This window comes from Myotis myotis, unplaced genomic scaffold (genome assembly GCF_014108235.1).
Source record: "Myotis myotis isolate mMyoMyo1 unplaced genomic scaffold, mMyoMyo1.p scaffold_m19_p_9, whole genome shotgun sequence".
Lineage (NCBI taxonomy): Eukaryota > Metazoa > Chordata > Mammalia > Chiroptera > Vespertilionidae > Myotis > Myotis myotis.
Window position 1 is genome coordinate 89361388 of NW_023416401.1, and position 107205 is coordinate 89468592.

Below are 107205 nucleotides of genomic sequence, written 5' to 3' on the forward strand. Positions count from 1 at the left end.
GTTTCTCCAAGGGTAGCTTTGTGGTGCTCAGGGCTGGGGACGTGCGTTAGGGAAACAATAGATGCTCCATCAAGTAACATCGACTCATTTCAACTTGTTCCCATTTCAATTTTCTCTTTGGCTATTTATTTACTATCATTTTTTATAAAAGAGCCTGTTTGAGATGGTGGTAGATTCCCATGCAGTTGTAAGAAATACAGAGAGGTCCCACGTGCTTCGGACCCACTTCCCCCCCATCGTGGCCCTCTAAAAATCACAGCCCGGGGATGGGCATGGATACAGTTGAGGCACGGGCCATTTCTGTCACCACAGGACCCCTCGTGGCCACACTCACTTCCCTCCTCTTCACCCCTGGTAACCACTCCCCTGGGCTCCAGTCCCATTTCAAGAACGTTGCTGACAGTCCCGGGGATGTAAAGTACAGCCTAGGGCAGTGGTCGCCAACCGGTGGTCCCTGAGGTCCGAAAGGTGGGCGACCGCTGGGCTAGGAACAGAGTAACACTGTGATAACTGTGCACAGCGCCAGGGAATTGTGCTGAGTGAAAAAAAATCACTGTGCTGCACACCTGAAACTGAAAGTAAGCTGTAATGGAAAAGTAAAAAAATGAAAAAGAATGTCATATGAATGGAGCCGTACAGTGACATTGTGGCTTTGGGACTGATTTTTTTCACTCAGCACAATTCTCTGGAGAGTCACCCAAATTGTTCCCTGTCTTGGGAGTCCCCCTGTTTACTGCTAAGTAACATTCTCTGTAATGGGCGCACGACCGTGGTTGAAAACCCTCTGCTGGGGGACATCTGCGCTGGGGCCAGTTTTGGGGGGCTACACATAAAGGTGCTCTGAACACCCGTGCCTGGGCTGCTGTGAGGATGGGAGTTTGCATTTCTGTGGACGAATGCCCGGGAGTGCCATTCTGGGTGGAGTGGTAGTTGCACGTATCATTTTGGAAAAGAAACTGCCCAATTCTCTGCGGAATGGCTGTCTGCTTCCCTCTGCGCTCCCCCGCCATGTGCCTGCACCCACACCCTCACTGCACGTGGTGACGTTTGCCACCCTCACCGTGGTTTCACTTGCACTTCTCGGTGGCTGATGACATTGAGCGCTGTCCAGGCACTGGCGTGTCTTCTTGGCAGTAGGTCTCTCTGTGTCTTTGGCTCATTTTCTGATTGGATTGTTGTTGAAATTTTTTAATGTTAAGCTTTCATAGTTCTTTATGTATTCTGGGTATGGGTCCTTTGTTAGATGTGAGGTTTGCAAATATTTTTTCCTGGTCTACTGCTGGTGTTTCCATCCTCCTAAAAGCCAACACTTTCATAGAACAAATACTTTTAATTTGATGAGGTCCAATTTACCCATTTTCCCCATATGATTCATGCTTTTGGCGTTAAGGCTAAAACCTCTTTCCTGTGTCCTATATCCTGAAGATTTTCTCCTACATTTTTTCCTAGAGCCTTATAATTTTACATTTTACATTTAAGCATGTTTTACATTTTGAGTTAATTTCTGTAGAAGTAAGGTGTAGGTTTAGGTTGAGAGTAATTTTTTGTTGTTGTTGTTCATGGATGTCAATTACTCCAACACTATTTGTTGAAAAGTCTGTACTCTCCTTAATTGCTTTTGTAGCTTTGTTTAAAATTAGTTGGGCATATTTGTGTGGGTCTGTTTTTTAGTTTAATTTTGTTTTTAACATATACATTTTTAAAATATGTTTTTATTGATTTCAGAGAGAGGAAAGGGAGAGGGAGAGAGAGATAGAAACACTAATGATGAGAGAGATTCATCGATCGGCTGCCTCATCCATGCCCCATGCTGGGCGTCGAGCCCAAAATCCAGGCATGTGTGCTGACGGGGAATTGAACTGTGATCTCCTGGTTCATGGATCTATGCTCAACCACTGAGCTACCCTGGCAGGACAGAGAGACTTTGTTTTTGTAAATCTCACTTGAGGATATTTTTTTCCATTGATTTTATTTTTTAGAAAGAGTGGAAGGGAGGGAGGACTGGGCAGGGGGAGAGAGAAAGAGAAAGAGAAACATTGATGTGTGAGAGACCCATTGATTGGTTGCCTTGTGCACACACCTTGACCAGGGCCTGGGGATCAAACCTGCAACTGAGGTATGTGCTGTTGACTGGGAATCTAACCTGAGGCCCTTCAGCGCATGGGCCAGCGCTCTGATCACATGGCAGCAAAGATGGCATTGTATTTTTAATTTTGGTTTCCAATTGTTCATCGCTAGTCACTAGAGGAGAATTGATGTGTCTGTGTTGCTCTGGTATCCGATGACTTTGCTGAGCTCCTCATGAGCTCTAGAAGGTTTTGTTGTCCATTTCTTGGGGTTTTTTAGGCAGACAATCATGCCACCCGAAAACAGGGACACTTTCGTTTCTTTCTTTCCTCCATGTCGGTCTTGTATTTCTTTTCTTGCTTTACCTCGCTGGTTGGAATTTCCGGTTTGATGCTGAATAAGAGTGACATCTTTGCCTCGCTCCCCTCTTCGGGAGGAGGGTTCTTTGTTTTTCATCGTTAAGTGAGCGCTGACTGTGGGTGCTGTGTAGAGGCTCTTCATCAAGTTGAGAAGCGTTCTCTCCATTTCTGTTTTCTGAGAGATTTTATCACGGATAAGTGTGGACTTTTGTGAAGCCTTTTCTACATCAATTGATAGAATCCTGTGACTTTTCTTATTTACTCTGTTCACCTGGTGGATCCCATTCACGCATCACTGGGGCCTTGGGTTAAGGTGCCTGATTCTTTTAATGTTGCAGAATGTATATGCTAATATTTTGCGAAGGGTTTTGCATCTACGTTCATGAGGAATATTGCTGTGTACTTTTTGTTTGTTTGTTTCTGTCCTGTTTTTATCTGGTTTTGCTGTCAGGGTAATACTTAGCTCCAAAAAATTAACTGGGAAGTTTTCCCGCCCCTACTATTTCCTGGAAAAGGTTGTGTAACACTGGCTTTAATTCTTCTGTAAACATTAGGTAGAATTCTTCAGTAAAGCCACCAGGACCCGGAGACTTCTTTTTAGGAGTTTTAAAATGACAAATTCTGTCCACTTAATAGTTATGTGTTATTCAAATGACCTACTTCATATTTGGTGAGTTGTGGTAGTTTGTGTTCTTCGAGGGGCTGGTCCATTTGCTCTAAGTGAATGAATTTATGTGAATGGAGTTAGTCACAGGACTCCTGCCGTGTCCTTCTGAGAGCGGCAGGGCCTGTAGTTGTATCCTGATAGGAACATTTGTATCTTTTCTCATTTCCCCTTTTCAATCTTTGTGGAGATTCTAAAGATCAGTTTTTTGATCTTAGTAAAGAACATGCTTTTTTAAAAATGGACTATTATTTTTCTGTCCCAATTTCATTGATTTCTTCCCTTTTCTTTATTATTTCCTTCTTTCTGCTTGCTTTGGGTTTATTAAGCTTTTTTGACCAGATTATTGAGGTTGGAGTTTAGGTTATTTATTTGAGACTCTCACTTTTCTAACACAAACACTTGGGGCCATAACGTTCCACTAAAGCACCAGGTCAGTGGTGTCTTCACTTTCATTCATTCATTGTATGTGTTGGTCACAGTGGCCGTTTCCTCTTTGACCCCTGGGTTATTCAGCAGAGTGCTGTTTAGTGGCCCGGTGCTTGGAGATTTTCCTGTTATCTTTCTGTTGTTGATTTCCGGTGGATTCCATTGTGGCCAGAGAACACATACTATATGATTTCTATAATTCAAATCGGCCCAGGTTTGTCTTATGGCCCGAAATGTGACCTATTTTGGTATCACAGTCGATCTGTGTCCATTTAGGAAGTAGAAGCTACATAGTAGATTCAACAAGAGACATTGAACATAAGAATTATTAACTCTATGAAGAGTGACTGTAAGACACAAGGGCACTATACATATGTCTATATATATATTCCTAGGATTGAGAGAAGGGCGAACTTGGAAGGGGTTCAGACTCCATTGGGGAAGCTGTGGTCTGGCCACCAGCTAGCAGAGGAGTTGGCTGGAGGAGAAGACTGGAGCGTGTCTGGCAATATAGGGTGGACTCTGGAGTGTGGGCAGGAAGCATGCAGTCACAGCAGGAGGTGTGGGTGTGCATCGGGAGTCTGCACACCAGTGGGGACAAAGGCCTCCCAGCTCATTGGCTGCACGTGGGGAGGAGGAGTGGTTCTCTGTGGACACCAGGCCACAGGTGGGCTGTGCGCAGGCTGTGTGGGGTTGCAGAAGGAGCTGCACATCCACGCGGACCCTCTGGGCCACAGGCAGGCTGCATGCAGGCTGAGCAGGAGCTTTAGTTTCCATATGAGGTGGCTGCAGACAGGTTAGCGCCAGGCTGAGGCTGCAAGATTGCATGGGGCGTGTATCTGGGGCTCTTGGCAAGGCTGGCTCCTGCAGATATCCTCACACCCATACCTCTTGACCCTCTCCCTGGCCTCTGCTGGAAATGACAGGAAGCCTCTCCCTCCTGGAATGTCCTTCCCTCCTGGAATGTCCTTCCAACATCTCTGTTTCCTTAAGACTAAATTGTAAAATTAACCTACAATAACTCATGTTTAAAATTTTAAAAGATGAAGGAGAAAGACATAGAGAGCTATTAGTATATGTAAATAAACTCATTCATATCATGTGCATAGCAATCGCAAGCCATGCTCCTCCTGTCTTCCCTGCTGCACTTGGTCATGGGTTGACATTTGTATCTATGACCTTCCCATTCCATCCTTTGCTTGCCCTCAGAGCAGAACCTCAGCGGCTCTGGGTTCTTTATCTCTTGGAGTGTCTAGTTATCCCTGAAAAGTTTGAATCTGTGGCCATAGATGTCTCTGGAGAAGGCGAGGAGGAGGATTACAGTGTCTTTGTCCCAGTAGTACAGGGTGCTTTTACAGGGGACCAGGCTTCCCTGTCATCAGGGGCCTCTGGGCCTGCAGACTGACAGGTCTGAAACCTGGTGACTCTGTCAGGTCTCTGGCTACCACACTTAGAGTGTGTCTTGTAATGCAGATCAAGCGACATCCTAGCAGGCTGATCCCCTGTTTCACTTCGAGGGACACCTTGATCCATCAGCACCTAATAGAGGCTCTGAGACCCAAAGTATGCCGACTACGGGCACATCCGTATTGCCCACTCCTCCTTCGACAACTAAGTGCAGCCCCTCGGCCTCTGCTATTCTGGAATTCCATCTTCCTGTCGGAATCAGGGAGCCTGTCTCCAAGGTGCATCCCTATAGTCATACCGGAAAAAGAGCAGTCACACAGGTGTTCAGGAATTGAGGACCCTCCTAATGTATTGCTCAGTGTCCTGTGACAAGAGAGACTTCTGGGTCGTTTTGAGGATTGGAGTTTGGGGGCTTAGTGGGTTTGATGATTGCACACAATACTTCCTGTCCAGCACTCCTCTTTACCTGACTCCTCATCTGCATCATGCTGGAGAAACCCAGACTCACTAAATGTAGGTGACCATTGTGTCCATGATCCAGTCAGCCAACCAAGTAAGCTGTTACAGCGACATTCAGCTCTACAACTAAGACATTAAATTGAGAATCTCTAGTCAGTACGGTGCTATCAATGAATTTGGCCAGATGACTGGTGTTATTTTCTGTTGTTGTTGTTGTTGTTGTTGTTGTTGTTGTTGTTGTTCTTCTTCTTCTTCTTCTTCTTCTTCTTCTTCTCCTCCTCCTCCTCCTCCTCCTCCTCCTCCTTCTCCTTCCCCTCCTCCTCCTCCTCCTTCTCCTCCCACTCCTCCTCTTCCTCTTCTTAAAGAATACCCTTCTTAAAGAATATTCTTCTCAAAGAATACCCTTTTCTTGTCTGTGAAGCTCTTTATCTGATCTTCATATCTAAATGATAGCATTGCTAGGCAAAGTAATCTTGGTTGTAGGTTTTTGCTATTCATTATTTTGAATATTTCTTGCCACTCCCTTCTGGTCTACAAAGTTTCTGTTGAGAAATCAGCTGACAGTCATATGGGTGCTCCCCCTGTAGGTAACTAACTGCTTTTCTCTTGCTGCTTTCAACATTCTCTCTTTGTCTTTAATCCTTGGCATTTTTATTATGATGTGTCTTAGTGTGGGCCTCTTTGGGTTTTTCTTGTTTGGGACTCTCTGCACTTTCTGAACTTGTAAGTCTATCTATTTCAGGTAGAGGAAGTTTTCTGTCATCATTTCTTCAAACAGGTTTTTAACATCTGGCTTTCTTTCTTCTGGCACCCCCATAATGTGAATGTTGGTACACTTGAAGTTATCCCAGAGGCTCCTTACACTTTCTTCATATTTTTGAATTCTTTTTTCTTTTCTGATTGGGTGATTTTTGCTGCCTTATATTTCAAATCATTGATTTGATTCCCAGCATCCTCTACTCTACTGTTGAATACTATAAACGATTCTTTATTTCAGTTAGTGTATGCTTAATTTCTGACTGGTCCTTTTTTTTATGTCTTTGATGTTCTCACTAAGGTTCTTGAAATTCTCACTAAGACCTTTGAAAGTCTCACCGAGTCCCTTGAAGCTCTCATTAAGATCCTTGAGCAACCTTAAAACTATTGTTTTGAACTCTGCATCTGTAGTTCGCTTGCTTCCATTTCATTTAGTTTTTTTTTCCCCTGTAGATTTCTTCTGTTCTTTCACTTCTGACATGTTTCTTTACATTTTGGCTGCTTTCCTGTGTTTGTTTCTATGATTAGGTAGAGCTAATATGTCTCTTGGAATTGGTAGAGTGACCTTGTGTAGTAGGTGTCCTGTGGGGCCCAATGGCTCAACTTCCCCAGTCACCTGAGCTGGGTATTCTAGGTGTGCCCCTGTGTGGGCTGTGTGCACAGTCTTGTTGCAGTTGAGCCTTGATTGTTGTTGGCACCACTGGGAGGAATTGACCTCCAAGCCAATTGGTTATAAGAAACAGTTGCGACTACAGTGGAAAAGCTGCTGTGCAAGAGACACCCCTATGGAGCAGGCCTTGCTTCAGTGGGGCTTTGGTGCTCACTGAGTCTTCCCCTTGAGTGTGTCACTTGTGGATGTGTAGAGTTGTAATCTGGTATGGTCTGAGGCTGTCCACCAGTTATACTGGCTCTGGGGCCTCCCAGGAAGTGCAAGGTCAGCCACTGCCTGTGCTCTGCCTGGGACCACTACTAGGAGCTGCTGAGTGATCTGTGGATGGCTACCACTTGTATTGGGCTTAGAAGTGCCTAGGCAAGGCCAAGCTGTGAAGCAAGGCAGCTGGGACTAATGCCAGGTTTTGGGCCTCTTACTGATAGGTATGGGTAACACTGATACCAGCTGCTGTTTATTTGAGAGATTTTAGGAAAGTCTGAAGCCTGAGCCAGGACAGGCCATTCATATGGAAAAGCCACTGCAAACAGCATGGGTGGGGCTACAAATTGGATGGGGTTCTATGACAGGGGCAGTCTCAGCACAGGAGCAATCACGCCTGAGAGCACCTCTGTCAGGGAGAAAACTGCTCCTGAGATCTTACCCTGATGCCGGACAATCCAGTTCCATCCCAAATGTCCCAGGTTCCTTTATGCTGCTGCCCCAGTGCTGGAACCCAGAGGAATTGAATCCAAGTAAGTCAATATTCCAGCCCTTTAAGAGGAACTGCCTGGGTCTTCAGTAGCCTCCATGTCACTCAGTCACAATGCTCGCTGGTTTTTATAGTCCAAAGTTACAGGGACTTTTCTTCCCAGCCCTGGGCTAGGGGTCTGGTGTGGGGCTGGGACCCCTTGCTCCTCACGGGAGGGCTCCCCAATGAGATAACCCTCCCAATTAAAAAATGCCACACATGGTTTCAGACCAGCCTGCTCTGCACCTCCACCTCTCCTACCAGTCTCAATGTGCTTTCTTCTTTACTTCTCTAGTTGTAGGGCTTCCATTCAGCCAAATTTCAGGTGGTTATCAATGGTGGTTGTTCTGTATTTTAGATGTAATTTTGATGTGGTTGTGGGAGGCAGCGAGTACTGGTGTTTACCTATGCCACCATCTTGGTTCTGAACAACCCCTTTCAAAGCATCAACCCCAAGTGAGGGTGTCACAGGCTTTCCAAGCTGAGGAAGACCAGTCTTCTCAGACAGAGAGAAAGTTGTTACTGCTAGAAAGAGAGACTCAAAAAGATTTTGAGGTCAACACTGCCAGTGTCTCTAGGTCCAATAAGATATCCTTATTTCATGTTTTAGGATCTATTTCTTGCCCAATTAAGACCCTAATTAACATGTGGGAAACATGGTGAGACTGAATTCAATGGCTATTTGAACCCAGCCACCTGCACCATTAAGTTTCATGTTTGATTTTCAGCAATGCCAGTCATGTGGCTCTAAGGAATAAGAGATCCGTTTAGGCTATCTGACTCTGACTGTGACTCAAGGTGGGAGTTAATGAATCTGAGCTGGCCATTTTCTCTCTGTAAGTGTTCCAGAGCACTAAAATATTCATCTCACAGTACAGCCCTTATAATCATTGTCCCTGTCAGGTGGCAAGAGTGGGAGCTACTAGTACTTGAGCTCCTAAGGCATGTGCTCCTATTGGCACCTAATGACAATCAAGCACAGATGATAGCTTGTTGACTTGTGATGCCACTGCACCGGCAAGGAGCTCAGAATTTCACTCCAGTTCAAGAGCATGACCAATTGAACCTCCAGATCCCATCTTTGGGGATCTGTCTCTTGGGACCTCTCCCAGTACCAATTCTGTAGTAGTCTTTATCTACTCAGGAGATAGGAATCACACAGTAGGTTACACTGATTCACTGTAATAAAAGGGTAACCACAAGACAGAAGGAAACTCTATGTGGCACCCTACGATTGAGAGTGAACACCTGAGGAAGGAGAGACTTGGAAGCGTTTCAGACCTCACTGGAGAAGTTGTGGGTTGGCCCTCAAATAAGAGAAGTTAGCTCCATGAGCCAGACTGGAACAACTTTGTCTGGAACTGCTGAGCAAACAATAGGCGACCCTCTGGAGTGCGGGCAGGAAGCAGGTGATGAACAATAGGAGATGTCGGCATGCATTGGGAGTCTGGGCACTGGTGGGGACAGAGGCCTTCAGAGCTCACGGGCTGTGCAGAGGAAGTAGGGCTTGCAGAGGGAGAGCTGTTGTATGTAGACTCCAGCCACAGGTGGCTGCACAGGGCCCTAGTTTCACTGTCAAGAAGGCTGCAGACTCATCATCTCCAATCTGAGGCTGGGAGGTTGCAGAGATCATACCTGTGGCCTGTGGTTTGGACGGGCTCTGTCGAATAGCCTCATGTTGATAATGTGGCTGCATTCATCACAGTCTATTGGTGTCACTATATACCAGGTGGAGTGAAATGTAGAAACTTTATCTCCCTGTACCCTCCCCAAATATAATTGTCTGAAATATTTCTTCTAAATACATTTAGAACCATATCAGACAGTTGTTTTGTCTCAACCATCAAACGTCATTTAGGAAACTTCAAAGGAAATATTGCATTTGCCTATATTTTTACTTTCTCCACTGTCCTTTTCTCTTGCTTGTTGCTCCATCTGTCCTTCTTTTATTCATTTCTTTCTGTTTAGAGAAATCCCCTCAGTGGTTCCTTTAGTGTAGGTCTACTGGTGACAAGCTCTCTTTGTTTCCTGTTATGTGAGAATGTATGGATTTCCCCCTTGTTCAAGAAGGATCTTTCTGCGGGATATGAAATCTGGCATTGACAATTCTTTCCTTTCATCCCTTGAAAAATGTTTTGCCACTTCCTTCTGGCTTCTGAGTTTCTGCTGTCATTAGAATTTGTTTTCTCCTGCAGGTAAGGTGTCATTTCTTTTTCACTGCTTTCAAGATTTTCTTTTTGTCTTTATAGCTCAGAAATTTGGCTCTGATGTGTTTTGGTGAGGATTTCTTTGGGTTTATTCTATTTGGGGTTCACTAGCCTCCCAAATACATAGATTTATGTCTTTTGCTAAACTAAAGTTTTCACTCTTGATTTTTTGACTGGTTTAGCTCAGTCCTCCCTCTCCGCTCCTTTGGGGACTCTTGATTTCATGAATGTGATACCTTTTGTTAGTCCCACAGGTCTCTGAGGCTCTATTTTTTAAACCTATTTCCTGTCAGTCATTCAGATTGGGAAATTTCTATAGTCCCGACTTCAAATTCGCTAATTCTCTACCCCCACTATCTCCATTCTGCTTTTAAGCCCATGCATTGAGTTTTCAAAAATTTGGTTGTGATATTTTTCAGTTCTAAAATTTACACTTGGTTGCTTTATTATTTTCTACTTCTTTGCTGAGACTTTCTGATTTTTATTTCAAGCATATGTGTAGGGTCCCTTGAAACATTTTTATGATCTCTGCTTTAAAATCTTTGTTAGATAACTCCAACATCTCTTGCATCTTAGTGTTGGCATCTATGGATTATCTTTTTTCATTCAGTTTGAGCTCTTTCCAGCTTTTGGTATAAGTGGGTTTTGATAACAATTTGGACATTTTGGGTACTATGTTATGAGAGTCTGGATTATTAAACCTTCTGCTTTAGCTGGCTTTCTTTGATGCTACTTGGCAAGAGAGGAGGGTAGATAGAAGCCCGGGTCACCCACCTAGTCTCTGTTGATCCCCAGGGGAGCTCCTAGTTACTGCTGGGTGAGGATGGTAGTTCTGGCTCCCCTGAGGCCACCACTGGTCTCTCCAAGGGAGTGCCTTGGAGACAGGATGACTTGGTATTGTTCTCTATGTGGTTTCCACCGACAACATGGGCAAGAGAGGTTTCACTGCTGTCGCATGCTGGTGACTGTCCTGACTCCCAGCCAGGCCTCCTCAGACACTACCCAGCAGCTCACTATTGGCTCACCCACACACTGGAGTACTGCTCAGCAGGAAAAAGGAGGGACCTGCTGAAACGCAACGACGTGGATGGATCTCAAAGGCATCATGCTAAGCAAAAGAAGCCAGACTGAAAAAGCAATTCAGGCAACGGCTCCAATTACGTGGCATTCTGGAAAAAGCGAAGCGATAGGCACAGAATGGATCTGTGGTTGCCAGGGGCTTGGGTGGAGGAAGGGGCTGACCAAAAGAGGGAAGGGGCACCTTGGCAGTACAGGGAGGTCCTTCTGCAGTTAGATTCTGTTGGTGGTTAGGCAGCTGTGTCTGCATATCAAACTTCTTACAACTGTACACTAAAAGGGTGAATAGTATGGTATGTAAGCTGTTCCTTAATTAAAAACACAAAACTCTAGGCAGGATGGTACTGCTGACACTGGAGAAGTTCCAGGAGCGTGATCTCTTGGTAAGTATTTGCAGTCAAAAGATCATCTTTGCAGGCCCTCGTTACCATGTGCCCATGGTAATTGAGAAATAAATTTAAAATATTAAAAAACAACAAAACAACACCCAGGGGTAAAACCTGCAGGCCCCTCCAAGGTGAACCTGGGCCATGGGTGTGGTGAGCCTGCTATGTGAGCATGCACAATGCCTGTCCATGTGCTGTTTCCAAGTGCACAGTTCAATGTGCAGGGCTTACTCTTTTTTTTCTCTTTTAAAATATATTTTATTGATTTTTTACAGAGAGAAGGGAGAGGGATGGAGAGTTAGAAACATCAATGAGAGAGAGAAATATCAATCAGCTGCCTCCTGCACACTCCCTACTGGGTATATGCCCACAACCAAGGTACATGCCCTTGACCAGAATCAAACCTGGGACCTTTGAGTCCGCAGGTCGATGCTCTATCCACTGAGCCAAATCAGCTAGGGCAAGGGCTTACTCTTGCAATCTTCAGAACCCCATCAGTGCTTGGGACCCTTGAATTCTGCCTGGCATCTGTTTGCTATTTTCCTGGCCAATTAATGTAATTATAGAAAACAATAACCATCACCAACACAATATTCCGAATTATGTGATTTCACTTCATAAACAAATGAATCCGTTTAGCGCCTGCCAGGCCACCAGGAGTTGTGGTGTTGCGTGCCATTGTGTTTCATGTGTTCTGAGCTGCAAGGGGTCACAGTAAACCTGTGCGGTCAGACCCGCAGTGGAAAGAGCTGTTCTTGGGATGCATCATGGTGAGCAAAGGTCACCTTCACAGCCGTGTTCCCCAGAGAAAGCGGGTGGTCCGGGTGATCATTCTCACCTTTGTGTTGGCCTCGCCTTCCAGCCAACAAAAAAGCCAGATGCTGTGCTTTCTCCGTATGCCATGGGGGAGAGTGCTGGTCACAGCGGGGATCCTTGTCACTTAACTGAGAACCGTGCCCCCTATCTACAATCTCAGGGCTTTTTGTACCCAGACCTGCCCCAATCCCCCCGTTGTGCAGTTGAAGAAGGAAAGCCTGAGGGAAATGCAGATTTTCCCAGAAAGAATCACAAAGCACTGCTGGGCAGCTGGGTCTGTGAAGGCATCCGCTACAGTGAGTGTGCCCTGCCCGCGCACTCCAGGCACGTTCCTGCTGCTCCCGCACCACTCCCTCACCAGCGCCTGTGTGTGTTCAGGCACCACCTTTGCAGTGAGGGTTGCCTGCCCGTCCTGTTTACCATGGCAGCCCCTTCCCTGCTGCCCCTCCCCACACTCCTATCCTTCCTTACCGTGCTCTCTTTCCCCCGTAACACCATTCTCTGATACATTATATAATTGACTTTTACAAAAAACGTCCTTATCTGTCTTCCTAACTAGAATATAAGCTCCATAACCTTTGCTTCCTGGTGCACCTGCAGGAGACAAACACAGAACACAGCACCTGGCCCTGGGGAGGGGCTCCGTGAACCTCTGAATGGGTGCAAAGATCAGTTTCCAACAGGGCACACTAACCTGGCGTCGTCATGTGCTCCATTTAATGTCGCACTGGAGAGGCTAATTCTTCCCACCACTTTCTGTTTGAAATATTTGACTCCATAAACCTAGTGTGTGTTAATGTGAGTGCCCGTCCCCGTCCTTCTCTCTGGTATCCAGCCAGTGGCGGCCACTCCATGCCCTTGGCGCCAAGGTAACAGCTCTGCCGTGTGACCTGTCACCCGTGTCCCAGCTAGTTAGTTTGCATTCCAGGAAATATCTTGGATCTAAAATGAATGTCAAAATATCTGCAAGTGCTTGAGCTGAGTGCCCCAAGAAATGGAGGAAGATCATCTTGTTACATGTTAAAATGCAAATTTATGGGCAACCAGGCTCTTTAAACAAATGGGTGAGAAAAGAGGGTAAAGGTGGGAGGACACAGAGGCTGTGCCGTATCAGCACCGGGCTGGGCTGGAAGGGTGGCCGATGCTGAAGAAGGGAGCTGAGGAAACTTGGGTCCAAGGCGTGTCAGGACTCTGCTATTTGAAGAAAATGCCAAGTACAATGCCATGTACAGGGGATTAATCAATAATGACCCCTTCGATGCTATGGCATTTATCTGTCCCAGGTCTGTCCCCTGAGAAAAGTGGGTTATCGGTGGACTCACAGTGTTGAGGGATGTGGCCGGGTAAAAATCACCACTGGTCAAAATTACCCTTAAAATTGTTTAGTCAGGCACCGTGCTGAAGTCATACTGTTTGTTCAGTTAGCTCTTACTCTGTAACAGCCCAAACGGAGGATTAAAATGATGCCATTTATTTAGCTTGCAATTCTATGTGGAGGTGTTTCAGGCTGGGCTCAGCTGAGTGGTTTGTCGGATTGTGGCTGGGCTTGCAAATGTGTCTGTGGGCGGCAGCTGGGCCTGCCGGGGACTGGATAGGCTGGAGGGCCACCCCCTGGGATGGCCTGTCTCGGCTCCACGGGTCTCTCTTCCTCCAGGCGGCTAGTTCGGGCGCATTCTCATGGCACAGGCAGAGCAGAACATGCAGGTTCTCCAGCCCTAGTCTTGGAACCAGCTGACCATCACCAGTGGCACCCTCTTCTCCAGAGTAAGGGGATGGAGACAAAGTCTCACTCTCTTGATGGAAAGAGCAGCTAAGTCCCCTGCACAGGCTGTAGAGACAGGGCTGTACAGGGTCGAGGCCGTTTTATGCAGCCTCTAACCATGCTTCTCAGCACCTCCAACTCAGCTAGTCTCCCCTTGGGTGTTGAAACTTGTCATATTGCCTTGTTTAATCAACAAGGCAGAAGGGGGCTGTGCACCTTATACACCAGACACTGACACGTGCTCACCAGTGAGAAGCTCATGGTGGGGAGGCCCAGGGGGCTCAGCCTCCAGGGCGTCGGATCTTCTCCTGTTTGCTGGGCACTTGCTTGTTGACTTGACAGCTGGGGCAGTGCCAAGTGGTTGGCATCGGTTTCTTTTTTGCCTGAACTGTGAGGCTGAATTCAAGCCACTGCATATGTGCAGCCACTCCGCTGTATGGGCCTTCAGGGGAGTCTCAGGCTTCAAAGACAGGAGCAGTGTGGTCCATGCACGTGGGGAATGTCTTCAGACTACAGATTGATGGGTGCAAGCCTGGAGCCAGAAGTCCAAAATCAAGTGTGGGCCAGGCCGTGGCCCTCGGGAGGCCCCAGGGGAGGCACCCTCCTGCCTCTTCCAGCTTCTGTCGCTCCAGCTATTCCGTGGCTTGTGGCTGCGTCGCCTCAGTCTCTGCCTCCATGGTCACCTCTGAATCCTCTGTCTTCTTACAAGGACACTGGTCATTGGATCAGGGCTACCTGATTCCAGGTACAAATCCTGCTGCCTTAGAGCTCAAAACAATAAAACAAAGAGAGAAGGTGATATTGGAAAACCTTTCCCTCAATATCAGTATCTGTTCTCAAGATTATTGTCTGACCAGAAAGCCTCGTTTGCAGGCTGGGGGCCAAGTCTCACCTTGTTCTGTCTGTCTTCCTTCTTCTTGAGGGACTACACTTCCCAACCACTTGACTTTGGGCAAATCTCTCCACCTATCTGTGCCTCGTTCCCCTCCCTGGGACCCCTCCAGCGCCTTCCTGATGGGCTGTTATGCGGGTCAGGTGACCAGGGACAGTTAAAATGCTTGGACCAGTAGCCAGCACAGAGCAGGCTCCGTAGAAGGCTCCGCTACGTCTGCTAAAATCTGTAAAGCCCTCATCTCCCTTTAGGCAGACTGACACCTTAGGTAAGTGATTGACTTGGAAAAGGAAGAGAGAAAAGCGCATTAATCTCTCAGCGATTGCTCCCATTCTGCACAGAGGCCGCGATAAGTGCTGCTAGATGGAATCTGCTTAATCCTCCGCCTCACCCTCATTTCCTGACGTTAGAGGGACCTGCAGAAGCCACTCAGTGGGGTTAGTGGCAAACTAAAGCTGGAACCCTGGGGTCTTCCCTCAAGGCACCCCCATGTCTCCAGGACAGCTGGCCAGGGACAGCCTGTCCTGCCAAAGCCTCCCTGACATCAGCCTTTTCCCTGCAAACATCTGAACCCTCTGGGCCATCTGCAGGGAAACCACATCATTTGTTTATGAAAATCAGGCAGTTGAAGGGATGTGTTCCTAGACAAGCCCCCCGTGCCCAGGGTCTTTGAGGATAAACTCCATCCTGGATCACTTATCTCGATGTGTTTAAGCAGAATGTGCTTTGTCACCCAGCGGAATGAAATTGGGTGAAGTCATGGCGAGAGCCATTGTGTGTCTAGAGCAGCTTGGGGAAGGGACCCAGGTTTGGGGGAGGGGATGCTCCATCCGACCGAGGCGGCCCCATCCGGTCACCCTTCTTGATCACCCTAGGACCTGACACAACTCAGAGATGCCCTGGCTCTCTGGGGAAACTCACCCACACACATCATTTAAGTTGTTATCTCTTTTGGGTCCTGGCGGGCCCAGATGCATAGGTGAGCAGGCAGTTGGAGGTTAATGAGGGGTGAAGACTGGCAATGCGGCCCCAGAGGCCAGGGGCAGGACCTGGAGGTGCCACCTGGGAAAAGCGTGGCCTTCAGTAGACGAGCCAGGCCTGGCTGACCGTCTTCCCTTCCCGCTCCGACTGGCTGGAGTGGACACCAGAGGACTGGGGAGCCTGTGGCTGGGCTTGGGGGCCCAAGAGGAGGGAAGGTCAGCTCTCTCTGGAGGGGCTAGCCAGGTGTCCCTGGTCAAGATCTTAACTTAGAGGTGCAGTCCCCCAAATATGGAGCCATATCACTCTGTGCAAGAGCATATGAGGGGTCCACAGATACGCATTTTAAAAGATTCAGTTATATATTTGTGGTAATGGTTCTTAGAAAAAAATGACAATCTTCTCTTTTTGGTAATGACATAGTCCTCCCCCTTCTTCTGCAGTTATTACACGGAGGCATGTACCTCGCATTTCTTGGCCAGTGAGGATAAACATCTTTTCAAATGTCTTTTTAAAATTGTTTTGATTAAAATTTTTTTAAAATTAATTAATAGACTTAATTTTTTAGAGCCGTTTTAGGTTTATAGAAGAATGAGGGGAAGATAGAATTCCCGAATACCACCCACCCTCTCCCCCGTGCAGTTCCCTCTATTATTAGCATGCTACATTCGTGTGGTACTTTTACTGCAATTGATGAGCCACGGTTACACAGTAGTATTAACTGAGGTGCGTAGTTTACACCAGGGTTCCCGGTTGGTGTTGCATATCCTCTGGGCCCACCGTTATGGTCCCCACACAGCAGTTCACTCCCTGAGCATCCGCTGTGCTCCGCCTGCTCACCCCGCTCCCCTCTGACCCTCGGCAACCACGGGTCTTTCTACTGTCTCCACAGTCTTGTCTTTTTCAGAATGTCAGAGAGTTGGAATCACACAGTATGTAGCCTCTCAGGTTGACTTTCTCACTTAGTGACATGCGTTTAAGTTTCCTCCATGCTTTTTCATGGCTCGATAGCTCCTTTCTTTGAGGCGCTGAATGATACTCCATTGTCTGGATGGAACTCAGTTCACGCATCACCTACGGAAGGAGGCCTGGTTGCTCCCGGGGTTTGGCAATCGTGAACAAAGCCGCCGTGAACATCTGCGTGCAGGGTTTTGTTATGAATGTAAGTTTTCAGCTCATTGGGTAATGGTATCTTTTTTTCTTTTTAAGTCCTCACGAGATGGCTTTTTAGAAAGTGAGGAGCGGGGGAGAGAGAAGGAGGGCGAGAGGGAGAAACATTGATGTCAGAGATCACATAGATTGGTTGCCTCCCGCGCCCCAACCAGGACTGGGAGTGGACTCGCAGCCGGGGTACATGCCCTTGACCAGGAATTGAACCCGGGACCCTCCGGTGCGTGGGCTGACACTCTAATCACTTAGCAACACCGGCCAGGGCATCTTTTCACTTTTTAAAAGTTGTGAAATATACCTAACGTAAGATGTGCCACTTTAGCCGCGTTTAGGTGTGCAGTGAGCGGCTCTGAGCACACGGACACGCACATGGCTGTGCACAGGCTTCTGGAATGACAGTGTGTCAGCGAGACACCCCCCGGCCCCGGGTGCGAGGCGTCAGCGTACAGGGCGGGCTGAGGCCGGGGACTTGTCCCTGAAGCATTTCAGCCTCCGCGTTCTTCCTGAGAAAGTCTGTCTGTTTAATACACTGATAGCATTTCTCAGCGGCCACCAGCATCAGGACCCCAACAGTGAATTTTGGAAACTATTTCTTTGCCCAGGCCCCGTGATTTGCTTTTTAAAACGGGGGCCTTGGGATTGCTCACTCTGTCCCTCGGATTTCTCCCGCTTCTCTGTGAGCAGCTGTGCACTGGCGCGATGAAGATGGCTGGTGGGCGGGGAGGGGACATGAAGGAAGCGAGGGGCCCGTCGAGTCCCCGCGTTGTGGCCTCTGAGGGTGGCAAGGGGGAGCACTGGACAGTGAGTCCAGCTGGCCAGGTGGTCTTCCCTGGCTCCTGCCTTCCCAGCCCGGTCCCTCGTTTCCCCCTCCGTGCAATGCAGGTGCTCCCATCGGCCACCTCCTCGATTCAGAGAGAAAAACAGGGCAGCTGCCGGTTGAGTTTCCTGAGGAAAGTGCCCTCTCCCGGGAGGAGGTGTTAGCGGGCATGTTGCCCTGCCCCAGGGATCAGCTGCGACGAAGAGATGTGGCTTTTGATGTGAGCACAGAGCAGGCCGCAGGGGACAAACCACAGCGGTGACAGTGTGTCAGCTCCGCGCCTCTCCTGCAGTGACTGTTTTCAAACCCCATCCCTCCCCCGAGGCAGTCAGTCTGGGTTTCTCTCCCCCTTCCCCAAGGCTGGGCTCATTCGGGGCGCGTGGGCTCAGGCCTCAGCACCCCACGCAGGCCCGCACTGAGGCCCCCGCGAGCTGGTCGCCCTCTGTCCAACCCTTTCCCTGGTCCCAGCCATGGAGGTCGTGCTGGGCTGCCGGCCCCGGGTGCGAGACCATCCGTCCCTCCCAGCGGGACACGTGCTGTGGCTGTGGCTGCTCTGTGGCCGGGGGCCTCCCCAGTTGCCCCGGGAACAGGGTCCAGGTCACCCCTGTACCCAACTCCCCCCTGAAGCAGAAGTTGAGGGTCCTCTCCCTCCCGTCCTGACCGTCCGCCTCCCCCCTGCTTCCGAGGACGGGAGAACTGCTCGCCCTCCCATCTCCTCCAGGGGTTTAGGCTCTGGTAGCCAGAAGGCTCTACCCCGTTTCGGCGACAGCAGCTCAGCAGAAGCCCTTGCCATCGATCTCTCTCCGCACGTACCATCTGGAGGCCGCTGCGAGGAGCATGCGGCTCTCTGGGGCCACCAGGCTGGCGTGGTGTGTCCACTCGGCCAGCTGGACCTGCGAGCAGTGGCCCTCAAAGCGTGCCGGCTCCCCCCGCCATGGGTCGGGTAACTGAGATGTGTGTCTGCACGATCTCAGCGTGAACCCCCATGAAGTTCCAGCTGCCATGGTGGGACTTGCTTCACAGCTCCGTCACCCCACTTTCCCACCCCCTGCAGCTGTTTCCTGGGGCCACCTCCCAAATAAGGTCCTGGTAATGACACCCTTTACTTGGGAACCCAACCTGAGACAGCACCCCTTCCCGGAGCCCTAAGGGAGCCTGCTGCACTGACTTCTGGGGGAAGAGCAAGGGGGTCGGAGGATGATCGGGTGGGGGAGCAATCGCGCATTAATAGTTCAAAAGATTATGGAAGAACTTTGAAACTTAAGTGAGTCAAGCTCTTGCTCCGTGCCTGGCACTGCACTCGGTGTTGTCACAGGCGTCATTTCACCTGCTCCTCCAGGAGCTCTGCCGAGTGACCTGCTCTCAGAGCCAAGGGACCTGGGTCCAGGGGATCCCCAGCAAGGGGGGCAATGAGGGTCAGGAACTCAGGTCTGGTGGTCTTGGGGAGCATCGTGAAATTCCTCAGCTCATAGCAAGGATGCAGCACTGCGAGGTCAGACATAGTCTTCCACTATGTCAGCGCTGAAGAATTCTAGTAGCCACCGACTAATCTCTAAAGATGTGTCTTCAAATCTTTCCTTTAAAAAGTATAAGGTCTCTCTCTCTCTCTCTCTCTCTCTCTCTCTCTCTCTCTCTCTCTCTTTGAGGCAGGTGGCATGTTACTGTGAGATCTATAAAGTTAGATGAGTTTGTGAGGAACAGAGAGTGGGAGAGATGGTCTCAGGATAAAAGAAAAAGAAGATTCACGTGGCACCTGCCCATTACTGTGGTGTAAATGCTCCCCCCATGGCCAGTTCCAGGCTATGAACATAACATTACAGAATCCAAAGTTGGGGAGAGGTACCACACCATTGGATGGCATTTCCATTATAATGATACAATCAATGTAAGTAACCTCAAGAGCATTGAGAATGGCAAGATGTAATAAAATAATTAGTAAGTGATGAGCTTTGAGTGTTTAGTAACCTAGTACTGAGGTAAAATTTACATAACATTAAATGTGGCATTTTAACTCTGTAAAGTGTACAATCAGGGCAGTGCATTTACAGCGTGCCCCCACCCCCTCGATCTGGCTCCAGAGCATTTCATCGCCCCACAAGGAAGCCCTGACTCAGTACACAGCCATTCTTCATTCTCCTTCCACCCCTGGCAATCACCATAACCTGTTTCTTTTTTGTGTGTGTGTGTCTATATATTCTGGGTTTTCCAGATAAGCGGAATTATACGTATGTGACCTCTGGAATCTGGCTTTTTTGAACTCAGCATAATGTTTTCAAGGCTCATCCATATTGTAGCATGTTTTTAAGGTTTATTCTCTTTTTATAGCTGAATAATATCTCACTATATGGATATAATGTATTTTGTTTATTTATCCATCAGTGGATGGATATCTGGGTTGATTTCAACTTTTGGCTATTTCCAGTTATGCTAGTATGCAGGTTTGTATTTGAATACCTATTTTCAATTCTTTTGGGTATATCCCCAGAAGTGGGATTGCTGGGTCAGGTAGTAGTTCTATATTTAACTTTTTAGGGAGCTGCCAAATTGTTCTCCATGTGGCTGCACCATTTTACATTCCCGCTAGCAGTGCAGAAGGGTTCCAATTTCTCCACATCCTCATCAGCACTTGTTATTTCCAGGTTATTATTATTATTACCATAGCCATACTAGCTGGTGTAGAGTCATATCTCATGGCATTTGTGACTCACATTTTTCTAATGACTCGTGATATTGAGCATCTTTACATGTACTTGGGCCATTTGTGTATCTTTCTTGGAGAAATGTCTATTCAAGTCCTTTGCTCAGTTTTAAATCGAGTTGTTTATTTTGTTGTTGTTGAGTTGTAAGAGTCCTTTATCTTTTCATTTCCTTGATGTGTCCCTTTATGCTCAAAAGCTTTTAATTTTGATGAAGTCCAATTTACCTTTTTATTTTTATTTTTGAATTGCTCATTCTTTTGGTGTCATATCTAAGAATTCGTTGCAAAACCCAAATTCATGAACATTTACTCCTTTGTTTTCTTCTAAGAGTTTTATAGTTTTAGCTCGTACATTTAGGTCTGTGATACAGTTTGAGTTCATTTTTGTATATGGTGTGAGGTAGAGGTTTAACTTCATTCTTCTGCATGTGACATCCTGTTGTAGTGCCTTTTAAATATGTTATTTAATTGTAAGTTTATATAATATAACTTTTAATTATGGCCATGTTTAACAACTGGCTTGAAAAATTCCTGAAAACTTAACCATCAGCTCTCACGAGCCAGTGTGAACCGGTCTGAGCTGGCTCCCACATGCCACTGCCTTTGCCATGTAAGCTGTGTGTCAAGTCACCTCCATTCTCTGAGCCTCAGTTTCCCCTTTCCTGATATGGGGATAAGAGTACTTTTCTTGGGGGATTGTTGTCAGGTTTCAGTGGGTGATGAATGCCCGGTGGGCGGCAGGGGAGAGTGTGCGTGTGATGAAAGACAGGTGCCCATGGTAAAGTCTGGTTTTGCCTGCAGGTTACCTAGCATCCTGGGCCACACAGACGATGTGGGATGGAGGTGCCAGAACTCAACTTCCCTGCCTCACCTGTCAGGGATCAGCCAGCTCTTGCCCCTGGGACTCCAGCGGCCTTAGGTCAGCAGGCCTCACCACACCTGACTCTGGGCCCCATCATTCTGCCGCCAGAGCAGAGCCTGGCTCCCACTGTGTTCCTGAAGGCACTGCCCATCCCACTGTACCACACAGTGCCTCCTGGGGGTCTCCAGCCACGTGCCCCCCTGGTGACGGGCGGTGTGGACGGGGGCAGCGTACCCTTCATCCTCAGCCCCCTGCTGCAGCCTGAAGGCCCTGGCCCTGCCCAGGTCGGGAAGCCAGTGACTCCAACAGTCACTGTGAACATCGTGGGCACTCTCCCTGTCCTGTCACCAGGGCCCACGCTGGGCAGTCCGGGGAAGGCGCGTAAAGCTGGCAAGTACCTGTGCCCACACTGCGGCCGGGACTGCCTGAAACCCAGTGTGCTGGAGAAGCACGTTCGGTCCCACACCGGAGAGAGGCCCTTCCCGTGCGCCACATGCGGCATCGCCTTCAAGACCCAGAGCAACCTGTACAAGCACAGGCGCACCCAGACCCACCTCAACAACTCCCGGCTGTCCGTGGGGTCCGACGGTGCGGGGGGCAGCCTCCTGGAGGAGGGCGACAAGGCCGTGGAGACCCCTGGAGCAGCCGGCAGGGGGGACAGCGGGAGCGTCGGTGGGGGTGATGGGGCTCGATCAGAGAGACCCCTTTCTCCAGGTGTCCAGGGTTCCGGGCACTGCCTGGTGCCCCCCATGCATCTTCCCCCGATTGCCAAGAACCTAGATCTGCAGGCAGAAGCTCTTTTCTGTCCAGCGTCCACACTGGCTGACAGAGAGGCCCCTCTGGACGCTACCCACGCAGCTCCCGTTGGGATCCCCTTGGCCAGCTCTCAGCGGGGGCGCAGGCCCCCGGGGCAGAAGTCTCCGACAGCGGGCAGGGCGTGCTCCCGGCAGGACACCCAGGCCTCGGAGAGCCGGCTGAGGAAGTGTGAGAGCACCGACTCGGGCTACCTGTCCCGCTCGGACAGCTCGGAGCAGCCGCCGGCCCCAGGCAGCCCCCCACACAGCCTGTCGGATCACAGTGTGGAGTCCGAGAGGGAGGGCGCCCCACGGCCTGGGGGGGCCAGGGCTGAGCCGGGAGGGCAGGAGCCCAGCCTGGAGCGGGAGAAGCGGCAGCTGGAGGAACGCATCGCCCGGCTCATCTCCCACAACCAGGCCGTGGTGGACGATCCCCAGCTGGACCACGTGCGGCCCCGCAAGACGGTCCTGTCCAAGCAGGGCAGCATCGACCTGCCCGTGCCCTACACCTACAAGGACTCCTTCCACTTCGAGATCCGGGCACTGGGGCCGGGACGCAGGAGGCACGGGGCCCTCTGCCCCGCCCGCTCCACCTGCGTGGCCTCTGACAGGGCGCGGCCCCTCCTCTTCCACTCTGTCCCCACTCAGCTCTCCACCACCGTGGAATGCGTGCCCGTCACTAGGAGCCACTCGCTGCCCTTCGTCGAGGGCACCAGGACATGGCAGGAGCCGCTGGACCCCCAGGACACCCGTCCCGGGAGGCGGGGGCCTCTGAGCCCCAGGTCTGTCCCCGCCCGACTCGGGGAGGTCCCCGGCAGCCACCCCCGGGCCCTGGTCAGACAGGCTGCGGTGGAGGACCTGCCGGGTCCTGCCACTGGAGACGCCGAGGCCCCCGCAGAGGACCGGGATGGAAAGCGAGCTGCAGCCGGGGAGGGGCCGGCGGGCAAGGGCAAGGCGGCCGCGAGGAGGCCCAGCCAGAGGAAGCCCAGGCCGTTCTCCCAGGAGAAGTGGCAGGTGTACGGCTGCGAGACGTTCCAGAGGATCTACCAGAAGAGCGCCGGCCGCCCACGAGGCAGGAGGCCCAGGGAGGCGGGCGCGGGCTGGGGCGCAGAGCCGGACCTGCCTGTGCTGGAGGAGGCGGTGGGGGGCGAGGGTGCAGCCCCTTCTCAGGACAGGAGGACCCCTGCTTGTGGGGACACTTCTGTGGGGGCCAGGCCAGGGCCTGGGGAAAGTCCACCAGCCGCAGGAAGCTTCTTGGTGACCAAGCCCCCCAAGCAGAGGGAGCCAGTGGCCAGAGCAAGAGGCGGTGAAGGGCCGGGGGCGGGCAGGGCCCCGTCACCTCCCGCCCTCAGCATCCAGGAACCCTGGTGTCTGGGCAGCACGAGCCTTGTGCTTCCTCCAAATGGGAGGCCGGAGCTGGGGTGTCAGCTGCCCCCCATCCCTGGTCCCCTCAAAGGTGGGGACCTGGAGGCTCCCAGGCTGGTTTTGCCAGACCCCAAGCTGGAAGGAGGCCCCAGTAGTGGCGGGGACACCCAGGGGCCCTGGCAGCAGGCCCTCGCGGTCCCGACACGGCCCAGCGGGAGCTCTGAGGAGCCCCAGCCTGCAGGGGACAAGCTGCTCTCAGAGAGGAAGAAGCTGCGGGTGGAGCAGCTGAGCTGCCCAGAGCAGCTGGGGTCTCTGGGAGTGAGAGACCAGGCCCCCGGGGGCCCAGCACAAGACAGCTCCCCACCCTCCTTGAACCAGGACAGTGGCTCTGGGGACAGGCTGCACACGAGTGCCGACGGCAGGGGGGCCTCCGGTACATCTTTCTCTGCGCCCTCGGTGGCCCTGCGACCAGCGGGGCCCGGGCCCGAGGCGCCTATGTGTGGTCCTGCCGCTGGAGCCCCCGGGGGGACCGCCTCCCAGCAGGCCCAGCCTTCAGACACCACCTTCCCCCCCAAGTACCTGCTCAGGTTACCGCAGGGAGAGAGCCCGAAGCCGCCGGCTGGTGCCCCGGAGCGCAGCCAGGGCCCTCTCTGCAGGAGCGGGCTGCCCCAGGACCCGGCCTCCTCTTCTGGGCCAGGGCTGGGGACCCACTCAGCCCCCCGCCTGGCCCCAGGCAGAGCCGACAACTTCGGGGAGGATGCCAGCTGGCCCAGGCTGTGGGGCAGGAGAAAGGGGGTACCAGGAGAAGAGAAAGGAGATTTGGACACCAGCACCCCCGCGGCCGGGGAGTCTCCGGGCTGGAATGTTGGGGCCCCCAGGGAGACCGCCTCTGCCCTGCGCACCCCGCCTTGTGACCCCGGGAGGAGTGAGACCCGAGACGCTGGACAGCTCTGTGTGGGCAGCATGTGGGCAAGGCGCAGGCCCTCTGGGGGTGTCCTGGGTCCCTGGACACTCAGCAGGGAAGTGGCGGGGCCTCCAGGTCCCCTGGCGGGGCACCGTCCCTGCTGCCCCTTCGAGCCCAGCTCCGTCCTCCCGGCCCCCCCGCCCTCGGGCTGCCCTGAGCTGGCCTGGAGCAGGACCTCCGAGAGCTCGGGCCTCTGCGGGCCCCAGGGCCCCTTCCCCTTGTTGCGGGCCGAGCCCCAGCTCACCTGGTGCTGCTTGAGCGGCAGCCTGCCTCTGCCCACGGAGCAGAAGGAGAAGGCCACGTCCGCGTACCGGGCGCTGCACTGCCCTGGGAGCAGTGCCCCGGCCCAGGCTGCAGATGTCCGGCCGGTGAGCAAGGCAGAGTCGGGACGACGGACTGGGACCAGCCCTGCAGGAGGAGGGGAGACACAGCCATGGAAGGTAACACAGCTTTGCCCCCGGGCCCCGGGCTGAGGGCACTGCCGAGCAGGTAGGACGTGCCACGATGGAGAAGAAGGGTGACGCAGTCCCCTGGCATCTGCCTCCGTTAGAACGTCTTCCCCGCCTGTCCTCCAGGGAAGTGGCTGCCACACCTGGGGGCGGGGACAGGAGAGAACAAAGGCCCCAAATGCCAAACAAAAGAAAATCATGAAAATGTTTCAAAGGAAGAATTAATTGTACCCAAGACTCTGGGTGATATAGTTTTCCTAACTAGACATAAATCGAACTCTGAGCTTCCCGGTAACAGAGGCAACATGTGAAATGAACGCTGCCTAAGAGAGCTCTCTGGGTCATCTAAGATTATCAGCCAGAATCTCTTACTGAGAGATAGACTCCAGGCAAGGGGGCGTGGGGGTGAGTCCCCACCTGGTGACTGAACAGTTAGTCCACAGTCCACAGTCCCGTTGGGAGGGATCCCACGCCTCTGGATTTCATAATGGGGGGTGTTGTCCCATTCGGGAGGTCTCAGACAGGGCAACAGACGAGGGTGCGGGGACCTCAGTGCTAATGTCACGGTGGGGACAATGACAGGGCCGGCCCAGAGCCTAGCAGGCTGTTCTCCCAGCGGGCGGCGGAGCCAGAGTGAGGGGCTGCGCTTCTTCCTCCTGCGCCTGGCGGGTGATAAAGAAGACGCTGGGCCCGACAGAGGGGCCTGCAAGGCCTGGGTTAGCCTTCCTTCTCCGAGAGACAGGAGGTATTGGGCATAGGGGTTCCGGGGGAGGGAGACTGGGGGATGGAGAAGAACCGGCCGTGCCGTTCCCCAGAACACCACACATCCGGGCCTTCCTCTGTGGACGCTCTGGACAGTCCTAGGTCCCTCCCAGGAACGCTTACACTGTCTGGCTATGCAGCACTTCCGTGCCTTGACTTCCCCAGATAGGTGTCCTGTGTGCAGACACAGCCCCCTGGGACTGTCCCCACCCGAGGGCTTTGAGCAATATGATGCCAACGTGCCTGGTATTTTCAGCTCTCCTGCCCAACAGCCCCAGGGATGACATCCGGGGACCCGGGGTCTGAGCCGGGCTGGACGAAGGGACCACCTCGGAGGAGGGCGAAGATGTGCCGGGGGAGCAGCAAGCAGAAAGCACTGAGAAGGTAGGTGTTTGGCCACCGCTGTCCTCTCCGCAGGTGCCTGTCGTGTTGGTAACTACAGACCTTGGCCTCACTAAACCCCAGGAAAAACGTCCCCTGGGATTCAAAAGGCGCCTCTGTGCTCCAGGGAAAGGGTTCCTGCCAAGAGCCGGGGTCTGGGCTTTCGAGGGGACAGGACCCGGCTGGTCCCCACAGCCCTCTGGCTGCGTAGTCTTCAGTGGCACCTTTCCAAGGCCAGGACCCCAGCGACTATTTGAAATAACTGACCTGAACCACACCCATCCAAGTTAAGTCCTCAAGAGAAAGTGTGTTAATTATTACAGCGTTTACTGCTTTTTTAATTAAGCAAGCGATGCAGGTCTTTTGCAGAAAAATTAGAATAAACAGATGAACAAAGAGAAGACAATAAAACTCCTGGTAATCTCTCCACCAGAGACAGGCAGCGTCAGCATTAGATGCCCTTCCAGACTGTTCTCTACCATGTGCTCGCGCATAATACACAGGCAGCACGTGGCGGGGTGTGGGTTTTAATGCCATTCTTTGATTGTCTTGCTCCTTTGCTCATAACCCTTCGTGCTGCCCGTGGCGTATGAGTTAGAAAGCCAGCTCTTTATCCAGCCCCTGCCCTCTCTAGTCCCCCCGCCCCCCCCAAGCTTTCAGCCTCCTTTCCGCACAATCTCCTCCTCTCCCACCCGGTGACTCGGTGCGGTGTCGCTGGCCCTTTCCCACTCTCTAATAGGACTCTGACCCCACGTCCCTACGACCCTCCGGCCCCCAGCAGCTCCCCTTCCAGGCATGCTCAGCCTCTGCACCCCATGACTGTCAGTAATCCATCCAAAGCCTAGCTCTGCTTCCAGAGGCAACGCGAACTCCTGACTCGGCCCTGCAGCGGCTCCGCCCTCCGTGGCTGCAGGCACCCCCTTCTGAGGCCCCGGCCCCTGCTCTGAGTGTCTGCCAGGATCGGGCGTCCAGAGTGGCCATCGCTGAGGGCTGTTCTGTACAGGGCACTGCACCATGATGCCCCACTTTTCTCAAGGGAATCTGAGACACACAGAAGTCAGGTGACCTCCCAGGGGCCTGTATGCCAGACAGCGGCCTTCCCCCCCCCCCCCCCCCCGGCAGTGGGCACCAGAGTTGCCTGCAGTTTCTGGAGTTTCCTTTGATGCTGGGTGGAACTCAGTGGGTCTGGGGGTGGGGGCTGAGGGTCTGCTTTCCTGGCATCCCTGGTGAAGCTGATTTGCTGACCGGGAGCGTCCTGAGGAGCCATGCTTCTGCCCACACCACATCCTGTCCTTCCCAGCGCCCGCCCTCTCTCTGACCCAATCCCCCTTCGCTTTCTTCTTTTGAAAGATTCGGGTGGTAAATGGGGCTCACCCACTAATCTCATCATCTTACCGTACCCACAATTACTCCTCAAAGTCCTTTTTGCCATGGAAGGTAACACATTGACAGGATCTGGGGATGAAGGGCTGGACACCATTCTTCTGCCTGCCACCCTATCCATCCATCTGTCCATCCATCCACCCGCACACACATGACTGTATGTATGCATATAGATAGTGTGTCCCCGAAATGTAAACACTTTGACAGCTGATAGCTCACTTAATTTTCACTTCTTTTCAGGTTTAACTGATTTGAAATAATGGATGAAACCAGACTAAGCTTTGAACAAAGAAAATTTATCGTAAAGTGCCACTAGGCTATTTTTTATGGGAGATACATAAAAGATAAAGTTCACAGCACAAAACTGTCAACACTCAATGAATTGAGGGCATATAAATACCAAACGAAATGATTCTTGATCCCCCTCCATTGCTTCGCGTTATCAGCAGTGCCTGGACCAGAATGGTCATCAGTTCAAAAACATGGAAATGATAAAAAAAAAAAAATCATTTCTGTAAGATTCTTTTAAATCTTGAAAATGAATTGTATGTTTATAAACACTGACTTTATAATCATTCAAAGTGCATATACATTTTGTAGGGACACCTGTATGTCTCAACCTCATCTATCAACCTGTGTGTTCTCTCCTCAAGAAAGAAGCCTATATTTTTAATTCTCTTTCCCATTTTACTTCAGTTGTCTTAATGTTCTATAGAAAACAAAATACTGTACTCGAGACCCCCCCCCCCCCTCGCTGAGGCCTTTGCTCACAGAGAATGGTGAGCTTTCTGTACCAGAGTATCTGTTCTCTTTTTTCTTGTTTTGGAAAATAAAACATAAAAAAAATGCAGGAAAGCTCAGAAAATATATGACAGACACCTGGGTAATGATCCAGTGTGAACAAATGTTAACATTTTGTTATATTTGCTTCTGAGCCTTTAAAAAATCACATAAACGGTTACTCTATACATTATATGTTGTGAAAAATAAAATAAATAAAACACAGAAGATAATGATGTAGTTTTATGTATTTGGCACTAATTGTTTCAATCCATCTTCTCATACTTGAAAAATTGAGGTATCCACTACTTGCACATAATAATGTTGATTTCTGTCTTTAAAATATGTATATAAATATCACGCTATATTTATTGTTCTGCCCGACTTTAAACTCAGTGTTGTGTTTCTGAAGATATAGCTCAAGTTCATTCCCTTCATTGCTGTAGAGTGCTCATCTCATGAGTACAACATTTCATTTATTTCCAAAATTTTTGACTTATTTTGCGATGAGCATGAGTATGCATGCCTCCGTAGGCACAGTGCAAGAAGTGGTCTAAGAAATATACTTAAAAGTGGAATTGCTAGATGATAAAGTAATCACATTTTCAACTTTACAAGTTATTACCAAGTCCCTCCACAATGGCAGTGCCATTTTCCTCCTCTGGGAGCAAGCGGCAGCCCTCGCCCACTTTCTTACTAAGGTCTGTTATTAGCAGACGTTTAAATGTTTTGCCCATCCAGAATCTGTAGGATTCTGCACCTATTTTAATTCTGTCTGTATTATTTGCCTGTTATATACATATATTGCAGATATTTTTTCCAAGTCTGTTATTTGTCTGTTTGAGCTCATTCATTTGTATTTCCCCACCTCACTGCAGATGTCCTGAGTCTTCATTCTTTTCACGTAGCAGACCTTCCTTCTGGGGTTGCTTTCTTCTGTCTAAGGCATGCTTTTAAGAATTCCCTTTAGAGGATAAAAACTACATTTACTTTATCAGTCTGAAAGTACATTTATTTCATTGTTTATTTCCAAAACATCCTTATTCTTGAGAAATATTTCTGCTGGGTATGCAGTCCTAGGTTGGCCTTGTCTTTAGCATGCAAAGCTATCCTAAGGCTGTGCCATGTGGTAGGGCAGTCAGCTCTGTCCTCTGAAGGTCTTCCATCTCTGGCTTCATTTCAGATCTCCTTTTAATCTTTGGTGTGCCACACTTTTATTTTGATGTAGAGAAGTATGTGTTACTTTTATTTATTCCATTAGAAATCCATTGGGCTTTTATGATTTATGGATTGATGTCTACCTAGAAAATTCTCAGGCCTCATTGCTCAAACACTGCCCTTGCCCCGTTCTCTCTCCTTTCTTTCTGGAACTCTAAAATAATGTACCGTAGGTGTCCTCAGTCTTCCACGCCTCTTTTTTTTTTAATCCTCACCCAAGGATATCGTTCCATTGGTTTTTAGAGAGTGGAAGAGAGAGGTCAAGACAGAGAGAAATATCAATATGACAGAAACACATCAATTGGTTGCCTCCTGTACCTACCCTGACCAGGGTCCAGGCTGGGGAGGAGCCTGCAACCAAGGTCTGTGCCTTTGATCAGAACCGAGCTCAGGACCCTTCGGTCCACAGGCCAATGCTCTATCCACTGAGCCACACCAACTAGGGCTTCCATGCCTCTTAACCTCTTTTCAATAACTTTGTCTCTCTGTGCTATCATCTCCATGCTTTGTTCAGATCTATCATTAAAATTTTACTAATTTTCTTAATCCACTGACTTATTTTTGAAAATTTCTGCTGAAATATATTGAATTTCAATATTATGCATAATTAAAATATGCAATTTAATAAGTTTTGACATGTGTGCACACCTGTGAAACCAATAACACCATCAGGATAATGAATGTGCCCATATCCCCAAAGTTTCCACATGTCCCTTTGTGATTCCTGCCTCTGGCCCACCTGACACCCGCCCATCCCCAGGTAACCACTGATGTGCCCGCTGTCACTATAGCTTAGTTCACTTCTAGAATCTTATAGAAATAAAGTCGTACAATATGTGCTCTGTTTCTTGAGGGAGGGGCCCTGGCTTTTCAGGCCCATTCATGTTGTTGTGTGTATGAATAATTCATTCCTTTTATTGCTAAATTAGTGGCCCAGTGCACAAAATTCATGCACATTAAAAGGGAATTAATTAGAGGAAATATTTTAATATTGCTATTTGCTGTTTCTCTATAATAGAAGTGTGAGAGATGAAAGGAAATTAGTAAAATGTATATGAAAATAATATATAAAGTTACTAATAAACAGTAACGAAAGGATATAAAAACAATAGAGGCATGATATAAAAACAACAAAAACATGATATAAAAGCAACAAGAACATGATATAAAAACAACAGTGATGCAAACAATGACTGATAAAGTGATTGAACTTATTCTAATATCTCCTGTCTACCACATTAAGAGTGAAAACACTTTCAAAGTGCTTGACTAATTTCCCTCTTGTTGAAGTATTTAGAACTTTAACTTTAACGTCATGTGATCTTAGAACCTGAGAGAAAGCAACATATAACTAACCATGTGCAAAAACAGGTTCAGGTAGGAATATTCCTACTCTGTCTAGAGTTTGTCCTTGTGATTTATTAATAGTCATCACAAATGCTGACATCACGGGAAGTTGTCGTTGAATCAATGTAAATGGGAGGCCAGTGTCAGATGGGGACAAATCAATTCTTGGAATCAGAACAACCTTTCCCTCTGCAGATCCTGTTAATACTTCATCTTTGATAATGTTAGGTCGTAATCTTTTGATAATAAATCTGGTACCATTACAAAGACCCCATTTACTATTAAGATTTCTCAATAGCATGATGATTGCACCCACTTTCAATTTTAATTTATGAGATGGCATTCCCGAAGAAATACTATTAAGAAATTCAATGGCAAAATTTTCCTTTTTAGTATCATCTGTGGAATCAATGGAATCATCACTCAAATATGTGTGAAAATCTCCATCGAGTATATCCAAAATTTCTTCATTTAATTTTTGAACATGCTCATTTTCTGGACAAAGAATTGCATGTCTAGATATATTTTTAATATTATCTATAGATAATACTATTTCCAAAGGTAGCTTCAATAATAGATCTGTTACAAATCATTTCACAGGGGATTTCAATAATATCCATTCCTAAATGAAAACTACTATCAAGTTTGCCATCTCCAAGTTTTACTAACCATCCACTATAAGCAGAATCCTCTGATCTCATATTTGTTTTAAGAGACAACTTTCTGAAATATCCCCAAACATTACAGTACTTTAAACTTGTTTGTACTATGGCCGATTGCATAGCATGCAGTACAATATTGAGACATTGTCAAAAATCCCCTCCAAGAAGGAGAACTTTCCCACCAAATACAACATTCAAATTCACAGTTTCTCTTAGTAATCTGTCTATGGCATTTATAGCATGACTGGATGCCATGGTTCATTCATCAATAATGAGAAGTTGGGCCTTTTTAATAGTTTTAGCAACTTCACTGTTTATATTGAGTCTAGAAATTGAAGTTTCATTTAATGGAATTGGTAATTTATATTGAGAATGAAAGGTTCTTCCATTGAGAAATAAATTTGCAGCAATTCCTGTAGACGCTCTTGGTAAAACAGTACCACCACAACCTCTAATACAATGTATTAAAACTTTTTAAAGATATGCCTCCACACCCTGAGGGCCGTTTCCTGCCTCAAACCTCGCCCTCGTGGGGAAACAGCTCAGGGAGGGTGCAACCATTGCCAAGTCAACCCCTGCAGGACTGACTTCTTTCCAGTTGGTTGAGCCTCGGTCGTGATGGGTGTTACACCCAGGGTTTTTATATAAATAGGGTAGATATGTCAGAATTTAGTTATATATTCACTTGTTGGTAGACATTTGGTTTGTTTCAGTTTGGGGCTGTTAAAATAGAATGACTATTCTTCTAGATATCTTTGTGTGGGTTATGCTCCCAGTTCCCTTGGGTACATACCTAGAAGTAGAATGGATGGAACATATGGTAGATGCATAATTGATTATTTAAGAAGCTGCCAAACTATTTTCCAAGGTGATTGCATCGTTTTCATTCCTACCAGCAGTGTGGGGAGTGCCAGCTTCTCCCCATCCTTACCAACACTCAGTGTGGCCATTCTTTTCGTCTTTACTCGTATTTTCAATCTTTTCAAAAAACACTAGTTTTTTGCTAGTTTATGCCTGACAGCGCCCACATAGGACATCTCGGCCTATCTGACTGTTTCCTGTGCTAGCTCGCACTAATGGCTCCTGGTTTCCTGGTTTGCTCTCAGAGTTTTGGCGGTGAGCTGAGATTTTTGGAACTTTGAGACTTGGCTTGGAGGTGGGTGTCTTCAGTGGTGACACGCTTCACCTCTGCCGAGTGCCTCTGGTCACTTACTTTAAAGAAAAATCTTGGTTTTAGGTTCCTTCATGCCACTGGGCAGTGAATGCAAATTGCAAGCCCGTGAGAAGACTGTCTTCTTATTATGAAATCAACGGGAGAGACTTTTGTCCCCCCTCCCCCCCATTCTGTGAGAAGGTTGGAGTTTTTATGTCCCCAGAGCAGGTGGTGGGGGTCGGTGTGTTATTTCTGATTCGCCCACATGTTGAGGGTATGACCCTCTGAGGTTTCTGCCTTGTGTAGGAGTGGACTCTCATCTGGGAGAGAGTCTGGGTTTCAATCCTGCACCCTTCACCCCAGCAGACCAAGCCAATGAAGGAACAAACTTACCTCAAGCTCCCTCAGATTGACAAAGCTCGCTTACCTTTCCAGGTTTCTGTTTCCTCTGGGTTTTTGACTTTTAAGTGTATCTTACCTTCTAATCAGAACACCAATACATTTCATTGTGTTAAACATTTTTCTGTTTAACACATCTGAGTCGTGCTCAGTGCGAGGGTGGGTGTGGCCGCCGTCAATCGGGGAGCTGCTGTGGGAAATGGTTCTTATTTTCTAACCTTGTTTACGATTCTCTTGTCATCAAGAAGCGGTAATTTTGCTGTAGGCAAGTGGAGCTACGTTTTCCTTTATAATGATAACTTTTTAGTCTTGTCTGAGACATCTTCTCTTACTCTCAATCATAAATACGAAAATGCATTCTCTCTGTGTAATGTAAGAAAAACTTACTTTGGTCCATATAAAAAACTATGCAGGGGTCAAATTGGGCTCTTGACCAGTTTTTGTATGCCTTTGTGAGTGAGGCATGGCTTCCACATTTTTTGAAAGGATACATATAAAAATACACACACACTCATGTGTACATGAAGAATATGTGTCAGAGACTGTGTGTCACCTGCAAAGCATAAAATATTTATTACATTCATTATCTGGACCTTTATACAAAAAGCCTGCAGACTCCTGGATTCATCACTTTTTTCTCACTTATTTGCTATATTTTAACTCCCGATTTGTACCTGGAGTTTTTTTTTGGGGGGGGGGGGCCTCCATTCCGTCTCATCCATCTCTTTGTTGTCAACTCCAAATACCACACTTATGAAAATGGCTGTTTCCATCATGAAAGTACATGAGCCGAAGGACGGGAGTAGAGTGCAGGCTCCATCCTGCCAGTGGAACTGGGGAAGCGGGGAGGTTCAGGCTCCACGCCTCCTCGCCCAACGCTAACTAGAGGCACAGAAATGCGAAGAGCTCACGAATGCACCGCCCTGGCCCGGAGAAGCGCTGGGCCATGGAATGGGATTTCATTGATGAATCTGTAACCGTGGCCGCGCCCTATGGAGCATGAAACACCTGAGCCTTGATCTGGGAAGCTCCCGGCACAGGGAACAGTGACTGGTGGCGCCCCAGGGGCACAGAGGTGATGGGCGGTGATGGCGGAGGAGGCTCTCCCTGAGCCCTGAAACATGCCCTCATCCCTGAAGAGGAGAGCAGAGGAGAGAACCCTGGGCGCCGCGCACACCATTCCCCTAATTGCTGGTGTCTGCGTTACAGCATGAGGCTTGGGGGAGGGGGGGACGGGGGGGGGGCGCGGGGTCTGCTCACTTGGCCATGATGCACTTTCTTGTTTGACGGGGTGGCCCTCTTAGTAACCAGAGCCCCATTCCGAAGTGAGATGGAGACACACACCTGGAGTTGTGACAGCCACTAGTACAGGCACCGGAAGCTTTCACCACAGTCCCGGCCCTACTTAGTGGGAGCCGAGGGCCCGCCGGCCATCCACTCCACTTCTCTTTGCCTCGTTATTCCCTGTGGGGTCAAGAGAGGAGAGTGAGAGGGAACCTGCGAACATATTCTTTCCCCGGAGGAGCATGTGAGAAGCAGGGGTGTACGCCTGCGCACCTCTCCTTGGAGGAGGGCAGGGAGGGCTTGAGGAGGCAGGATGGTCAGTGGCTTTCAGCCAGCGTCAAGGTACATGCCAAGCCTCGGCCTGCTCCTTCTGTGAGCTTCCCACTGGACTCCGGTTAACATGGTGCTCCCTGAGCTCTTGGCCTTGGCCAGCGAGCCGTCGGGGTCCCTGCTGAAGCTGCTGTGGGGAAGAAGGCGTTTTTCCTGAATGTTCTCCCATGAGGTCTATAAACAGAGGCTCCTTGCTGGTCTTACATCAGAGTTCTTCGTGACACAGGCTCTTCTTGGAAGACCTACAGAGAGGGACAAAGACAGTGGAAGCTGTGCTGAGTGGAGGAGTCATCTTTAAAACCTGGACCTTACATGGCAGCTTATGTGTTTTTGTTGTTTTTAAGTAAACCACCATCAGGCCAGCTAAAAGTAGCAAATTAGACACAAATACAGAAATCAAGATTGATCTCAGAAACACGGCCTTGAGTGATAACAAAGTGAGAAAAAGAAGTCTCTGTGGCCCAGGGTCCCGCACAAGCGCAGAGCACATTTAGAGGCCTGTGCGCCTATTGAAGGTGCTTGTCCAACACCCCCCAGGGGTGGGGATCAGGAGGGAAGAGGGGAAAACACTTGCATGGTGTCTGAGGTTGGGCTCCCTAGAAGCAGAGCCTGAGAGGGGATTCTTGTTCGAATGGTTGATGGGGGGAGGGCTCTCGGAGGCTGGTGAGTGCGAGCAGCAGACCAGGGCAAGGGGAGGATGTGCTGCTGGGTGTGCAGTCCTGCCTGACGCATGGGGAGCTCTGGAGTGGGAAATGCACAGTAGAGACTGCCCTGCTGGAAGCCAGGACTGAGCGGCAGCCTTTCCTGGGGGTATGTGCAAACTCCCTCCGGCCTCCCCAGGCAAGACTGCACCCATCTGCCAAGGGCAATTCCCTAGGGAGGGAGGGAGGGAGTCACTAGTAGCCAACACTCCAGCAGCCGGGCCTGGGTGTGCAGCCTAGTGGAGGCGAGGCTGTAAGAGGCTGTGTGGCTGGCGATGGCCAGCTTGCAGCCCCTGCCTCACCCTGGCTGCTCTTCCCAGGGCCATGCTGCTCCAGGAGGGGCTGCACGAGAAGGTTCTGGGAGAAGCCAGGAGAGAAGGAGACAGACCCTGCGCATGACTAAGCAAAAGAGTGCCTTGGAGACAATGCCAAGACCTACTTGGGCTCCCCCTAAGGGCAAAGGGTCCAAATTCCACCCTCACAAAATCTTAGTTCAGCGCTGGCCTCTTCCAGCAGAGCAGGCTTCTAGCTATTTCACTGAGTGGAGTGCCTCGATCCTACATTTTCCAACAGCAAAACCTCCCTGCAGCTCAAGCTGTGCATTCTTAACACCTGCAAGCGCCTGGCAGCCACCCACTGATGTGGGGGCAGAGGTGACGGCAGCACGAAGAATTCTCCGTGTGACCCCGCACCTTCCTTCCTTCCTTTGTCTCTGCACGTTGAGATCACTCCAGGCCCCCCCGCCAGCAGGAGCCCCCACTGGTGCAGGCTTTGTGATGATGGAAACTGCAGCCCTGTTGCTTCCCACCTGGCTTAGATAGCAGTTTCTGGAACCTGTGGTCCTGACAAGCAGGGACCCCTAGGAGTGATGGCTCCTGCCCAAGGCCAGGAAGGCAACTGTGCCCCATAAATGGCACCTCTCCTAGACCCAGACGCCAGAAACGATGAACAGAAAGTCCCTTTCTCATTGTTGCTGCAGTCAAATCAGTGCCCGAGGACACTGCATTCTGCAGACCTGATTTAAAATTCTGCCAGTGCCCTGGCACTCATGGGACTGCGGCTGGATGCCGGCAGAGGCTCAGACAAATGAGAAAGCAAAATGGCTGAGCAGGTTGCCTAGCCTTCCCCTCCCTCACCCTCAAGCCAGGTGGTTCTGAGGAGTGTTGTGGGAGTAGGATTCTTGTGATCTGAGGACTTATAGTGGAACGAGTCCTTGTGGCTCAACCAGGCAGCTAGAAGTTGGGTAGAGACCCTTTTAATGAGCTCACCACTGATGGGGACCTTTGCAAAGTGGTCCGGAGCCCTGGATCAAGTGGCCACTTGGTCTGTGAGTCTCAAGGCACCTGGCAGCTGCTCTGCATCTCAGTTCTTCCCCCTGCAACACGGGGGCGCTAGATTAACTTGCTGGTCTGCTTTTACTTGCACCTTCCTATTAGTAACAAGTTGTGAGCCTGTACCCTAATAAATGCATAACTGTTCATTTACAAATGCTACATATGTGGCCGGGCAAAAATCACCACTGGTCAAAATTACCCTTAAAATTGTTTAGTCAGGCACCATGCTGAAAGTCATACTGTTTGTTCAGTTAGCTCTTGCTCTCTAACAACCCAAGACAGAGGATTAAAATGATGCCATTTATTTAGCTTGCAATTCTATGGGGAGGTGTTTCAGGCTGGACTCAGCTGAGTGGTTTTTCTGATCTTGGCTGGGCTTGCATATGTGTCTGTGGGCAGCAGCCGGGTCTGCCAGGGACTGGATGGGCGGGAGGGCCAGCCCCTGTGAAGGCCTGTCTTGGCTCCATGGGTTTCTCATCCTCCAGGCGGCTAGCTCAGGCGCATTCTCCCAGCACAGGCAGAGCAGAACATGTGTCATGCACATTACAAAGGACGTGCAACAATAGACATAAGAATGTCTAGGCCAGTGGTTCTCAACCTTCCTAATGCCGCGACCCTTTAATACCTTATGTTGTGGTGACCCCCAATTTCACTGTTACAAATTGAACATAATTAAAGCATAAAAACAATATGTAAGTATATATGTGTTTTCCGATGGTCTTAGGCCACCCCTGTGAAAGGGTCATTCGACCCCCAAAGGGGTCGCGACCCACAGGTTGAGAACCGCTGTTTTAGACTCACACCGTCCAGTATGGTAGCCATGAGCCATGTGTGGCTATATAAATTCATTCAAATGAAAAGAAATGTAAAACTCAGTGTCTCAGACACTATATTTCAAACACTCAGCATTTTCGTGGTTAGTGGCTCCTACTGCCTGGGTCAATGCAGATTACAGAACATTTCCATCATTGCAGAAATTTCTACTTGACAGCCATTTTTATTAAATATTCAAGACTATTTGTCCCAGTCTTTAATTACAGCACATGTTATGTGCCATACAGCACGGAGGACATTTCATAGACACTGTCTCATTTAGTCCCTGAAACAACCTCATGAACATGGAGTAAAAATGAGGTGAGGAGGGAGGAGGCGTTTCTAAGAGCTGACAAGCAGAGGTCAGCCCTCTGTTCTCCCAGGGACTTGGGTTTTATTGTCTGAGCATCACTGTTTGGGATGTTGTGTGTATGAGCTTCTGGACACATGCTCCCAAGGCTGGTCACTGCACGTGTGCTTCTCTGTCCACAGGTACAGAGGGAGTTTCTTGCAGGGTCGAGTTCGACTCAGAGCGAGTAGACTACGCAAGCCACTCTGGGTGCTGAGAAGAGACTGCCACCCTCCCCCACTCGAGGGGCTGGACCCACGCAGGACCCTAGGGCAGGCTTCTTCCGAAATGGCAGGTAATGCTCTCCTTGGAGGTGAATCATGTTGGGCGTGAAAAGGCACCAGGCTGCTGGGGATGCAGGGTGAGCAGGAGACAGCCACCCTTGCCCTCAGGAGCCCAAAGTCCAGGGGGGTACAGGTGGTGTCACAAAGGTGTGACATCTGTGGGACAGTCAACATGACCCTAAACTAGTGGACAGGATGCCAGTGAGAATCCCCAGTGAGATTGATTGAGAATCCAATATTGAGAAGTTGACAGACAACCCTTGAGCACTGGGCACGTGTACTGGACACAGGTGTCCTGCAGGACCTAGGAAAAGGGAGTCAGAACTCTTGGTGTGTCTACCTTCCCACGTTTTTAAAAAAGTTGACTTGGTTCTTTCCACCGGACCATTGTGAGGCTGAAATAGGTCAGCGGATGGGCCTGCCTGTCCACGTGAAATAGAAGAGTAAGTAGTTATTATGTGTTAAGAGCTGCAGGGAACACTGCTTACATGTGAAGCGGTAAGAGGTCCACTCTTCATGCTCGGAAATAAATAAAGGATGAACTAATGGAGACTGCTTCCTGGAACATGGGCTATTTTAAGTTGCACTCACTGGGCAACCAGCACAAATTACTTAACTTCTCTGGACCTCAATTTTCCCTCCCTTTCTCCCCTCTCCCCAGCAGTAATGAGCCCCATCTTAGCCTTGCTTGCTGGGTGTTGACTGGGAAAATGAAGACCATCTGTGAAAAGGCTGCAGGGTCCCGTCTGGCCAGCAGTGACTGAATTACCATCCTTTTGTGGCTGATTGTTGTCTGTTTGACTCAAGGGCTGACCATGGGCTCTGTCTGGTGGCTGAAGTTTTGCTCCCTGGGGACATATCCTCCACCTTTGTGTAGCTCCAGTGCCCCCTACAGGCACTGGAGCTACTTTCCTGCTCCCCCTCCACTCCCAACCCCCAACCCCCAACCCCCAGCCCCCAAAGCCTGTTCTGGTAGGTAAGGACAAAGATTGGTTTCTCAGTGAGAACTGAAATCGGTATAGGTATTTGCTCAACTGGATGGCCGATTGTGGATGGGAAAGCACTGTGTTTGTGGCATTTGGAGGGTTAAGATCATGTGGAGAGGCTGGGATGAGGTGGGGGTGGGGCAAATATCAGGGAATGCCTGTGTCCCTCATCCTTAACTCCATTCCTTTCCTCCTCCTCAAAGAGATAAGGCCAATGGAATTGCCCATGGGGTGTGCTTGGGTGAATCCAGTCCCCAACCAACCCAACAGTGGTCCCAAATGTTAGAGCTTTCCTACTAGCTCCCACATTTGGGGTCCGCTTCCTCCTCAGATCTGTCTCTTAGGCTAGGCCAGTGGTCTGCAAACTGCGGCTCGCGAGCCACATGCAGCTCTTTGGCCCCTTGAGTGTGGCTCTTTCACAAAATACCACGTGCGGGCGCGCATGTACAGTGCGACTGAAACTTCGTGGCCCATGCGCAGAAGTCGGTGTTTTGTGGAAGAGCTACACTCAAGGGGCCAAAGAGCTGCATGTGGCTCCAGAGCCGCAGTTTGCTGTCCATTGGGCGAGGCTGTCGATGTAGGTCTTACCTACTCAATGGCTCAGTGTCAGGGCCAAGTAAGCTCCTGTGTGTGGTGAGTGCTTTGCAGACTCTAAGCAGAAGGGTGTTGGCTGTTACTATCTCCTGAGCATAATGAGCATGCAGGCGTAAAGCCTGGCATATGCCAGGTGAGTGCCAGATGAATGGGGGACACATGGTAATAATGGTCTCTGTTGTCTAGTGAAGGACAAGGGCCGTGTTAAGGGAGGAACCCAAAGGGGGAATTTTCTTGGGAGCGACAGGGTTTCTTCTGGAAGTTCAGATCCAGGGAGAATAGGACAGAGGTTTTCTGAACTGGGGAGTGGTGAGTCAAGGCTCAGGGGTGAGAACAGGGAATCTGGGGAGGGCAGATTGAGTTCAGGCAGGCTGGTGTGCGCTGGTGTCCATGGAAGACCTAGGGAGCCATTGAAGCCACTGTACCTAGGGTTGCTAAAGAAATTTCTGGAAACTTGGTGGCTTAGAACAGCAAAAGTCTATTCTCTTATAGTTCTGCAGGTTGGGAATCTTATACTCTCTCTGAAGATGCTAGGAAAGGAACCTTCCTGCCTCTTCCAGCTTCGGGTGGCTCCAGGCATCCTTGGCTTGTGGTAGCATCACTCCAGTCTCTGCTTCTGTCTTCACATGGCCTCCTCCCTCTGTCTTTCTAAGGACACTTGTCATGGGATTTCGGGCCCACCCTAAATCCAGGATCATCTTATCTTGAGATTCTTCATTTAATTCCATTTGCTAAGACCCCTTTTCCAAGGCCACAGTCGCACGTTCCATGAACTGTATCTTTTATCCTGGACATACGTTTTTGCGGGGGCTTCAACTCAACCACTATAGCGTTTTTATAACTCTCCCCCATCTGCAATCGAACAGAAGTCACCCCAACATGTGTTTCTAAGTGAGAAGGGCCACGGCACATACGTACATTCAGTGGACAATGATGTACCTCGTCCGTGCTGTTATGTATTCAGTTTGGTTAGGAAAGTTGTATTTTTAAACCTAAATCAAGATATCATCATAGAAACAGAACCACTCAAGAAGAGTTGTCCAAGTGGTATGGGTAGCATCCATCCTAAAGTGGGTGTGTTGGACTGGGGGATGCATTGGCTTCCTTTCCGGAAGAAGGCCCGGAGACAGGCTGCATAGGGGTGGGCGGAGCCTCCTTGTGTGGCTCTGTGAATTGTGTCCGTAGGGGCTGAAGTCCAGCCACCACCCAGTTCATCTGGCCTTGTGCTTTGGGTATGGGGCTATGTCAGCCCAAGGTGAGGACACCAGCTCCTCTGCCCTCCTCCCTCAGGGGGCGCTCTTTCACACGTCCTCCAGTGGAAGTGGGGACCTCTTCCCAAGTACCCTGTGTGCTCAGGGAGACCCAGGGAGACTCCTGAGAAAGCCTCTGAATTTTATTGTCCTTTTCACCCCTTCTTCTCTTTAAAAGCTCTTGTCAACCTTTGGGACTGCCCTGCCCGCCCCCATGGACCACCAGCGGAGATCTGGAGACTCCTTATACACTGGGAGAAACTCCACTTTTGTACACTTCTAGCCCAACATTGGCTGTCATACCCAAATCCTAAGTGCAAACGGGGTGCCAAAGGATAAAACTGGACCAAACAGAAAAAAAAATCAGAAACAAAGCCTGAATGTGGAACTAAGAAACGAGAGGCCCTCAGTAGTTCAAATTCTCCCTGGGAACGTAGTCCCCGTGTAGGTGACAATGTCGCAGCAACAGCTGGAGTGGTGACAGATGTCTCTACAGGCACATTCATGTTGATTATTCGAGCAGAGGGTTGGGTCACCAGTGACCATTTTCAAAAGGCTCCCTGGGCCACAGCTTGGGCAAACACTACGGCAGGTGTGGGCTGCAGGATGTGGCCCAAGCACTGGCCCAGGGAATACCAATCACTCCTGCTGCTTATTGCCAGGGGAACAGGGATGGCTGGTTGGTAAGCCAGCAAGCCCCGTGGACAGGTCATGAATGGACACCATCACTTTGGAGGGTGGCAGAGTACCTTAAAATCAATACCGCCTAGAAATCAAAGTGGTTTGGGGACTTTTTTGCCAACACCATGCAATGCCAATATCTCACAGTGGAGGGACAGGCACTCTGAGAGGGTTGTTATTCCAAGACAAAGTGCTGTAACTTCAAAGGCATCGAAAGGTGGGCCTTGGTTGTCCACCATTTACAAACAACGTTCTCATCTCCTTTGACCGAGCAGGTAGTGGGTGGAGAAATCAGAGCTGGCTTCTCAGTGTGTGTGTGTGTGTGTGTGTGTGTGTGTGTGTGTGCACGTGCACCCATGAGTGTACTTTCAAGTGCATGCAATTGTGTATATTTTTTTGGCAGGACAGTGATAGGTGATCTGTTTGGGGTGACCTGAGAGGCTGTAACTTGGGGGAATGTAATGAAACCAAAAAAAGAAATTGAGAGTGATCTGTGGGGTGGGGGGAGGATTTTATAATCAAAAAGCAGGAAAAACCTTTGGCCCTAGTCCTCATAGGCCAACTAGAGTCAGTAAAACATTGAAAAAATAAGTAGTCAGGAATACTTGTGTCCAGGGACTGCAAGAAGATGTTATAACTGATTCTTTGTCCTCTTTATTTTTGGAGAACCTTCCTGTCAATAATTTAGGAGGATAAAAAATATTTTTTAAAAGGATGCGTAATGTCCCGCTCTTTTAAACTACTCTGATAGCTTGGTACTAATCATTCGAACAACAGATGGCTTGGCAGTGAAGTCATAAGTAAGAAGAAGGCCATAGGAGCTATGAAGGATAAAGACCTAATGTATAATATTTTATAGTGGTTGGAGTCTTTGAGATTCTCCTGAGAACTGTCTTTTTTTAAAATCTAAATTCAGTTGTCTATCTCATCCAAGTTTCCAGCAAGGGGGTGGGGGAAACTGGAAGTTTCTTTTCAGATATCAAATAGAGTTGACTTACCAGACACCCCAGGATAGGCAGGAGTATCAATATTTCAGAGAACATCTTTCCTCTCCCACGCTCACTTCAGGATCAGGGCCGAGGTATGGCGTTAGGTGGATTTAATCCCAGGAGCTCAAGCTGCCTCACTGAAGGAATTAGTGAGAGAAGGTTCTTAGATATCAAATACTGAATGTTCCAAGGACAGCAAACACCTACTTGAGGAAAAACCTTGTAATCCAAGCATTCTTTATGGGGCACCCCAGTCAGAGGTTGGCTGGGGACACAATGATTGTCATGGGATAAAGACCTTCCTGAATAAATTGCTGATAAATTGATAAATTTAGTAGTTTTCTCCATCTCTCTCTCCATGTCTTTCTCTATCTCTCTCTCTCTCCCCACCTCCCCTCTCCCCCTCTCTCTCCCACCCTCCCTCCCCTATTAGCATCCATTCCTGCCCTTCAGGGTAATCCTATATAATAAAGAGGTGATATGCAAATTAACCTTCATGCCATCACAAGATGGCTGCCTATGACCAGGCCGGCAGGAGGGTTAGTGAGGGACGACCAAACGACTGAACAAGCAGGCTGCATGGGGCAACCAGGGTGGCAGGGGGGCGGTGAGGGGCAACCAGGCTGGCAGGGGGGGCAGTTGGGGGTGACCAGGCCAGCAGAGGGGGGCAGTGAGGGACAATCAGGCTGGCAGGGGGGAAGTTAGGGATGACCAGGCAGGCAGGCAGGTGAGCGATTAGGAGCCAGCGGTCCAGGATTGTGAGAGGGATGTCTGACTGCCAGGATCAGGTCTAAACTGGCAGTCAGACATCCCCCGAGGGGTCCTGGATTGGAGAGGGTGCAGACTGGGCTAAGGGGACCGCCCCCCCCCATGCATTAATTTTGTGCACTAGGCCTCTAGTTTTCACATATAATGTACATTGACTGCCAAGTGACAAATCATGCTCAAAACATAGAATTTCATGAAGTTGATGGAAGTGACCACTGGGTTGATTCATAATCGTTGGCAGAATCAGATCAGGTGACAAATGAACTAGAGAAAACTGATGAGAATAGCTTTTGATTTCTTTGTTTTTCAAGATAAATTCTCAAAGTCCTCAATTCTTCACTATTTACTGTAACATTTTTGGTCCCCATTGTGAATGAATTCATTCTTGGTGGCCTTTCGCAGTGGCAAAGATTTCAGATAATAAGGACCCTGTTTACCCAGATGACAGGCATCTCCACCTTTGTACCGGGCCCTGGCACCATAGCAGGTCCTCAGTAAGTGTTTTTTAATGAACAGCCAAATAAGCAGAAGTAAGCCTCTGACCTTGAGCTTCCTTGAAGGTCAGGCTCAATTGAAAGGACAACAAAACCAGCCCCAAGAAGACATGCAAGTATGTGGACAGATGCTCAATGTCATCAGCCACAAGAGAAGTGCAAATTAAACCACAGTGAGGTATGCCCACACCTCTTAGATGGCAAACATCAGAACAGTGACAACACCAAATGCAGGTGAGGGTGTGGAGGCAGGCACATGGTATGTGAGTTGCCACCTCAGTGTTACAGGTGAAAGTTCTGTAAAGATAGTTGAAGACAGTGACTCTGAACCTGAAGATGTGCACTTTGATGCCTTTTAATCTGGATCCTCTCTTACCCTCTAGCGGGATTCATTTCTAAAACTAGCCTTTTAGTCAAAACCACTTGCAGTCAAAATTATCTTTGAAAAATCTACAAATGCAATCCTAAGAGTATAGTTGGTGTCTACAACTGAGTGGAAATTTTCATGCACAATATGTTTAAGGACCACTGTGGTAAAGGAGGAAAAAAGACCATCCCTGGAACTGCTTTGAAGATAAACAGCAAGTCCTCCTACAGAGCAGGGGAGTGAGGAATTCTCACGTGCCCCAACTTCCCACGCAGTGTTTTTAGCGCTAAACTTCTAAAACTTGTGTGGTGTCTTAATGGATTGGTTTGTTGCCTTGGGGATTAACCAAGATATTGAAGCGTGTCTTCCAGGTGGCATTGGGGACAACATGTTTCAAAAGTCAGGGTTTAGGTTAAATGTGTGAGGGGGCCCTGCTGGGGTGGCTTCTCATCTCACATGAACACCTGCCTTTCTGGCGCTCACTTAGTAACTGGGGGGCAGGTCTCCGCTTGGCAACCACTCCATGCCAACGTGAGCCAGCTGGTGTGAGTCAGCCAAAGACCACGTTTTCTAGCTTAAGGGGAAGTTCAAGGAGTCTGGTCATGAAAATGATCTCTGTGATGTTTACTTCCCAAGTCAGTGTCTCACTTAAGAAGAGAAGATTTGCAGGTATGTGTGCAAGCCCATTGCACACGTGTTTGCATTCAGGTGTTATTTTTCCATTAGAAAAAGCAATCGAAAAACCCACACACCCATACGAAGTGGGTGGTACATCCATCCATACACCAACGGAAGCCTCTACCGACTCCCCTTTGTTGTGGTTACACAATTCCTAATGAACTTCTCTGATGAGGTCACGGCACCGAAATGAATATGTACTTTTCTTTTCAGTGTGGGGCACCGTGGGCGATGAACACCATCTCATTGAATTCTGCTTGCGTTTCAAGTGGGACTCTCTGGACTCTGGGAGCTTAAAACTCATCAGCATACAGCCCTATTGCTGGTCTCCTAATATCACAGTTATTGACCCTGGGCTGCAAAAAAGAACTTCCTAATTAGATTTGTTCTGTTCTTGTGTTTATAGGCACATTTCTTTCTCTCTAGCCGATGATATATCAGCCTTTATTTATTTTTTATTATTGAAATACTTTGTGTTAAAAGGACCCGCTCCATTAACTGAGATTTGTTCTATCTACTCCAGGGCTGGGATGCACTGAAACATTCCGTCATGTGTTTCCTTCTCTATTTCCTTAGAAACGCACTTGCCGATCTGAATGGGGAACATTGATGTGGTTGAGGTTAATTATTTGGCTTTTGCTGGGCACATTGGGACGCGCTGCGTCTGCTGGAACACAGACTAAAATTGGAACACTGAAGAGGAGAGAGTGGCCCTGTGCCCGGATGACACATCTGAAGTCGTATTGATTGCGGGAGATGTTTTGTTGAATGATAAGAATGACACCAAGGTTATGGTTTTGTGATTTCCTGCAGCTGGCAGGGCTTGGAGCAGTAAACACGGTGAAGTTCGGGGCTACATCTCACAGTGAGATTCTAGAAAATTCTCAATAACTAAACGCAGAGGGTACCTTACACTTAGGAAGTTCGTCCCCCTTGAGTTCCCCCAACAAATTTGTGACGAGGACCTTATTCCCATTTTGCTCACAGAGGACCCGTGACTCAGAGCTACTTGCTGGGGGCCACAAGATAGTGGTCAGTGGGCTTCCCAAACTCCAGTCAGTCACCTGCACCTTCAGCGATGCTGCCTCTGCCGCCACCTACACGATGATTGGCTTATGTTATCCTTAGGCTCACTTACAGTAAATGTAAATATTGTTCATTTTACTTCATTTAAAATTTTTTCACCACAAACATAAGTACATCTATTTTTTAAAGAGAAACTGTTTATTGCCATTGAGAACAGAAAACCAATATCGTGAGCCATTAAGAACACGTTACAGAATGAAAAACACTGGGAACAGACAGTGTTTTCCGGTAAGTAAGTCTAGCTGGATTCTGCCCTGGGCAAAAGGCATGGCCCTAGGTCTACTCCCTTCACAGAAGGAGACTGGAGTGTGAGGGAGGTGTTAGAGGGACATCAGCTCCCAGGCGAGACTTTTGTCTTTCCTTAATGAGGCAGGCTACAGGAGCAGCTTTCTCACTGTGTCACTCAGTGCTATTTAACACGAGGCTTGCGAATCACCCCCACCAGGCTGAGCCCCGCCCTGGGACCACGGCTCTGTCAGTAGGACCCCCGCTGGTTTGTATTGTCTAATCTAGACCTGCATAGATTTAGACTCTACATCCAGCAGGTGGGGGTGAGGCCCTGGGATGACATTCTGCAAAGATCCGCCCCCAGACCCTGCCTTCTCTGCCTCACTGGGGGTGCCGAATGGGGCTCTCAGGCAGCTTCAAACTCTGCCTTTCTTTTTGTTTTTTTTGTTTTTTTAATCCTCACATGCGGATATTTTTTCCCATTGACTTTTAGAGAGAGAGAAAAAGGGAGGAGGGAGAAGAAGAGAGAGAGAGAGAAACATCGATGTGAGAGAGATACATCAGCTGGTTGCCTCCTGCACGTGCGCTGACCTGGGGTGGGGGTCGATCCCACAACTGAGGTTCATGCCCTTGACCGGGAATTGAACCCACAACCCTTCAGTGTTCCAGCTGACACTCTAACCACTGAGCAAAACTGGCCAGAGCCAAACTCTGCATTTCTACGATTCTGAGAGGTTGACTGAGCCTGAGTCTGCTGTGGGGGAAGGCTGGGGGGGGGGGGGGCATACTGTATATCTGCAGGCTTTGCAGACCTTGGTTGTGCGGGGTGGGGGGCAGGCTCATCTTTCTCCTGAGAACAATGGGGAGGCACTGCAGGATTTGGGTGCAGGGTGGAGGGCAGGAGTGCCCATGCAATGCAGGCTTCAGAAAGGTCCCTCCAGGCGCAGGGTGCGCAAGGATTGCGGTGGATAGGGCGGGTGCAGAGTGGACGCCGGGAGACTGATTAGAAAGCCTCTGAGACGGGCCCAGCGCCTCTGTGTTCAAAAAGGACTTGGGAAAAGTGAGGCTCCACCTAGAGGAACCAAGAGGCTGAGTCATGCACTGTAACCATGTGATGCTTCCCTTAGCACATGGAGCAGGTAATTAAGGCACCTGTTTGCTCTGACCACCACCCGTCCCACACCCCCAGATAAATCTGTTCCCCCCGATGCCCTCGGCAGACAAAAGGACAGTTTGGAGTTTGGAGGGCATCTGCCAGATCATTATCTCTACACGTGTGTGCGTGTGCATGTGTCTAACACGAATGGACCACGCTGCACATTTCACTGTACAACTTTTTTTACCCAACAACTCTGCATGGTTTCTCACGGTTGATGCATATGATCGATCTCACCCTGTAACAGGGTCTCTCTGGGGGAAGATGCTCTGATGTATGTGGCCTTTCTCCTGACCAGGGCAGTGGGCCATCTCCATATGTCACCGCTGCGTCTTGCTCCTGGGACCACTGTCCCTAACTCCACGGCCTAAGTGAAGTGCTGCGGGTTTCTCTAGGGAAGACCCAGGGGGAGGAATTGCTGGGTCTTTGAGTCTTAGGCTGTTCACTTTAAAATGCTTACTTCCAGAATGCTTCCCGGTTTACTGTCCCATCAGCAGCACGCCAGAGTACTTCCTTCCTGAGAAGTGGTACTTCTAATGCCCTTGGGCAGGAGGGGCTTTCTACCCGACCTTGCACCCTGCCCTCCCTGGGGCCACTGTAGATAAAAACGCAGAGGGATGATAAGACTATATTTTTTAATCACAGAGAAGTGAGTTTCTCTTGACCAAACTTTAAGCCCACTGGGTACATTTGATGTTCTCTCCAAATATTAATAGATTTGTTCCTCAGCAGAGGCACGATGTCTCAGGCTGCTCCCAGAGCCCGCCACTGCGAAGGACACAGAGCCACGCAGGCCTTCCTCTGTGCCTGGCCAATTCATTAGGCCCGCTGAGCGACTTGCAGGAGAGATTAATTGATTTGCAGGCTTCGGAGCCCGAAGTGTTACTCGGCTAAATCCCAGAAGGCTCCGGCCGCCCAAGAGCTCGGGGGGTGGGGGTGGGGGCAGTCACTAACAGGGGAGGCTCCGGTCAAAGGGTGAGCAGTGTCCTCACCCCTCATTATACACAGGGGCCAGAGCTGGACTCCTCGGCCCTTCCTGCTCAGTGTGGGGTTTGTGGCCATAGCTCAGACTCCCGGGATAAAATGAGAGGCTCACAGGGCTGAAGCCACAATATGCGAGCAATGTCTCTCTTTGTAAGCTTTCATTGTCCTCAGACAGACACCCCGAAATGGTGCTGCTGGAGGTGGGATTTCAACTCTGCACCCTGCCTTGGGAAGGACTTTTGGGCTGTGAGGAAAAGAAACTCGATTCTCATTGGTCTGAACAACAACAACAAAATATTCATTATCTCCTATGACAGACAGGCTTCAGGCTGGCTGGACCCAGGAGGGACCAGGGATGTCAATGGGACTCAGTTTCTCCATCTCTTGGCTGGGCTTTCTTCTGGGTCATATCTCCGGCTCCTCTGGTACCTGCCTAGCTGCCCACATTCATGCTGGCTTCTCATGGACCAGGGCGGGCCTGGGTCTCTCCTGGACCCACCCGGGGGATTTGAGTGGCTTGGACTGGGCCAGGCATCTGGCAGGGAGGGGCTGGGGTCTCTCTGCTCCAGCCCGGGAGGGAGTGATGGCTCCCACAGGAAGTAGGGGCAGCGCAGGTAAACAGGCAGATGCCTCTGACTCATGCTTTAATGACGTTCTGTGCATCTGCGAGCAGCAGAGCCCCTCAGGCCCCGGAGAGGGGAGAAGTGGGAGGTGGTCTGGGCCTCCTCGCACAGAGCGTGGACAGGGTGGTGAACTGAGACACCTTTGCGAAGCAGATTACAGCCCCACAGCCCGAGGTGCCCACGCAATTACCGGAGGCCGAGCCGTGCCAGGCAGTGTGTGGGAGCAGGAAGCGAGGCAAATAAGAACATGACATGGCCCTTGTCCTTAGGGAGAGCCCAGTCTGGCAGAGGAGCCGGCACAGACTGGTAAACAAGTCATTACAAATGCAGTGCGGTGAGCTTGCTGATGTGATTAAGCTCCCAAATGAGGGCTCCTGACAAGGCCACGGGAGAGGGAGGGTGGGCTCGCATAAGCAGCAACAGGGAGGGGCCGTCTCCAAGGCCCCACCACCTCCATCCTCAAGGCCCCTCCATCCGGCCCTCTGCAGGGGGAGTGATGTGGGCTGTGGCTGTCCTTCTTTATCATACCTTTTCTTTCCTTCCTTGGATCAGAGTTTTTTTGCATACACACTCAAATGCTGGAAATTGAGGCACACAGCACTTAACTACTATTTATTTATTTATCTAAATGCTAAGTGTCTCCCTTCATGATCACTAATAGATTCCCGTCGAAATGGAATGATATGCTCTGAGTTCTGACTTCTGGACAGACAGAGGGTGGGAAGGCCTACTGGCGGGGCACTAGGGGCTGGTCCAGGTGGGGATGTGGGAGGGCAGGACCATAATTAAAGAAAAGTTGAAAAATGGGTATTAGAAAGAGAAATGCATCGTTATGGTCAACATTACAAAAACAAGCCTCCTTTTCAGGTTTGGGTTCAATCTTGGGAAGTTCAGGTTCAGTCCCAAACCTGAAAAGGAGACTGTTCTAGACTGCTCTGCTTCTGAAGGACTTCCTGAAAACCCTTCTCACCTTGGAGTTGGCAAGCTCCTTCTCAGTACAGCCCTCAAGGAAGTCTGAATCCTGTTCTAGAACCTTCTAAGTGAAGTGCTGGAGCCAGGAGCCAAATGGAATCAAAGAATGGGGTGGGATGTCACATCATAACCTCAGGCTTGGTCCACAGACCTCCAGATGGGGCACAAAGTGATGAAAGGTTCAGGGCTCATCTCCCTGGGCCATTGTCCTGGCACCTGGCCTTCAGGAGGGGCAAGGCCTATTTGGTTTTGGAGACAGGTGAGCCTTTAGGACTAATTCTAACTAAGGTGCTAGTGGCGAGGTGCGGCAGCATAGAGGGCCGATGGTGAGCTTAGAGAAGAAATAACTCTAAGTGACATATAGACAAACGGAGACGCATGGGATCATGATGAGAAAGTAGTTCTCTTCTCAGGTCCCTGTTAAGCCTCTTGCCTGCATCATGGAGAGAGTCTTGTTTCGGGGCTAATACGTCTTTGACATCTGCTCAGCGAGCTCTTTACTAATCGCCCTTTAAATGGAGAGAGGTTAGGTTTCAGCATCTAGCTAGAGTTTGAGAACAGAGTTCTATTTTCATTGCATTTATTTTTTCAGGAACCTTCTAATGCCAGAGACCTCACCTTCCAGCTGCCTCTTACAATAGACTGCAAAGTCAACCGCCCCCCCACCCCCGCCCCCGCCCCAGCCCGCTTTTCGGCCTCCTGTAGGGTCAGGAGTGATGCAGGGGAAGGAAGTTTGGTTTTGGATTCAGAACAACTCCTGTGAGTCTGGACATTTCCCTCTAACTCAGTGGTTCTCAACCTTCTGGCCCTTTAAATACAGTTCCTCATGTTGTGACCCAACGATAACATTATTTCCGTTGCTACTTCATAACTGTAATGTTGCTACTGTTATGAATCGTAATGTAAATATCTGATATGCAGGATGGTTTTAGGCAACCCCTGTGAAAGGGTCGTTTGACGGCCAAAGGGGTCGCGACCCACAGGTTGAGAACCGCTGCAAACTACTTCCTTGGTCAGGGCCATCCCTTCTCTGCCTCAGAGCCTCACCTGTAAAGTGGGGGCATAGTTTCTAAGTTCATAGGTTCCAGAAGCATTGACCTACACTGACCTTTAACCTGGCCCTTGAAAACCCCATGAAGCCTGAACATGTGCTTATGACCATGGGAAGAGCCTAGCAGCATGAGATTTAGGTAGGGTGGCAGCATGGCTCACAGCAGGGGACTGTTGGCTAAGAGTCCAGGTCTGGAGAAGACCTCGGCAAGCCAGAGGAAGGAGTAATGGATGGTGAATTTCAGAAGGGGAGCTAGCCGGCATCTGGGAGGGTATTTGGGGGCACTTGAACTTCTGCCACATGAATGCTTATGTTGCTTTCCCTGCCGAGGGGAAGGGAGAGAAGACCAGGGACCAGAATAGTCCTCCGTGCTCCTGCCCCACCGCACCTCGGCCTCCTGGCAATGGTGGCTCTGCTTCTGGACGCTGCCTTCCTCTCCATCAAGTCATTCACAGTGGCCTTGGCCCCACCACTGGGTGCTGGTGGGACCCTGGAGAATCTGCTCTGACAGCATTGCTTCCTGCATGAGCTTTTGGACCGTTTCCTCCGAATGTTTTTCCTCCTCTAATTTTCATTATGGCCCTGCAGGGTCAGGAGGGGCGTGGGGGCCACTCTCCACCTTAATTAGTCTTGTCCAAGTTCAGACATTGAGGGGGAGAACTGCAAGTTTAATTCTAAGGTTTCTCCTTTGCTAAACCTCTTCAAATTTCAGCTTGCTTATTTTCTTAACTTCCGGAGACATGACAAAGTAGTTCTGTGCCCCTCCACATGGACGTTAATGATTATTTTCAGTGTTCCGCTGTTGCTGCGAGGCACCTGGTGTTCCGGGAATGGACAAAAGCCATTTTTCTAAGTACTAGCATTTGAAATTATTAAGTGTTCATTAAGCACCCCGGGTGCAAAGCACTCTCGGAGATGTTTGTTTCTCAATTTTCTATAATTTCCTTATTTTCCCCCTAGCTAAAGGCAGACTGAAAAATGAACTCAGCGCATTTGAGTCTCTGAATCACAGTCAATGCGCGACGCCCCCTCCCTTAACTGCTCTGTTTTGCTTCAGCTTCCCCCTCTCCTCTGCTTGTCAATCCGACAGAGTTCTGGTGCTTTTTAACCCCTACTCAGGGGCTGGAACTTTTGCTTTCTTCCTGACTACCTGCCAGGGAGAGGTGAGCGCGGAAGCCCCTGCCCGCAGCGCCCGGGACTGCAGGGAGAGCGATGGAAAAATCCACCAGCCGCAGAGCAGCTGCGGGGGTGGGGGGGCAGTCTGGGCGGCAGTCTGAGCCCCGGCGCAGAAAGAGCTCCCTCATCCCCCTTTCCCCCGCCCCCGCCCCCGCCGGGGACAGGAGGGGGTCTTGACAAGCCCCTCTTTGCGTGGACCCTTCTGGAAAGAACTCAAAGCCCAAAGCCCCCCTCCCCTCCGCCCTCACGGCTCCGTGACTCTGCAGCCGAGAAAAAGGCTGTTTTTTTCTTTGCCTTTCTTCTTCACTTTTTATTTTTTTTAACAACAGCCTCACATAACCTCAAAAGTTAGCCATGAATTTATCAAAACTTTTTCTGAAACTCATCTAACCTCTGGTGGGGGTTAAAAAACAAGCCTGTGAATTTATTACCGAGAGAAACGAAGCGCGTCTTTTATTTTGCAGAGAAATCGCTTCCACACTTCAAGGGCTCCCCCTAGCGCCGATCTGCGAGCAGCCGCGCCGCAGCCAGCCCTGCGCTCTCCCTGGTCCTGCCGGGGTCCTGCGGCCGCCGAGGGGTGCCTGGGCACGGACTGGACCTGGCTTCCGTGCGGGGGGGGGCACCTGCGCACTCGGAAGACCCGCTCTGAGTACCAGGGGACCCCCGGGCACGGGTTTTGTCGATGTCCCTAGGAGCTCAGGCGGCTGGACTAAGATGCTAGGCTGCAGCTAGAGGAGGGAGAGCAGGGCTCTGACCTCAGTCCCAGGCCTTTTTTGAATAGGCCGACCCCCACTGACAAAGCCCCTCCACCGTCCCAGCCCCCAGGTGACCGGCTTGTCACGTCGTTTCATTGACCTCTCATGATGCCTCCCAGATGTGCAGGGATGAAATGATGCTGAGAGAGAGGGCAGGGGCCCCAGCTGATAACAGGAGGAAGGGGAGAAAGAAAGGACAAAGTGGGGTGCAAGAGTCTTCGGGGCTCCCAGTCCCGAGGCAGGTGAGGCAGGGTCCTGGGTTCCATGCCCATGGGGCCCCCAGCCTCTGCACAGGGCGCTGGACTTGTAGACCCTTCTGTGCCGAGGCTGGGGCTGTTGCCATGCTCCCCAGCTTGGAACATGCCGGTTCTCCTCCAGACCTGCCCATGTTGTTAAAAGGCACACGCAGAAATCTTCAAAGGCAACTGTAAAAGGGAGATGCCAGAGGGAGAGGCTGCGGCAGCCTCCCAGGGGTCCAGCACTGGTGTGTGTGTGTGTGTGGGGGGGGGGGGTCTCATGCCACCACCTGGAGTCCTGAGTCGAGTCTTAGCTCCTCTATGCCTCAGTTTCCCCCTCTGTGACGTGAGGGTGGTAATAACAGTATTCATTTTCATTTTATATAAAGTTTAAAGCAGGCTTAGTGAGCCTCACAGCTCATTGTTATTCATCTCTACAGGGGAGCCAGAGAGCCAGAATTTTCCATTAAGAAAAATCTCTCAATTTTTACATGAGAGTAATTAAGGCACATGGACACACACACACACACACTAGTCTGGACCCAGATAGAGTCAGATGAGACCCCTTTCATTGCCCGTTGCTTTGATAAATCTGACTGCTTTGGGCAGGCTGCCGGCTGTGAGGGGCCGGGGCTTCATCCGGTGCTCGCCCAGGTGGTCAGCCCCGCCCTCCAGGGCTACTTGCTGAGCACCCACTGTGCAGGTCAACGTTGCCCTTTGAAGGGCAAATCAAGCACGTTTCACTGAGCTCCCACTGTCTCCTCAAACCTTTAAAGCTTCTTGGAGTTCAGAGAAAACAAGAACAGAAATTACATGCTACAGCGATTCCAAAAGGCATTACAGTGGAGACTGCCGAGCTCCGAGGAAGTGCAGCGTCATCCATCTTCATTCGCGTGCATTAAACACAATATGCTATTGATTTTTAAAGATCCACACATTAGTGGTTCAAAAGAAATTGGGTTTGAATGTTTTAATATGAAAGCAATTATTTTCCTTGTAAATCTGTTTCTGGGTCTGCAGGCTCTCCCTCCCTTCCCCCCTGTAGGGGGGTTCCTGCTGGGGAGGGGGGAAGCACCATTTCTGACTTATGAATCCTTAACTGCTTTACCCTTTAAATCCTGTGTTGTGTTCTGTCGTGTTTACTTTCAATTAATTTGGGTTCATTAAAGTAGCATTTCATTATAGATTCAAGGCATACATGTTATTTTTTTAAAATAAGAAATGGGGAACAATTTTAATGAGTTTTTAGTAATTCTTTATCCATGCTGAGAAACCCCACTTAACCTGGCCTGTTCTAGAAGTCTCCCTCAAGAGGAAGAGGTTCTTTTTAATTTGTTTGGCTTTGTGTTTACTTCTCCCCATCTCTCCGTGGATTTTGCACAGCTGGTTGAGCAGGCCTTGCTTCGGTCCTGGCAGCCTGAGCTCTCGGTGCTTCTGAGGACACAGTCCTATTTCTCCTCTGCTTCCGGTTTTGCCACTCAATAAATTTGAGGAGTCACGAAGCAGTCATCTGGGTAGTTAGATAAGGAGGAAAATGATGAGTTCTCTAGTGTTTTGCTTAGAAGAATGGGCAGCTAGATTAATCAATGTCTTTTGGAAATGCGTCTTTATAGAAAAGACTGGCTGCTTTCATCCCAGTCATGATTGTGTCTCATAGGCAAATGCAGGAGCTGATTTTCTAGGGCCTTGGAGCAGACAATCAAGGTTTGAATTTTAAATGTGTCTTTAGGCAAAGTGAGATAAGTCCTTAATCCCACCTTTGATATGGTTAGGAGGGTGGTGGGGGTCAGTAGGTATCCATGGTGCCCAGCCATCTTATTCTCCGGGGCACAAGGAGGATGAGTAATGTCTGTAAGAGTCAGGAGAATGTGTGGGTATGAGTCACAATTCTTGGTAGCAAGGAACCAGAATCCAACTCAAAAAGGTTTAAGCACAATAGGGAATTTGTAATGAGAAGCCAAGGCCGGATCTGCGGACTCGATGATGTCACCAGGGTCCTGTTTACCTGACTTCCTCTCTGAGCTGGCTTTCCTCTGTGGCCTGCACCCCTAGGTGTGTGGTGGTCCCGGGGGCCCACCCACTTAGTGTTGGTGGTAGAAAGTCCCAGTACTGACTGTAATTTAGTGAGGGTTGGCTCACATGCCTAGCCTTGAGCCTTCTGTTTGGCCCTGTGTGTAGAATGTACCCCCTCCACCCCCGGAGGTGGAGGTGGTCAGGATGAGCCGGCCAATTTGCTTTGAGCAGGCTGCTCCCAGAGGAGGATCAGGTGCTGAGATTATAGAACCACAGGTGTGCATCCCAGTCTCCTCTGCTTCCCAGGCACAGGTCACAGAGGCGGTGCACTCAGCCAGGAGAATTCTGCGCCCCGTGTGCTGCAAGTGCCCGGCTAGATGCTGCTGTGCCCCGCCCGGGTCCCTGCTCAGGCTGGGGACCCACCTGTGCCCATGCCCTAGCTGTCAAGGGTGATAGCTGCTTATGCTTATATCTGCCCCTCTCTAAAAAGATTTCCCGAAAGGGAACCAACTTGCTCCTGACATACACACAGACGGCGGGGAGAAGGGGTGGTGGCCACAGCCACTGACCCATTAATGGGGTGAGCCCACTCAGTCCCTCTAGGTGGGGCAAATTTTGTGATGCAATTCCTACTCCAGAGCTCCCTGAAGGCTCTCTGTAAATCATGTTTGTCTATCTTCCTCCTGTTTCTCTCACCATCTTTAGGCTTCTTCCAGGAGCATCCCCCTCAAACCCCCCAGTTACCAATTATCTGTAAATCATGAAATGCAGCTACTTATCACATAGACCCCAATATAAGACTATTCCTATTTTCTCAACTCAAAGATTGAAAGGGATTTAGGAGCCAACCTGAAATATAACATACAAAGATATAAATGAGATAGGCAAGTTTCTATTTACAACATTTAATTGATTCATCGAGGTGCATCTACCCCTTTAAATCACACATTACATAAACTGTTAGTGTGGTGATGCTGCATTTTCTGCTCACATTTCATGAAGCCATTCTAGGTGAACCTGTAGCATGTGTCTTTGATGTGGCCTTTGTCATCGCCCCAGCCACTGGTTGAGTCATCTAATAGGGCTTTCAGAACACTGCATCTTCACTTCATTCCCTGTGCTTTGAGAGCGAGGACTTTAAAAAGCTGAGTACAATGCCATCATAGAAATCTACCCACAGCCACGAGGACCCATTTAGATAACGTCAGGACAGTCGCTTTTATTTCTTTGGTAGGTGCCTGTTCGCAATTTCCACCAAATAAACATGTCCTATTTTGCTTTTAAAAGCAGACTTCAAGAGACTTGTTTACAACATTCAGTGCTTATAATTGTGTCCCAAATGCCCAGGAAGAATGACTAAATTTGTTTCAAAGGTCTCCTTCCCATCATCTTTTAAAAATCAATTTTGTCAGGTGATAGCAAGGACTGACCCAAACGGGCATTGATTGGCATTTCAGGCTAATGAGTCTTTCTAAACAGTACTTTGTAATCTGCAATGAAGTAATTGGGAGAGCTTCCGACAGAATGAGAGTTTATAAGGATTTTATTATAAGATAACTGCTTCTTCTCTGAAGGATCCATGTTGAGGGTAAAACCTCTCTCATACTTAGGCATATGTGGTCCTTAGCATAACATCTTTTCCGACTGATCAGAAAAGGAGCTGAAGGGGGACCAACTGGCCTTGCTTGATTTCAAAAGTAAAATAAAATTTTGGAGGACATGGAGAAGGAATGTTTTCTTCATGTTAGTATAAACAGAGGAAGAAAATCTAAAAGATGACCCAATCAGAGGGAGCTCTTTGAGAGCCACTATATTTTTTCATGCATTATTTAACTAGCCATTCACTCTAACCTTCTTTATTATGGACATTTTTGCTCTCAAACGTCAGTTCTGTCAGTTGCTCAGCCATATTATAATTTGTTTGTAATATCTTATAGCATCTAATAAGAATAATAGTAGGAATAATCTTAGCTAACATCAATGGGGTACTTACTACGGACTAGTCACTACCTGAGCCCTTTTCTCATCTCCTTGAGACTTTGACAGCAGTACAAGTGCTACCATCATGCTCGACTTGCAGATGCATGGAAGGGCAGAGTGGTGATTGGAGGCTGCGCACAAGCAAGTGCTACGCATCTAGGTGGTCTAACCCCAGGCCCAGGTTATCACAGGTCATGATTCTCATTCCAGACCTCGCTAGTTATAATTGGAAGCTCCAAAGTATAGGATGATTACCTCTGTGATTTGTGAACAAATAATCTGAAATTTTAAAATTACAATATATGTATTAATCATCATAAATGCATATCTATATATTCATATGTCTTATATCAAGGGTAACTATATATGTACTTACTATACAGCATTATCTAACTTACTAGAGGCCCAGTGCATGAATTCGTGCACCAGTGGTGTCCCTCGGCCTAGCCTGTGGGATCGGGCCAAAACTGGCTCTCCAACATCCCCTGAGGGGTCCCAGATTGTGCGAGGGTGGAGGCCAGGCCGAGAGACCCCACTGGTGCACGATCAGGGCCAGGGAGGAACATGGGAGGTTGGCCAGCTGGGGAGGGACCGTGGGAGGGCTCCAGGGTGTGTCCAGCCCATCTCACTCAGTCCCGATTGGCCAGACCCAGCAGCAAGCTAACCTACTGGTTGGAGCGTCTGCCCCCTGGTGGTCAGTGCACAACATAGCGACTGGGCAACCAGTCGACTGTCTGCCCCCTGGTGGTCAGTGCATGTCATAGCGAGCCATTGAGCAGCCTTAGCATATCGTTAGCACATTACGCTTTGATTGGTTGAACAGCTGACCGGTCGACTAGACACTTAGCATATTGGGCTTTTATTATATAGGATATCAAACATATGTTTACCTGTGATATAAGTCAGCTACTGCTGTGTAACAAAACACCCGCAAACTCAGTGGTTTATAACAATAAGGATTTCTTATTGCCCATGAGTCTGGGTCAGCTAGGCATTTTGCCAGTGGCTGGTTTGCTGGTTTGCTTTTGTGTCTGGGAGTCAGCTGGCAGGTTGGTGGGTCTGGCTGGTCTAAGATGGCCTCACCCACATGAGGGTTGGCTGCCAGCGGGGGGTGGTGGTGGTGGTGGTGATGAAGTAGATTTCTCCCAGCCTCCCACGGGTTGAGAGAGAGAGAGAGAGAGAGCACAGATCACACAGCACTCTTGAGACCTAGGTAGGAACCCAGCATGCCATCACTTCTGTTGCCACCCCACAGGCCCAAGAGAGTCCGGGACCTGCCCAGATTCAAGGTGGGAAAATGACTTCTCTTTGGTTGCAGAAACACTGGGAGATAAAGCTCTCAGCGGCGCAGCGATATGCCCAGCTGGAGAGTCGGTTCTCATCATGAAGAAAGAGCATCAGAACCAGGGAAACAATTGACATGTCTGCACACTGGCTGGGGGTAGAGACAGGGTGAAGTCCGCCATTTCCCCCCTTAAATAGAAAACTTTCTGCTCACAGTCATACCATCAATGTCATTTTTCAGGGACTATTCACATGCTAAGACATCCCTCTGTGCCTGGACCATCAGGCTCTATAAGTGGTACTAAAATCATATTTCTTTTTAAAATTTTATTTATTGATTTTAGAGAGAGAGGGAAACATCAATCTGTTACTCCACTTATTTACACATTCATTGGTTGTTTCTTGTATGTGCCCTGACCGGGAATCGAACCCACAACCTTGGCATATCTGGACGACACTCTAACCAACTGAGCTACCCAACCAGGGCCACATTCTTATTCCTTATTGAACTCCCCATCACAGTAAAAAGTTGTTACCACCAATAAATTATAGATAGAACTTTGAAGTTCTAGTTAGAGAAAAATGTTTTCGTTTGTTGGTATTTAGAGAGCTATGTGGAACCTGGTCGCTAACACACAGTGGTTGCTTCCTGGCTGGGGTTGTGCACTTCTCTCCAAGTCCCTCCTCTTCCAAATGCTCTGCCTGGAACAAACCGCTGTGGCTTGCTCCCCACCCCCTGCCCAATTGTAAAATGAGGAATGAGGTTTCCTGCTTTGTTCGCACCATTCCAGGTACTGCCCCTGCGGTGTTTGGTGTCATCCTGGCCACTTCCTTTCAGTCATTGCCCACTTGGAGGATGTCAGATTATATGGTGAGCTATGGCAATGCAGCAGTAACAGTACCCTGCTATTATTTACATGGAGCAAGGCATGAACTGTCGTAATTGATATATGGGTATTGCATCATTCCTTACCGGTACTCACCCAGAGAGAGCTCCTGGATATACCTATATATGACCCCGTAACAGAAAATTAGTATCATACGTCACGGAGAGCAGACCAAGTCTATGGAACATGGAAACACGTGCTGGCCGGTGACTGCCCTCAGAGTCAGGCTCGTGGCAGGAACTGGGCTGACAATGATGGACACCTTCCATCGTCTTCCAGTCTTCTTCAGATGCAGGGCCTATGCCTTTCAAAACTCATAGTTACCGTTTAAAGAGAACTACCCCTTTAAAGAAAAAAAACCCCACAAACCTTGGTAAATGCAAATTGACATTAAACGGAGTTTAAAAAAATGATCAGGGTTTTGAATATGATTATAATCAGTGAGAATAGCGGATCAGAGTCAAATCATTATTGATCTCCCTCGTGGGGGTGGGAGGGAGTCACTGCTGTGAATTAATCAGAAAAGGAGGTTTTCTGCACAGCCTGTCGAGAACCCTCCCTGGGGCCCGCTCCACCCTGGGGCCTGGACCTGCCAGACACTTAGTTAACCCTTTGACAAGCCAAGACCTGCAACCAAGTCGGTGGAGCATCTCTGTGGAGGGTCCTAGTTGCGATTTTGAGAAATGAGGTGGGCAAGCAGCAGAGGGTATGAGTTTTGGAGCCAGACTAGTTTCAGTCAGTAAGTTCATACAGCAGGTCTTTCCTGAGCACCTATTATGTGCTATTTAGAGTGTTTTAGGTGCCAGAAAAATTATGATGCTCAAGACTGAGCCAGTCTCCTCCCTTATGGAGCTGCTGTTCTCGCTGAGGGGAGATGGGCACAACTCACATATAAGTGACGAAGACAAGAGCATGTCATGATGATGATAAAGGCAGCACTAACACATTCCTCCCATTGCACAGATGAGGACACTGAGGCCTGCGGAGGGAGACCTGCTGCAGGTCACACGGCCTCTGCACGGAGGTGAGACTTGATGATTTTCTTTTAACTCTGAGGCACAGAACTCACCAAACCAGGGAAGACAGGCTCACAGTCATGCCTGAGAAGAGCTGCACAATAAGGGCATAAGGGAGAGTGTGTGGGCCTCAGAACGTTTTTAGATTTCGTGTAGTTTTAGAGACACTCGCAGCAATGGAAGTGAAAGACCACCTCCTTTCCCACAGAGCTCTGCCCAGGAGGCAGAAGTTTGCACAGCCTTTCAAAGTGCACCTTGCACATGGCTTCTCTTCATTTATCAGAGGTGGGGAACGTCCGCCCAGGCTGGATAAGGCTGAGGAATCATTCAGTTTGGCCCTGCCAAGGCATTAGGCGTGAGTTCATTAACTGTTTGACCAAATACAGCAGGCTAATTTTTAAGTTGATAATTTTGTATGGCCCACAAATCCTATCTAATAAAGACAGAATATGCTAATTGACCCACATGCTACAGCCAATAAGGAGAGAATATGTTAATTGACTGCCCCACCCTCAAAGATAGCGGTGCCCACAGCCACAGATGGACAGCAGGGGAGGGCAGTTGGAGGCAATCAGGCCAGCAGGGGAGGGCAGTTGGGGGTGACCGGGCCAGCAGGGAAGCAATTAAGTGTTGATCAGGCTGGCAGGGGAGTGGTTAGGGGGTGATTGGGCTGGCAGGCAGAAGCAGTTAGGGACAAACAGGCAGGCAGGCAGGCAGGCAAGCGGTTGGGGAACCAGCCATCCCGGATTGTGAGCGGGATGTCTGACTGCCGGTTTAGGCCCAATCCCATAGTCAGACATCCCCCGAGGGGTCCCAGATTGGAATGGGTGCGGGCTGGACTGAGGGATACCCCACCCAGTGCACAGATTTCATGCACCAGGCCTCTAGTGATGTTATAAATATCCAAATGGCCCTTGGCAGAAAAAGGGTTCCATACCCTGGTTTAAACAAACTTTTTATTTGAAAACAGTTTTAGATTTACAGAAAAGTCATGGGGTAGTACAGAGGGTTCCGTAGGCCTTGCACCTGGTGCTCCTGTCAACATCGCACGTTTGTGTGGTGCATTTGCTACACCCGCTGTGGACACGGAGTTGCTAACAACCCGCAGTAGATTCAGGGTCCCCTTGCTTTTTCTCAGTGTCCCTCTCCGGTCCAGGACCCTGCCCACGACACCACGTGACATTTGGCCGTCGTCTGTCCTTAGGCTGCTCTAGGCTGTGGCTGTCTCTCAGATTTCCCTTGTTTTTGATGACTTAACCATTGAAAGGGGTCCTGCTCTGGTATTTTGCAGAACGTTCTTCGCTGGCGTTTGTCCGATGTTTTTCTCATGGTTAGACTGGGGTGATGGGTTAGGGAGCAAGACCTCTGAGGGGAAGTGTCCTCTCATCACATGTCAAAGGTCCTTAGTGCCAACGCGACTCAGCGCTTTGGATGTTGACCTTGGCCACTGGGTGAGGTCGTGTGTGTCACGTTCTCCACTGTAAAGTGACACCACCCCCTCCACCCCGAGACTTCTACCCGCAGGAGTTCTGCTCTCCCTACTAGAAGTCTCCAGCCCCTGCCTCCATTCCCCTGTCCTCCCTGGTCTCCGTCAGTGTGGCCTCTGCCCTCTGCCCTGTGCCGCCCGCCCACCCTCGTCTATCCTCCGTGATGCCTGGTGTAATAAGCGTTTCTGGACCAAAGATAACCCGGACCTGCTCCATGACACCGAGCTCACCATCGTATTTATTGCATCAAAACACTATTGGGAAAGTAAATTCCTTTCGTCTTCCTTGGAAATATTTGATAGGAGCTGCATTAGAATCCTCACTGAGAAAACATGCCCAGAACCTGTCATCGAAGAGAGACGTTCCCTGTCGAAACATAGAGGCCCATAGGGTGCGTGGCTACACGGAAACCTGCTTACATTTTGTTATTTACCACACGATTGTGTTACTCCCATCACCTCTCCTGGCTTTCAAGCCTGCAGGCGGGCGTCACCTCTCCCTGGACAGCCCTCCAGACAGCGCCTGTCCCTTCTCTTCCCGCCAGTGCAGGGGGCGGGGCCCCCATACAGGAGAGAAGTAGTTCTGAGATAAATAGACTAATAATCTTTTAAATAGAGATGTTAAAGGCTGTTTCTGCACAGTGAGGCTAAAACTGTCTGGAATGGACAGGAAGGCTATCGGCCATAGGTCCTCAGCCTGCCTGTCGGCCCTCACACTCTGGCCCTGTCCTGTGGCCTCCGGGCCTCACAGCCCCCTGTGGCTTCAGCCCCATGCCTGTCTGAGATCCCCCAAACAAGACGTTTCCACGCAGTGTTGTGCCTTTCTCGGCCTGTATGCAGCCAAACCACGACCACAGAGTGAGCACGTACAGATGTCCATCTGTCCCTAGCCCGGCCCTGGCCGCATGGACCAGACTCCCGCTGTGCCCTCCAGGTGCGAGGGGAGAGGACTCCGCCGTGCCCTCTCAGTCACAGCCAGCCATCGCCTCAGGGTGGGTCATTGTCTCGTGAGCCCCTATCATCGGGCAAAGAGGTGCCTCTGGTGTGCTCTTGTCCTCCTCTGTGGTTCACTGGCAGGTTAACCGATAAAAGCCAAAATCTGCATCCCTTTCCCCACCTCGGCTCAAAGAGAAGAAGGAAAGTTTATTCCTTTCCTCTCCCTCCCTGCTGCTGTGAGATTCTTGAGGGAGGAGCATGAGCAGACCCAACTCTCATCTAGAAAACGTCCAGGTACCCAGTGGGGATGGGGCAGGGCCACTGGGGAGGAAAGTGGGTAGATAGCCTTGGGTCCTCGTATACACGGCAGGGAGAGAAATACAGGGAGATCATAAACATTCATATGCTTTCAAAATCGACTTTCTGAAGGCTGTGTTTTCACGGTGATGTTAAATTTTTTTTTAATGGTGGGAGGGCTTTGGGTTGCTGCCTCTCCCTACTTTGCTTTGGCTTGGGCTGGGCTCCTGGGGCTTTGGGGAGACCCCCCTCAGTTATTTCTCCATTGAGAGCTGTTGGGAACACTTCCACACTCAGGGTGTTTTTGAGGTGCCCTCCTCCCACAGACATCTTTGTTGATAATAACTGTTCATCTCAATCAACCCAGACCCCACAGCCGTCCCCGGATCCACAGCGACAGAGCCTGGAGCGTGGGGAAGAGGTGGCTGCCCAGCCCAAGGCTTCAGCCAGACTCTTCTGAGCAGGGCCAGCCAGCCCCAGCCTGCTCCCCAATTTCTACGCTCCTAGGCAGGTGGCCTGAGTTGCAAATGAAAGTGCAGAATACCCGGTTAAACTTGATTTTCAGATCAGCAGTGAGTATATCTTTTTCAGCATGACTATGCCCCCAAAACTGCATCAGACACAATGATGGGAACAATGATTCAAAGTCCCATTTAACAGGGAGCCCACATTTCCCCGGGAGCCCTGCCCTCAGGCCTCAGACCCCCTTGCTGGCGTCAACCTCTCTGAACAGGCTTTCCAATCTGATTTCTCTTCCGAATCCTGATCCAGTTGAGATCCTCACTCATCCCTGCCCAGTCGGCCTGCACCCTTCTTTGGCTTGGTTGATTCTGGGATGCTTGTTGTTTAAACTCTTTTTTTAAAAAAAATGTATACTAGTATTTGTATTTAATCTTTTAAAGATACCTGTTTTGTGCAAATGTTACTATTTACATAACACACTCATACAGTAGTGCTACAGATTCATACATGTGCACACTGGGCTGCATGCCTCTCTACACGCTTTCATTAGACACTGGCATTGTATTCACACGGTTCATGGGCCACCTCCTAAGAGGGTGGGAGGTGGTTGCAGTCACTGGAGTGCCTGGCCCTCCTGATCCCCCTGAGCAGGCCATTGGGTCTCTCTCTCTCCACTTGGTGTCTCTCCCAGTCTCTTCCCTTTGGGCTGCTTGGCTTCTCAGGACCGGAGGCTGCTTAGCTGAGCCCCTGCATCTCTGACCAGAGGAGAGCTGGGGGTGCATAGGTCCTCCATCGCCCATTCCTTCATCAGTGAGGTCACTTTCACTCTCTGGTCAGGGCTGAGCCCTGGGAGGACAGGGGTTAATCCTCTATGAAACGGGGAGGGGGAGGGGAGAGCACAGCGCCCCCCATTCTGGCTCAGAAAATACTCTCAGCAGCTAGGCCTGGAGGTGAGCATCCCACAGCCAGGCCGCCTCCACGCGGAGGCCTGGCTCAGGTCTCATTACTGCCCCTCGCCCTCCATCAGAGGCTGGGCTGGACGCCTTCCCCGAATGATGAAGGCGAAGAAGCTCGGTCGTCACTCAGGGGGAGACAGGGCGGGGGGATTTGGCAAGAAAAATGGAGAGCCTGGCTTTTCTGTCTGAGAGAAATGTTGACGGAAAATAGACTAATCACCCTCAAAAAACAAGTTTTGAGGGTTACCTTTGCACAGAGGGAGCTGAAACCCCCTTGAAGAGAGAGAAAGCCTGCTGGGAGCCGGTCCATGCTTGCTGTTTCAAGGGACCTGGCATATATGGCATACTGTTCTTAATATGTTTGCTCACCTTCTTGGCACTATGTGTTTTAACCAAGGTCTCTGAGAAAGGTTGTTTCCCCAGGTAGGGATTTTCCCCTGAAGTTAGGGAGGGAATAAAACCTCTTAACTAAGTACCAGGCGGGTAATTAATCACTTTAACTACGAACAATCATGCTTAAGCTACATAATCTTTACTCCCTGGAATGGAGATAAGAAACACCCTAACCTTTGGAATAGAGATTGATAGGATTGGAATCAACTGGTATAAATACAGATGTAAGAACACAGAACTTAGAATACAGAGCTTAGAACACAGAACTCAGAAGACAGAACCTACACACAGAACTTAGAAGACAGAACCCACACAGAACCTACAGACAGAAGAACTTTGCTGGAGAGAACATGGCAAAAAATCCTGGACTGAACCTGACTACAGAAATTGACAAAAGAACCTGACTAGAACCTGGTGACTGAACCTGGCTGGAGAACCTGGACAGAACCTGGCTGGAGAACCTAGCGAGGGAACATGGACACAGAACCTAGCTGGAGATCCTAAGCAGAACCTCTCTGGAGATCCAGACTAGAACTTGGCTGGAGATCCTGGCTAGAGATCCTGGCTAGGCTGCTGATCAACTGAACGCTGTCTCCATGTCCTTCCTTCTTCGCCGACTCCGTCCACACCTTTGGGGACCCCTGGACCTGCTGGGGTTGGACCCCGGCAAAAGCCTGCCATTGCGATCTGAGTTGTTTGTCTCCCTGGCAGGCCGCAGCGGGGTGTCCGCGTGGCGTCCCCTGGGCCTCAAGTCCACTCCACGCTTCCCTCCTGCTTTCCCCTGACTTTCTTTCGATGTTCTGGAAGCCCCGCGTGGGGAAACCTCCCAGAACCCACTTCCCTGAGTGCCGGCCTCACCCTCTGCTGGCTGCTGGCGCGGCTTTCTCACTATTTCTGTGCCAGCACCTCAGGAACAGTGTGAGCGCCTTTCTGTTAAGACCATTATGCTAGTTGACTGCATGGTTATCTGAGCTGTGTCCTCTCTTCCTGATCTGAATTTGGTAATAACGTATTTTTAAACAGAAGTCAAGAAGAATTCCCGAACGCATTGTTTAAGGTTTTTTCCTTCTCTGTCATCTCTTCTTATTGGACCTGAGTTTTCCGTACTTGATGGAGTTGTCATTTCTTTCTGCTGGCACTGAGGACAGACAGGAAGATATTTCCAAGAGGTAATTGTATCGACCTCGCTGTCTTTCATTTAAGAAAATGGCCAGGTGGGATGGCCATGCGAATTGCGTGGCTACCTCCAGACTCACCCCCCCCCCCTCCACCTCCGTCCTACCCCCGGGGGCATTTTCTGAGTGCCTGACATTGATTATAGTCCTTTCCAGACAAGACCTGAGGGGCACCTTAACCTTTTCTGCCAGGCCATAGTTTCCTTTTCCCTATAACTTTAGAATTGCAAAGCAGGCTCCATTTGTGGGAGTGAACTAGAAATCTTCAGGGGTGATGGGGAGATTTGTGAAGTGCCACAAAGCATGGGCTTTCTGAAGGATCCTAATGTCTCCATTACTGCTTTTTATTTGGGGGGGGGGGGTTGTTTTTAGAAATACGATTTCTTAATTAGTGTGGGAAGATTAAAAATGACTTCCGGGGCAATAACCAATCTGGTTAAATTTGGAAGAAGTTAAGCATGCTACTCTGAGGCTAGAAGGTAGTTTCTGGAGGTCAGAAAGTCCCGGCATTGAAGTCTCACATCATAAGAGGGGGAGTCTCTAAAGCTGGGCTGAGGAAAAAGGAGTGTCTGCATAGAGTCCTAAAGATTGAGCCCTGTTGTTACTCTTTCCCCTTTGTTCCGCCTCTCAGCTCGAAGGGTGCAGGCGGCCCGAGGTGCAAGCCTTGATCATGGAGTGCAGCCGTCCCCCTCCCTCGGTCATGACCGGCCCCCTTTATTTCCTGTCAGGATCCATAGAAACCAGAGAGAGGCTTTTGCTCAAAAGCACTCCTGAGTCTTGTAGCCCTGGGTGTAGGCGCGAAGTACTCTCTCGCTCTTTGGAGATGGAAACCTTCAGCTGAGATGAACCAAGTTGAAAGTGTTTCAATTTCAGCATGGCCTGCCTGACCAGTTTCTCTCATTACTAAGAAAGAGCCAGTTTATAAAACAAGCCCGAAGGCATACATTCCTGAGTAAATTTGGGTATAAAAAGTTTCTATAGCCAATTTGAAGCTGCTTTTATTCTTCCCCTTTTTATATCAGTCCCCTGGCTCCTGAATAGTTTTTAAGAAACGCTATTGGATGTCGTACCTGTTCACAAAATATTTAGAACTGGCCTTACAATGTTGTTTAGAAGAAATATCTGAGTGGGAGAGAGCATTCAGCTTGCCAAACACTTGCCTTCCCTCAAAAAAAAAAAAAAAGCAAAAAAAAAAAAAGCAAAGAGGAGTAAGAAAACCTGAGCCCAAGCACCACAGGACAGACTAGATTGCTATGAAGTCAGGATGGTGCTCCCTCAGCCTCTTGTCCTGGTCATCTTGTCCAATCAGGTTGGGCCGCCTGTCACTGGGGTCTGAGGGAAGACCAGGACCCAGGTGTCGGTCCCAGGGTCACGGGGAGTCAGAACCGATGAGGCCACCTCCACCTTTGCTGTCTCCCTCTGTCTCTGGTCTGAAATGAGTTTATTTCCCCTCCTCGGGATCAATGAAGGAGAGGAGGGAAGATCTTTCTTCCCAGCCAGTGTCATCGAAATGGATCAGTTCCTTCTTTTGAAGGATGCAGATCTGGAGGGAAAGGGAGCCCTCTCCAAGGCCTCCATTGTGTTTCGGGAAGCGGACCGGCTTTTCCAGACTCATTTCATACCGAGGACCATGGAAAACGATCATCCGAAGAGCAGAGACCCTTGGTGTCCACCCTGGCATTGTGGGTTGGAAATGGCATTTTCAATAACTGTATTTCTTTCCCCTTTACCTCATTGCCTGCTCTGCCCTCTAAACTTTAGGTACATGGTCTGGGCGAAAACTTAAGCGAAGGATTGATTTTTAAACACGGCTTTCCACGAAATGTTTTTCAGGGAAAAAGAAATCTCTGGGAGGAAAATCTCAGATTGATTGCCTTTCATCAAAGAAGTAGAAAAGACATGAGGTACCAGGAAGAAAGTCATTTTTGACATAAACCATGATTACTCAGAAGAGACAAACTTCCAGAAATTGCGCCAGGAGGGAGCAATGCTCTGTTATGTAGTTAGACTCTCATCAGTGCCATTTGCTGTCCCTCTGAGGGCTCGTTCAGCTACCTTTTCTCCGAAGAGCAGGCGGGGCTTCTGAGTCATCCTCCTCCGCTGGCTCTGGAGGTGACATTTAGGGATTGCTCAGGCAGGTCACATCCGACTCTCGAGCCAGCTTACCTGAGGTGTGAGTCACAGCTCCTCTCCACGGTGGCATTTACCACAATGCTAATCACTGTGCAATTATGTCCTAATTTCTGTCTCTTCAGCGCCATGTACACACCATCAGCGAGGTAGAGCTGAGCTGCTCGTCACCAATAAGCCCACGTTTAATTCCAGGGCGAGCGCGGCCCCCTCTCTTCTCCCTCCCGGTCTCCTTTACTTCCTTTCTCTCCAGCACCCCTCCTTTTAAGTTCTGTACATAACTCAACTTTCAAGTGACTGAAATATGTTACCTGGAGCCCCCCCCCCCCCGTTACCCCCCCCCCCTCGTCCCCCAGCATAGCTCAGGGAAGACCCCTGGGGATCACGCGATGGAAGCAGCCAGTGAAGACGTGGCAAGCTGAGCAGAACTTCTGACAGGTACTTTCTGAGACAAAAGGTTAACCCCATCATGTTGACGAGGTAAATACCACGTGAGGGTGTTGATGTGATGCTCTGAGATTAAGGAGATGGGAGTTTTTTCCTTTCTTCTGAGCCTTTAAACTGCTCGTCTGTCACACGTGAACTGGGACAGGTGGGCTGGGTGCTTCTCCCGCCCTCTGCTCTGTCACACATCACCGTGATGCCTTCCGCACGGAGCGGCAGCCTGAACTCCAGGGTCCCCTCCGCCACCAACGCCCTCCACGCCTCTGCCTCGCGGTAATGGCTCCGCTCGCAGTTTTCCTGTCAGAATTAATGGGAGAGCTGCTTCTCCTAAAGCCATTAGTTAAGTAATATTGCTTACAGAATCGCTGGAACAGGATAACACCTCCTTCTCTAGGATGTAAATCTTGAGAAATGATGAGGCAATTGCTTAAACACATCAATTATATTCCAAAGCCTGAACTTCTTCTCGCTATAATTTTCATTTAGAGTTGAGAAAGTTTGAAAGTAATGATCCATAAAGTAAGTTCTCTTGATTCAATTTTGGCACTAAATAATTCAAATGACATGAGCCATTTTTTGTGTGTGTGTGTTTTTTTTTTATTTTTTTTTTTGTGTGTGTGTGTGTGTGTGTGTGTGTGTGTTTTCTGTAGTTTTCCTGCTTCCCCACAATTTGTCCTCCTTTTTTAGGGCATGCTCTTATTGTCAGAGCATGATTAGAGTTTCAACTTACCAAAAGGTTTTAAGCATGCTCTCCCACTCAGTGTGTTTTTGGGGAAAATGGTAAGTGGAGTGTTCTCGAACTGATTGCCTTTCATTAGGGAAATGGAGGAGCGCGAACCACGGAGAAAAGTGGTTTCTGAGAAAAGAGATGGGACATGATTACTCGGAAGAGGCAAAATCTCAAGAAAAAAAATTAGGATGGTGCAGAAATACTTTAGCTTTGGTTAAAGATGGAAAAATACATTTTCCTCTTGCTTTTGTGAGTCAACTTTTCTCTTCCTGAGAAACTAAACTTTTGTCACAGAAATGACTGCCCTCCCAGGAGCACGTTCTCCCCGGACGGACGGCACCGCTGCGCAGCTGCCCCGGCGCCTGGAGCTCTGCCTCGTTACGTTAGAGCCCATGGCATTGTTTATCTCTCATTTCTCTTTCAAACCTTTACGGCAGCACCGTGCTTGCGGCAACGTCGGCCTATCCAGGCCACGTGGCAACCCCAGCGCCGGGCCAGGCGGCCAGGGAGAGGCTGATGTGCCTCACAGCTGTCCACGTGGGCAGACAGGTGTGAACAGACACTTTCTTATTTTATTTTTTTACACAAATAGGTCATACCGTCTGTGGTAACCTACAACTCTTTTCTCCCTCATAGACCTTGTATGTAGCCAGGCCCAAGTATAAACAGGTAGGTGGTCAGTCACTGAGGGCGGGGAAATCTCTGGGAGGAGAGTGATCAAAACCCTCTCATCTTGGGAACAGGCAGTGGCGACGCTCCAGGCGGCTTCCAGGCCGAGGCTCTCCAGGTGGCGGGAGTGGAGCCCGAATAAAGGTGGGCGCTGCCTTGCCCACCGTTTCCTCCAGGGTTTTCTTTGTGTTTCGATGGGGCTTCGGGGAGCTCCGCTCTGCCCCCCTGTTCTCACCAGACTCCTGGGCAGGGGGTGCGGAGGGGTCTCTCCGGCTTCTCCCCCTCGTCCTTCTCTCTCCTCTGACGGGAGCTCATGGCTCCCCGACATCTGCACTCATTAGAATTAATAGAGAAGTATTAATTCTTTCCCTAAAGCTATTAGTTGAGTCATCGTGCGCTGAAATTGCCGAAACAGAATAATTTCTCCTTCATTTTCAGGTGTAAACCTTGAGGAAAGATGAGACACTGTTGCGAGTCTATCAATTACTCCCCAGGAAGAGCCCACATACAGGTTTCATTTAGCAGCGGAAGCTTCAGATACTGGTGCAGGAGGCAGCGGGCGGGGTGCGGCCGCGGCCTCGCCCTCTCCCACGGTGTTTCCTCTGCTCTCTTCTTTTTTCCTCCCAAGAGCCCATCGTCCTGTGTCTGCTCCATGTGCTAAAGTCACACTCCTGTTGTCTGAACACAATAATGGCTTTAACTTAAAGCAAGGTTTGAAGCTCCAGTTCACCCTCCCTGTGGTTAGTGGAGTACTCCTGTGTGGGAAGGCTTCTTGTCCGGCTGCCTTTCCTCAAAGAAATAGAAAAGAGATGAAAACCACTAAGAAAAGCAGTTTCTGAAATAAAAGATCTGTGCGTCTGTGATAGCTTGGAGGCAAACTTTCAGAAGATTGCAGTAGGGCAGGGCCGAGAACCGGAGCTGCACTGGATACACGGGTTTTCTGGTCCTTTCTCCAGCCCCCTCTGCCGAGGCCACCCACTGACTTCAGTTCATTCTCTGGTTGGAATGGAGGACCCCTGGCCCCTGCCAGAGAGGAATGAAGGGTCTCCTCCATCCTTTTCGGCCAAATATTTCCCCCCATAGGAACTTTGTGAACAAAAATTGTAATAGGATTGAAGAAACAAATTTACTTCCAAAACAGTTTAGTGCAATGTCTAGATGCAACAGAGACTTAAGAATATATATTGCTTGAATAATTACATGAATTAATTATATTAACTTATTAGAGAGAAAAGCAGCCCAAACAGGGACAATGTCAGAATGTGTGATTTTACGCATGTCCATCATATAGGTGGGGCCAGGGCCTTGTGTCACCATCTCATAGCACACTTTGCTTTTTCATAGCATTTATTGCATTTGCTTGGTGGAAAAAAAATTTAAAAATAGATTTTTATTGAGAGAGAGAGATGGGAGAGCAGAACAATTGATTGGCAGCATCCTGCATGCCCCCCACTGGGAATCAACCTCTCAGTGCACAGGACGACACTCCACTCACTGAGACAAGGCCAGGCACGCTTGGTGACATTTTTGTGTAATTATGTGAGGACTGGATTTCTCCCCCATTTGACTATAATTTCCATGAGGGTGTCTGTCCCATTTGCCCCTGGACACATCCATCGCCTGCCCTCAGCACCATTCTTAGCACAGAATATTGGCCGTGCTCAATACTCCATAAACATGGACTCAAGATATACTTAGGTACAGTAATATGGGCTCCAAAAATATGGATTCAAAAAAATGGGCCTAACAAACTTTCGAGTAAATGAGGAAGTCACTGCCCATGCAATGGTGACTTTGAGAGTTCTGCTCAGCTTTCCTTAAATAATTGCAAATTATATTTGCCAGCACCCTGTGCATCCAATGTCAGGGACACTGCGAAACCATTTCATCTGAGATCAGTTAATAGGAGATTACGTTGCATTATTATTTATGCTTAGAGCTTGCTTTTTTTTTTTTTAATTAAATCTTTATTGTTCAGATTATTACATTTGTTCCTCTTTTCCCCCCCATAACTCCCCTCCTCCCAGTTCCTGCCCCACCCTCCGCCCTCACTCCACACCCACTGTCCTCATCCATAGGTGCACGATTTTTGTCCAGTCTCTTCCCGCATCTCCCACACCCCTTTCCCCCCCAAGAATAGTCAGTCCATTCCCTTTCTATGTCCCTGATTCTATTATGATCACCAGATTATTTGTTCACTTGATTCTTAGATTCACTTGTTGATAGATGCATGTTTGTTGTTCATAATTTGTATCTTTACCTTTTTCTTCTTCCTCTTCTTAAAGGATACCTTTCGGCATTTCATATAATACTGGTTTGGTGGTGATGAACTCCTTTAGCTTTTCCTTATCTGTGAAGCTCTTTATCTGACCTTCAGTTCTGAATGATAGCTTTGCTGGATAAAGTAATCTTGGTTGTAGGTTCTTGGTATTCATCACTTTGAATATTTCTTGCCACTCCCTTCTGGCCTGCAAAGTTTCTGTTGAGAAATCAGCTGACAGTCGTATGGGTATTCCCTTGTAGGTAACTGAGTTTCTTTCTCTTGCTGCTTTTAGGATTTTCTCTTTGTCTTTTGCTCTTGGCATTTTAATTATGATGTGTCTTGGTGTGGTCCTCTTTGGATTCCTTTTGTTTGGGGTTCTCTGCGCTTCCTGGACCTGTAAGTCTATTTCTTTCACCAGGTGGGGGAAGTTTTCTGTCATTATTTCTTCAAATAGGTTTTCAATATCTTGCTCTCTCTCATCTTCTGGCACCCCTATAATTCTGATGTTGGTACGCTTGAAGCTGTCCCAGAGGCTCCTTACACTATCTTCGTATTTTCGGATTCTTTTTTCATTTTGCTTTTCCAGTTGCTTTTTTCATTTTGCTTCTTCGCATTTCGAATCTTTGACTTGATTCTTGCGCTCCTCTGGTCTGCTGTTGGGTGTCTGTACAATATTCTTTATTTCAGTCAGTGTATGCTTAATTTCTAGTTGGGTCTTTATCACAATATCAAGGGTCTCATTAGATTTCTTGAGGATCTCACTACATTTATCGGCGGTCTCACCAGTCTTTTCGAGGGCCTTACTAAGTTTATCAGCAGCTTCTAGACAGTTCTTGAGAGACCTTAAAAATGTGGTTTTGAGCTCTATATCTTCCATTTCTGACATTTGCGTCCTGTTTCTTTGTCTCCGCATTTTTTTTTATCTTTTCTTGGTGCACCCCCTAGTGGTCTTTGTTCGAAGTCTTGTTGTAGTTAAGCCTTGATGTCTTTCGGCAATACCGGGGGGTGATTTGACCTCCAGGCTAACTGGCTATGAGAGTCCGCTGTGTCTGCAGTGGGAGAGCTTCTGTGCTGGATCTCTAGGGCGGTGCTAATCTAGCGTTTTCCTGAGGCTATCCGGCAAATGGCTCTGCGCAGGGCTTGGGCGAGGCGGGTCCCCAGGGATCTACAGGGTGGGCCGGAGCGAGCAGTTATGGCTGCTCTCAGTTCCGTCCCTAGGGGCTCTGCCTCACAGAGTCCCAGCAACCACTGCAAATCTCAGAGAGAAAGCTGCCTTCAAGTTCCGACCGAAGCCAGACAGTCCCGCTTCTCCCGTTTGAGTCTGGGTCCCTAGAGACTCGCCCGGATCTGGAGCTCAGAGTCTGAAACTCCCTCCCGATTGAAAACAACAACCGCGCCCTCCGCCGCCAGCCCGCTCCGCGTGCACTCCGCACCTGAGTATTTCACTTCAGCACTGCACCTCCTCTGAGTCTGGGTATGATATTCTCTTTCCTCCTAGTTGTAGAATTTCCACTCAGCCAGCCTTCCTGTGGTTCTCGATGATGTCCGTTCCGTCTTTTAGGTGTACCCTTGAATTGAAGGCCGACGTGGTAGGCTCATTTTTATCCCTTCCTTATAACACAGTCTTTTGGACTCCCAGTCAATGGAGTTCTTGGTGTATTGGGGCAACCGAAAGAACTGTATCCAATTACTTCCATCAAGATATATAAAAGCCTAAGCAACCAAATGACAGTTGACTGGTCGCTGTGATGCGCATTGACCACCAGGGGGCAGACGCTCAACTCAGGAGCTGCCCCCTGGTGATCAGTGCACTCCCACAGCCAACCTGCTGCAGCCGGCTAACCTCCCCCAGTCTCTCCCCTCCCCTCTGGCCCATATGATCGCTGGCCAGGCCGAGGGACCCCACCCGTGCACGAATTTGTGCACCAGGCCTCTAGTCTATATAATAAAAGCCTAAGTGTCCGTTAAGGTGGAATGACCAGAACGATAGGTTGCTATGATGCACACTGACCACCAGGGGGCTGATGTTCAGTGCAGAAGCTGCCCCCTGGTGGTCAGTGTGCTCCCACAGGGGATCGTCGCTCCGCCAGAAGCCAAGCTCATGGCTGGTGAGTGCAGTGACGGTGGTGGCGGGAGCTCCTCCTGCTTCCATGGTAGTGCTAAGGAGCAGCGAGCAGGTGGGTGGTGAGGAGCGAGGGGTCCCAGACTGCAAGAGGGTGCAGTCCAGGCTGAGGGACTTCCCCCCCCCAAGTGCACAAATTTTGTGCACCAGGCCTCTAGTTTTCAGATAATGATGTTAGAGTAATGTGTCTATTAGCATTTCAATCAGGCCTAAGGATTGGACAGCTGGGAGCAGATTGGCCTTGAGAGATGTCTACGCCATGTTGGAAGCTTTGCCTTGTTGTTGCTTTACTCCGTTTTCTTTCTAATTGTTGTACAGTTTCTTATAAGCCTTTTCAAGATGCTAAATTTAAGTGTGCTATGATGCTTTAAGCGATCTCTGCCTCTCTAAACATGGTTGGGCAATTATTTCTGAGGAAAATTATTAAGAACGCAGCTTTAATCAGGGGGAGGGCAGGAAGGCAAAGAGCTGTGATGAGAGACGGGCTTTCTAATAAGATTTGCATAATTGTGTGAGTGCTGGAGTTTCTGAAGACTGCACGGTGATGAAAGAATCCGAAATTTCTCAGGATGGAAGGAGAGGTTCCTACGTGATACAGAAACCTACATGCCTTAACGTGTGACCAGAGCACTTTACTTCCTGAAAAGGGCCATTCCTTTCAAAGCAAGTTAGCGTCCTGCTCCCAGAACCCAAATTCATTTAACACACTTTGGTGACATTATTTGGGCATTTCCCCCCCACAATTATTAAAGATAACTCACTTTTCTCTGTAGACTGTAGGTCAGAAGGAAATTAAATCAATGGATTTGCCCCCCTCGCTCTCAGGTGAGTCAGAAATTATTGGTCAAATGTGCACATGGCCTTTCCGTTAGACTGAAAAACCCGCACGAGCTGCCGAGGAGACATTTGACCAATCTGATTATTTCCTCTTACTAATTGGTTTTACTTCATTGAATTGAATGAATTGTCTGGTTGTTTTGTCAATGTGGAGACACGGCTTAATCCACTTAGAAGGAGAGGAGGCGCTTGGTAAGCTGTGGGGCTAGTGAAACATTTATCATCATTATTATCTTTTGGTGATTTTTCATGGGTGGCAATGAAACTGTCCTCCATCATCCACGTTCATCTATTTGACTTCTGCCCTATCCAAGCCTTCCCATCTGACCCCACCACACCGGTGACCTTGAAAGTGGCTTTCCCGCTCTGCTCCCCTCTCCTGGAAATGTAGTCTCCAGACAGGAGCTGCCTGCATCTTAAATGTTGTGGCATCCTGCTGCCATGCTGGCTTCTTCACCGTGACAGACCCAGCCCCCTTCCCAGCACCTGCCCGCACCCACAAGATCTGCGCCCCTGGGCTTCCCCCCTTCCCCGAGCCCCTGCCCCACTCAGCCCCCTCCTTCCACCTGGCTGCCCATCAGGCCCTGGTCTGCCCCCCTGGGGGTCCCCCTCACCCTCATTTCCATGGGAGGTGCCACCTTTCCACAGATTTAGGAATGGGAGGCGCTCCCTTCCGCCCGCCATAGCCTCCCTGTTCATGCTCAGCAGCTCCATCCTGCCTCCTCATCATGAGGCTCAGTGTTTATGTCCTTCATGACCCTGTCAACCAGAAGCGATCTCATCCTCCAGTTTGCTCCCTTGGTTTCTCCTCTGTTAGGTCAGAAGCTCAAAGGCCAGGGCGCCTGGGCTGGCTCTCTGACTCCTCTGGATGGAGTGTGACAGCAGGGACTGGGGGAAGCGCATTGAGAAAATGCCACGGGCCTGGTCTGTGCCATCGGAAACCCCGTGCACAGGAGCCGCAGTGAAAGCCGTGTTCAAGGAAAGGCCACGGCGTCTGGCCCCAAACCGATGCCCTTTTCGCGAGTCTTCCAAGCTGCTTTGCTCGGGATTAGCGAACCGGGGACCAGGCAATAAGCCCCTGAGACAGAAGCAGTAGGTCGGTCCTGTTGGTACAAGATGGAGGACAGAACGCCTTCATGTGGTTCCACTTTCCTCTAACAACCGGGAGTCAGGAAGGAACTGTGTCTGTGAGGCACCGCTTTCAAGGACAAAGTGACAGAGGAAGCAGGCCCCCGTGACATGGACTCAGCAGGGACAGCGAGCCAGGCACACCTCAAAACTCCGAAATCCACAGCCCAGCAGACCTCCCAAACCTCCACCACTCTTCCCTCCCACAGCACGGTCACCCCTCACCCTCTCCCTGGCAGAATGCTGGGGGCTCAGTCCTGGAGAGGGTCCAAAATGCTGGGGCCACCGGGCACAATCAGTTGAGCTGGGAGTGGGAGACCACATTGAAAACAGAGGGTTCAACCAAAGGGTTGACACTGCCTGCCGGTCCCCCGACTCTCAGTCCCAGTTTCAGCTCCAGTGCGGGCAGCCTGGCTGCACTTCCCAGCAGGAGGCTGCGTCCTGGTGTGCTGACCAGGCCCCGTGGAGACCCAAAGAGAATGACGCCAGGCTTTGCCACTTACACGGGGCGGCCAGTCACCGTGCAGGGAGGCCCACAGGGACAGATAGCACTGGAAGGAGAGCCCAACCAACGCTCATGTGCCTGTTTGGTGAACATGGTGGTGAAGATTGCTGAATCCCTCAGGAAAGTCTTTACTATGAAAAAAAAGATAAAAGCAACAGAAACAAGGAGTTTGGAAAGAAGGGAGCGGATGTAAGGAGAGACAAACTTCACCAGCATCAACCAACCATTATTCATATTAACAGAGCCAGTAAGAGAAGATGCTGGAGCCATGAAATAATAGCAGAATGCTACAAAGCAGGAATAATGATTAATATTAATAGTGGGCTCTTAGGAATGAAAAACATGATAGCAGAAATAGTATGAGTTGGAATAGAAAATCGAAGGAATTCTCCCAAAAGTAAAATGAAAGAAAACAAAGCATAGAAAATAGAAAAGATAAGAAAAATTGAGGATGAGACCAAGAGGGCCAATAACTTCACACGGAGAGTGGAAAGAAAACATAAGGGAAAAATCAAAGACAATGTATTTTTCTGAGACTGAAGTGATTCAGATCAAAAGGCTGCACCGAGTGCCCAGACGGTGAAGGAAAATAGACCAGGATGGAGGTGACACCCAGAGAAGAAGCAGGACTTCTCAGAGAGAGAACAACAAACGCCTTCACCCCAGGATCCCGAACCGCGCGCCCTGAGGCTGCAGACTCCTCAGTCCGGGACGGAGCCAGCCCGGCGCCCGCTTAGAAGGAGAATGCACCCGTTCGAATGTTCTCCCCAGACAAGCAGCCGGGGAAGGGCTCAACATTTCCTCTCACTCACCCTTTCTCATGCAGCTACTAGGAGCTTTGGGTTAGGGAAGCAAGAAAGTAAACCGAAAGGACTGCCGGGGCCTGGGGTCCAAGGACGGGGCTGGAGGGAGGCCTGGGGCACAGCCTCGAGTGGGGCTGGAGCTGCAGTCCAGGGAGCAGGTCGGAAGGTTTCATGAGTGGTGTTCGTCCGTATCAACCTGGGAACGCCGCCCGTGACCCTTTCTACCTGCACGGTGATGACCAGAGGGAAAGGGAGGCGGTGGAGGTGTAAGAGGGTAAAGGGGACAAATGGTGATGGAAGGACACGTGACTTTGGGTGCTGAACACACAATACACAGATGATGCATTCGGGAATTAAACACTAGAAACATATAATCTTATTAACCAGGGTTATCCCAATGCATTCAATACAATTTTTTTTTAAAAAGCTTAAAGAAAAAAAGGAGAAAAGTCTCATGAGAGATCCTTCTAAGAAAACGAAACCTTAGACCATTGGGAAGGAGGTTAGAGGGTGATGTTAGTAATAAGTCCATAGAAAACTCAGCAAAAGAAAAACTGACTCCAGGGAACACCGTGTTGGTAATTAAGGCCGTTCCTAGCACACCGAGGCTCTGGCGCAGACAGCGCACTCCTGAGCACAGCAGTGGAAACTGTCAGCATTCCAGCCAGATGGCCACAGCCGTGATCTCACTGCTGAGAAGAGAGGGGGTGGGGACTGTGCATACCTGTGTGGTGATGAGGGTTGTGGAGAAGGTGTGCTCATCCTGATTCCTCATAGAAGTCACAGGCTATCCTCCAAACTGGAAATAAAAGCAACAACCAAAAACAAACCAAGAAATGGTGCTCTGTGCGTGTTTGTGGAGGACAGGAGACACAGTGGTTCTCAACCTTCCTAATGCCGCGACCCTTTACTACAGTTCCTCATGTTGTGGTGACCCCCAACCATAAAATTATTTTCATTGCTACTTCATGACTGTAATTTTGCTACTGTTATGAATCATAATGTAAGTATCTGATATGCAGGATGTATTTTCATTGTTCGCGACCCACAGGTTGAGAACCGCTGCCAGGATCCAGTAGGCGAAGAGGAGTGGGTGGACAGGTGCTGCTGTTTTTCTTAATAAGTAGAAAGGTTTGGTTTTTTTAAAAGTCTGTGCGTTTGTCGCTTTCATCAACATAAAAGCAACTTTTAAATGGGGCCTAATGCTTTCTCTGGGACACAGCGATTCTAGAATGTTCTTTTCATCTTAACTCAAGATGGGATCTACCTTCCCTGAGATCTGTGGTGCCCGGACCTGCATTCCAGGGGAGGCTGTTTTGTGGATGTTGTGAAGGTCACACCTTTGTCTCCCCCCGCCCCCCCCCCCCCAATCAAACCATCGCCATCGCAGAACAACAGCAACACAAGACTAGCCTCCCGTGGCTGCCCAGTGCTCCGAAGACTCGTGCGTGCCAAGGGGGGATTTTCTTGGCTCTGTGGTCAGAGAACTCAATCTGAGATTCACCAATGGAAGAGGACTCTGATGCAAAAGAGCCACATGGAAGGTTTAGGGATTTTCCCGCCTTTGGGAATTGGTTTTGCCCCATTTCCTCTCGTCTTAGCAGAACCGGAGATACTTTATTTGGTGGCGGGAATTGGTTCAAGGGACTTCGCTTTCCCGTGTGAAATGAGGGCTTATGAGCTCAGAGCTCGTCTTGAGAGCACAGGTAACCTAGGAAATTACTACTTGCTGATTTAATAATTTCAGGTGTATGTACATGTGCCTCCCACGTTTAGGGCTAAGTCTGCAAGGGGAGTCATCTTGTGCAGCCACAGCATCACCTCTTGGTTGTGGGGACAGAGAGAAGGAGGAGAAGACCTGGAGACCAACCTCAGGAGGCAGCTCTCCCAGCACAAGGCCAAGGGCTGTGAGGGACAGAGACACCTGGACCGTGCAGGTGGGAATTCTGACTTCGGGCCGTCTCTGTCTGTCCGTTGTCTGGGGTTATGGCTCTCCTGTCCTTGTTGGTGCTCAGTGGGCTCGGGACTGGTGGGGTCATGGAGAGGTTTGCGTTTTCACGAAGCCAGACAAAAACACAGGGCAGTCTCGTCAGGCGATTTTGTGTCAACTTAATGCCCCAATTAGTTATTAATGGAAACCGATTGAGAACATGATATTGAAGTTCACGCTCAGTAAAGAATCATTAAGGACTCAAGCCCATGTTTCATTGAGGACCATGTTTCTGACCACAAGTTTCTTGTACCAAATTAACCTTTTCTCCTCCATCTGCTTCCCTTTGCACTTCGTTACAGGATATCATTCCCTCTGCCGGTGAGTGCGGTGACCATTGTCCTCAGAACGCCTCAGTGGGGTCAGGACTGGCCCTGCCACCCGACTCCCGCATGCACATGGGTGACCACAGCCTTCCCTCCCGTGGCAAAGGTCTCGACCCGGGGATGCCTGAGACTCAGCGGCTGCCTTCCCAGGAGCCAGTCTCGGCAGGTCCCAAACCACGCGCTTTCTCAGATGCTCAGGAGCCTTTAGCCTTTGGGTCCAAAGGAAGCTCTCCCCGCCATGACGCTGCTACCTCTGTGGCTGCCATTGGTACTTCTCTGGGGACAGGAGGAGGTCACAGCACCCGGGGAGCTCCCAGTGCAGAGCCACAAGGCCATGGCCAGGCTGCAGGGGAGACTCAGACACAGAGCTCCCCGGACAGCAAAGCTCTGGCCCAGGGCCTGTCTCCGTCACTCAGGCCAGGGAAGCCTTCACCGGGGCAAAGACTTTCAGGTTCGGTCCCATCGAGGTCACCTGGGAAAGCTCATCCTGACACGCCAACCTCAGGGCCAGGATCAGCTAGTTCACAGCAAGAGGAAGGGAGGCCCGAGGTGCGCTGCCTCCCCGGGGGGCAGGAAGAAGTCGCTCACCCGCCGGGGTGTGCTTTAGAGTGCGGGGAAGTGCTGGCCCCCGGCCCTCCTGCAGGAAAGGACACTGAGGAAACTCCAGAATCCGGAATAATGGCTCTGAAGGATGGTGTGGTTCCCGCAACACCAGGGCAGCCTGCGGGTGCCCAGGAAGCCTCTTCGAAAACCATCAAGAAGAGGAGTTTGGGAGGAATGAGGAAGCAGACGCGAGTGGAGTTCAGTGACACCAGCAGCGACGACGAAGACCGGCTGGTGATAGAGATCTGATGCTCCCGGCTAGAGGGTGTCTGCGGTCGGACACTGGCCATGCTGCCGTGAATGCCGTCTGCTGGCGGACTCCCGGGCCCTTGTCATGAAGCACCTAACGATTGGGAAAGCCATGTTGGGTTCTTTCCAAGTCATCCCCAACCAACTCCAAACCCCTGACTCAGCCTCACCCTTCCCAGACCCCCTGGGCTGGTGTTCACAGGTGCCAGGAAGGGCAAAGGTGGCCGTGACCACTTGGCACACGCGACTGTGCCTGGACTCCCAGGTACGCTCTGCCTCAGTCCTCACTGCCTCCTCCGTAAAATGGCACTAGCCACGGAAGCCACGTTTACCAACAAGTTCACCCCACAGAGCCAAGGCAACGATGTCCTCATTAGCAACTGGGGGTAAGCACCGGGGGGTGGGGGTGTGAACTAGGGGGTGAATTGGGCACCAAATTACTTCTGTTCATTCTGGAGACAAAATTCAGATTCATTAAAAAACTGAAGTTTGGTCAGAATAATTCTCCTCCTCCTCGGAAGTTGTAAATATACTTCAAAATGCGTGATCTGGTGAAATGCTGATTATTTCTCCGTGTCGCTCAGTGGCTAATGTTTATGTATGAGTCAGCGACACAAGCATGTACTGTCTGGTGCCTGGTGCCTTTTCTGTCGAGACCTCTGAAACTCTTGGTTTTTCCAACTCTTGCAAAGGAACGTTGTATTGAAAGTTCATAGAACCGTCTCTGTAATGAGTCATTGAGGGGGGAAACCCACCTATTTCCCTCTGATTCTCTGTGTCATACTGTGCGCTGAGCACTTTCAATTAGAGGGTTACATTTAGTGATCTCTGCGCTTCACCGCTGCCTGCTCATCGTGACGGAGCCTTTTCGTTTCCTCTCGAGGCTTCAAGGAAACAAAACTAATTGGAGTTTTGACGCTGTTGTACATCTCAGTAATTTTATTTTGGGGCCTAGTGTTACTTTGCTGTCAAATTAAATCAGCCTCTATATTGTGCAAGTCAGAACAGCACAGAAAAAATCGCCCAGTATTCCAAGCCAATGCGCCCCAGTGCAGAACAAGATAGCTGGGCTGTGTCGGCCGACTCAGCACGCAGCCTGGGAAGTCCTGCCTTCCTCTCCTCCTTGAATGGGAGAGGAAAAACTTAAAGAGACTTACACTGCTGCATTTCAGTAACATTTTATACTTTATGATTTTGTACAATCTGAAATTTATAGCTCAGCTCTTTTGGTTTAACTTCGATGTAAGAATGTTCCTATGCCCTCCTCTCATATTTCAGATGGTGTGATGCACATCTCACACCTACGGTATACTTTAACATGGCCTTGCCTGTCACTATGGATGGTCACACTGCAAGGAACTTCATGTGAATTTTTCAATTTCAGGGTGATTGATAGAAAACATTAATGGGGGGCCACCTCCCCCTGGTGACTTCGCACGTGTCCGTGGTCATCTCATATGAGCTCATAAATACTCAAGTGATGTCAAGCCCATCTAAGAAAAGCATGAGGAGGGAGGTGATCAGGAGGTTAGGTATTTTCCTTCTGTGCTTTCTGAACCAAACAAAAGTGATGTGGTGATTACCTACCCTTTGAGCTATCTGCACTACCTTGATGAGCGAGGCTATCTGGAAAAGTGGCCTGAGTGCAGAGGGAGGAAGAGCAAAGGCCTGACTTTGCCCTTAACCACCTGGGAAATCTTGGTGAAGGCACATGCCCTCCCTGTGCCTAAGTTTCTCCAAACGAGTGTGAGAGAGGTGGACAAGGTGAACTGATGTGTCTCCAAGTTCTGATCCTGTGAGGATGCATGGGCTGCTTCATCTTCACGTAGGAGGTCTGGGTGGGTTGGGTGGGGTCGCCCTGCGGAGGGGTCTTGCACCCAAGATATTTATTTGGGAGGGGTCCCGAAGCCAAAGCACCTACTGCCATTTTTTTCCATGAAGAATGTGAGCTCAGAGATGCCCCACCTATTTCACCCCCAGAGTTCCAGATTTGGGGGCGCAGTCATCTAGTTGATCAGCATTGGTTCATCATTCAGAAATGAAAAGCAAAACCATAACCTACTGTGTGAGTGGAGACTGCGTGTCTGCAGGCTGGACTGGCTACCTTGTCTCCGGAGGCCTGGTCAGGGCGAGAAAACGACCTTCCAGATCCTTTGCTCCTGGGGGCTGCCAAGCTGTCAGCTAGTTGACCAGACCCAAGTCAGCAACTCATGGTGGTGGAAGCTCTGTCCTCTACAAGCCACCACTTTGGCTGCTGCATCCCAACCTAGACTAAATAAGGCACGTTGAGCTCACCTCTAACTCCCTGTGTCTCCCTTACAAAGGTGAGCAGGTTGACAAACCCCTTGTCACAGCTGGTCATTTAGCTGGTGGCTGATATAAAATAAAGTGTACCTTACTTTTATCAACATGAATTTGTGCAAAGCTATATTCCAATGTCTTAAAAATGTATTTTGAATGACCCTAGAGGACTTAGCTATTGAAAATCATCCTAAGGTAAAGATTTTTATTGTTGTTAATGAAGGGTCCTTTTATAAAGCAACCAACAGTGTCTGATTTTTATAAATCTTAGTTTCCTATGGGTTTTTTTAAAAAAGCAGAATTCAATTCTAGGGATACATCTTTAAGGATAACATGAATAATCTATAACCCAGTTTGGGTTACTGAAAATAAAATTTCAATATTCTCAATTTGTCATTTCTACAGTTTTATACCCTGCAAATGTGTGCTCTGTACTAGGTAAGGGAAAAATGAATCTATTTCAGAATAGGGCCAACCATACTTTAAAGGTCAGGGCCCCTACTCTCCCGAGTGCTATTAATTTTATTGTACCTTCAGGTAAGGGTCTTAACCACTGGTTCCTCAGCTTCTTCCACAGAGAAGAAATCCAGGAATGCCAACGTGAGCTAAGGCAAGGGACACTTAGAATCCTTTGCAGTTCTCATGGGGCAAAGTATACAAGTACCATGACCCAAGATGCTCAAGACTCACCATCAGGTTTATTGCTGCCACTGTACCTACACCTGGCCAGATCTCACTTGCTAGAGGTGTGTGGAGGAAAAAGGTTTTATGTCCTCCCTTGGCAACCTATACTGTTAAGGGACTCTTATAGTCACGTGGGTTGTGATGGACAGCCTGAATCCTCCTTGTCGGAAGGCATGATGTAGTACAACTCATCTGTCCTGTTAGATACAACCTTTGAGATTCTGGATAAAGCTAACATCCCTTTAGTTCACAATCAAGCAGAACCTACGGTTCATTTGCTAAGAGGTAAAAAAAAAAAAAAGATGGGGGCAGGGGGTGCCTCTGGATTTGAATCAAAACCCTGCTCAACCTGGCTGGCATGGCTCAATGGTTGAATGTCAGACCTATGAACCAGGAGTTCATGGTTTGATTCCCAGTCGGGGCACATGCCCAGGTTGCGGGCTGGGGCATGTAGGAGGCAGCTGATCAATGATGTTTCTGCCTTTCTTTTCCTCTCCCTTCCTCTCTGAAATCAATAAAAATATATTTAAAAACAACCAAAAAACCCTGCTCAGCATGGTGAGTATCGGAGGGCAAGGTAAACTCCCTCCCCTGATGCTCTGATGGGAGGAGCATCCTTGCAGAAATAAAATACATGGCGACGCCAGGTCTTGGGTATGCGAGACAAAGGATTTGCAGCCTCACACCACATAGTTTCCTGTTGACTTTACATTCCTCACTTAGAATGATCCCATTCTCTCCCCGCCACTCCCCGCCCAGCATAAAAATTTGCATTTTGCACACAATTTGCCTGGTGCAGCAGATTTTTATAGTTAGGGAAACTGTCACGGTCAATGGCATGTGTGGCCGCTCACCTCCCCTGATGTGATTTAATATGTGAGGCGAGAATGGTCTGCTGGCCTTGGCCATCACTCGCCTACCACTGCAGCAAAGAGGGTGTGGGTATTTTTGCTCACTTCCGTTGTGATTCCTATAGCTCTTGTGAGGGAGCTCTTTGGCTTTTGAAACACTATGTTTCTCCATACTTAAGCACAATTTCTTATCCTGATATTTTAGAACTCATTATATATAGGTATCAGGACCCTGCAAATCTTGTGTGCTAGGTTTGTACCATTCTCTTTATCCATGCTTTGTACTTATGTGGGAATATACATAATTCATTCTGGGGAAGTATAGGAACATTCTAGCATAATGCTTCACCCTGGGAAGAGAAGGAGCCAGGGAAAATAGTCTCTGTCACTTGGAGCCATAGAGGATGACCCAACATCTTGCGTGCAGTCAGCTGTTCAGAACTTGCTACTCTATCGATTGTTTCTTTATATGGTTAAATTATTTTGTTTTGATAAAAATAAAACTGAAAATGAAAATGTCTTGTGTGATTTGTGAACATAAAGGACCAAACATACCACAAGCAATATCCTGATTATTCCCAAGAACTTGCCACCCTGTCTGCCATATTGGTGACCCATTCCACTCAACCAAAGGATTTGGTAGTGGCAAACAATCACATTTTCTTGTGCCATTTCCTTTCCCCACATGTCTCCTTTGTCATTGTCTGCCATATTTTAGATTCCATAACTTGGAATGTAGCTAAACTTTGAAGCCACACAAGGGCACTATCCACAGTGCATTATTCCAAAACTTTCCCCCTTAGAGTTGATGTCCCTTGATTTTTAATATTATTCACTAATAGAGAGAAACATCCTTAATTCAAAATAAAATTTCCTTATGAAGATAACTCCTGCACTCTTTGTAAGGATAAGTGGACTTATTTTACATAGCAGCAGAATACTATTCTTCTTTGTCTATACCTCTTGAAGCCACTTGAAGTCAATGGAGACACAATACACAGGGAGAAAAAAATGGGGGTGGTAACATGGAAGGAACAGATATACTAATTCATGGATCTTAATAGCATTTTTGCTAACCCGTCAAACTCTACTAGTAATAAATTAATCCACTATTTCTAAACTTCAGCCATTTGAGAACCATTTTAATGCTTATTGCCATATGTGTCCACTTTTGGGTCTATTATTTGCTTAATACTTTTATTTAAATCATCTCTGTCTTAAAAAAGCTACTATTGCCCTAAATAAAATCTTAATTTATTTAGGGCAATAATATGTCTTGATTTAGTAGTTATGTATATTTTCTGATATGCATTAAAGTAAAATAAAATTATTAAGAATCGTTCATCCACGTACCAAACATCATCTTTATACTGCCAGTTGTACATCTCCACACTTGGGGAAACATTGAATGAATTTAAAAGGTACATGCCTTGTTAGTTTCTCTAGTTATTCTAATTTCTGTTAAGCACAGCTCTCTCCCCATTTTCCCTCTGAAGCAATAGAACTAGTGACTCTACAAGTAGAGTTGTAGGTTTATCAGGTAAGTTTCTTCAGCCAAACAGCACAGTTGCATTAATAACATTCCAAGTCAAAGGATTATTGCATGTTTTGGTCTCAAAAGATTAATCATATAATGTCTTATTGCATAAATATCTACATTTTTGTTTTGGTGTTTTGGTGTCTGGTTGGTGAGTACAAAATGATATACAGGAAAGCATCATTAGGGGTTCACACTCAATCACAAGCAGTGCCATTAATTCTACTGAAAGACCTTCTTCATACTTTTGAATGCACAGCAAATGGATTTGGCTGTACTAACAGCCACAGCCAGTGACTGTCCATTCTGATGCTTGGTGACAGCCTCTTGGTCTTGGGGCTGTGAACACAGAAGGACTTTCTCTGTAGTACAAGACCTTTGTCTCCAGCTGTGACAACATCTGCTTTTAGTCTCCCTCAGCTTCTTTCAGAGACAAATTCAACACCATTTATCATTGAGCATCCTGGCGTTAGTCCATACAATTTCTGTCCAAAAGTAGATAGATTTTTTTTTGGCATAAATGAATAACTGAATGGATTTCTACAGGAAATTGGTGCTTTTGTATGTCTAGCATCAGGGAAAGAGTGGCCCAGCCCTACCTCTGACCATACTGAAGATCTGGTTGTCTTCTTATGTGTACATTGTGTGAAATGGGGTATAATTAATTCAGTAGAAATGAGCCTCATTACTTCATTACAAATGAAAGGCCTAATAGGCAGGCTTTTTTCTCTATTAGAAGTGTTTCAGTCAGACATGTTTACTCTAAGGACTGCTCCCACTACACATACAAACTCTCTCTCTCTCTCTCTCTCTCTCTCTCTCTCTCTCTCTCTCTCTCTCTCTCTTACACACACACACACACACACACACACACACACACACACACACACACACCATACATTGAAGAGCTACTCAGAAAGTTCTCATTAAAATACTGAATGTGGGTGGAGTGGGATCACTTATCTAGGATATGAGACAGCCATATATGACACAAAAGAGATCTCTTGGAGGCAGGCCTCAAGGTGTCTTCATCTTGTTCTTGGCAGCTGGAACAGTGCCTGGCTCACAGAAGGTATGAGTTGCACATTTGCTAAATAAATGAATGGAAATGGCCCATTGTGAGTCAAGGAGAGGAAAGAGAGATTCTCAGATGAGGAGCATGGCCCACTCCCTGTTCTCATGAGGGTCTACTTCATTATCAGACATGAGCAAAGACATCTAGAGAAGTTTCTGTTTACTGATTCCAGAATTTAGCAATGACTTTCCATTTGTTCAACCAATATTTATTGAGTGCTTAAGTATATAGCATGCACAGGATGATATAGGAGTAAGCAAGACATACAGGATTCATGGAGCTTTTACTTGGGGCGGGGGGTGGGGGGGGGAAGGAGTGTCAATTCATGAACCAACCAAGCCAACAAATATATAAAGAATATAATATCAGATGGTATCTAGAACTAAGAAAGCTGAGGGGGTGTTAGAAAGATACTGTAATTCAAAACATTGATTGAAAACAAAGATTTTCTTTTGATGGCATCAGTATAGAAGGAGAAATCATCCTATATATCAAGATCCATTGCCTCCACTTCATCCAACAATCTGATTCCTTTCACACAAAGCAGAGAACTTTGCAGGGTGATGTCTCACTCCTCTTCTGTTTATAGATTTTCTTGTTCTCTTGGTAGCTTTGATGAGCATTCATAGGCTTTCCTCCACCTGAGCATGGTGACTTGTGTCTACTGCACTAACATGCTGATTTCCAGGCACCTCAGCACGTAGGAAATGAATGCCTCTTGGATCCCACAGTAGCAAAGAAACCCAGGTGGATGCTATTTTTTAGATCTAATTTCCTGGAGAGAAGCCATCCAATATTTGATGCCTTGATGTTTTCAATCCTGAATTCTTTTTCTCAGGAAAGCTTGAGATCACCCTTCAAGGCAGTGGCTCTCATAAGGGGACAATTTTACCTCCCAGGGGACTTTGGTCAAGGTCTGAAGACAGTCTTGATTTAACAACTTGGGTGAAAGATGCTATTGTAGGTAGAGGCCAGAGATGTTGCTCAACATCCTACAGCGCATAGGATGGCCCCCAAAGAAGCATCCAGTTCACAATGCCAGCAGTGCTGAGGCTGAGAAACCCTGGACTAAGGAATGAGGTTACCATCTATTAGAGACCTTGGAACAGCTCAGTCCTCCCACTGATGATGAGACAGGAGTGGGGAGAAAGACTTTCCCAGGGCAGGACCAAAAGTAGGTCCAGGCTCCAAATCCCAGGCCTGTTTTCCCTGCACAGCGTAACGTCTGAACTTTCACGTGAGGGCATGCTTCTAGAGTCTACACACAATGAACCTCCTACTGATTATGGTTCAATGAACTCCAAATCTCATTTTTTCACTCTTTAATTCATATTGAAAAGAAAGAACGTGGACACAGGAAGGTAAGTTTATGTGCACAGGTGCATGACTATGCAGTAGACATTCAAGACTTATTTATAGGTCAAGAGGTCAGATTTGACTGTAAGGATAACTACAACCCACACACAGTTTCCCTTGACCTCCAGAGCCAAATGGGACAGATGAGGGTGAACATAGGTGCTGGGCACCAGAAAGCTTTCAGATTTCACTGGGATGATCTAGTCTGTTGGTTTGTGCCTAGTTTTGCTTTTTTTTAAGGGGAATCTGAGAACCAGAGGATTTTGTCCTGGCTTGAGTCAGGGACACAGCTGTGACTAATACCAGGGTTTTAGCCCTAACGTCCAACATTCTTGCCATGACATGACCACATTCTGTCGCTGAAATTTTCCGTTATGTTCTACTATTCTTGCTAAGAGTATAAAAAGGAACAATATATCTTACAAGGATTTTCTGCATCAGGGTTTGAAATAATCAATGGATTTCTGATTACCTGGAAATTGCCCAGAAAATGAAATTATCCAGACTATCCCATTCCCCAAATGTTCTAGTTAATCAAGGTTTAATTGTGTTTGTTTTGCAAAAAGAAAACTTCTCTCCTAAGACATTTCAACTCAAAAAGATGTGAGCAGCATTATAATTTATGCACTTGAGTTCTGTTCCGTGGGCAATTTGGTAGGGATTACAAGCGTAGACAAAGAAGATGTTAACAGCAAAGAAGACATCACCAGAAAGCCTTTAGAAGACAAACACTTCACATCTTCAATTATAAGACAACCTGATACAGACAGAGAATACATTAATTTTAAAACCTCCTGCACAAAGAAAGTAATGGAAAAATACATCACAAGTAGTTGTCCCTATGTGTTAAAAACAAGTGATTTGGAGGAAACTGCATGGACTGAATATGTTAGGATTATTATCGTTTCTGGTTTTAAATTCGTAAGGGGAGAAAGAGAGAACAAGGGGGAAAAAAACAGAAGCTTTCATGTTTCAACAAACATTTATTGGGCATTGAGTTTGTTGCCAGGCACCAGGCTAGACTTTCTGTGACTTTTCCTTCTTTAAAAATTACTTTCCATCATGGGAAAGAAACTTCTAGATGTCTCATTGCTGATTCCAGCAGTGGTTCCAGAAAGGCCATTTCTTCTAAGGTTTTGCCCAAAACTTAGAAGTGTAGCTGGGACTATCACTCGATGTCCCCCCCGGGAACCTGAGTTTTAGGGTTGGTTCATCCTAAGCTTTGTGGGGAGCATCCATTTGCCAAGAGAGGACCTTGGTTGACTGGGGTTGATGAGAGTTTCTGGCTGGCTCTTCTGGAAACTGACTCTGGAACACAGGGCAGAGGGCCAGAGGTTTATTTGGAAGGCCCTTGGGGTTCACACCTGTGCGGAGGATAGGGAAGCAGGAAAGGGAGAGGGAGAGGTTGAGCCCTAATATGGACAATGACAGCCTTGGCCAACCCAGGGGATACACTGGAGAAGGGGTTGACCATGGAGGAGGCAGCTCGGCAGCTGAGGCACTTTCTGAAGGGACCAATGGTTAAAGCCTGCCTGCCAACAGTACTCCCAGCAACTGGGCACAACCCTTCCCTAAGGGGGAGCTGGGAGGCACGTCACAGAATCCACTCAACGAGGCTCCGCTCTGTGCACATCCATCCTCCCTCCCTCTTTTTTCCTTCCTCCATCCAACCAATATTTATTGAGCATCTGCCATCTACCACCTATTACACATTATCTACTTAAAAATTGATAAATGGTGAAAAGGGCCATATGAGGTAGAAAAAAGAAAGGAATTAGGGGAACCAATAGAATCAGGGAATCTTTAGTCTGAATTCCAAAGGGTGAATTAGGACCAGAGAGAAAAGGGATTCCCAGTGGAGGGAGCTTGGATTGGAGGAAAGGAAAGAACTATGGTGCAGCCCCAGGTGTGGGCTGTGTTTGCAGTGGGCAATGGCCGGATCTGGAGGATTTGTGGGCGGAGTTAAGGAGTACACTTTTATCCTAAACACTACACCGTGACCAAGAAATATACACCATGCTTGGAGAGCCAGGAAGAAGGTTCTCCTGGGCCCAGAAAACTGGAAACTGACTTTAAAACCTTTTTTATTATTATTATTTTATATACTTATTGATTTCAGAGATAAAGGGAGAGATAAGAAACATCAATGATGAGAGAGAATCATTGATTGGCTGCCTCCTGCACTCCCCACACTAGGGATCGAGCCCACAACCTGGGCATGTGCCCTGACTGGGAATTGAACTGTGACCTCCTGGTTCATAGGTTGATGCTCAACCTCTGAGCCACGGCAGCCGGGCTGGCTTAAAATTTCAATGCATACTCTTGCCTGCAAGGTTTGTACTGTTCTGGAGAATGGGCAGTGCCTAAAATTAAAATAGCTTTGGTCAACGTGGCTCAAGGGGGAGCTGTTCAGAGCCACTAAAAATTCCATACAGACATGTGCAGTGTCTTGTCTCAGCATCGCAAGTAATGTAACCATTGTTTTCACAGGTGCTCATCCATATGGGATAATTGAAGCGATACCATGCAATACTTAAAGGGGCAGTCAGCCATAATTTTGGAGAAGTGCAGTCCATAAACCTTCTGATGAAGGAGGAGACAGCTCGAATCGCCTTTCATCTGGAAGAAAAGATGAAAGAAAAGAGTCACTGTAACACCCAGAAGATTCCAGATGCCTGATGTCAGTGTTGTGTCTCATGGGACTCATGGAATAAGAAGTTTCTCTTTGACTTATGTAAGAACAGAGTTGAGATGAATTGGGATCTGAGAAAATTCCAGAAGGTTAGATTCAGATTCGAACTCTCTCTTTCTTTCCCTCCCTCCCTCATTCTCTCTTCATTCAAAGAGAATGGCGGAAAAGCATTGGAAAAACAAGAGGATTTTTGGCGGGAGGCCCCGACCATTTGTGGTCCTACTCAGGATTCTCCCAGAACACTTCCCCAACCCAGCACTCTCCTTCCTTCTGAAGTCTCAGCCCTTATGTAGCCCAGGTTTCTGAGAAGTGTAACCTTTTCAGTTGGTAGCTGAGCGCTCCTCCACAGAGATCGTCCAATTAAAAACCAACTCCGGTCCACGAGAACGAGTAGTCTTTATTTGGTGTTTGTAAAAATGGCCCACACGTGACAAGGACCGCATCAGAAAAAACACTTCATCATGTGCTGGCTTCAAAAGTCAGGAAATAACTAACACATGTGGGCCGGGAGTCTGGACCAGAAGATGCGTGTTGGCCTCCAATTAAGGCCGTGTTGAGAGTGAGGAACATTTAATATCTTAAATGGTGGTGGCTTATAGGTGGGTGGCTGAAGCCCTGATGATGAAGATGGCTTGTTGTCCCAGCTGTCCTGGTACCCGCCTTGTCCTGTGCAGTTGATCCAAAGCTGAATGCTTCCCAGTGGTAGGGGAAGGGGGAGAATAGAAGTAACTGCCCACTCCCTGTTAATTCCCAGTTAATTCTCATAAGTGGCCATGAGAGTCAAGCTGTGGTCCTCTCCCGTGGGACACATCTGCCACCAACATGAACAGAGAACTGGGGAGGTAGCAGTCCTTTCCCAGGAGAAAGCCGTGGACATGGGACATGTAAGGACGACCTCCAACAAAGCATCAGAACCTCATTGTGCACATTTCATCACTATTTCATCTGGGGAGAAAGGGCCTGAGGGAGGGTGGATGGAGGGAAAAACCCACAGATTGTACTTTGATTGTATAAGCAGGTTGTTGGAAGTGACTGACAGATTGAATAAAATACTATGCTTTGGAGCAGCAGGGAACGAAAAGGTGGAAACTTCTCCCCTGAATTGACTTCTCCCCTGAATCTGGGAGCTGGGGGTGGGGAAGTGAGACCATCAGTCACCACGTCAGGTCCAGCGGAAATGGAACTTTCAGTGACATCCAGAGGAATTTCCAATGACTACCTGGATACCAGAGGGAATTCGTGTGCTGGGGCACTGTCACCCCGTGTGGACGTCACCCCACCAAACAATGCAGCTAGAGAGTATTGGGGACATAGCAGAGAGGGTAAAACCCTAGTATAAGGGCAACCACCTTGATAGCCGGGAAGCACAGCCCTGCACAGCCCCGGCCTGGAGAGGTTTCAGATCCGCTCGCACTCGGGGTGCATTCAGCCATGCGCTACCTCGGATTTCAGGAGCTCACTCAGTGTGGAGGTAAGATGAGGGGCCACCCAGGAAAGCTTTTCTGAACTAATATGAATGCTTTGGTATCCAAGTTTGGAAGATTCTGTCAGCCTTCCAGAGTTTTCCTAAATGAAAGACTACAATTTTGTGATGAGGTTGATTTATAAGAAGAGACAATGGTTTCCTCTATTGAGAAAGTCCTTTGTTTTCATGGAGAAGAGACTCCCCGCCCCCCCCCCCCCCCCCACACACACACACACACTCACCTTGGCTTGCTGATTTGCCTATTGAGTAGCTAATATGAACCCGATTGGCTCAGGGCACCAGACTCAGAGGTCAAAACAGGCTTGGTCCCTTCTAGGGAAGCGTGCTTTAGCCCAGGCTCCAAATCAGTTGTGTAAGTTGTCCTGTGTAAGCTGAACGAAGGATTGAGTGAGAGGAAGTTCCATGTCTGGCTAAACAAACAGGCTTCGGAATCAGACACACCTGGGCTTATGTCTGCCTCTGCTCTGAATGGCTGTCTGGCTTTGAGTTTGCTCTATGCCTCAGTTTCCCCTTCTGTACAATGGGGGTAGGAAGAGCCACCTCTCAGGTTTACTGCATTAATCGATGCTTCACATCTATTGGTCAGCAGCTTGGGTCTCAGGACACCTTGTTGCCTTTAAAAACAATAGAGAGATCTTGTTACTGAGTCCCTGGTACAAAATAGTGATCCATACTTACCGTGTTATAAACTAACACTGAAAACACTTAACTCTATTTAGTAATTCATTTAAAAATAGCAGTAATAAACCCATTGCATATATTTTTTACAAAAAACAGCAATATTTTCCAGACCACGAATTTAGCGAGAAGAAGGGCTTTGTTTTTCTGTTTGCACCTCTTTAAGATCTGTTGCTACTTCCCCTCCGTGTAGCCTCTGGAAACGCCACTGTGTGTGCTCCTAAGAGGAGCTGGGTGTTGTGAAAGGCCAGGGCATCTCTGAGTCATTGGGAAAACAGTGTCTACACCCTGCAAGGAGCACCACTGGGGTACGTCATTCAGTCTTCACTACAGCCCTTCAGGGTAGGCACTGTTTCCATTCCCATTTTACAGGTCAGAAAAGCGAGGCACAGAAAGGTTAAGGATCTTGCCCGAGGCCACACAGAGAAGAGCAGCAGACCTGGCATTGAAATCCAGCGGTCTGCCCCCAGGCTGTGTTCTTCCCACTACGACCTGTCCTGGGAGAAAGCCAAGCAGCGCCTGCCAAAGGACGCTCGCGGGGGGCCGTGAGCAGCTGGGACAGCACGAAGGGCCGGGTCATCCTCTGTCCCGCCCTCCGAGGGCCAGTGCGCAGAGAGGTAGATGGAGGGGGAATGGCGGGGGAGAACCCACTGGGATTGAGATTTGAGGATTTGGGAAATAGTCACTAAGAATCTGAACGTTCTTTATTCACCCAAATCATTCTGGAACATCTCCAGGGACTAGAAGATGCCCACCGAGAAAGAGTCTGTCTGTCTGTCTGTCTGATGCTGGGAAGCTACAGACATCCGCTGGCCATCAGAGAAGCTCTTAGCCCCCAGGGCTGACTTTGCACATTTATGCAGAACAAGGAAACAGGACTCCTGAGGGGCAGGGAGAAAAGAGTCACACCAGCTGGGGTGTCTCACACTTTCACCAAAAAGGTGGGTCATTGATTCAAATGACCTGCGGCTGAGGGGAGGACCTGAGTTCTTCCAAGAACAGAGGAATGTATATATAAACTCATGGATAATTCACTCCTTTTTGGCCTAAAATTCTCCACTGACTTTACAACTCAACTCTTCCCATTTGCCAATTAAAAAGAAAAAAGAAGAGAAAAAAACCAGACACATTTGAATTCATGGGAAGATGTGGAATGATGCGCCCAAAACCTGTATTTTGTTAACCAGTGTCAGCCCAATAAATTCAATAAAAAAGGAAAAAATTTTTAAAAAAAGAATTTATGTGATGAAATGAGATTGTTTTTGAGACACTGGCAACTGAATTTCTTTGTTTTATGAGCATAACTAAATTATTCATCCAGCACAGAAAAGGCATAGATATCTGTCATACAAGAAATCATCTGCCATAACCGGTTTGGCTCAGTGGATAGAGCATCGGCCTGCGGACTGAAAGGTCCCAGGTTCGATTCCGGTCAAGGGTATGTACCTGGGTTGCGGGCATATCCCCAGTAAGGGATGTGCGGGAGGCAGCTGATGGATGTTTCTCTCTCATCAATGTTTCTAACTCTCTATCTCTCTCCCTTCCTCTCTGTAAAAAATCAATAAAATATATTAAAAAAAAATCTTTATAAAAAAAAAAAAAGAAAGAAAAAAAAAGAAATCATCTATACCAGCAAGAACCTTCACAAACCAGGATGAGAATGATATCTTACTTACATTTGCATAATGCCTTACAATTTACAAGGCCTTTCCCATATGCTCCAGGGGCTGTCAGAGGTGCATGGAACGGCGTTTCTGCCCTGGCTGGGACCAGCGGCTGGCCCAGGGACTTTACCCTAGGACAGTGATGGCAAACCTATGACACGCGTGTCCGAGGTGACAAGTGAACTCATTTTTTTGGTTGATTTTTCTTTGTTAAATGGCATTTAAATATATAAAATAAATATCAAAAATATAAGTCTTTGTTTTACTATGGTTGCAAATATCAAAAAATGTCTATATGTGACATGGCACCAGAGTTAAGTTAGGGTTTTTCAAAATGCTGACACGCTGAGCTCAAAAGGTTCACCATCACTGCCCTAGGACCACCATGCCCAGGTCATGGACAAACACTCTAGGTTCAATCAAAAGTTCCTGGGGAAAAAGTCATCAATATTTAACATTTTTTATTGCATTTCCAAACTCAAACTTTTACAGAACTTGATTTGAGAATCAAGAGGTCAGGCTCAGCTCTGGGGAGGGATCCCGCCTGAGCCTGGGTGGGGTCTCCCATCCTTAAATGGATGGAGCCATTTGCCAGGTGACCAACTTGTCCCTCTTCGCCTGGGACTTCTTGAGGTTCAGCATGGGGAGCCCAGTGTCCAGGAACCCGCTCAGTCCTGGGAAGCAGGAAAGGTTGGTCACCCTATATTCAACAATTCCCGATGATGGCACACACTCTGAACCCACCCCCGCTCTGTCCATCATCTGAAACTTTGCTCCTGGCTGCTGCTGGCCTGGAACTTCATGTTTCCAAAATGCATTTGGGCTGCTGGCAAGGGCTGGCCTTACAGCCCTCACCCCACACCCCGCCCTCGCTCTGCCTGTTGGATCAGTGAGGCAGGAGTGGGTGCGGCATTAGGACTCCCATGTTCCTTGGGGGCAATCCCCTTGGTGTGGTCCTCCTCCATCACTGCAGGAGCCAAAGGTGCCGGTTTCTTCTCCTCGCCCCTGGGACTCAGCTCAGGTATGTGTCCTCCCTTGGGCAACCGCCTGCTCTCCCCTAGGGCTCTGAATCTTAGGGAGACATGTGGAGACTTTGGGACCACGAGTGCCCACTCTGAACCTGGCAGTGGAGGTCTGCATTCTGAGAGCAGGGCCAGCTGTAGAATCCAGAACATGATTTCTGAGGCCAGACCTTCCCAGCTCCCTCAGGACTGGCCTACTTTCTGAGCCAAATTCTCCAACACTGTTGTAAGTTCTGTGAGATAACCAATGTCTTTTCTGATCAATTCCTTCAATGCTTAAGCCAGCCGGAGTCAGCTTCTGATGCCTGCCACATAGACCGTGTCTACTATGGTGGGTCAAGAATTGTCACATTATCCTCCCCACCAACTAGCTTTATCTCTCAATTTATCCATTCAGCCACTCAATTACCCCTTGATGCTTCTATTTATCCATCCATCCATCCATCCATCCATCCATCCATCCATCCATCATCCAGCCAGCCAGCCAGCCTACTGCACTCCCTCTCTCCCAGCCCATACTAATGTATTAATTATTTTATTCATATTTTTGGAAAACATGTTTTGTTGCATTATATCCATGTACATTTACATACAAATTTGAAATGTATTGCTCAGTGGACCTCACGTTTGTCTATACTCATAGCCACCCCCCAGATCAGGATACAGAAGACCTTGAGGGCCCAGCAGACTCTCTCATGCCCTTCTCAGTCAATTACTGCACCTTCTACCCCCAAGGTAACCACTCTCCTGACTTCTATCACCATAGATAAATTGTGGGCATGCATTTTCAATTTATATAAATGATCTTATGTATCTTGTCCTGTTCCTCAATATTTTCATGAAGTCCTGTGTTGTTAAGATCCATCCGTATTGTTAGGTGTTCATCGCACCTATCGTTTCTAACTAACATACAAGACTGACTGTGCTGGCCCTGGCTGCTGACACCTGCCCTCTCCAGGGTGCTCAGCTCTGTGATGCAGCTGGGAATGTCTCCAGTGTTTGTATGTGGGAAATCTGCTGCATTTCTCAGTTTGCTGACACTCGATAAAGTCAAGTTTTAACCCTGGGATGGGGGTGGAGGTTTACCAAGTGAACCTCTTATACATGTTATGTCCTTGATGCTTTTGCTAAATGTGTTAGTGCCTCCCTCTCGATAAGGGTTCCTTTCTGGGTGTGGAACCCTCCTCTCCTCACCCCTCGCAAGAGCCTGCCACCTCCTGCCTCTGAGCTATGCTCAGATGACACTGTGATTGTGGTGAGCTCACACCATCACTCCCGTGAGGCTTGTCACCGTGCCTGCCCCTCAGCAGCCCAGAAATTCCAAGACAAGTCTTTAGTGGAAGGCCCAGGGAAGGAAGCACGAGTGAGAAAACAGTACATGTTGGTCCATGAAGCCTCTCACTGCCCGTGAGCGCCGGGGGGCATGGCGGCCACTGCCCTGGAAGACACACTCTTCTACTTGGACTCACAACTTCTGTTTGTGAAGTTGTTCATGGAGGTTTGTGGAGCGGGGTGTGGAAGAAACACATTTTTCCCTGCAGAAGGCAAAAGTTTATGGACAGAACAGCCCAAAAGACCTTGTAAGTGCCCTTCTGCCTGTGAGGCCGCCAGACCCGCCCAGCGAAGCCGACTGGCGCAGGCCACAGGAAAGCCCCTCATCCTGTGCAATTTCATGGCGATCTGGGAGGTTATACAGGGGGATTTAGTAGCCGGAGCTGACAGAAAAAGAAAATAAACGAATAAAGGAAAATAATCATTGTCCTCTGGGCTGTAGCATGAAAAATACCAGCATAATCCCGACTTTATAATAATTCAAACCAGATGAAGAGAACTTCAGGTCCAAGCCCCCACCAATTGCTCTGATTTCTAATCGATCATTATGGAAAGGGCATTCAGAGTCCAGGAGGCAGGTGGACGGTGACATGCACCCAGCGCCCAAGTGTGCAGCCACGGGGAGCGAGAGGATGGGGATGGGCACCCCCAGGGTCAGGCAGGACTGCAGCCAAACCCATATCTGTGTTTGTGTCATTATAGTATACTAGAGGCCCAGTGCACGGGTTTGTGCACCGGTGGGGTTCCTCGGCCTGGCCTGTGGAATCAGGCTGAAACCAGCTCTCTGACATCCCCTGAGGTGTCCCAGATTGTGAGAGGGTGCAGGCCAGGCTGAGGGACCCCACCAATGCACAATTGGGGCTGGGGATGGACCGTGGGAAGGCTCCAGGGCGTGTCCAGCCCATCTTGCCCAGTCCCATCAGCCAGACCCAGCAGCAAGCTAACCTACTTGTCAAGAGCGTCTACCCCTGGTGGTCAGTGTGCATCATAGCTACTGGTTGAAGAGTCAAACAGTCGGATACTTAGCATAGTAGGCTTTTATTATATAGGATGATTTGGGGCAAACCCCTTCCTTTTCCTGAGATTCAGTTTTTTCACCTGTAAGATGGGTAGTAACCATTCCTGAGTCCCAGGACTCCATGTCCTTGGAGTTTGAAAGGCGGAGAAGCCTGTCTGAGAGCAACAGCAGAAGGTGCTCTCAGTGTGAGCTCATCTCAGTTTTCCAGCCACAAGGTCCCCTCGGGATGGCAGCCATGGGGAGCCTCGATCAAGGGCAGCTGTCGTGAGCCCCTGAGGTCTATCCACGTGCGGTCAGGGCTCATTTTCCCTTTCCAGTCACGGGTCCTCCTCCAGACATTCATTCTATAAGAACATGTTTTCTGCCCTAACCGGTTTGGCTCAGTGGATAGAGTGTCAGCCTGTGGACTGAAGGGTCCCAGGTTCGATTCCGGTCAAGGGCATGTACCTTGGTTGCGGGCACATCCCCAGTAGGGGGTGTGCAGGAGGCAGCTGATTGATGTTTCTCTCTCATCGATGTTTCTAACTCTCTATCCCTCTCCCTTCCTCTCTGTAAAAAAATCAATAAAAAAAATATATATATATATTTTTAAAAAAGAACACGTTTTCCCACGGGCGGCTGACATCTTCCTGGGGATGAGCACCATTTGTGATGCAGCCCCGTGACATAGGGGAACAACCTACATGCCCATCAACAGTCAATGGGAAATAAACCATAGTGCACTCAATGGATACCCTGCAGGGTCCAAAGGAACAAGTAGATGGACACATGTGATAGAGAAGGGAGGCCTCATCCTAAAAGGAAGTGTGTGGCAACGTTTATAGGGTGCCTGCGTTTTTGTAAAAATAAGCAAAAAGAATAATGTGTGGGCGATGAGCCTAGAAGAAAATAGTGGGAAGAATATGTGTGAAGAGTGGATGGTGACTTCCTCACGGGAAGGCGGTATCATAAGTAAGGTGGTCACATAATTAACTGGCCAACAAGGGCTCCCCTTTGAGAGTAAAAGAGGCAGAGCCAGACCTGCCCAACAGGTACTGACCTGAAGCCACTCGAGCCTCCGGGCACATTCCAGGGGGCTTTCCTTTTTGACCAAGAGGACTTGGGACACTCCTCGGCTGGTGACAGAATTCCAGTCAAACCCTCTTGGCTCTTAGGACCTTCCCTAGAGCCCAACATTCACGGGACTGGGACTCTCCAGGCCTGGACAAGGCAGGAGGGACCCGGGGACTAGAGCTGCCCCGTGGGGCGCAGCATTGCCCACCTGCATGGGAGGGAGGGAGCAGAACCCACAGGTTGCACTGCGCATTTGTGCGGCTCGGGAGGTTTATGACCCTGAAGGCCACGGGGGACGTTTGGGGGCAGCTCTTAGTACAGGGAGGAAGTGTCCAGTGGGCGAAACCCCTGGGGGTGATGCTGGGGGTGGCCGAGGACCCAGAAAAGCAGCAGGTTGGTGTGGAGAGGAGAAAGGGAACATGAATCCTATATCTTGCCAGGCCTGTGCTTTGTTTCTTGCACCAATCGAGGGAGCTGTGCTGGGAGAGCCAGGGATGGGGGGGTGTGTGAGAGCGTGGTGCTCGGTGCTCGGTGCTCAGTGCTCGGTGCTGGGAGCAGAAAGGTTGCTTTGCTGATTGGAAGCAGCTGTGGCCTTTGACTCCTGGAGAGGGGGAGTCTGGTGTGTTGCTGGTGTGAGAGGTTACTCCGGATGCTCTCCTGCCACCCAGGCCCCACTGAACTGGAACCATTTTTCAACCTCCTCAGCCATCCAAGACTTTCAGGGATATGAGGGGGTCTCTGAGCATCCATCTCAATCAATCCTGTCATGTCTTCCCCTGGGAGGGCTCAAGCAGTTAAATTACTGAGCGAGCTCCCAGCACCCACACTGAATCCTCAAAATGACCCGTAGACTCATTCCCTGTCGTCTCGCTCCCTAGCTACCCACCGGTTGAGCTTCCAAGCAGAGAAATTGCCCCTTTGTGATCTCTCAGGGTCTAACTCTCTGTAGCCCTGGGAGGGTTTCTGCGGAGTCAGCAGCAGCCGTAGAGCAGTGTCTGAGAAGTTGCTAGAATGACAATCAGGTTTGGAGACCATGATTTTTAACTCTCCTCACCCATCCAATTGGGGCAATTAATAGTGCTTACCTTACTTAGAGCGTTACATTTTTTAGCAAGTTTTTAAATACATTTTTATTTTAAAGTAGTTTTATATGTACAGAGAAGTTGCAAAGATAGCACAGAAAGTTCCTATACACCGTTTACACATCTTCCTTCTCTTCCTGGTTCATAGGCTGATGCTCAGCCTCTGAGCCACGCCAGCCGGGCAGCGTCTTCCTGTTCTAAGCCATGTTTGTCACTGCTCGCTAGCCCAGCACCAGCACTGGTGCATTCCTAGTAACTAAACCGCACAGTTTATTCAGATTCCACTAGTTTTCACCCCACGGCTCTTTCCAGGTCCAAGACCCATCCTGACACCACCTCGCACTGGGCAGTCCTGTCTCCTCGGGCTCCTCTGGCCAGTGGCGGTTTCTCAGGCTTTTCTTGGCTCTGATGACCTTGCAGTTTGGAGGAGGACTGGTCAGGTGTCGTGTGGATGTCCCTGCAATTGGCTCTGTCCGATGTCTTCCTCAGGATCAGGCTGGGGTTGGGTTTGGGGGAGGTTTGCCCTTCTCATCACATCATGTGAAGGGTCCGTGTGGTCATTTACCTTGATCACACGGGCCATGTTGAGAATTCAATGATATCATGCTTGCGGGGCACTTGGATGAGCTCCTGGCTCATAGCCGGTCTGTGATGATTGGACAGATGGATTCATGGAGTCAGTGGTCACAGGAATTTTCACTTTGTCAGGCGGTGTGGCCATTTCAGATAAAGAAGTAGCCTTCACTGCTGCCCTTCCGCACCCACAGTCCAGGTGTGGACAGCCACCTCCACCTCCCATCCCCTTGTTTTGTTCAGCGGCTTCCGAGTTAGGACGGTAGCTGCGGGCCTCCGGGCTGTGCGGGAAAGCAGGATTCGAGCCAACAGCCATTCCTGGCCGAGGGGCTCACAGAGTGACCGCTCAGCGGGGGGCGGGGCGGTGTGGAGGGGAGAACCCCTCAGGGGAACCGCGTGGCCAAGGAAAACACCCGCGGAGGCTCTTCCACCAACTCCCTGTGGAACCTCGGAGGAGCCTCCAGCTGTGCCTGGCTGGGCTCCTCGTGTGTCCTGTGGGGACAGCGATACTTGGTTGGCCTTTGTCAACAGGTTCTCTTCCATTTAAGATGATTAGCTTTAGGGTACACGTAGCTACGGAGACAAAAAGAGTCCCAGTCCTCAGAAAGCTCGGCGTTAGCATATCGTGAGACTCCGATGGACCAAACATGTCAAAGGCGCCTCGCAATGGGGAATGCGGTGTGAACGTCAGACTTCTGAATGAAAGGCCAAGTGGGACGCCTCAGTCTCTCCTGTCGCTTTTCCTCACCAGCATGGCGATCCCACTGCAATTTCATCTCGGAATGTACGAAATGGGGCCGTGGGAGGTTTTGCTTGGCCGGCCTCGCAGAATGAGGAAAACTTCTTTTTATAAGAAATGGGAATTTTAAAATGGCAGTCTTTCCACTGATACACCTCAAGGTGAGTGTGAGTGACTCTGGGAGACTCAAGCCCCTCCTCGTTCCCCTGTTGCATCTCAGAAGACAGCTCAGCAGCTTGTTTTCAGGTCGCCGGCCTGCCTGGGCCTGCGAGGCTTCTGGAAAGATCCCAGAGCCGCTTCTCTTGGGTTCTTTTGTGGCCGTGATTGTCCAATTGAACCCAAATGAGCGTTTGAATTCTTTGGGCTGAGGTAGGAGTGGTGATGGGTCTGTGTGGGATCTGTTTTTTGTTCTTTGCAATGATTGGAACATTTTCATCATATTCTCCTCATCAGTAAAGAGCTCACAGCACATTTGGGATCGCGGGTGAAAGACGGACACCAAAGGAAATCCAATTATTTTTATTTTTAAGTACAAGGGGAGGATGCTGGCTTCGCATGGTGCTCTGCCCAGTCTCTGAGGATTTCCGCATGTTCCAGTGCTTACCAGACACCCTCCCAGCGTAGTGCTGATGGGCAAGTCTGCACGAAACCTCTCCAACTGGCATCAGACCCCACGTGTGCGTGCTTAAGCTCCAGGAGTTTTAAATGTGTGCTGTGTATAAGTTGCATTTATTTCCACCCCTGTTTTCCAGGGCAAAGTTCACACTTCACAGACCATCAGCGCCCTGTAGTAAGTCTAGGAGACAGCGGAAAATCAAAGGACTCCAGGGAGCCTCTTCTTCCACCTCCACTGACAAGAAGGAATTCTTTGGGGATCATCGATGCCTCTGGAGGACGAAGGTGGGGCAGGGAGTGCGGGCTTGAATTTTTGTCTGCGGACATCTGTTCCGTCTGAATAGCGTTGGGGTGAGGGCACCAACTATTCTCAATTCCTTCAGGTTCCAGCCATAGATGGATGTTAGTTACTCCAGCCAATGAGTTCCCTGTTCTGCCTGAACTTATTAGAGTTGGGTTTTGTCTCTTGTCATCTAAGAGCCCTCTCTGGCTTCCACACACAGAGCAGAGAGACATTTGCTAAGGCGTCAGTTGTCTGAGGGACTGAACGCTTTCAAACACACCACCCAGAGGACCAGGATTCCCAGCTTTAGTCCAGTGACATCTACGCTCCTTTCTGGGGGAGGGAGGGTTGTCCTTGCGTGTTGTAGGATGGCCCTGGATGATGGTATGATGGTAGCCAACATCCCTCCCGAAAGTTGTGACAATCAAAAATGTCCCCAGAAATGCCACGTGTCCCCTGGGGAGCAAATCACCCCTGATTGAGAACCACTGACGTAAACAAACCTGCAGTAGCTCATTTTGAAGAATGGATTGACCAGCTCCTATAAAAAGAAGCGTGTAGGTCCGCTGAGAACGCCCCAGAACAAGGTCAGGCGGAAGCCCAGCCCTTGCTTTTGTGTCACTCTGGCTTTGCAAGAGGTGTGCCACTTCAGAGGTCAACGCTGGAGCTGGTCCCGCCCACTAACCTTCCAGGAGCTTCTGGGAGGCAAACTGGTTTCATTCCCCTGGGCACGTCAGTCACCGCTCACCTGCTGGTCTGCTTTGGTCATTCAATTTCTTGCTGAACACTTCTCGCCCTGCTCAAATTTTCGCCCTGTCTCTGCCTTTCTCTTTCTTCATAATGAAAGGGTTTCTGGTAGGTAGAAGTTTGCTTATCACCCTGATCGCACTTATTTATTTAGAATGTCGAATTCCTCTCGAGATGACAAATTCACTTTCTGCCCAAGCTGTGTGGCTGAATGTTTATACCAGAGCCTACAATTAATTGGATTCTGTCACTAGAACATGACTCTCCTTCCTGCGGTTGGCAGGTGTGAAATGTCAGCGATGGCCCTGCCAGGGGCTGTGTCCGCGCCTCAGCCTGAGGGCCGGCGTGCAGGCTGGCCCTTCCGCACCTTCGTTTTTAATTGGCCTTTGATGTTGGGCAGATCTTCTCTACTAAACAGTCATCTCCTCTGTTGAGTCTGGACAGCGTTGAACATTCATTACACCACAGAATTGGTCTCGGCTTACTTCAGAATTATGAGTTCTCAAAGCTTATTTAGACAACCTCTGGCCTCCCTCTCAGCTTATGTAAGTATTTTCTCATGAGACCGAGCATCGCTTCCCCGGGCGTCCAAGGCTACATCGAACCATGAAATCTTACTCATAATTCTATTGTGAGAGACAGAACAAAGGCACCACGACGACATTCCCCCCTCAGAGGTGAAAAGCAATGCTGCCACATCTCATGGCCTGCCAATGTCGCCCACTTTCCCGGAGCAGCGTTGAGTTCCTGACTCTGTGGAAAGGGACCCAGGCGAGACCAGACCCACAAATCTCAGAGCAGACGGATCTTCCTCAGCTTAGCTTTTACTTCCTTTACTCCTGCTTCATCCAGAATTTGTGGGTTGTTGTTTTTTTTTTTTTTTAATATATTTTATTGATTTTTTACAGAGAGGAAGGGAGAGAGATAGTTAGAAACATCGATGAGAGAGAAACATCGATCAGCTGCCACCTGCACATCTCCTACTGGGGATGTGCCTGCAACCCAGGTACATGCCCTTGACCAGAGTCGAACCTGGGACCTTTCAGTCTGCAGGCCGACGCTCTATCCACTGAACCAAACCGGTTTCGGCTGTTGTTGTTTTTTTTATCCCCTGAGACATATTTCCAGTGATGTCCCTACCTCCTTCCCATTCTGAACACACAAACTTCAGAGAAGACAGTGGTCAAGAGACAATGTCAGGCAAGGAGAGAGACAATGATATATTCCTCAGTGACACATTAGCAGGCTGAACTGAAACAAATTGAATTATCCAATGCGGGAAGACAGAAAAACAGCAAGACTAGTTGCCCAATATGCCAAGTTTTTAAACTGGTTTGATGAAATCGATAGGTGATCTAGAGGTCCTGCCTGGGTGGATGTGTGTAAACATATATTTAAAAGCTGATTTTTCAGGGAAATCTAAGAGACTTATACAGAATAAATATTTAAGGCAAACAAAAACCACTGCAAATAGCAAATCATCTTGTTTCCTGTTTCTGACAAGTCCATGGAACAATTTACCCTTTAATTTGCCTGAACATCAAAAGAATCCCTCAATTTGAAATATTTCCCCAGATGTCAGTAAATAACGGATCTTTTCCCAAACAAAGCCCAAGCTAGATGGAAGCCTTTGCTTCTCTACCTATTGGCATTTCACATTAAAATTCCCCTTACGAGAGAGAAACTCGGCAAAGCAAGCCTGGTTATGGTCAAAGGCACAGTAACCTTAAAGGCTACAAGTTGGGTAATGCCAACGTGAAGGATGTGAAACCATCTGGGGGGCCTCAGTCCCAACCGGGCACAGACGTCCTCCCTCTGCAGGCTGGGGCTGGGGTGGCGGTATTTTTTGTCTTTGTGTGAAGAGGCCATGGCCCCCGGGGGACAAGCCTCCACGCATCTGTTGAAACAACATGACCCAGGTTTTCAATGTCCCGCCCGGAGAAAGAGTTTGTTCTGTAGCCAAACTGCATAGTTTGGGCCGCCTCTGCTGGTCTCAGAGAGCCTGCTGGCCACTGGTGCCGGGCTCGCTGAGACCCCAGAGCACACTGGGTTCTTGCCTCCCAGTTGGTTACCACATAACCTTTCTTGCCTTTTCTTTCTCCTGGCATTTTGTTTTCAATAAGAGATTGGGACCACTTTTTTTCACTTGAAACTTTTATTATCATTAAAACTCCTACCTCTGCCCTCCCTAAAACAGCTTTTGGAAAGATGGCAGCTAACCAGCGTTTCCTGAGCACAGCCAGGTGCCTCGCTCTGTGCTGGGCGTCACGTGGCAGCACTACAAGGGCTGGAGGGCGAGGATCGCACGTCAGGGGCCGCTCGTGGGGGCACATGCTTGGCTTCCCCCGCCCCCTGTTTCGGGAGTGGGTGGGAGAAGGACCCTGAGCGGGTCCCTGCAGGCCAGCTCTGCTCCAAGAGGCGCTAACAGGAAAGGGAAAGATTCGTCTCACACACTTTGGCAAAGGCTCACGGGTTTCCTTCTCTGCCCGTCTGACCTTGGATTAAAGTGCTCTGCAAAACCAACTCACTGGCCACTATTGCCATGAGTAACTTTTTTTGTGGGGGACATTAGTAACTTTTCCTGTGTTTTTTTTTTAAATTTATTTTTTAAAACTGTGGTAAAGTAACATAAACTGTACCGTTGTAACCATTTTTAAGTGTATAGTTCAGGAAGAACATTCCTGAAGAGCATTCGCACTGCTGTGTGGCCATCACCGCCATCCATCTCTGGAACTTCTTTCATCTTTCAAAGCTGAAACTCTGTCCCCGTTAACACTACTTTGCCATTCCTCTGGCCCTAGCCCCTGGCAACTACTATTTTACTTTCTATCTCCAGGAACTTAGGTGCTCTAAGTACTTCGTGTGAATGGAATCATGCAGTAGTTTGTCCTTTTGTGGCTGGCTGATTTCCTTCAGGTTCATGCATGTTGTAGCAGGTGTCAGAATTTCTCTCCTTTTTAAGGCTGAGTGCTATTTCACTGTATGGATGGACCATGTTACTGACCCATCCATCCATCCATGCACATTGGGTGGCTTCTACCTATTGGCTATTGTGAATATTGATGCTGTGAATGTGAGTGTGCAAATATCTCTTCAAGGTCCTGCTTTCAATTCTTATTTTTCTGGGGTTTTTGTTTGTTTGTTTGTTTAGCAGCCATCCTACTGGGTGTGATTTGATATCTCACAGCTTTGATTTGCATTTCCCTAATGATCAGTGTTGTTGAGCATTTTTTTAATGGACTTATTGATCATTTGTATATTTTCTTTGGAGAAATGTCTATTTAAGTCCTTTGCCACTTTTAAGTGTTTGTCTTTTTGTTGAGTTTAGGATTCTGTATACAATTTGAATATTAATCCCTTATCAGATGTATGATTTGCAAGTATTACTCCCATTCTGTGTTGCCTTTTTACTCTATTGATAGTTTCCTTTGACGCACACAGTTTTAAATTTTGATGAAACCCTAATAGCCTTCTTTCTTTTGTTGCCTGTGACTTTGGTGTCATATCCAAGAAGTCATTGCCAAGACCACCCACGGTCATGAAGCTTTTCCCCTATGTTTTCTACATTTTCACCCCCAGCACTTCTCTATGAAAAACATGCTTTTTGTTTAAAGTACAGATGGGGGTTGGAATAGGAGAGAGAGCTGGTTTTGGGCTAGAGGCGGGGTCTTTGGGAAATGACCTTCTAATTTTGGGAGTGA

General features: G+C 48.8%; 1 protein-coding gene across 1 annotated transcript; it reads left to right on the forward strand.

The window, feature by feature from the left end:
• Positions 1-21160: 21160 nt before the first annotated feature.
• On the forward strand, positions 21161-81089 carry ZNF831 (zinc finger protein 831). The gene is made up of 5 exons (XM_036320982.1): positions 21161-24769; positions 25797-25924; positions 37818-37969; positions 79325-79485; positions 79841-81089. Exons 1-5 carry the CDS (start codon positions 21182-21184, stop codon positions 80714-80716), a joined length of 4905 nt encoding a protein of 1634 aa, XP_036176875.1. The 5' UTR covers positions 21161-21181; the 3' UTR covers positions 80717-81089.
• The last annotated feature ends 26116 nt before the right edge of the window (positions 81090-107205 follow it).

Coding starts and splice junctions, on each gene's coding strand:
- ZNF831 (XM_036320982.1), top strand. CDS start 21,182: ATGGAGGTGCCAGAACTCAACTTCCCTGCCTCACCTGTCAGGGATCAG. Junction 24,770..25,796: donor GGGAGACACAGCCATGGAAG/GTAACACAGCTT, acceptor TGGTATTTTCAG/CTCTCCTGCCCAACAGCCCC. Junction 79,486..79,840: donor GAGACACCTGGACCGTGCAG/GTGGGAATTCTG, acceptor ACTTCGTTACAG/GATATCATTCCCTCTGCCGG.